The 140805-nt window shown below is 48.1% G+C and overlaps 1 protein-coding gene across 1 annotated transcript; it reads right to left on the minus strand.

Annotated features, from left to right (window-relative positions):
* Positions 1-6237: 6237 nt before the first annotated feature.
* PTH1R (parathyroid hormone 1 receptor) lies at positions 6238-89488 on the minus strand. The gene is made up of 13 exons (XM_033068506.1): positions 89040-89488; positions 51464-51569; positions 39913-40023; positions 38378-38496; positions 28921-29015; positions 25141-25327; positions 21983-22136; positions 16404-16464; positions 14498-14564; positions 10639-10733; positions 8886-9027; positions 8396-8437; positions 6238-6697 (listed from the first exon to the last, which is right to left on the minus strand). The coding sequence occupies exons 1-13, from the start codon at positions 89112-89114 to the stop codon at positions 6335-6337; spliced, it is 1617 nt and encodes a 538-aa protein (XP_032924397.1). The 5' UTR covers positions 89115-89488; the 3' UTR covers positions 6238-6334.
* Positions 89489-140805: the final 51317 nt, after the last annotated feature.

Raw genomic sequence — 140805 nt, forward strand, 5'->3', positions numbered from 1 at the left:
GGCCACCCTTCAGTTAAGCTGGGCTTAAGCTTCCTTTCCAGTGGATTTTGTGTCCCTATTCCAGAGGATTCAACCCTGGGCATTTTGGAAACCAGGCACAAGCTGATCCCTCCATCCCAAACATTTTAATTCCAGCTAAGGGTCTCCCACATCCCAAACCTCCACATGGGGAAGCAGAAACCAAGATAAAATGAAGAATTTTAGGAGAGGAAGCTGCCCCTCAGGCCTTCTCCTACCTCTGGATGTCAGGGATCCTGCTGGATTCTGGATCTGAAGGATAAAGAAATCCCAGTGCCAGTTAAGGTTTTGGGCACAGGGAATTGATTTGAATCATTCTCCTTTTCAGAACTGATGGGTGAAACCCACTCCGTGGAAATCAACAGGCACAGATTTTCCTGGGATCAGGATTTCATCCCAAATTGTGCCAGCACCTCTGGTTTTGCTCACCCCATCATTAGCCCAGAATCATTAACCCTCAGGCTGAGGAAATAATTAAATTCCATTGAATTCTTTAGTTAAAGTGCCAGGAAAACCACTGCTCCAGTCGAAGGGAGGAGTTACTCTGTGGGACCCAGGAGAAATGGGTTGGAATTCTGTGTTCTCAGCTGGGTTTGTTCAATTTTACCTCTTTTTCTAGCGAAAAAAAGAAGGAAAATTAGCAGTGAGAATGAAAAAGAAGAGGAAGTTGTAGTGATTTTGCCACACCCCACCTTCCTGCTTTTGCTCTCTTAATATTCCTCCAATTAGGCAGTAATTAGGCAGTAATTAGTCAGATCTGTGCAGGCCAGGCTGTCTGCCTGGAAAGAAATCAGATTTATTGGAGTTCCTCATTAATTATTCCTGATTACCTGGGTGAGTTTTCCAGAACTTTTCCACTCATTCCTGGCTCCTGCCAATCCCTCAGCTGATTTCCAGCCCTGGAAAAATCCTGGAAATGGCACAAAATGCAGATTTTGTGATGTGCCATGGGTGCAAAGGCTGCTCAAGGGACAAGAATTCCCAAAGGAGATCTACCAGAGAATCTGGGAATGGCTGGGATTGGAAAAGCCCAAATTGGATCAGCCACCCCCAGCTGGATGCAGAAACCTCAGGAGCAGATGGGAAGGTGAAGCTCAAATTAAACCAGAATATTTAACCTAAACTCCAATTAAACCAGAATATTTAACCTTGTACCAGCTCTAATCCCAAACCCCTGGACAGGGTGGAAAAATTCCTGGGAGCTCTGGCACGCTGAGTCCAGACCCTTGAGGAAAACAGGAGTTCATTGGAGGGTGGAATGTGGGGCTGGAATCCCTTCCCTGTTCCCTGGGAAGGATTTCAGAGGAACCCGAGTTAATATTTCCTTTAATGCTCCCCCAGGAGCATCTTTCCTCCCCTTGACTCCCAAATCCTGGCAAAATGTTGATATTATTGGGAACCTGGTGTGCTCTGGGGCTACTGGAAACCTGGGGAAGAGTGGGGAAATTCAGAGGATCTGAGAGGAAAGGAAGGGGGAAAAGAAAAAAAACAGATAAATGGGATTGTTTTATGTCCATCTGATCACTGTGTGTCCTTGGATTTAATCCCAACGCCGAGCCTGGTCTGTAACTCTCAGCAGAGCATTTCTGGAGCTGCAGTTGGAAGCTGGATTTGAAATCCATTCTGAGACTGGACATGAGTCCTGAGCTGTGCTGCAGCCCCAGAGCTGTTCTGCCTTTCCAGCGCTCTGAGTTACCCCAATTCCCTCCAGCCTCGTGCCAAGGAATAGCAAATCCCCACCGGAGCTGCTCCCAGCTGTCCTGCCCTGCAGCCCAGCTCAGAACATCCCTGCCCACTCATGGGAGAGGTTTGATCCAGCACAGAGAGCTGGGGCAAGCCAGGATTCCAGACACTGTCCAGAGCACTCAGCAGGACTCCAGAAAATTAACAAAAATAGCTGAAGATTTCTGTTTTATTGTTTCAAATCCTCCTGGAGTGGGGCACAAACACAGCGAGTGTTTTCCTTGCTCTCTGTGCCCTTTTCCCACAAACCCACCCAGATTTGGGATTATCTGGGAGTCATGTCCCACCTTGGACACCTGAGCTGTGCCTCAGGTGATCCCAGGAAATCCCAATTCTTGTCCCACAGCCTGGATTGGTTTGGGAGCTGCCAGCTGAGATTGGCTTTGAACCATAAACCCTTCGCTCCAGCCAACTTTGCACCCAGTTAAAAGGGGAAATGAAACGCTGAATTAACTTATTTAAATAAGATTTTGGGGTTGTTTTGGAGGGAGAGTTTGGAAAAAAGAATTGAAGTGTGGGAAAAGACTCCCAGAAGAAAATCCCGGCTCCAAACCACCCCAAACCTCCTACTGAGCAAAGAGCAGCCAGTGCTGATTCCTGTCAGCACCCAGGGAAGAAAAACCAGGATCAGGAGATTCATCAAAGTCCATTAAAAGCCTTGACAGCAAATTAGTTTGGAGTTAATCACTAAGTGAAGCACACCCAAAGGATTTGTGTCTCAGCAAAGTTTGTTTGATGTCTCTGAGATTCAAATGGCCAAGGAGGACCTGGGAACACCAAGGAGGATCTGGAATCATCCAGGAGGACGTGTGAGAAAAAGAACCCAACCTACAAATGAGGCTTCTTAAGTTTTTGAAACATCAGAACCTGAAATTAAAAACCCTTTCAGCCGCCAAGTTTGTCAAGACAACCAAGAGGAATAAAAACTTTGGAGATCTTCCCTCTCTGTGGATTTTCATGGCTTTAAAAAGTGGAAAATCCTTCCCAGCGCTGTGGATGTTCCCTGACCTCCAGCTGATTGCCCACAAACAGAGAATCAAAGCCAATCCCTGGCTGAAAAATTCAATTTTGGGAGATCTTTGTGAACTCTTTTGGCTCCAGAACAAGACAAGGAGCAGAGCTGAGGAATGAGAGGGGTAGGACAAGACATGATCTCATCTGAACCCGGACCAAGGAGAATGGAGGAGGCAGAAAAACAAAGTCTGCACTTACCCAGGAGAAGCAGGAATGGCAGAACTGCTGCCAAAAGGCATCCCAAAGAAATCAAAGGAAGATTAAAAAGCTGTTAAATCCCAGAAAAGAACGGGATTGTGGAGCAAGGAATCACAAGGACTCTGCTGCTGTGGGTGGGAATAGAAGAGGAACAACAGAGGAACAACAGAGGAACCTGCCAGGGTGAGATTCCCTGACCAAGCCCAGCATGTGGCTCTGGATCCAAAGGATTCCAGGGAGATTCCAGCCTGGATACTGCAATGCACAGCTTGGCTTGGAGCAGTGAGAGGCTCCATGGAGCCCCAGAGTATTGCCAGATGTTTTCTAGGATGAGAGGAAAACGGGCACAGAGCTGACACGGAGGAGGAGGGAAAATGGGGAAAAAACAGGGAACAGCTCTTTTGGATCTTTGCCTCCTCCTTGAAGTGAACTTGGGGGAAGTCTCTTCCCTGGTTTTCCAAGGTGGAAAGGGCTTGGAGCAACCTGGGATAGTGGAAGGTGTCCCTGCCCTTGGAATGAGATGGGCTTTAAGGTCCTTTCCAAGCCAGCTCATTCTGGGATGATTCCATGATGACAATTCCATGACAAAAATTCCATGACAAAAATTCCACGATAACATTCCATGACATTGATTCCATGACATTGATTCCATGGTAACAATTCCATGGTGCTGATCCCACGATGACAATTCCTTGCTGTGTTTGCCACAGCCCAGCTCCAACCTGCTGATCCCACGCTGGATCTGAGGCAGGATGGGCACTGCCGTTCCTGCAGGATTTGTGGAAGGCAGTGGGTGATTGCTGAACAATCCCCTCCAAGGTTTGTGTTTCCTGTGCCCTTTGGGGCTGTGTCCCAGGTGGACTCAGAGCTTTGGATGGGGACAAACTCCTTGGGAAGTGTCCTGAGCTCCTGCTCTGAATCCAAAGGCTCTGGCTAAGCTCCAACTGGATCATTCCATTTGTCCTCCCAGGGCAAATCCCAACCCAAAACTGGGGCTTCTCCTCTCGTTCCAGACATCCCAGCTCTGATTCTTCCTCACTGAAATCCAGGAGGGATGACCCTGGATCTCCAGACCCCTATCCTGATCCATACACTCGACCAAGAGTTTGGGATCAGCCCAGGGATGTTGGGAACACTGAGGCAAACAGATCCTGCTGGGCCTTAGTGGCAGCTTTCCCTCTGTGTCGGTGTCAGCATTATCCCAATTTTTGCATGGAATGTTGCTCGTGCACAGGAAAGAAAAATCTATTTATGATTTGCAATTCAAAGGATTCAAAATATATATATATATATTTCTTCCCCCTGCACAACCCTGATGCCTGAAATTTATATCTACATTTATCAACAGGTTTGATTTATTTTAATCCTAAACAATCCAGTGTTGAATTCATTTCAGTGAGAGCTGAATTTTAGGAGGGAGGTTATGTTTGTTTATTTATAAATTAATGGCTTTTGCTGATTCCTTGAATTTCTGAGGGACTGTCAAATGTTCTCAATCTTGAGTAATAAACACAAGCAAAGAGTGAGTCACTGGCTGGGGTTTTTTTGGTATTTTTGCTTTGTTCCAGCAGAGAAATGATAACTCAGAAATGTCTTTGAGCCAGAAAATCAGGAGGGGTAGAAGAAGAGAGCAGGAAAAGGGATGAATTATTGAAAAGTTGCTATTTTGATTGCTCTTCTTTGGTGGGAAATGGTCATGGTGAGGTTTGACTTGTTTTGATGAGGTGAAACAAGAAAAGAACATCACAAATAAATATTGGCTGTCAAAGATTTCTGTTCAGGACAGGAAGGAACGGCCTCAGGCTGGGCCAGGGGAGGCTCAGGTTGGACAGCAGCAGGAATTTCCCCATGGAAAGGGTGCTCAGGGATTGGAAGGAGCTGCCCTGGGAGGTTTGGAGTGCCCATCCCTGCAGGTATCCAAGGAATTCCTGGATGTGGCACTCAGGGCTCTGATAGGGGTTGGACTCTATGACCTTGGAGAGCTTTTCCAAGCTCAGGGATTCTGGGATTCTGTGCCCTGTGATGGATGGAGAGGAGCTCCAGCTCCTGCCAGAACCTCACAGCCCCCACATCCCCCACCAGGGCCAAACCCAAACCTCATCCGTGCCAAAGGGAGCAGATTTTTCCCTGGATTCCACTGGGCTTTGGCCAGGTCTTTATCTGAGAGGGTGATAAAGATGTGGGACACAAAGCCAGGATCCCACCTGCTCTTCCTGACTTCCTTCAGAGTCTGGGGAAATTAATCCTTAATTACCCCTCAGAAGAACAGCTGCTCGCTGCTGGTGGAGTCTTCCTCCTCATCAGGGTTTGGATTTACCCAAACTGCGGATACTCCATCCCTGGATGTGTGCAGGGCTGGATTGGGCACGGCTTGGAGCACCCAGGGAGATGGTGGGAGGTGTCCCTGCCCGTGCCAGGGCTGGAATGAGGTGACTTTCAGGTCCTTTCCAACCCAACCCACTCCAGAATTCCATGCCCCTGCGGAACAGGATGTTCAGAGCGCAGAGTGAGGAACAATTTTGACTTTGAAGCTTTCCAGGAGCACCCACAAAAAGGGAGGGCTGACTTATCCACCCTGGGCACTGATTTTAGCCACAAGCACCCCCCTGGGCTGTGCAAATTCCGTGCCCTTGGTGGTTCCCTCTCCACCACCCCTTTGGAAGAACGGGAATGCTGCACATTCCATAACCACATCCAACCCTAAATTGGTTCCTGCCTCGCTCCCAGGACTCAGGGAGAGGAGAGGACAATCCCTGCCTGCATCCACAGGGTGCTAACCCTCCCCTCCCCACAGGAGCAAGGAGTGAGAATTCCCAAGGGAAGAACAACACGGGGCTGGTCGTACCCAACGCGCCTTCCTGACGGATCACGGAGCCTTTCCCAGCCCTGTGTGTGTCACCAGGCAGATTCACGGGCAGGGAACAAACCAAACCCACGCCACTGGCCCCCAGGGTGGCTTGTCCCCTGCCAGGACGATGGCACCGCACCCTCCTGCACCCTCTTGCTTTCCTGGGGGACACTCCCGTCCTCCCTCTCCAAGGGATCCAAGGACCACGCCGGGCTCTGCAGCCCCCCTGGCCAGCCCCCAGCATCTCTGGTGTCCAGCAGGTCTGGAGAGCTCTGTCATCACCAGGGATCACGGAATTCATGGATGGGATCACCCATGCCACCTTGGTGGCTCACTTCCCCCCCTCCCCCCCCAAATAACTTAATCTCTCATTCCACAGAACAGAGAAACTGCTTGGAAACCCTTGGAATCCGCCGCGTGGCCTGACGGTCTTTTCCCACTAAATGCTCTCCAGGAACCTTTTTCATCCTTTGGCTGATTTATATATATTTTTTTTCCCCCCTCCTGCTGTCTTTACATCACAGTCTCTCTCTCCTCCTCCACGAGCACCGTGGGTCTGTCTCCGTCGTAGAGCCCGGAGCCGTTCAGGTATTCCTCATCCTTGTTGTACTGCTCGGGGCCGGAGGAGGGCATGGAATTCTCGGAGATGGAGCCGTTCTTGACGTATCCCGGCAGGTTGCGGTGGCCGTTGAGGGCGCCGGGGATGAGTCTGGTGTTGAGGTGCAGGGCGAGCGCCCCTCGCGTGGCCACGTTGGTGATGCTGGTGTGGGAAACCATTGGTCCGTAACTGTACGTGGTGCTCCCACTCCGCGCCTTCCTCTTGAAGTCAAGGGCTAAAGTCCACCTGCTCCATGACTTCTTTATTTCTGCTTGGACCTGAGAAGGGAAAAAAAAAAATATTGCCATGAAGGGAAATGTGGGAACGCAGCACATCCTTCTGGGTGTCCTGGATGGTTCCAGATCCAAGCAGGGGGCTCAGGAGCCTTGGCACAGAGCCCCAAACCCCTGTGCCTTGGATTTTAACCCATGGGAAAAATTACCACCCTTACATGAAGAATTACAAGTCATAAAAAATAAGCAGAGTATAAATTAGATTATTATAAGGTAGAAAAGTAGGTTTTTAAGATTGTTTATAATAAGGGTCTGGGGTCAAGATGGAGGAACCTGGGCATGTTCTGTCCTTTTTTCTCCTCCTTCCTGCATCCATATTTTGGGTGATGTTGGCACTTTTAGATTGGTTTAGAGTAGAGCCAGACTGTACAATATAAGTGATAGGTATTGGAAGATAATTGTAAAAAATGTTTATGTAGTTTATGGTATAAAAAGATAATGCCAGCCCAGGGTGGGCAGTGTGCCTGGGGCTGAGCTGCTGAACAGGGAAAGAACTTTTAGATGAGATAAAATAAACTCTGGAAACAACAGAAGAGTCTCCTGACTCTTTCTCCAGTGCTGGGCTGGGACACAGAGACTCTAAAACAATACAGGTGGTGGGCTCAGGCTCCAGAGACACCACCAGCCACAGAAAACGCCAGAAAAAAGTGGAATCCATAGACAGAACGAGAGGGGAACTCTGTGGGGACTTGGAATTTCCTGGTCTTTATGGGCCCCTGCCAGCCTAGGAGATCGTGTGATTCCATGAAATTGGAAAGAACAAAAATTCACATTAAATCTGCCCTTTCCAAATGGAATATTGGGCACTGGGAAGCTTGAATGGCTGGAAAGGTGGGATGGCTCTGCCCAAGGGTTGAGGGATGGAGAGCAGCCCATCCAGGAGGGAATTGTCTCAACATCCCATGAAAACCAAATGTGAGTGGGAAAACCAACTTGAGAGGCACCTGAATCATGAGAGATTTCCCTAGAATGAATTTTCCTGAGAATTTCCCTAGGATTTTCCTAAAAACTCCCTAGAAATGGGAATTTTAGGGCGGGTCTAAAGTAAGTTGCTAAAATTAGGATGAGATCAATTCCCTTTAGATTTTATCCTCATTTTATCTGTTCAACACACACAGTGATTTTGTAGTTTTATTTCCCCTTAAAAATCATAAACTTAGGTCATAAATTCCCCTTAAAATCCATAAATTTCATTTTAAGCTGGTCTGTGGAACTTCTTCCCAAGAGTGCAGCCACTGACCATCCATTTTCTTAATTAACAGCAATAGAAGGAATTAATGGAAATGAGGAAATTAAAGTATATTATTTTGGAAATAGATAAAAAAGTTCAAAGAGCCTGGAAAAATCCAGTTTTTTTTTTTTTTGTTGTTAATCATTGACTCTATCAATCCATTTCTCTTCTTAGTTTGAAATGAAGCAGCACTAAGCAGCATTTGTGCTAGGAAATCAAAAATTCCAAAATTTTTTCTCCATTAGCTGCTTCCAGTAGCTCATTTAATCAGTGCCATATTGACCCGGGGTTTTTCCATCAGAACAAAAATGAGAATTTGAATTTTTTATGTGGACTGAGAGACCTTGGACTGCAAAATAAGGTCGTTTATTGGAAAAAAATGAGGATGTGCTGATACACCTGGGTGTGGAATTAACCCAAGAAAGGGGGGAATTAAGATGTTCATGACTCACCTCCCCATTGCAAAAACAGTATATGATGGCAACAAAAAATCCCTGGAAGGAGGAAGAAACAACAAATTAATGGGAATTCAGGGAAATGGGGGTCTCTCCTCTGCCCAGCACCCCCAGGCTTCTCTGAGATTGGGGACATCCAAAACCTGCTGTGGGAAATGTGTGTGAGGAATGTGGGATTGCTCAGTGGGGCAGGAGAGGGAAACAGAGAAAATTCCCTGTGGATGGAGCTCGTGGTGGACAAGGAGCTGTCCCTGAGCCAGGGGGACAAGAGGCCAATGGGATCCTGGCATGCATTGGGAAAAATTTTTTCTGGACACACTGCCCCTTTTCTTGTTGCATTTTTCAAGCAGAAAACAGATTTGAGGCTGAAATATTTTCGAATCCCCTCGTGAATGAATTCTTGTGTGCTGCAAACCCAGCCCTGCTGCCTTGCACCCACATTCCCCTCCCCACCGAGATTCCCACGGTTTTCCCGGAGTTCCAGTACCTGGAAAGAGTTGAACAGCATTTCATAGTGCATTTGAACTTGCCAAAGAATCCCTGACACGTCTGTGTATGGCATAGCCATGAAAACAATATAGTGAACGCCAAACAGAGGCATAAGGACGAGGGTAGATTTCAGCAGCTTCCTGCAGGGGGAAAAAAAAGGGATACAACAGGAATTAGTGCGTGGATAAACCCCAAACCCAGCCAGGTTTGGCAATGGCTATGAGCTGCTCGTGGTTTTCTCCTTGTCCACTTGGATATGGGACGTTTGCTGTGGAATTCCACCTGGAATTCCGAGCTGTTTTTCATGCTCTGGTTGTGCCAGCCCCAACCCTCAACCTGTGCTGGGGGGGCCACACGGATCTGCCTTTTCCACCTTTGGGTGGAAGGTGGGAAGGAATTTGTGCTGCAATTCCCAGCCCCCAGGCTCCTCCCTAAAGGATGGCTCTCCATCTTCACGAGAGCAGGAGGCTGGAGAATCCACTTCCAGGGGTTTTTCCCAACCTCAACCGCTCCGTTGAGGCAAGATGGAAAAATCCATCCTGGCTGCTGTGGGATGAGCAAATCTGGAGGAGAGGGAAGTAAATTAAGAGTGGAATCACTCCAGATATCCAGGGGAAGAGGACAGAGCAAAGGTGAACGCTCCTAGGAGGTGCTTTGGCCTCCAGCATCCCTTGGAAAAACTCCTTTTTTCAGGAAGCAGCTCCACCTCAGCCCAGGATCAGTGCTGGGGACTCCACAACCCGGAGAATTTGGCCGGGCTGGCTCCGGGGGGAATGAGCTTTGCCTGGAAGTGACATTAATTGAGGGATTAAACCTCGTGCCAAGAGTTCCAGCAAGTCCCCGAGTGCAGCAGGGATGGGAAGGGGGGGAATCCCTCCCGGCACCGCCTCTGTCCAGCGCCTGCAAACCACCAAGGGAATTTAACACTTTAAAAGGAGCAGGCCCCATCCAAACCATAATTAATGGCAAAGCTTCGGCCAGGGAGAAGTAAATAAATGGATAAATCAGAGCCCTGACAGGGCAGAGAGGAAAACTGGGAGGAGTTTTCCTGCCAAGTCTCCCTCCTGCCTCAAATGTGTGTTTGGAGAGGGAGGTGGGAGCGGTGAGCTCATGGTTTACATCCCAAATCATCCCGCTCTCCCCCTTCCCAAGTGTCCTGTTGGGCAGTCCAGGAGATCCCAAGGAGTCCTGGGAGCTCCCAAGCAGCCGTGGTGTCCCAGCAATCCCATTTTTCCATCCAATTTTATGACCATGCTACAAATAACCTGAATTATCAAGGGAGATGAGCTGGCGGAACAAAGGAAAACCAAATGAAAAATGAAGCAAAATTGGAATCTTTCTGTCAGTTCAGCCAAAGCGCTGAAACACCCGCTCAAGGGCAGGTTTAACAAGTAGGCCAAGCTTAACAAACAATGGGAGGGTAATAAAAACAAGCAAATAAGCTGATACAAGTTTTACAGCCTTCAACAGCACAAACACAAAAACACAAAAAAAGTGTTTTATTTTTGCACTTTTGGCTCAAAAACTGGCTGAAGAGCTGGAATTCCTCCCTAACCTCCAGCAGGTTGGGTTTGAAAGGTTTAGGAGAGTTTTAAATTGCGCTGGTTCATTCTGCATTGCCACACTTGGAAGACAACAAACTTTTCAAGTTTTAGGTGGCCCCAGCATCACCCTGGGCTCTCTCCACAGCCAAGGGGCCACCCAAGGATTTTGTCCCATCCCAGAGGGGGGACAGGGCAGGTGACACCCACCTGTACTGTTGTCTCGAGTCGCACCTCCCTGCATTCGTCTCTCGGAGCTTGGTTGCGAGGACTCTGATAATATTGATAAAGAGAATAAAATTTACCTGCAAGGGAAAGAGAACAAACAACAAAGAAATGAGAACTGTGACAAACTGATGGAAATGGTGGAGTTGTTTGGTTGATGTTGCCCCCCAGGTGGGGCAGGGCTGGGAGTGGGGAGGAAGCTCCTCCTGTGGAAAGGATGAACGTTCCAGGAATGATCCCAGGGAGAATATGGAATGGTTCAGAGGTGTGGACATCTCACATCAAACACCCGAGCTAGCAGCCCAGCAGGCACCTGGAGAAGGCCAAAATGAGGTTTTATTTGTCTTTCACACCCAGCTGGGATTAGGAACCCCTCAGGACACCAGGAGCGCTTGTGGGATGTGTTCCCACATTTCCATGTGCAAAGGGAAAGAGGAACAAGGCAAGTGCACCATGGTGAAGACACAGAGTGGACCTAACTGGGGATGGCAGCTCAAGGAGGCAGAAGGGCAATGAATCTGTTGGATTTCTCCCCCATTTCCACTGCTGAGCCTCCACTGGGAGGTGTTGAGGGTGGAGCAGACAAGGACACCCTGAATATCATCCACTGCCTTTCAGGGAGACACGTCTGTGAGCACAACTCGGGATAATTCCAAGTGCTCAGGATAACTGGAACTGGCTGCCCCAGGAAGAAGGGGAATCCCCATCCTGGGAAGTGATGGGATCCCCATCCTGGGAAGTGATGGGATCCCCATCCTGGGAAGTGATGGGATCCCCATCCTGGGAAGTGATGGGATCCCCATCCTGGGAAGTGATGGGATCCCCATCCTGGGAAGTGATGGGATCCCCATCCTGGGAAGTGATGGGATCCCCATCCTGGGAAGTGATGGGATCCCCATCCCGGGAAGTGATGGGATCCCCATCCCGGGAAGTGATGGGATCCCCGTCCTGGGATCCTCATCCTGGGAAGTGCTGGGATCCCCGTCCCGGGAAGTGCTGGGATCCCCGTCCCGGGAAGTGCTGGGATCCCCGTCCCGGGAAGTGCTGGGATCCCCGTCCCGGGAAGTGCTGGGATCCCCGTCCCGGGAAGTGCTGGGATCCCCGTCCCGGGAAGTGCTGGGATCCCCGTCCCGGGAAGTGCTGGGATCCCCGTCCCGGGAAGTGCTGGGATCCCCGTCCCGGGAAGTGCTGGGATCCCCGTCCCGGGAAGTGCTGGGATCCCCGTCCCGGGAAGTGCTGGGATCCCCGTCCCGGGAAGTGCTGGGATCCCCGTCCCGGGAAGTGATGGGATCCCCGTCCCGGGAAGTGATGGGATCCCCGTCCCGGGAAGTGATGGGATCCCCGTCCCGGGAAGTGATGGGATCCCCGTCCTGGGAAGTGATGGGATCCCGTGGATGTGGCACTTGGGGACAGGGGTCAGCAGTGACCATGGTGGTGCTGACAATGGTTGGACTTGACCTGGGAGAACTTTTCCAACCTTCATGACTCCATGATTCTGATCTTGTCCTGAGGAAAATTTAACGGCAACACCACGTAGAAAGATGACACTGGGGAGATCCCATCTTTGTCGAGCTCTTCAGAGCTTGGTTTCCCTGGATTCCAGCAGCTGCTGGCCCAGCCAAAGCCATCCATGGGGTTGTGGAGAGGGGCAGAAGCGTGCTGTAACTGCACTGAGCTGTTGGATAACGCCCATGGATCCTCTGGAGCCTTCAGCATTTCAAGGCACTGAATTCCCACACCACACACAGCCTTGGAGTTTCAGGGAGGGATCACTGTGAGCCTCAGGCTGGACAGTCCAGGAGGCCTCCTTGTTCTGTGTTCCAGCATTTCCATGACAGAGATCCCTCTGTAACCACTGCAGATTCGTTCCCATGCTCAGTTATCCTTCCTGGTAAAACCAGGAATCCCCTGAGCTGCTGAACCAGCAGGGCCTGGTTTGCCAGGCTTTGTCCCCTGTGGTTGGATTCCTTCTCCTCTGAGGAGGTGCAAGCTCATCTGGAAGTGTTATCCATAAAAAAAGCAGGGAAGGTCGTGCCATGCCCTTTCCATCACTGGCATAGGAGTGAAAATTCTCTCCTGTATCCATTTCCCTGTTTTCATGAGGTTTGTGGGAATTTTACATCCCTGCAGCCCCATTCCCTGAGTTCCATTTGGCTGAAATTTCCTGACTGGCACAGGAATTGTAAGGGAGGAAGGGATAGAGCAACAGGCAGGGAAGCACAGAGCCTGGGGGCATTTCATTCCTTGGAAACCATCTGGAAGGGAAAAACCAAGCAGGATTTGTGTCTCTGTAGGAGCTTTTCCAGCCTTAAAGGCTCCAAAGTGGGATCTGGTTCTGCATTTGTCAGCAAAACTAAAGATGCCCAACCTTATCACACCGAGGAGGGAAACTCCTCTGATCTCCCCAAGTGTGCTAAATTTGAAAAGAAATCCAAAGGAATCACATCCAAATTAGCAGAAAGTGGGGAGATTCTTAAACCCCTCAGCCTCCAAAATCTCATCCAGAAAATGCAGGACTTAGTCCAGCAACGTGGGAATGGCAGAGGCAGCCAAGTGAACAATACCAACCCACAGAAATTAAACAGACACAACCCACGGAATATTTTTGCATAATAAACAGCTGCACTTGCAAATTGCCAGGGCACAGGCACAGCCTCCTGGAGAAACCTTATTTTTCCAAGGATGAGCCTCAATTGGGCTCTTTCTCCTCTGCTAATTGGCCTTTAAATGAAATGTGGTGGGGTTGCTGGAATTCGTTTAATTGAGCCATCCGAACTTTCTTCTCCAGCCTCTGCTGTCCCATTTCCAAAGATGTGGTCTCAGCGCTTCTTCCAAGGAATTTCTGGAGCCAGGTAGAGAATTTCTACCAAAAGGATGAAACCCAGCCCCCCCAACCCCCAAAAATCTCACCTAATGGCACAGATGAGCACATCCACCTCAGAGACCTTCCTGCTCTTTGCGTGCCTGGTGCTGTTCTCACCCACACTGAGCACCTTCCAAGGCCTCCTGATTTGTGAGGCAGGAGGAAGAGCCTGATTCCAAACCCTCTGGACTGTGGAGAGATTCCTACTGGCTCCACTCACGGGTGAGTGGGAAGGGAGATGGGATTTGGGGCAGTGCATGAGCTCTTTTGCATGGATTCCATCAGGAGACTGAGCAATGGAGAACCCCAAATAGAGAGAGGGGGGAACAGGTAATGAATTAATTCATTAATTAGGACATAATTGGATTCACCTGGTGCAGAGAATTAAATCTTATAACGCCCTCCCCAGCTTTGGAGAGCTCCTCCTGTGTTGGGATAATGTCACTTGGATCCTCCCTTTTCCCTCAGGGTTGGAATAATCTACCCTCAGCGATTAAAGATCCAATCAAAGCTGGGATGGATCCATTCCCCTTCCCACCTCGGCCTTCCCAAGCTTTTATCAGTTCAGAAAGAATGGGATGAGCCCAAAACATGCCTGGGAAAAGCTTTGGTCCAGCCACAGACCCCAAATTCCATCTCTTCCCACTGGAGATGCCTGGCAAGAACATGTTATGGAGTTTCCAGGATCACCTGGGTTGGAAATATTGCCTTGGATGTTGGTTTTGTTAATGATTTTAGGGTCTTAGCCCTAAAAATCTGGATTTTTTTTGTCTCCTTGAAGTCACTCACAAACCATTTTGTCACGTTCAGCTGCTGAAATTCCCGGCAGGACAAACACAAACCCCTCAAAGTGGAAATGTAGGATTATATAAGTGGATTATTATATGGTGGATTATTATAAGGCAGGATTTTTGTTAGCAGGGTGATTAGAGTAGGAAATCCTGGATCAGCTCTCAGATCCCTCCCTCATCCCATACTCACCACTATAGCTGCCAGGATGGGCACCTGAATAATCCACTTCAAATTGCCAGCACTCAAGTCCCAACACCTGAGGGGAGATCAGAATCCTGTCAGGAAAGCACTGGAAGAGCAATCGACTCCAGAGCTTTACTGGAAAAATCCCCCTGGAAGGATGAGTCCCTGCAAAGCCTGGTGGAAGCCTGCTCTAACCCTGCCTGCACTCAGAGAGACTTTGGGATATCCCTTTTCCTGCTGAAAATGAGAATATTCCAATGTCTGGGATGGTTCTGCTCTCCAGAGGGGGAAGCTCTTTCCAGCTCTTCCCAGCTCATCCAGATTTGTCCCTTCTGGGCAGGAATGGATCCTTTCCCACTTCTTCACCTCCTCACCAGAGAAAATCCCTACATTAAAAATAATCCAGGTTTCATGAGCACAGGAGCGGCTGAACTGATGTGGGATCACAGAATCCTGGAATGGGATGGGTTGGAATGGACCTTAAAAAAAAAGCTGACCCAGTGTTAAATTGTTGGAATCCAGAACCTGGGGATTTTGAGTTTTCTGACACTGACTCCCAGGAGAACACTGCTTTTTTCTTGAGATTTTGGAGAAGGCTTCCAAATGTGAGTGATGGAGTTGGGATCACTGGTGTGTAGTTTGATTAGAAGCGTGTAATTTCACGTGGAAAAAGCTTTGAATTTGGCATTTTTAGAATGTAGTAATAGGTATGGGACCAGATGGATGTTCTTGGGCATTGTCTCTTCCTTCTTGCTCTTTCTTCTTCATGGTTTCAGGCTGCAGTTTTTAGTCAGTACTACACTACAAGTCACAAGTGTTTGGTTATTAGGTCAAAAGTATAAATAATTTAAGTGTCATTGAACTATATGAGTGTCATTGAACTATATAAGTGCTATTGAACTATTTAGCTTTAAAAACCCTGGGAACTAGCCAGATTTGGCTCCATTTTGCTCACTTTTGACTTTTGATACTAAAAGTATCACAAAACTCTCTGTACTTTATATAGAATTTAATAAACAACCAAGTCCGAACATGCAAAATTTTTCTGCTATGTGTTTTTAATCCTCACTCTAAAAAGAAAATAAAATCAAGCCACTAATTAGTAGTTAACCCATTGCATTAATGATGCTGCTGGAGTTCTCTCCAGCTCTGGAGACAGGGTTTTATCCCCCTTATCCACCTTTTATCCATCCTTATCCACCTGGCAGCTCAGTTTTCTCTTCCAGCTCCTCAGGGAGGGTGAGGCTCAGAGCCAGGGGTGCTCCCTGGAAACCTCTGGGAATTTGAGGCTGATTTGCCACCCCTCAGCAGCTCTGCTGATCCACCCATCCCAGCCTGGAGCTGGAATCCCCTCTGGAGAGCAGCAAACCATTGGGAATTCCTGGGGAACATCTGCTGGGAACGTGGTCAAGCTGGGAATTTTGGGGGCAAGACCAGCTTGGATGGGGCTTGGAGCAAACTGGGACAGTGAAAGGAGTCCCTGCCCATGGCAGCAGGGGGAAAGGGATGAGCTTTAAGGTCTCTTCCAACCCAAACCATCCTGGGATTGTAAAATCCACGGGGCAGTTGCAGCTCTCCCACCCCAGCACCGCCCAACTTCCCTGGCTGTGCTGCAGCTGCTGTGTCCCAAATTCATCCCCACCCATTCAGGATCTTTTCTGTCTTTTCCCTGCCCAGCTGTGACACAATCTCTTTATCCCCAGGGAGAATAACTGCAGGTATTCCCATTTACTGAATTCTGCAAGATGAAAGGAGGAATTCTCCTTCTCTTCATCCACCACCCTCCTCCGAAAGTTAGTGACGTCAGAGTAGAATTCCAGCTTTGCCTGCTTCTTTTTCCTTTTGAATTCACCCATAAACTCCATAAAACTTTGCACACAAAAGGGAGAGAAGGAAACCCAGTGGGACTTACTCTGTGTCGGCCAGAGTGGCTCTGACGCTGGCCCACACTGTGACAAACACAGCAGGGAGTCCTGCAAAAGAGCACAGGGGACACGGGGTCAGTGGGGACAAAATTCCAGGTGGGGTGGGTTAGGGGAAGGAGCAGTTTTTAATTGTTCAGGGATAAGTGAGACTTGGGAAGGTTGAGCTGTCACATCTGGGAATTAGACTGGTTCAGTTTGGGGTGCTCAGAACAAAAATCTGGAGGGGCTGGAGGGTGTTCAGGAGAAGGAGAAGCTCCAGGGAGAGCTCAGAGCCCCTGGAGGGATCCAGGAGAGCTGGAGAGGGACTGGGGACAAGGCATGGAGGGACAGGACACAGGGAATGGCTATGAGCTGAAAGAAGTGGATTTAGATTGGATATTGGGAAGGGATTCTTGGCTGGGATGGAATTCCCAGATTTTCTATGACTGCCCCTGGATCCCTGGCAGTGTCCCAGGCCAGGCTGGACACTTGGAGCAGCCTGGGGCAGTGGGAGGTGTCCCTGCCATGGCTGGGGTGGGATGGGATGATCCTCAGGACCCCTCCCAACCCAAACCATTCCATGATTCCACGATTCCAATGGTTTTATGCAGCACACCATCCCCAAGATATTTCCTCCCTCCCTTCTCATCAAGGAAAGGCAGAGCAGGAGTCAGGCTCAGTTTCTCCCAGAAAATCCCTGGATGGATTGGGAGCTCTATTAGATATGAGAGAGCTGCTGCACGAAGCCCAGAAATGCTAAAATTTTAGGATTATGCTTCCAGAATATCCAGCCAAAGGTTCATTCCCAAATGAACCATCCTGATTTCAGCACAGCTACCCTGGGCCATCATCTTTTCTCTATGAAACGTGGAAAAAAATTCCCCAATATCCAAATGCAACCTAGTATTTATTTTTTTTTTTAGGGTTCAGTTATTTGTACAACTGAGTCCCCTACTGGCTTCCCTTAAAAAGCAGGATCCAATCCACAGTAGCTTCCACAAATTCGGGAAGAATGACCCCTTTCAGGTGGAAAAAAAAAATTATTAAAAAATAAATAAAGGCGACATTTATCAGCGGGGACTGTGAAGAGGCTGTTCCCAGTCTAAGCTCACTGGGGCTCGGGGATAAGCCCAGGCTTAACTTTCAGCATGCACTTAAGTCTCATTAGGGTGCTTAAAGGTTTTCCTGACCACGGGGTGTGGAGCAGGGACGGCTGTGTCCCAAACCCAGGGACAACGGGGCCCTTATCCAGGCTGGGAGCTGGGAATGCCGAGGTAATATAAGAAAGCATAAATAATTAAACACAGAGCCTCACTCAGGCCCAATGCTCCTACAAAGCCACATTTATAAGGAATTCATCCCGCTCCACAATTCCCTGTGTTGCTGGCACTGGGGAGAAAATCCTTGACCTGTGGCACTGGGAACTTGGAGGGAGGGAAGGTGACAGGCACCAGCTCCTTGCTCCTCCTATCTATGGAAAGTAGGGCAGGCTCTGGAAAATCACCCAAGGTTTAAATAGATTGAATTTTTTGGTGCTCTTTCAGTTTATGTCCACAGGGGAACTGCCATGTTGAAAGGCTGTCCATGGAATATTGGATATTCCCACTACAGCCAAGCTCTAAGTCTGAAGGATTGATTTTTTTGGGAGATCTGGATATATTGGACAGGAATTTGTTCTTGTCTTGCCTGCCCTGAGTTCAGAAGAGACACAATTCCCATTTTTACTGATCCTGTGCCGACTTTGAGCTCCCAAGCAACAATAAAATACCCAGGGGAAAACAGCTATCCCTAAAAATCCCAACATGTGCATGGATGGAGGGATGGATGGATAAAAGGAGGGATGGATGGTGGATGGATACATGGATATGTGGATTAATGGATGGATGGATACACGGATGGAAGGACAGATGGGTGGATGATGGATGGATTAATGGATTTATGGATGGATGGATGGATGGATGGATTGAAGGATTAACGGATTAATGGATGGATGGCTACATGGGTGGATTAATGGATGGATGGATGGATGGATGGATGGATGGATGGATGGATGGATGGATGGATTAATGGATGGATGGATGGGTTAATGGACTAACGGATTAATGGATTAATGGATGGACGGATGATGGATTGATGGATGGATGGATGATAGATGCATGAATACATACGTGGATGGATGGATGGATGGATGGATGGATGGATGGATGAATGGATGGATGGATGGATTAATGGATGGATGGATGATGGATACATGGATGGATGGATACATGGATGGATGGATGGATTGATGGATGGATACACAGATTAACGGATGGATGGATGGATGGATGGATGGATGGATGGATGGATGTCCTCCCTGACTCCAGCCCAGCCCAGCCATGCCGTCAGTGACTTGTACAGAATCCACATTGTATGCGCTGTGCATTTCCAGCCACACACACAGTGTGTACAATGCAGGTGCTATAAAGTCAGGAATCTCTGGGAAAGATCTGCTGGCCACCCACCCCTCGAGGGCTTTTCCATGCCCGTGTCTCCCAGCAGCTTTCATGCATGTGGAGTGAGGGAGTGACTGCTGGAAGGGACTTTAGGAATAAAGACCTCGTGTAGGTCTGGGGTTTCTGGTCTCAATTCCCTGGGATTTAAAAGCCTCTCTGAGGAACAATGCCTGTGTTTTATGAGTCCCTCCGTGCCTCTTTTTCCTAATGTTCAATGAGAATAATAACTATGCTTTTAAGGCCTCTGGTCCTGCTTGGTATAAATTTTTTGGGGAAGGATTATTCCTGCTTGGGTGAACACACAGGGCTCATCATCATGGATTTTTGAAGCACCTCCCACCATCCTTTTTATCTTTTCCAGGTGTCCCTGCAATCCCTAATTTGCTGAAATCCAGGGCAGCCCAGCCGTGTGTGTGGGAATTAACGCGGTGTGAAGGAAAAATGCCAATGGAATCAGCTTGGGTTTCCTGGCTATTGGTCATGGCTCCTAAACTTCCTTCAAAAAACAGCTGCAGGGAGCTGGGAGTCTCCCAAGGGATTTATTGTGGCCCATAATGTCATTATTTATTTATTTTGGGTGGGTGCTGGCGTGGAACGAGTTCCTTTCCGTCAGCAGGGTCTCCCTTGGAAGAAGGGAATCGAGGACTTTGATGGAGCTTGTGCCAGTGAGGATGTGGATTGAAAATACTGGACAGAAATCCATGGACGTGACATCAAAGAATTGCTCTTTGTCCTGCTTTTCCCAGAAATGAGATGCTGTAGGGTGATTTTCTCCCTCTGTTTCCACCTTGAAGATTTCCAAGCAGGACAAATTCAACGCTGATTATTGCCAGAATCTTCCACTTTTGGGGGCAAATCTGTCTTTTCAGTGGAAGAATTATTTATCCCAGATCCCCTGTCACTCATTGCTGCGGTGTGGGCAGGATCCAGTGCCCGCTGCAGGGAACTGGAATTTTTCCACTGTCTCCAGTGGCTCCTGGATCGGTTTGCCCTTTGCAGTGCCCAAAAATTATCCAAACAATCCTCCCGAGCGGGTGCCTGCGCGGACATTGCCATCCCAATCCAAACAAAGCAATCCCAGCTGGGGGATCGTGTGTTCTCATTCCAGAGACGTTTCCACGGGGCAGCCTCAGGCTCCTGGAAGCCCAGGGATGCTGGCTGTTGTGACAGGTGTGACTCCAGCCCTGTGGTCGCTCTGATAAAATGATTATTCCCTGGCAGCAGATTATTCCCTTAACCAGAGCAATCCCTGCCTGTCCCAACGTTTTCATTTGGTTTTGCTCGTTAAACACATGGCGTTATTTTCCAGCTGCTTCCCTCTCCTCCTGAATTCCCTCTGGGGAATTGCTTCTTCAAGTCTGCTCTTTGCAGTTTGGTGTTATTTTTTGAGAGGGAATTTTTACAGAGCCTGGAGGTTTGGAGGAAGATGAGTTTATTTCTCTTTTCTAATTTAATTTAGCTGGGGTTTTGTTCATTTGCTTTAGCAAAGAGGTGCCATCCAGAGCCCTCTCTGTCCCTCAGCAGCTGAGATAAGAAATGCCAAGTCTCCAAAACAGAATCCCAGAATGATCTGGGTTATGAGGGACCTTAAATCCCATCTCATTCCACCCCTGCCATGGGCAGGAACAACTTCCACTCCCTCAGGTTGCTCCAAGCCCCATCAAATATCTCTTAAATTGTTGATTTCCCCAAAATTTTTCCAGCCTTCTGGGACCAGGCTTTTCCTGAGAGATGGATTCCCACTTTGGAATATTTCTGTTTTTACACTTCCCATCTTTATCATCTGTCAGCACCAGCAGTTTCTGACCTATGGAACAGGAGGTTTGGGAGCAGCTTCTCCTCCATATCCCATTTGGGAAGGAGAAAGACTGGAGAGAGCCCTGCCCTGGAGTATTGAATCCCAAAAATCTGCAATCCTTCACACACTCAACTCTGTGCTCCCTGCCTTGCTCCGAGCTCCGCCATTAGAGAGCCACCAACATTTTTCCATAAAAACCTCATTCCTCAATGGGGATGGGGCGGTGCACACCTGAACCTTGCCCTAAAATGCAGTCAGGATGTGGCCAGGTGGATTTGGGATGTGGAATTTGGGAGGTGGTGCTGGCCCAGGTGACCACAGCCCCCCTGGATGGGTTTTCCTGCTGTAATTCCCATTTAAACCCTTCCTTCCATCCTCGGGGATCATCGGAAACACTCCCTGCTCTCCTCCCAGCCTCCAGCCTCCGAGACAACTGTGGGCAGTTGTTTTATTGTCCCAGCACCTCGTAACTCCTGGGAAGCCAAAATTAAAGCCAGGAGCGAACAGAAATCCCATTCTGCTCCGAAATGTGCGTGCCCACAACGTCCTCTCCTAACGAGCCCCTTCCCCGCACCCACATCCCGCCCCTTTCTCATTACTCAGGGAAAAGATGCCCAAGTTGAAAGAGAAGGAAAATAAAAATGTCTTCCCCACAAATTGCAGGTTTCCAGTGGTGTTCCAAGGCTCAGGAGACCTCAGGGATTTGAACCAGCTGAGGTTTGAGGGAGGAAATCAGAGCTCGGGGCTCTCATTGGGAGCAGATGCTCAAAACCTCCCACAGATTCCTGCCCCTCCAGCTCAGCACTGCTTTCTCAGCAGGAGACCCTGGGAAGAGATGGGGATAAATCCCTGGGATTGGCTGTCTCATCCCGAATTTAGCCCTCACCTTTCCTGCCCTGGAAGGGTGGCCAAATGTGGGGGTGCAGAGGAATCACCAGAGGATCCCTGGATCCCTGGCAGTGTCCAAGGCCAGGCTGGACAGGGCTGGGAGCAGCCTGGGGAGGTGGGAGGTGTCCCTGATGGGCTTTAAGGTCCCTCCCAACCCATCCCTGGCTCTTTGTGCTGCTTCCTGAGCCTGGGCTGATCCTTCTGGAGAGCCTGGAAGAGCCCCAGTGTGAACCCCACAATTCCAGAATGATAAAGGCTTCCCAGGATGGAAAACCCGTCCTTGCAAGAGTCCCCTGATGCTCATCCTGCCTCCATCCCCTCTCCCATATTCCTGTAAATCCACAGTTTCAGGAACCACCTCCAAGAGGCTTTTCCAGGGCAGCCCTGAGGAGCAGCCACGACTTACCCCAGCCAAATAATGTGAATCCCCAAAGATATTTCTTCTCTGAGAAAAATGCCATGAAGATGAGGCTGTGGAGATAGAGCCCTTCCACCAGGATCCAGTAGTAATTGGTCGCCAGGAAGTAGAGGAAGAAGGTGACAGCTACTTTACAGCCCACCTGCAGCCACCACAGAAGGACAGAGAAGGGACACGGGGTGAAATTCTTGTGCTGCACAAACACACCGAGGGGGGATGGCAAACAAGGTGGAGAAAGGAAAAGAATGAAATGAGAAAATTCTCTTTTTATGAGGGGGAAAATCTGTGGAAGAACAGGGAAAAAACTCCTGAGCCAAAGATGATTTTTTCTGCAGCAGGTGAGTTGGGAAGTAGGAAAAAAGAGGTGATGGCCTGATCCTGCTCTGCCCCAGCCTGGTGATGAGGGGCTCACACTTCCTAGAGCAGCTGGGTTTTATCTTTCCCTGTGTTCCATCCTTCCCTGTGTTCCATCTTTCCCTGAGTCCCATCTTTCCCTCTGTTCATCCTTCCCTGTGTTCCATCTTTTCCTGTGTTCCATCTTTTCTCTCTCTTCCATCTTTCCTTCTGTTCAATCTTTCCCTCTGTTCCATCTTTCTTTGTGTTCCATCTTTCTCTCTGTTCCATCTTTCCCTGTGTTCCATCTTTCCCTCTGTTCCATTTTTTTCTCTTTTCATCTTTCCCTGTGTTCCATCTTTTCCCTCTATTCATCTTTCCCTGTGTTCCATCTTTCCCTCTTTTCCATCTTTCCCCCTTTTCCATCTTTTCCCTGTCTTCCATCTTTCCCTCTTTTCCATCTTTCCCTCTGTTCCATCTTTCCCTGTGTTTCATCTTTCCCTCTGTTCCATCTTTTCCCTCTATTCCATCTTTCCCTCTTTCCCATCTTTCCCTCTGAGCTTTTGCTCCATGCTGAGCTGAAATCCTTTAATTTTTGGGGAGCAAAACCCCGACTGTGAGCCAGCCCTGCCTTGGGACAGAGTGGGACAAAGCCACCCTTCTTCCCAATTCCTCAGCTCCAGCACAGAAAGGCTGTAAAATGTTGGTGCCACTTTGGCATTAATCAGTACAAAGCCAGCTCTTGTCAGTGTGGATATCCTTGGAGTCTGGGACGTTGGATTTCCCAGGAATTCTGTGGATTCCACATCCCTTGGCCATCTTTGTGCTGTCCCTTCCTTTGAGAGGAATACAAAGACTGACAGAAATGCCAATAATAATACCTTGGAAATAAAAAGAGATTTTTTTTTATCCTGGCACAGCTCTTTTGCTAATTTTTTGTCCATCAATATACCCATTTATACATATATTTGCGTATTGATAAGACATGCACACATTACACTCATTTTCTTGCATAGACAGAGGGAATTAAAATAGATTAATTAAAAATCCCCCTAAATTAATTATTTTTTTAAATATTTGTAAAAAGATCCCCATCTAGGTTTGATAATATTTTCTATATTCATTTTTTATATTTATTGCCTCCTGCAGGGAATGTGAGGCAGTAATTGCAAATTTCCCACTTCATTTGGAAACAAAAGAAATCCATTAATTGTAGCCTTCATCACTTGTTTGCCTCGCAATTCCAAAGAGTGGGAAATGCCATTAAAAGCTAATATCCAAAGAATGTCATAGATTATCCTAATTATTCCTTATAATGAGCCCGGCACGAGGGGAAACACCAAACAATGCAGCGAAACATTTTGTGTTCTTCCTAAAAAAAAATGAGAGTTTTGGAAAGTGTTGAGTGAGCCTCTGCAAATTAATTCCACGGATCTCCGGGATGGGAAAGGAACACAATGACAAAGTTCCAGTTGGGACGCTCGGACGCACAGTGGGACATTCCCAAACCCTCTGATTTTTCACAGGGTGTTGCTGGTTGTAGCACAAGTTGGGAAAGACTTGAGAAGCCAAGGAAATCCACAGGCAGGAATTTTATCCCAGAATCCTTGAGGTTGGAAAGACCTCCAAGAGCATCAAATCCAAGCTGTGCCTGATCCCCAACAGAGCCCCAAGTGCCACATTCAGGAATTCCTGGGATACCTCCAGGGATGGGCACTCCAAACCTCCCTGGGCACTTCCAATCCCTGAGCACCCTTTCCATGAGGAAATTCCTGCTGGTGTCCACCCTGCCCAGCCTGAGGCTGTTCCCTCTCCTCCTGTCCCTGTTCCTGGAGCAGAGCCCGACCCCCCTGGCTGTCCCCTCCTGAGTTTTGGGAAGGGAGGAGGTGCCATATCCAGGATCCCATGGGAAATCCATGACGGGACCAATGACAGGGAGAGCAGAGAGCTCCAGGATGTGGGAAATGTGAGGATGACCTTAATCCCCCCCAGCATGTGGACAACACAGGTATTGCCATCAGAGATTTCTGCACAGTGAAATCCCCATGGAATTGTGGAGAAGAGCCCAACTGACCTGGCTTCCATTTTTATTTTGGGATGTTGACTCGTCTGGACTGTGTTGACTCAACCAACCATAGATGGAACCTGAGGTTCAGGTTGGACACCAGCAGGAATTTCTCCATGGAAAGGGTGGTCAGGGATTGGAAGTGCCCAGGGAGGTTTGGAGTGCCCATCCCTGGAGATGTCCAAGGAATTCCTGGACGTGGCACTCAGGGCTCTGGGCTGGGGACAAGGCTGGGACTGGGTCCCCACCAGCCATTCCAAGGTTGGATGATCTCGGAATTCTTTTGCAACCTCAATGATTCTGTCCAAGGTCCCTCTCATGGACACCACATCCTTTCTGCAGATGAGCCCCACCCTTTCCTATGACACCACACCCTCCCCCCGTTTTCCCTTCAAAATCTCTTTTTTTCCATATGGGAGGGAGAAAAGTGGTGAATTCCCCATCCATGGAAGTGTTGTGAGCCTAGCTGGATGTACCTTGTGCTGGGATGGCCAGGAATGTTTCCACAGCCAGAAATTCCAAGGGAATGTAGATGGGAATCAAACCACCAACCTTGACTACCATGGGAGCAGCTTTTCCTTAGCCCAGGAACTGGGAATCCCACTGAACCAAAGGACTGAGAATGGGGAAGGATGGGAAGAAGCTGTGAAAGACGAGTAGGGTGCAAAACTCCCCAAAAGAGCGCAAGTGTTGAACAGAGAGGACAAAGGCACGAGTGCTGGAGGAGCAGCGCTCTGGGGACACTCACAAACTGCGACTTGTCGGCTGGAGGTGCCTCCGTGATGGATTTCAGGTCCTCCTCGGAGATGCGCTCCATCTCCTCCAGGGCGGACCCCGAGTACAGGACCGCGTCCTTCACGAAGATGCTGACGGCCCTCAGCATGAAGGACACGAACAGGTGCATGTGGATGTAGTTCCTAGTGCAGTGCAAACGTCTGGAAGAGCAGAGAGAGGGTTGGGAAGTTCAGTTCGGCTGTTGGATGGAGCCAGGGCCAGTTCTGGCTGCTCCCACTGTGTCCCCATGGGGAGCAGAGCGGGGTCACCACTCCCTGCTCTCCCATGGGGCTGGGAAATGGATTAACGCCTTCTCCAGGGGATTCAGGGAATCATGGAATGGTTTGGGATGGATGGGACTTCAAGCCCATCCAATCCCACCCCCTGCCATGGTAGGGACACCTCCCACTCTCCCAGGCTGCTCCAAGCCCTGTCCAACCTGGCCTTTAACAATTCCAGGGATGCAGGGGCAGCCACAGCTGCTCTGGGCACCCTACAGGGCCTGCTCACCCTCCCAGCCAGGAATTCCTGCCTAAAATCTGCTCTCACCCTGCCCTCTGGCAGTGGGAATCCATTCCTGCTCTCCTATCCGCACTCGCCCTTGGATTCCAGAACTTGGGGCCAATGGAAACCTCCCAGAGCTTTCTGTAAACCATTAATTTTTTTTTGCCCAGCTCAGTTTAGGAGCAGTAACTCCAGTGTGCTGGGCCGTTCTCCCTGTTTTCCTGCTGTAAATGTTTTCCTTTGGAGCACCCCAGCAATGGCAGCAGTGACCCCACAGATCCCGGCTGTAAAGCGCTTTAAGGTCCTTTTTGGAGGAAAAGCTTTTTTGGGGATGGTGAGAGGTGAATGGGTCAGAACCAGGAGGAAGAGGTGTATTTTAGAATCAGGAATCAGGATTTTGGGAAGAAATTTGGGGTCCCCTCTGTGCTCTGGAGCTCTGGTGCCATGCCTGGATTTATGAACGGATTTATGATGTCCCTTTAAATCCCAATAATCTGCACCAATTAAAGGCTGTGTTTTTATCCCTTTTGCAGGGTGTTATGATAACAGCACCAGTTGTTCTCTGCGCTTTTCTAATCCAAATTACACCAAGTGGAACTGATGAGGTTTAAATGAGGATTGGCTTTGTTCCCTGCATTGGAAAGGGAGTCAGTGAATCTCTGCATTATTGAGGATGAAATCTGGCTTGATCCCTGCTGCTGCTCTGATCCTCGGGATAAAGATGCTCCAGCACAGTTCCCCAGGTGGTCTGGGCTGGCAATGAAGTGCTCTGAGTGGGATAAAGATATGGATAAAGAAAAACCAGGAATTCTCTTGCACAGGTGGAATATTTTAACAACCTTGCCAGTGTCCAGGGGGAAATGGAGGAAAGAGGTTGGGAGAACAAGAGTGGGGTGTAAGGTGGGGTCTGCAGTCCCCTCTGGATTGGGTCTGTCATGGATTTGGGATTTGCTGTCCAGTCAAACCCCCCTGGTCTTTTACTGTCTGAGCTCTGAGCACTTTCAGAGCCCAGAGCCACACATTTCATTCCCAGAGCTCCATGTCCAGGGCTTGGCTCAAGCTTCCCAAATCCCTCTGCATGGCCCCCACCAGCTCTTGTCCAAATCCTGCTGGTTTTTTAGGAGAAGACACCAGCGGACATCGAGGGGAAGCAAATCTGGGGCTCAGGGTTTGGGGTCACCCTGATCTATCAGCTCAGAGCAGAACATTCCCAAAGGACAAATCCCTGGATGTGGGGGACACCTTTCATCCCTCCCATCCCATGCTGTCTGTGCCAGCAAGAATCCCAGAATCCCAGAATGGTTTGGGCTGGAAGGGACCTCAAACATCATCCCATTCCAGCCCTGACACCTTCCACTATCCCGGGTTGCTCCAAGCCCTTTCCAATGTGGCCTTGGACACTTCCAGGGATGGAAGGAGAAACAATGGATTGATGAATAGATAATGGGAGTCCAAAGTGTTATTTAGGGGTAAAAAATCCTTGGCAGGGATGGTGGGAAGGGAAGGGGACACAATGGAGTCAGGAGGGTCATTTTTGGATCCCTGGGAGGAGCAGCAGTGTAGGGAACCAGCCTGGGAGTTTTCCATCCCTGCCAGCTGGTTTACCCTTCATCAACATTTGGATTTAGAGTGGAATTTTCCTCAGGAAATCTTATTTCCCTGCGAATCAGCCATCTAAAGCTAAGCCAGTCACTTGCAGGGACAATAGGGACAGAAAATCCTGGACAGTTTTCCAAGGGATTCCTTGGGAAAGCAAGGCAGAAGCAAAAGCACTGACTCTCCCCAGTACATAATCTTATATAGGGTTTTTCTAGCAAGCTAACTTCTAAATTCAAAACACTTTCTCTTAACCGATGAAAATTCTAATTTCTTAGCACGCTAGGATCCGTATAAATCATGTATAGCATCTATCTTGTTCTATCTGAAACATGTCTGCAATATTCTCACTGTTCTATTTTGTCTAAGTAGTGTCTAAGAAAGAGCCCCTGGAGCCTCTACTGAAAATATCAGTGTGTTTGTTCACCGTCACTAGAACCTGTTCTTCTACTCTGGCATCTTGAAGCTTTCACTTACTAAAACACTGCAGCTCTCACTGAAACTTATTTACTGGCTTACTGATCCTAAAACTCAAACTTACATCTAAACTTATACTCAAACTTATTCTTTTACTTTAACTCCCATTCTATGAGTGGGTGGCTTGACATATTTTCTTGGGTTACAATACAGGGTGATAAAAGGTATCTGCTCTATCACCATCTGTTGAGGGTGGGGCAGTGATCCTGATCTCTGTGGGAAATAATCTGCTAATGGGCCATCCATTGAAACCAGGCAGGGCAGTGTTCTTTATCTTTTCACAGCCCATCCTTCCTCCAGCCAGTCATTTTCTGCTCATGGCCATTGAGTCCCACTGTGGCACTGATAAAATTACTGCATCCCATTGGGAGTTGCTCCAGCCAGGGGGAAGAGCCCAACATTTCTTACCAAGATAAAAACAGAGGCTTTGGGACACTAAGGGAGCCCCTTTCTCCACTGGACTCCAGAGGAAAACCGGATTTCTCCACATCCCCACTGGAGCTCCGGAGGGAATCTGCACCTTGTACAGGAGCACTGCTCCAACTGAGCCACATCTGTCACTGCAGGAGGATGCAGCCACCATGGGATGGGACTGCTGCCAACACCCTGCCTGACGGGTGTCAGGTTGTACTCTGACTGTGTCAGGGCTTGGGGTTTGTTCTTTGTAGTGCTGTATTTCTATTTTAATTTCCCTAGTAAAGAACTGTTATTCCTAATTCCCATATCTTTGTCTGAGAGCCCCTTGATTTCAAAATGATAATAATTTGGAGGGAGGGGGTTTACATTCTCCATTTCAAAGAGAGGCTCCTGACTTTCTTAGCAGACACCTCTCCTCCAAACTAGGACACGTTTTGATCCATCCAAGGGTTTTAATTCAATTCCTGCACTCTGGAGGATTCAGGCAGGCCCTTGGCTCGCTGACTCCAACAGGAGACACCCAGGAATTCCCATTTTTTACAAAGAGTTCCTGGGAAACTCCACCCAAGGGAAGTGGAAGGAGCTCCAACATCCCACCCACCATCCCCCAGGAGGTTTGCCCTGAGATGCCCTAACACAGCCCAAATCACAGATGCCACCAAGCCCTGGTGGCTTCCTGAACTGCGCCACCCCGATTTTATCCTTCTGGAAAAACCCGAGGCTTTTCCGGTGTCGCTTAGGTAAAAACAGAGCCGCCTACCTGAAGTATCCCAGGATAAGGACAGCAACTGTGAGGGATCCCAGGGAGATGGAGTATCCAACAGTATAAATCAAATAGAGGCGATCAAAGACCTCCTGCAGCAGAAACGATGGAGAAAACAGCGTCACGTTGGGAACGCTCCTGCGCCACACAGCCCTGCAGAGCCCACATCCTGGGGAATCCCGACCTTTCTGGCAGCTGGGGAAGGGGGGATTGTGTCCCCTGGGGTGGGGAGGTGGGATTGTCCCAAGGGATTCATGATGGGGTGGGGTTTACCCCATATCTGGGAGTTTCGCGGCATTTTCATCCCATAGTGCTTCACAAATTCATGGCGCAATTCAGGGATCATTTGGGAATTTTTGCAGGACAAAATTCCTGCTGAGCTGGGAATTTTGCAGGGGATTAATGATGGAGTGGGGTTCACCCCATGCCTGGGAATTTTGCAGCATTTTCATTCCAAAGGAGCCCAAAGCGCTTTACAAACCCCATGGCCAGTTCAGGGATCATTTGGGAATTTTTGCTTGGAGAAAATGCCTGCTGATCTGGGAATTATGCAGGGGATTAATGATGGAGTGGGGTTAATCCCATGCCTGGGAATTTTGCAGCATTTTCATCCCAAAGGAGCCCAAAGCGCTTTACAGACCCCATGCCCAATTCAGGGGTCACTTGGGAATTTTTACCTGCACAAAATGCCTGCTGATCTGGGAATTATGCAGGGGATTAATGATGGAGTGGGGTTAATCCCATGCCTGGGAATTTTGCAGGATTTTCATCCCAAAAGAGCCCAAAGTGCTTTACAAACTCATGGGCCACTCTGGGATCACTTGGGAATTTTTGCCTGGAGAAAATGCCTGCTGAGCTGAGAATTTTGCAGGATATTGATGATGGAGTGGGGTTCACCCCATACCTGGGAATTTTGCAGCATTTTCATCCCAAAGGAGCCCAAAGCACTTTACAGACGCCATGCCCAATTCAGGGATCACTTGGGAATTTTTGCAGGACAAAATGCCTGCTGAGCTGGGAATTTTGCTGGAATTGCACAATTTAGCTGTGGCTGGATGAGTGATGTCCAGCCTGGGGGAGTGCAACCCACACCAGAAAACACGGGAAGGAAATACTTTGGCTATGGGATATGAGGAAAAAAAAATCACCTGCGTTTATTTTTCCCTTTTTAAAATCCCAAGCAGCCTCTGCCTGTGGTTATCCAACCCAGACACAACCTGAGCTTGCCAAAATCCCGTTGGAAAAGGCCCTGGAACAGGAGAGTTCCTAATAATGAATCCTTTAGGAAGTTTTAGGTTGCTATTTTCTAAATCTGGCCTTGAAACCCTGAGGTTCCCATTAAATATTGGGATATTTTCCTTGATCCTGCTGGGACTTGCAGCTGAACTCAGGGATTCCTGGAAAGGGTTAAAATGCCTGGCCCCATCCCAGCCTGCCCTGCCTTTCCCAGCCCGATTTTACCAATAAATCCCAAAAAAAACCCAACCAATTCAGCATCTCTCTGCTCACTCCCTCCTTCCCCTCGCCCTGCAATCACGTCAGGAATGCTGGGCTCTGAATGACAGCTCTGATTGGGATTTGAGGCTTGGAACGCCGGCCTGGAATGCCAAACCTCAGCCCTATTACATCAGAATCCGCAGATTTGGGAATGTTTCTCTGCGGTCTGCGCTGGAGGAGCGAAGCCCTTGCCAATATTAATTTACTGAGTGTGTCTGTGCGTATTTATGGGATATTTTTATAGATTTTTATAGATCTGTCTGTGCAGGCAGCAGGGCCTGCAAAGCCAAGAAGAGGAGATTTCAAAGCTTTCAGGGAAAAATATCCTGGCGTGATTTTCCTGCTGCCAAGCTGGAGTCCTCTTAGAGCTGGAAAACGTTTGCCTCCACAGTAAAAAAAAACAAAATAAAATATAATAATAATAATTTTAAAAAAAAAATCTCACTTCAAGGTTGGAATTCTCAGTAATCCAATGGTTGTGAGGCCTTAACAAAACATCCCTGAGCCCCATTCAGAAGTGTCACTGGGAAGATCCACGTTCCTAGGGGTGGGAATGGCCTTGGGAAAAGTCAGGATTGGCAGGAGGTTTTGGGAGGTTGAGGGTTCTGGAGTCCTCCTTGGAAAAGGAGATTTCCCAAATCCCACCTGGAAAACCCTTGGGAAATCTGATTTCTTGGATGGGGTACTCAGATCTTTGGGGAGAGCTTTTGGAGCAAAAAATTTGGGTTCTCCACTTCCACTTCTCCCTCACTCGGAGCTCAGGACTGGAGTTTTTCCACCCTGGATTTACCCACGAGGGAAAAAAAAAAATAAATTGGAGATTCCAAACAAATTCCAGGTCTCCCAAGGAAAGTCCTGGCTCCATGAAAACCACAATGAACAAGCAGGAAAGATCCTCCAGGTAGGAAAATATGGAATGATCTGCATTGAATTGCAAACATTGAATGGCTGCAAGGACGATCTCCATGGTCTGAGGAGCATCCTTAGGGAGATGAGGTGGATGGGAAGTTAAATAACTCCCAGAAAACCACAAATTCCCACCTGAAGTCTCCTGGAAATCTCCTGAGTACAGACTGACCATCCCTGGCCATCCACTGCTGGAAGAGCCCAAACCTGCCCTTGCTGTGAGATCCTGGTTTATAAAATGTGCTGACTAAACCAATGTAATTTCATTTAATTATCATTTAATCAAAGTGTTCGGGGCTTTGAGCAGCCTGGGCTGCTGGGGGTGAACTGGTTGCACTTTAAGGTCTCTCCCAATCAATCCAGAATTCCACAATTCCATGGATTTGATTCCTGCAGGAACCCTCCACTCTTTCAGCTGTTGCCATGGGTGCAAAGGAAAAGGAAAACCAGACAGAGCAGGGATTTTCAACTGGGAGGGATCCCGTGTTTTTTGAGGAATGGGAAAGCTGTGAAGGGTGGGATCAGCACAGGGGGCTGGAAGCATAAATAAGGATTTTCCAGATGGAATTTCTGCAAAGTTTCTCTGAGTTGCTGATTCAGGTGTCATTAAGGACACGTTTGGAATCGGGGGTTTGATGCTTTGAGTGATGAAAAAAGCCAGAAAATCTCTGTCCTTGTTTTCCTTGTCTTTTTTTTTAGTTTTTTTTTTTTTTTTTAACAGGAAAATGGGACTTGGAAAAAAGCTAAATGGGATATTCACAAAATGGGATATGCACTAAAGGCACAGAATAGGCACTGATTTCCAAAGGGAAAGCTTGGGGTGTTGATGGTGCTGTTCCTGTAGGACTCTGTTCCCTCCATCCATGAACATTCCAGGCTCTTAAATCCTCCCAGTCTGGAGGGTGGCTGGGATCAGCTCTCAAAGACCCCCAGTTTAGCCTCAGACACCCCAATTTAGACATGCATGTCCATAAAAATCATCTTTAAGCTCCTTTCCAACCCAAACCATTCCAGGATTCTCGGATTCTATTTCCAGACCAAATCCACAGGCGTGGAATGAGGACAGCACCTCGAGGTTAATTGAAATTATGAACAAAACACCCCTCATATAATTTTTTTTAATTCCCCCATGGACTTTAAAACCCCTGCCCGTGTCCTGCTGCAAAAGCCTGGCACTTTGCTGGCATTCCTTGGTGGAATTTGGGGACAGAACAATCCAAAGCTGCTCCTGTGCCATCACTGTGAGGCTCCACAGAGGGGTTTGCTGCTCCCAGGACCCCACCCTGGAACAATGGGATTGAGATGGAGCAGCCCTGCCCTTTGTGTTTGGGAGGGGATGGATCCTCCCAGCCCCTCCAGATTCCCAGGAAGCTGAAAAAGCCTCCAGGAGGAGATGAAGGCAGGACTGAGGTTGGATTTTAGGATGGCCCATCCTGCTGGCGGCTCCCAACCTCCCAAGCTGCTGGCTCTGACTCCCCTTCCCTGGGATTTTGGGGATTTGGAGATCCCATTCGCCCTTCAGATCATCCTTGGGATTTAAAACCACCAAAGTTTGGCATCCCTGTTCTTTTGGGGGAGATGGGGATGAGGGAAATTCCTGGGTTTTGACCCAAACGTGCCACTGCTGCTGCCAGGGCTGGAAAAAGTGACTGGAAAAATGATCCTGCTGCAGTTGGGTGTATGGAAGGGAAGGGATCCACAGCCAGGGGTTCCATGGAATTTGGGGAGGAATTGGCTAAAAAGCTACCTGAGGCTCCTCACTTGTCATTGGTGCTGCATTTTTCCCAAAGATTGAGGAGCTCCAGGAATACAGGTCACCCTCACTCCTGGATTTAAGGGAATTTAGGCAATAAAGGAGAAGGGCCAGGCCAGAGGTCCTTTAAACTCTGCTCCTTCATGGAAGGAAGGGGGGCTTAGAGAAGAACAAATCCACAATAAATACCATTTGGAGCAAATCCAGAGGAGCCCCCAGAGCTGGAGCCAGGCTGGGAGAGCTGGGAATGTTCATCTGGAGAGGAGAAGCTCCAGGGAGAGCTCAGAGCCCCTGGAGGGATCCAGGAGAGCTGGAGAGGGACTGGGGACAAGGGATGGAGGGACAGGACACAGGGAATGGCTTTGAGCTGGAAGAAGTGGATTTAGATGGGATTTTGGGATGGAATTCCTGGCTGGGCTGGAATTCCCAGATTTGCTGTGGCTGCCCCTGGATCCCTGGAATGTCCAAGGCCAGACTGGACACTTGGATCACCCTGGGGCAGTGGGAGGTGTCCAAGCCCACCCAGAGCCACCCCTGCCATGGCAGGGACACCTGTCCCCATCCCAGCTCCAGGGTTGTCCGTTCCCACCCTGCAGTGGGAATTGTGCAGTGGGAATCCAGCCCAGCTCAGTGGCTCAGGGGCAGTTATGAGCTGTTAATTCTGCAGCCTCTGATGGCTTTAACGCCCTTTGCTCTCTGCACAGAGCGGTTTCCGAGCTGCTCTCCATGAAATAATCCCCATTTATTCCAGCCAGGACACCAGCTTGCTCTGGGGCCCTCTGTTTGCTGCTTTGGCCAACCTTAAAATTATCCCAGCGTGGCTAAAATGGGAGAACTCCCCACCTAAACAAACATCCCTGCCTGGAGATGTGTGGTGTTTATTTAGGTGTGGATATCTCCAGCTATCTATAGGTTCAGGCCTATTTCCAGAGATAGCCAGCAATTCCAGATATTTATAGCCACAGACAGTTGGGTTGGGTTTTTTTTTTTTTTAAGGTTTTTTTTTTCCTAATATCCCAGTTTCTTAAAATTGCCTCTGGTTGCATCTGCTGGGAGTGCTGGCAGAGCCTTGGGTGGATGCAGCTGTTGGTGGTGACGCAAAGATGCTGCTCCCCAGGGAGGGAAATGAGAATAGAAAACCATCCCTCGCTCCAGACAACGGCTCCTCGTGGCCAAATCCCCCGTGCTGACATCCCTGCACATTTCTGCTCCATGGAAATGAGATATCAAAGGGAGGTTTATTAATCCCACATTGAAGTGTGACAAGAGGCCTCTGTGCTCTCTGGGAGTAACAGCAGCACGCTGAGGGAAAAATGCATTTTTAACTCCCCTCTTTTATTTCCAGAGTGGTTTTCACCCCCTGAGGCCCCAGGGACCTGCAGTGGGTGCACAGAGAGTGCTTCATTTGTCACCAGAACTCAGCCACCTCTGATAAAATCAGGGAGCTCCAGACCAGGCATGGAATGGCTGAGGGCATGGTAGGACTGAGGGAAGTACAAAGATAATAATAATAAAAATAAAATAAAATATAGTAAAATAAAATAAAATAAAATAAAATAAAATAAAATAAAATAAAGTAAAATAAAATAAAATAAAATAAAATAAAATAAAATAAAATAAAATAAAGTAAAATAAAATAAAAATATAAAATAAAATTAATAAAATAAAATAAAGTAAAATAAAATAAAGTAAAATGAAATGAAGTGAAATAAAATAAAATAAAGTAAAATAAAAATATAAAATAAAATTAATAAAATGAAATTAAGGAAATTAATAAAATGAAATTAATAAAGTAAAATAAAATAAAAATATAAAATAAAATTAATAAAATTAATAAAATAAAATAAAATAAAATAAAGTAAAATGAAATGAAATGAAAGGAAATAAAAGAAAAGAAAATTAAAATTAAGTAAAATAAAAAATATAAAATAAAATTAGGAGAATAAAATAAAATGAAATAAAGTAAAAGAAAAGAAATTAAAATAAAATAAAATAAAGTAAAATTAAATACAAAATAATAAAAAATAAAATAAAATAATAAAACAAAATAAAATAAAAATAAAATAAAAATAAAATAAAATAACTGCTGCTACTACTACTACTACTACTACTACTACTACTAAATAGATGTTGTTGAAAATCTACTCGACCAAAAAAAAAGAATTAGAGGAAGGTTTATTAATCCCAGGGCTGCAGAGCCACATTTAAGTGTGACAAGAGGCTTTCCAGTGCGCTCTGTGAAAAAATCCACTTTTCTCCTCCTTCTTTTATTTCCAGAGTGATTTTCATGCCCTGAGGCCCAAGGGACCTGCACTGGATGCATTTTATTTGTCACAAAAATTCAGCCACCCCTGTGACCAAACCAGGGAACTCTGTGACAGAACTGCTGAGGTGAGGAAGAGACCTCTTGCAAATACAATTTATAATGATAATAATACTAAAAATGGATAAATAGATGCCATTAAATTAATTTGTTGATCAAGATACGATTTCAAAGCTGGCAGAAACATTCATTTTTTAGTGTTCTTTGCCATGAGTAAACACCACTTAAGTAGCCTGGTCATTTAATCTGAACAGGCTTAATTTGTCTTACTATTAAATACTATTTAATTTGTCTTAACATTACATATTATTCCATTCCCCTTTGTAGCCACGACAGAAAATTCCTGGCAGAAGATGCCTCAGCTTTGGATAATGAGGATTTTGGGATGGGTTATTAAAACAGCTCATTAAGGGAGAGCTCATTAAGAACAGTGATTTTCCAAGAGGCTGAGAATAAAAACGAGGTGACACCTCCTGTAAAAGAACAGAGTCCCCTGTGCTGTGACCACTCAGGGGACACAAAGTCAGGCCCATCAAACCCACCACGGGAGATTTTGCTTTTTAAATCACCCTGGAGGTGGAAAGTCTCCTTGGTGGAAAACAAAAATTGGGCAACTCTGCTCTTCTTTGTGCCCTTCCTTTACCAGCTCCCCTGACAGGTCCTGCCTGTTGAAATGAAAAGGAAAGGATGTTTTTTCCCTGGGGGAAATCTTGGGAATCACCCGAACAATTCACACCCCAGGGTGGGGCTGAGGGCAGTGGGACAGAGGAGACTTTGGAGAGTCAGAAATTTGTGCATTGGCCAAGGAGCTCGATGACTCCAACTCCTGCTCCAGGAGCTTCCCAGGAAACTCTGGGGGTAAAAGAGTCTTTCCACTCTGGGCTGGGAAAAATCCCACCAACCCTCTCCTTTTCCTCCTTTTCCTCCTTTCCTCCTTTCTTCCTTTCCCTCCTTTCCTCCTTTTCCTCCTTCCCTTGTTATCCTGAATCACTCCATTCATGAGTTGCTTCACTCTTAAGGAGAAAAGAGCAACCAAAAGGAAAACAAAAACCAAAAAAACAAAAAACAAAACAACAAAAAACCCCAAACAAAACAAAAAACAAACACAAAACCAAACACAAAAACAAAAAACAAACACAAAACCAACAAAAACACCACAAAAAAGCCAAAACAAAACAAAGTAAACAAACAAACAAACAAAAAAAAACCAAAAACCAAAAACCAAAAAACCCAAAACCTCCTGCAGTGCCCAGTGCCCTGTTCCATATTCAGGGTTCTCTTCCAGAGCCACTGCAAAACCAGAGGGTTTGTATAAATTTTTTGGGAATTGCAGGTGTGTGGATGGGAATGTCATTCCCTGTGGGACAAGGAGTCACATCCTCCCAGGGGACACCAGGGACAGCTTTGCTTCCCCTTAGCACAGAATTCCTTCCCAACTCCCAGCACTGCAGAGCCCCAGGCTGGCTCATGGCGAGGTAGGAAATTTCTGGCAGCTGCTCTTTTATTGTTATCTGAATTTTTGTCAATTTATGGCTCATGGATTTATTCCATGTGCTTTGAAACCCTTTTCCAGCTTTGGAGTGGTGTCACTGTTTCCAAACTGTGATTACACCAGAAATAATTCAAGATCATGGAATACCAGTTAGGTTTGGGTGGGAAGGGATCTTTAGGATGATCCCATTCCCATCCCTGCCATGGCAGGGACACCTCCCCCTGTCCCAGGATGATCCAGCCTGGCCTTGGACATTCCAGGGATCCAGGGGCAGCCACAGCAAATCTGGAAATTCCAGCCCAGCCAGGAATTCCTTCCCAATATCCAATCTAAACCTATTTCTTCCAGCTCAAAGCCGTTCCCTGTGTCCTGTCCCTCCATGCCTTGTCCCCAGTCCCTCTCCAGCTCTCCTGGATCCCTCCAGGGGCTCTGAGCTCTCCCTGGAGCTTCTCCTCTCCAGATGAACATTCCCAGCTCTCCCAACCGCTTCCTCCTGGTTTGGCTCCACGTTTTTGGACATCCCCTCCCACAGCCAGCCACATAAACACTGGAATTTTTGATAACAGCCTGGCAGCAGAAGGATTTCCTGCCGTGGCAGAGGAGTCTCAGAGCCATGGAACAGCCTCCAACCACTTCTGAGCATCCCCACGACCGCTCCAATCCCCCCAGGCTCCCTTGGACCGGGAGCCACGGCAGCTGCAGGAAACCTTCCTGCCCTCCAGGACAATTTTCCAATCCAAGCATCACCCATCAAAGCACCACGTGGCTTTGGCGAGCTCGGGAAGGGTTTCCAAGAGCAGGGAGATGAGCTGGAGCTCATGTGGGATTTTGGGATGAGCCAGAGCTCCGTGGGTTAGCCCAGCACCAGGCCAGGAGTGCAGTGCCCACCTGAAGGGAGGATGAATCAGGAAAACCCTATAAAAATGATTGCCTAAAAGATTTTGAGAATATGGAAACCATGAGCGAGATGGAAATGAAAGCCATCCCTGAGATACCAAACCTTAGTTACTGAAAAACTAGAAAACAATAGAATAAAAGTAATAAAAGCTAAAAGTAATCCCCTCTGGATTGAACAATCCCCTCTGCTTGCAGACAGCCCAAGGGCAGAGAAGACCCTGCTGGCTTGGCAGGAGGGGTCCAAAGAGGAGTTTTTAGGGTTTAAAGTGTAAAACATTATGGTAATGCAATGATTCTTACAGTCTGTGTGTAAATGCTGTAGGATTTGTATCTTGTATTAGACTGGTCAGTGGAAATTAGAATATTCAGCACAGAAGATTTATTATATTGTAATGGGAACCTTGCTCTCTGAGCTCTTTCTCTCATCCCTTGCTCTCTCCCCGCTCACTCTCTCCCTGCCCTGCTCCGAGCTGTGCCTGGCAAACAAATCCCGTCCACCCGCGCCCTTTGCAATAAACCACACGCTCCAAACCCTGCCTGTAAAACCCTCCCCATCTATCCCAACCTGCTGCAGTCTCCCACCTACCCTCTCCCTCGTCTCGTTGGTGAGGAACTTGGCACACTCGCTGTAGTTGGCCCAGGTGCGGTTGTTGCCCGGGACCAGCTCCCAGCTCCCGTTCAGGTCACACCGGCGATAAGCGTGGCCTGCAGGGACAGGACACAGGGGGTGAGAAACACCAACACTTCCGCTCCTGGGGACATTGGAAAGGGTACTAAAGAGACAGCAGGAGGCACACATAAAGCAAAGGGTGCTTGGGCTGATTTGGGAACGCCCCTTTAAATACACTTTACAATACATCAACCTGTTGTACATTCGTATTTCTTTATGTATAGTCAAACTTTTTCTGGGGACTGTTTAGCATTGCCGCTCATTGGGTTTGACTTTTTGGAGTATGTGTGTTTTTTGGTTTGTGGTTTTAATTTTATTTTTATCACCTTTTACTTTGGGTGGTGGTCCCGGCCCTTTGCAGCCAGTGAGTGTTGATCATTGTTGTGTCAGCTGCAGAATTCCCATCACACATTCACGGGCTGTTATCTCAACTAAGGGGGTGGTTTAAGCAGACTATCTCTAAAAAATTTATATCTAACTTTTGCTATTAGAAGAAAAGAAAAAAAACCCCTACATTCATGCAGAAAAAGCTATTTTAACATTATACACATAGCATTTATTTCAATATTTGAACATTATACACATAGCATTTATTTCAATATTTGCAAAAAGCCAACAATATGTCACGCACTTATAACATGGAGTCAGCAGGAAAATGGGACAAAATTCATCCTGAGCTGGAGCCACCCAAACTGGGCCCTCCTGCCTGCTACTGGGAAGCTGGGCTGCAAAAAACTTCCATCTCTGTGCCCATTTATTGCTTTTAACATTTTTTTTTATATGAGAAACACCACTAAGCCATTCAGAAGTAGGAAATTTGTCATTATTTCAGTTGCAGCTGAGCTTTACTTCCCATTATTTATGTTTATCCACAATCAATAGACACTTCTTTCCTTCCTTCCTTATCCCTGGGTTTAGTCCTGCTCGGAAAGGAGGGCCCATGTGAGAAAAAAGGGATGATGAAGAAAATTTTGAATTTCCTGTCTGTCAGGGATGTCCTTTGTGCATCCCCCTGAGCTCTGTTGGTTCTGACAGGGAGGAATTCCCACATTCTGCTCCCAGACACACCCCAGGGCTCTGGACACAGAATTAACAAAGCCTGGGGTGGCGAATAAAAGTTGGGAGAATATTTCAGAGTTCTATGGGGTCAAACAAATCTCCAGGATTTAGGAGCTGGTAACTGGTGCTTAGAATGTCACAGTCTGTGAGGGGCAGGTGGGAATTGGTGATTCTGTGTGGGAAATTTGTCATTACTTCAGTTCCAACCAAGCTTTTCTTCCCATAATTTACGTTTATCCACATTTACCAATAAACAATCCCATTCCTTCCTCATCCCTGGGTTTACTCCTGCTCGGAGGGGAGGGCCCATGTGAGAAGAGGGGATGATGATGCTGAGGGGGATTTTGGGTTTCCTGGCTGCCAGGGGTGTCCCTGCTGGGCTCCACACCCACCTTTGTGGTTGAAGTCGTAGATGTACTCGGGGCACGGCATGGCCACCACCTTGCCGGGCACGCCCTCGGGCCAGCACACGATGCCATCCCACTCCGGGAGGCAGAAGCCATCTGTGGGGAGAGGGGACAGAGAGGAGTGGTCTGGGTTACAATACAGGATGTGATAAAAGGTATCTGTTCTGTCCCCATCTGTTGAGGGTGGGGCAGTGATCCTGATCTCTGTGGCAGATATTCTGCTAATGGTCCATCCATTGAAACCAGCTGGGGCAGTGTTCTTTATCTTTTCACAACCCATCCTTCCTCCAGCCAGTCATTTTCTGCTCATGGCCATTGAGTCCCACTGTGGCACTGATAAAATTACTGCATCCCATTGGGAGTTGCTCCAGCCAGGGGGAAGAGCCCAACATTTCTTACCAAGATAAAACAGAGGGTTTGGGACACTAAGGGAGCCCCTTTCTCCACTGGACTCCAGAGGAAAACCGGATTTCTCCACATCCCCACTGGAGCTCCGGAGGGAAACTGCACCTTGTACAGGAGCACTGCTCCAGCTGAGCCACATCTGTCACTGCAGGAGGATGCAGCCACCATGGAATGGGACTGCTGCCAACACCCTGCCTGACGGGTGTCAGGCTGTACTCTGATTGTGCCAGGGTTTGGGGTTTGTTCTTTGTAGTGCTGTATTTCTATTTTAATTTCCCTAGTAAAGAACTGTTAATCCTAATTCCCATATCTTTGCCTGAGAGCCCCTTGATTTCAAAATCATAATAATTTGGAGGGAGGGGGTTTACATTCTTCATTTCAAAGAGAGGCTCCTGCCTTTCTCAGCAGACATCTCTCCTCCAAACCAGGACAGGAGTGAGTCATTGCACTGCCAGGAAACACCTGAAGAGGCCAACACTGGCATTCCCCTGGAAAAACCCATTCCAGGGATCTGCCAGTCCCTTCTTCATGCGTGGCTCTAGCAGGTGTGAATTGTATTCCATAAAGATGTCTTATCCCAAGTTTTATTCCACAAGGACAAAGCTGTGTCTGGCTCTGGGATCCCCAGGGTCAGAAGGATGGGGCACTGCTGGAGAGGGTCCAGAGAAGTTTCTCCAGGGCTGGAGCCAGGCTGGGAGAGCTGGGAATATTCATCTGGAGAGGAGAAGGATCCAGGGAGAGCTCAGAGCCCCTGGAGGGATCCAGGAGAGCTGGAGAGGGACTGGGGACAAGGGATGGAGGGACAGGACACAGGGAATGGTTTTGAGCTGGAAGAAGTGAATTTAGATTGGATTTTGGGATGGAATCCCTGGCTGGGAGGGTGAGGAGGGATGGGAATTGAATTCCCAGATTTGCTGTGGCTGCCCCTGGATCCTTGGAATGTCCCAGGCCAGGCTGGACACTTGCAGCACCCTGGGACAGTGGGAATTGTCTCTCCCATGCCAGGCTGGAATGGGATGATCTCCCTGCATCCAGGACCCGCTCTGGCCCTTGCTGAATTCCAGAAGTTTCCTCCCTTTCCATCCCCCCAGCCTGTCCAGGTGCCTCTGAAGGGCTTCACAATCCCCTGGGCATCGCTCCCTCCCAGCCCTGCATCCTCAGGGAGCTCCTCTGCTCTGGGCTGGATGACTGCCCCCATCCATGGAATTCCAGCTGCACTGGAATATGGAGAGGGAAATGCCCAAAGTGCCAGATCTGCCCCAAATCCTCTCCCAGAGCTGTGTCTGCCCTCAGCCACGAGATTATGGAGTGTGGGACACGGGAGTTACCAAAAGGAACAGGAACCACCTGCTCCTGTCCACAAAAAAAAAAATTCATTTTTTAGGAAAACTAAATCCAACCAGAGATCCCAGCGTGTTCCATGGATATCAAAGCTTCCCAGCACCCAGGGACTCATCCTGCCTCAGCAGTGTGATCTCCCAGGATTAAAGGAAAACCAGGATTGCTTCAAAGCGAGGTCCAGGGTCGGAGCCGACACGGATTAATTCAGTTTGGTGGTTTTGAGGACATGAAAAACACTGAAAATCTCCTCATTCAGCAGCTGATTTCTTATCTCTAATTTGGTGTGGATGAAAAGGACCAGACAAATCACAGCCTTTCTTCTAAAGCATCAGCTGGGAGTGGGGTCAGCAGCTAAAATTCCTCAACATCCGCGTGATAAAAAAAGAGGGAAATAATTTATTGCATTTTCTCTGCTTAAAGTCCCATTAGGAGGAGAAAAAGACATTTCCTATTCATGAAAACTGGGAATATTCTTCCCTCTGGCTTGTTATTTGCAGGATAACTTGCACTGGGAAAAAAGAGTTTATTTATTTCTCAGTTCTCTGGAAGGTACAAAAGACAAAGGAAAAAAAAAACCAACACAGGGCCCCACAAAGTTTGGCTCAGGACAAAATGTTGATGTCCTTGTGGTCTTTTCTGCAGACAAGAAAGTAAATAAAGATTTAATGGAGCCCTCAGAGTGCTCTTGCTTAAAATAAAATCAGTTCTTATGACAAAATAAATCAATTGGAGTAAACATTAAAAGGAACACAGGGGAGAAACAACTCTGAGAGAAAAATATTCCTCCAAAAGTGCTCTGAAATGAGAGGGAAAATCTCCCACTTTTCCAAAACCTTCACGGATTGCTAAGGGCAATTTCACTTTTAAGAGGTTTCATTTCTCATCCCACTGAAATACGAGGCCAGAAAAGAAGAATGTGCTAAATTTTGTGGTGGAAACGTGGAAAACTGGTACCAAACCACACAATTATTGATTTTTGGGTACTTTTAACCCCCCAAATCCTCCCCAAAATCTGAAGGGAATAGTGGTGGGACAATCTGGAATGCTGCATTATGGGGGGACAATCTGGGGATTCAAAAAGATGATTTCTGCATTAAAAATTTTGACCTCTGCTTGGAAATGATTCCTTAAATATTTTAATCCTGGAACTGAGTCATTACAGCTGATAAGAATCCAGTGGGACTCAAGATTTGGGAAATGTCTGAGTTTCCCAAAAAAAAGAATCCATCTCAGTGTCCAAGGCCTGAACGACCCCAGGGAATCTCTTCCCCCTCCTCTCCATCATCTCTGGCCTCTGCCCCCATTCCCTGCTTGGAAAAGCCATTCCAGGAAAATTTGAAAAGGGATAAAACCTCTCAGTGATCTTTTCCTGCCTGGAATTCCCTGGGGATGGATGATGAGCTAAGGGAAGGGCAGGTGGATTTTTGGGAGCTGCCACCTGGACACCCCCCTAGAATTCAGGAAAACACAGATGTTTCCTGAAAAATCCCAGGAGCCACGGGGGAAGGAGAGGGGATTTGGGTTGGGAACAGGGATTGCAAGTAGGGAAACCTGGTGAGGAACATCCACAGGCCAAGCCAGGCGCTTCTGGAGCTCCTGGAATGATTTTGGGAGCTCCTACCTGGACTGAAACTCTTGGGAAACATTTTTGAAATGGAAATGTGGAGTGATATCAGGAGCAGCCTCACTCTGGGATTGCTGGATCCACACTCCTGGGGTTTAACACAGCCAAAAAGCTGATTGTCCCCTCTGTGTCCTGGACAGGAGCTTCACCATCCTCCTCTCCCATCCCAAATCCCTCCAACCCTCCCATCCCAAATCCCTCCAACCCTCCCATCCCAAATCCCTCCAACCCTCCCACCCAAGGAGACCTCCCTGGAGCACAGGGGGGATTGGAGGGTTCATTCATTCCCACTAATTGCAAGGAAGAAATTTTTTATAATGAGGGTGGTGGAGCAGCTTTTCCAGAGGATTTGTGGCTGCTTCTGGAAGTGTCCAAAGCCAGGTTGGCTGGAATGGTGGGAGCTGTCCCTGCTCATGGCAGGGCTGGAATGGGATAACCTTTAAGGTCCCATCCCACTAATCTCTGATAAAACAGGAAGGGAAAATCCCGGATTTCCCATTGTGCTGGAATCCAAACAAGCCATTCCCTTCTGTTTGTTTGCCCAAAAAGCTCCTCCAAACATTTCCCCCCCCTGTATTTATAAAAACATTCACAATATCAACAGTTTGGTTTCTCCCTTTGTTTTCCTTTTCTCCTGGTCATTTCTCCAAGGAGATCCAGGCTGAATTCCAAGAAGAAAGCAGAAAATTGGGAAAATTCAGCGTGTTAATAATGTCAGTTCTTTCTGACACACTGACAACAATATTCCAGAGCACAGAGAATTCCAAAGGATGCAGTTGGAAAAGCTTATTGAAAAACCCTTGGAATTTTGGTGGAAATGAGTTCCACTGTGCTATTTGGATCAATATCCAGGTAGATAGGGACATGGAAGCAGAACAGTCAAACATTTCTTTCCTTGGAAGAAATAGTAGGATTCATGGATGATGGAAGTCCAGAAGAATTCAGAAACTATTTGGAAAAGGAAATCTCACCCCACATCCCAAAGTGTTTTGGCAATCCCGAAGGGATGATCCTGTTTATCCCTCAGGGATTTTCCTTCCCCTGAATCCAGAGCTGTGTCCCTCATGGATGGGGACATGGGAGGTGGGAATGGTGCTGGAATTCCTGGTGATTCGAGGACATCCCCCACCACTGCAGTGCTGGAGAAACGAGTCCTGGAGGGAAATGTGGGATCCCTCCCGGATCCCATTGGCTCTTGTCCACCAGGACACCCCTTGGATCTCTCCTCCCCCCTTGAAGCACATGGAAGTTGCAGTCATTCCAAGATGGGAACAAGCAACCACTCTCTTGGATGACATTCCTGAAGAGACGAGGGAAACGTGGGATCCCTCCCGGATCCCATTGGCTCCCCATCCACCAGAACATCTCTTGGATCAACCCTTCCCACTGAAGGGTGGAATCTCAGGGCGTGGAGGTTGAAGCCATTCCGAGATGGGAACGGGCAGAAACCCCCTTGGATGTCCTTGCTGCAGGATTTCCCTTGGGAAGGCAGGAAGGCTGATCCCAAATACTTTAGGAAATGCATCCCTCATTTTGCTGCTCGATTTCGCTGCCCCACCTGAGCCAAGGCAGAATCCCAGAATCCCAGAGGTTGCTTTGGTAGGAGAGAGAAAAGCAGGAGCAGATTTGGGCCATCCCTGCCCAGAGTTATTCCCTCCTTCCTGATCCCATCCCATCCCCCTTTTCCTTTTCCTTTCCCTCCCCCAGGCTCAGTCCCTGCTCCGGGACACTCTGCATGTGGGGAACACGTCCCAGCCATCTGCCAGGCTCCTTGGCAGCTGCACAAACGCAAACACGGGCTCGGGGTGTTTATCCAGGGGCACGGAGCAGAAATCTGGCCGGCTCATTCCGGCACCCGGGAGACCACAGCTGGAATACGCTGTGGGATTGTGGTCACTCCCTTACGGGAAGGACGTTCGGGGCATGGCAAGGGGAGGAACCAAAAAAATGAGGCAGAGTTTGGGGTTGGAAGGGGGAGGAATCGTTTGGGGATGGGAAGGGGGAGGAATTATTTTGGGATAGGAAAAGTCGTTTGGGGATTGGAAGGGGAAGTAATTTTGGGATGAGAAGGGGAGGAATTGTTTGGGATAGGAAGAGGGGAAAATCATTTGAACATAGGAAGGGGTAGAAAATATTTGGGAATAGGAAGAGGGGAGGGAATTGTTTTGGGATAGGAAGAGGGGAGGAATCATTTGGGGATAGGAAGGGGAAGAAGTAATTTTGGGATGGGAAGGGGAGGAATTGTTTGGGATAGGAAGAGGGGGAAATCATTTGGAAATAGGAAGAGGGGAAGGAATTGTTTTGGAACAGGAAGAGGGGAAAATCATTTGGAGACAGGAAGGGGTAGAAAATATTTGGGAATAGGAAGAGGGGAGGGAATTGTTTTGAGGTAGGAAGATGGGAGAAATTCTTTTGGGATAGGAAGAGGGAAAATCATTTGAGGATAGGAAGGGGAAGAAGTAATTTTGGGATGGGAAGGGGAGGAATTGTTTGGGGATAGGAAGAGGGGAAAATAATTTGGACACAGGAAGATGGGAGGAATCATTTTGGAACAGGAAGAAGGGAAAATCATTTGGAGACAGGAAGGGGGAGAAAATATTTGGGAATAGGAAGAAGGGAAGGAATTGTATTGAGATAGGAAGGGAAGAAATAATTTTGGGATTGTAAGAGGGAAAAATAATTTGGGGATAGGAAGTGGGGGAAATCATTTGAGGATAGGAAGGGGGAAGAATTGTTTTGGGATAGGAAAAGACAGGAATCATTTTGGGATAGGGAGAGGGGAAGGAATTGCTTTGGGGTAGGAAGAGGGGAGGAATCATTTGGGAATTGGAAGGGAGAGGAATAATTTTGAGATAGGAAAGGGGAGAAATTGTTTTGGGATTGGAAGAGGGGAAGAATCATTTTGGGATAGGGAGAGGGAATATAATTTGGGGATAGGAAGGGGGAGTAATAACTTTGGGATAGGAAGATGGAGGAATGGGGGCTTGGAGGGGCAGGAATTAAGTTTGGGGGGTTTGCAGATGGATTTCAAACCTGGCTGTGAGGGCAGGGGGGATGAGGGGCTGATTTTGGGGACTGGGTGTGGTTGTTTGGATAGCATGGAAGGAGGTGGGGAAGGGGATCACCCAGGGACAGACAGGGACACTCAGGGACACCCAGGGACAGACAGGGACACTCAGGGATACCCAGGGCTGGGTCCCTCTCAGCAGCCCCAGCTCCCTCAGCCTTCCCTGGGCACAGAGATGCTCCAGGCTCATCCCCACTGGACCCATCCAGAAGTTCCAGAGCTTTGCTGGCCTCCCCCAGGGGTTCAGAACTCCCCTTCCTGCTCAGCCCTGCAGGGATGGACAGGCAGAGGATGGACACGGGGTCCAGGAGCTGCTCCAAGTCTTGGCTCAGCCCAGGTGCCACCAGACAATTCCGTGTCCCAGCTCTGGAGACACCTCCCTGACCCCACCAGGCAGTTCTGGACACTGCCCCTCACCCCAACCAGGAGCACAAACACAACCTCCAACATCCCCTTGGAAACTCCCAGCTGGCACATCCCATTCCGTCCTCATTCCAGCACATCCAGCCCTTTCCCTCAGAGAGGGAAAAATATCGCTCATATCACTCATTAAAACAAGGTTGATAATTAGGATCAGAGCTCAGCCACCCTTTGGAATGTTCCCCACCCTTTCTCCGTGTTCCTTCACAAATCTAAACCACAGACCACTGCCTGTGCCTCTCGTAATTCCCAAGATCCGCTCCTCCGTGTATTCCAAGCCCTGTTTAGCTGCTCTGTGGGCATTCCTCCATGGGACTGGCCCATAAAACTCTGCAGGTAGTGGCCACATCCCAGTTTCAGCTCCTTCAAGTCCATCATGGTTCATACCTGTGACTCTGAGCTCCCTCACGCTCCAGAAGAGCAGTCTGCTCTGTGATTCCATCCTCAGAGGTCTCCTGGTCCATAATTCCATCCTAGACCCTCTCCTGGTCCACAATTCCATCCTGGACCCTCACCTGGTCTACAATTCCATCCTACACCCTTTCCTGGTCCACAGTTCCATCCTGGACCCTCTCCTGGTCCACAATTCCATCCTAAAAAGCCTCCTGGTCCATAATTCCATCCTAGATTCTCTCCTAGTCGGTAATTCCATCCTAGATGCTCTCCTGGTCCACAATCCCATCCTAGACCCTCTCCTGGTCCATAATTCCATCCAAAAAAGCCTCCAGGTCCATAATTCCGCCCTGGACCCTCTCCTGGTCCATAATTCCATCCTGGGTCCTTTCCTGGTCCATAATTCCATCCTAGACCCCTCTCCTGGTCCACAATTCCATCCTAGACCCTCTCCTGGTCTACAATTCCATCCTGGGTCCTTTCCTGGTCCATAATTCCATCCTAGACCCTCTTCTGGTCCATATTTCCATCCTGGACCCTCTCCTGGTCCACAATTCCATCCTAAGAAGCCTCCTGGTCCACGCTGACCCCCCCAGCTGGTGTCCACTGTGGCAGTGACAGCTTTTCCAAGCCAAAACTGTGCTGGGAATGTGTTCCCATGGGATGGTTTGGGGTTTTTTTTGTGAATTTTGGCCCCCATCTGCAAGGACTGGGAATGGAAACTGGGAGAGGATGGAAATAGCTGGAGCAATGATGGATTTCTAGAGGGCTGGGGTGTTTGGGGCTCAGGATGCCTCTGTCCCCCTTGATTTCTGAGGTACCTGAGGCTTGTCCCAACCTCTGGGAGCTCCTGGCACCAGGGAATGGTGCTGGACCCTCTGGAGAGGAGACCAGGGGCAGATTTTGGGGTTCCCCAAGCCCAGCAAGAGCCTGGAGTCAGTTCTAGGTCCTTTAGGGACAGGGAAGCCAAACTGGGATGCACAACCCAGGTAAACAGCCCCAGATTCCCAACTAAAAATAACACCTTCCCTGGGAAAATAGGTTTATTTATTAAAAAAACAACCCAGTTTGGAGCTGCAACACCTCAGGCTCAGAGAAAGGGTTGGCCATGGCCTTTGCTAATGACAGGGTTGTGCAAAAATCCCTCTTCTTTCCCCACAAAATGTCCCATCTCCTTTTCCAAACCAGGGAAAGACAAGCTTTTAATTCATGGATTAAAAAAAGAGTCAGGTCTGATGGCTCAGAGCTGGGAATTTCACTTCATCCCCTTCCAGGCTTAACTTTGGGGTGGCATCAGCTGCCCACCAGGGCTGGGGTGGAATATTTGTGTCGGGAGAAGAGAAATTTTTGGGTTTCCTGTTCTTTCCCAAAGGCTTTCATCTGGAGGCTAAATTTAAGGAAAAAAAGAGGAGGGGGAGGAAAAAAAGAGAAAAGGAGGAAACCAAACGCTTGTGGGGGAAGGGCTTTGGGGTTTTTTTGGTTTTGTATTTTGGGTCTGCAGCCCTGGGTGCCTCAGCCAAAGGTGGGGATGACGCACGAATCCTGAGGGGGCTCTTTGGGAGCTCCTGGAGCAGCTCAGCCTCGGCTCCCCACGGCACAGATCCACGTGGGAGCCACATGGATGGGGAGCCAGGCTCAGAGACACCTGGGAGCCATCCAGGAGCACAGCAGCGACCTCATCCTCCCAGAAAAACAGAATTTTAACCTTTTGTGGGGGCAAAAAAAGGGAATTTGGAGCGGCTGGAGTAAGTTTGAAATTTTAGAGGTTTTTAACTTTTTTTGTTCCTTCAGATTTTTCTTTGGAATATCAACCCTGCCAGCCAGGATGTGTTTCTGCTTTCCAGAATGGGGTCAAGGACTCTTTTCCTACGACCCCTGTGGTGAGGAGTTTCCCAGGAGAGATCCCCCTCAAGTCCTGGAGTTGTTGCCCTGGGTCAGGAATTTTAAGTGGAGACTTTCTCCTTTCCCCAGTGCCCGACACCACAGGGCTGGAGCTGCTCCAGGATGGTCCCAGAGGGATTCTGGCTCTCCAGGCTGATCCCTCCCAGCAGAGCTGAGCGTGGATCTTCTCCCTCACCACAAACAGTTCCCTGAGAGAGGCTGGAGAAATCCCATCCTTGTGTTTTCCTGAGGATCTCCCCAAAAATTTCTGCCTCTTTGTGGGCCTGTCCTTTCCCCTTCTTTGGAATGACAAACCCAGCATGGATTTGGAACTGGAAACCACATCCAGGATTTATTGTGCTCCAAACCAACCCCACTTTTCCTCATCAGTTTTTCCTTTTAAATCCTATCTGCAAATAGGAGCTGGAGCATCATCATTGTGAAGATTGCTGCCCTTCCCAGATTTTTCTGTGGGATCTGCAGGGATGAGGAGGGCACAGGTCTGGAGTTTCCTGATCACCAAAACAGACTCCACATCCCAAATTCTGGATCATCCAAGGTGGAAAACACTGCACCCAGTCACTTTCCCTGCATCCAAGGGCATCTGAAACCCCAAAATCTGTGGGTGGCACAGAAAAGTGGGAAGAACTTTTCCAAATTGGAAAACTCTTTGCTGGCATCACAAACCCCTTAAACCATAGAGGGGCAGTCTGGCAAATCCCTGCTTTGTTTGGGATCTCCTAAAGGGAATTTCTGGGGTGCTAAATCCTAAAAAAATATTCCTTGTGAAAGGTTGAGTGGGAATTCATCCTGCCTATGGATTAGTGCAGATTAATTGGATCTAATCCTCCTCTGCTAATGAGTGAAGTTTCCAAAGCCTTGAAATCCAGGTGATTGCTCCTCTTGGACAATTTGGGATTGGATTTGCTGTAGGGGATGGAGCAGGGAGCCTGAGGAGCTCAGAGCAGCTTTTTCCAGAGGCAGGATTTGCATCCATGGGGTTGAGCCACCACACACTGGAAGTTTTCCAGACCCAGGTCTCCAAATCCCTGGGATCTGCTTCCTGCCCCAAAATCCGGCTGCCAATCCATCCCTATCCCTATCCCACAGCCCAGGGGGATCCATCCCGAAGGCTGGAAGAGGGGCAGGTGGGACAGCAGCAGGAAATTCCTGTGCATGTGCGCTCATTAACGAGGTGTTAATTGGGCACAGCGAGAGGGGACAAAGGAGCAGCAGAGGATGTGGCTTGAGGTTTCCTGATGGAAAACAGGAGGCTTGGAATCAAAGGAAAGCTGGGATTTTATGGCCCCTCGCTGCTGTTTCCAAAGGCACCAGGAGGGCAGGTGGCAAAGCCGGGCTTGGCAAAGCCAGGCTTGGCAAAGCCGGGCTTGGGGCCCTTTCCCAGTTTTCCCACAGCATTCCCTGAGGGAACAAAGCTGAGCTGCAGGAACACCCAGGCTTGTCCCGATTTCCCTGGAAATGGAGGGAGGTGGGACAGGACACCCACCCTGGGCACTGCAGGGTCCCTCAGCTCGCCAGGAATTAACTTTGGGAATGTGAGGAGAGGAACCAGGGCTGAGGATTTGCTCCCCCCATGACACAGTTCTGTCCTCCCTCCTCCCCCCAGTCCCACAGCTGGGAGCGATTTTCCAGCCCAAAATAGAAAGGAAGGGGAAGGAAGAGGCTGAGCTGAGCTTGGGCCCTTCCAGGAGGGAGAGTGGGGAAGGAGGAAGGTTCTGGAGCCAGGATTTGTTTTCCTTATTGCTGTTTGAAGAGGGTTTTTGGGATTTGGAATTGTGCCCAGGGCTGGAGCCAGGCTGGGAATGTTCCCCTGGAAAAGGGAAGGATCCAGGGAGTGCTCAGAGCCCCTGAAGGGATCCAGGAGAGCTGGAGAGGGACTGGGGACAAGGCAGGGAGGGACAGGACACAGGGAATGGCTTCACTGCCAGAGGGCAGGGATGGATGGATATTGGGAAGGGATTCCTGTGGCTGCCCTGGATCCCTGGAATGCCCAAGGCCAGGCTGGATCACCCTGGGACAGTGGGAATTGTCCCTGCCCATTCCAGATCCAAACAGGATCTTTAAGGTCCCTCCCAACCCACTCTGGAATTCTGAGATCCTGGGAGAGCTGCTGGTTGCTGCTCTCTCCCATGCTTGGGTAAAACAATCAGGGCCACAATTCCACCACTTCCACATCCTCCTGCACCCCCAGCATTTGGAATTCTGGAGCAGAACAAGCCTGGCACAACTTTGTGCTGAGCCCTCCTCCCCACGGAGCTCTCCCGAAAATCCAATTCCCTGGGATGCTCCAGCTGCCTGCTCCCAGCTCTGCAGGGGGGGCTGAGGGGAAGGGCTGGGAGGATCAGGGATGGCTCCAGCTGCTCCAGGGGTTTGGCAGCACTCACCGTGCACCTTGGGCACCTTGGCTTTCAGGTGGCGCTCGCACTTGGCCTTGGCCTTCAGCAGGAGGAAGATCTGCTCCTCCTTGGTGATGACATCGTCGGCATCCACCTGCAGCGGGGGACAAAGAGCTCAGACCCCACTGCCAGACCCTCCTCTGCACCCCTGAACTCCTCAGCCTCGCCCTGAGAGTCTGGATTTGCTCTGCAGCTGTGTCCCAAGGAGCAGCTCCCCCGTGGAATTGTCATCCCTGGATGTGGCAGAGGAAGCACAGGGTGGGACTGATCCCACTGTGCACAATCCCGTGTGGAAGCAGCAATTTTGGGATGGAGCATCCCAGATTGCAGGGATGGGGCTGCTGTCAAGGAGGAAAACATTTCCTAGTAAATAATTTAATGCCAAGGACTCCTCTCCTCTTGGGAATTACAACCTCCCCTGCTACTCCTCCTCTGCACAGAGATTTCATCCACAGGCATCAGGCTCCATAAAATCCAGCCTGAATCCCAGGAATGCTTGGAGGGATCTGCCCCAGGCAGGGCTGGGAGCTGACAGCATCTCCCCCTCCTCTGCTTCAGGAGAGCTCAGAGCCCTTCCAGAGCCTGAAGGGGCTGGAAAGGGAATGGGGACAGGGAATGGAGGGACAGGGGACAGGGAATGGCTTTGAGCTGACGGTGGGTGGATTTGGATGGGATATTGGGAAGGGATTCCTAGCTGGGATGGCATTACCAGATTTGCTGTGGCTGCCCTGGATCCCTGGCAATGTCCAAGGCCAGGTTGGATGGGGTTTGGATCAGCCTGGGATGCTGGAGGATCCCTGCCCGTGGAATGGGTGCATGGGATGATCCTTCAGATCCCTTCCAACCAACCCATTCCATGATTTCCCTGCACTCCCCCAAGCCATCCCTCTCCCAAATCCAGGTTCCTTCCCTCCTTTCCAGCTCATTCCCTCTGCCAAGCTGGTAACAGGAACCAGCTGAGGGCCAATTAACTCCCGACAAAATCTCCCTCCTAAGACATAACGAGGGTTAATGAATCCCAGCTCCCAAATAACCCGGGATCCCATTTCCCAGCGGGCTCCCAGGGAGAGGAACGGGGAAAAGAGACTTGCAGCTGCAGAGTTAAATCTGATAAGGGGCTGGGAGTCAAACAGGAGTTGGGTTTTCATGTCCTTGGAACAAATCCAGGCTGAAAACCCTTCACAAGCGGGAGTCGCGTCCAAACCGCGTCCACGTTAATGGGAACAATTCCAGCCCTTCCCAGATGTTTGGCCTGTCCACATTTCAGGCACCATCCCTCATTTCAGCTTGGATGGGGAACAGAAAGCTCGGGGTCAGCTCCCGCTGGCGTGCGGATCCGTACAAAGCCGGAGCGATTCCGCCAAAGCCGGAGGAGTTAGGCTGGGTTTAGCGGGACGGGACCTCAGGAATTCCGAGGGATTCATCCCAAGCACGCTCAGCTCCTCTGGCTGTGCTTGGAGGGATGCACAGAAAACACATTTTCATTCCCAGAAATAAAAGGGAAAAATCTCCAAGAGCTGGGCAGAGACAGAGCTCCGAGCTCAGCTCAGGTTTGATTTCCTAAACCTGCCTGATCCTTTAAAAAATCCACCAAAACTGACCTCACATTCCCTCCTCTCCTCCTAAAAAATGGCTTAAATTATAAAAAAATCTATTTTTGTGCATTTCCCCTTGGCCAAAGGGGGTTGAAATGCGAATGTAAATAAATTTATGGATTAAAACAGAGATTTTCACTGATTCCTGGTGTTTGAAGTCAACAGCTCTCAAAAGCTTTTGGGAAAACTATGGAATGGCACTGGATAAATCCCATCAAACATCCAGGCAAAACCAGGCTGGGAGTTTGGAATTTGGCATTCCCTCTATCCCAGTCCCTTGTGGGGACATTTCAGTGCCTCCCAAGATCCCTGGGGATTGAGGATTATCCAGCCCTGGAATCCTCAGATTTGGGATCGAGGGACAGCAGCTGGCACAGCACAAACACCCAGAGCTCAAAAACCCCTCGGAGCACCTCTGGACCTTCCAGCTGCTGGAGAAATTTCAACTCCCTGACTGCACAATTCCCTGATTTTCCTGGGGGGAAAAAAAAAAAAAAATCTGATTTTTTTTTTTATTTTCTTGCCCTGTATCTCCTGATTTTAAGGCACAATTTCCTGGCTGTCCAAGGTTAAAGGAATCCATGGGAATCTTTTCCTTGTGATAACTTCCTGATCCAAGGCACATTCATCTCTGGCTGGACAAAGCTTTTCCTTTGGAAAAACAATTCCAGCACCTGATCCAAAAAAATTCTGGGGGGACAGCCTTGCTAAAACCATTAGGAATCATTTGTGCCAATTTTTGGGAATCTGGAGATTTCCAGGCAGCAAAAGAAGCAGCTTCACTTGCAGGAGTGCCCAGGTGGGATTTGGGAAATTCAGGATTTGGGAACGGCTGGGAATGAAGCAGCTGCTGCTTTGGAGGGGATTTGGATCCTTTTGGATGGAGGAAACCAGGGACAGAGATCTTTGGGATACAGAGAAAGGAGGGAAATGAATCCCTAATTTGCAGGATTTGAAACTCGGACGAAAAGAACAAGGATTGAAAAATCCCAACAAATCCCAACCAGGATCCAAACCAGGATCAGCCAGGTGAACAAAGCCCAAATCCAGCAGGAGCTGGAAAATCCAGGAATTCTGGGGGCAGGAATGTCCTAAACTGCTCAAGTGTCACCTTTTTTCCTAAACTGGCACCTCCTGGAATTGGGCTAGGATGGAGAATTGGCCAAAAAAAGGGATATTTCCATCAATATCCATGGATTTCCCCTCTGTGCCATGCTGAGAATCCCAAAATCCACATTAATATCTGGAATTTGCTGCAGTTCAGCACCATTTATTCCATGAACTCCCTGCACATTCTGCTCAGGACAAGGAAAAAGGACATCAAAGATGAATTTTTCATCCCAATGAATTCCAGAGCCAAAAACTCCTCAAGATTCCCATATTTAACATTTCTCTCCTTTTTTATCAGATTCCCACGTGCCTTCACCTTTTTATCCCCAAAAAAATCTCTAACCAACAGAAAGGAATAAATACAGGATCTATTTTTCCCAATAATCCCTGCCTTGATGAAAAACTGGGAATATCCAGGATGGGATTTACCACCCTGAGCTATTCCCTCAGAGCTCATCTTGGAGTTTTCACCTGCCCAGAGCAGCTGGAATTTATTCCATCCTCAAACCAGCCCCTGAAATAATTTGGATCAGCTTTGTTTTTGGGATTTCTTTTTTCCCCCACTCCTTTTTTCCCCCATTAATTCGCCCCTCAGGAGCACTGAGGAGATTTTTGAGGAGGAATTGCTGCTGGTGGGAATTCTGGGAGCAGGAGGAGCATCCAAGGGAAGGCAGAAATTGTCCCAGGTGGGTCCAGCTCCCAAATCCAGCTGTTTTGGAGGAAGAGGTCGAGGTTATCCTGTCCCTGCAGACTTAATCCCCTAAAAATCTCTCTAAAAGCTGCCAGCAAATCCCTTTAAATCACATTTCCCTAAAGTTCCTCATCAGAAAGTCCTGCACTGAGTTTCCTGGAATTCAGTTTATCCAAGGGATGGCTTGATCCTGAGGGATTTCCCTTCATTCCTGCAATCCCTGCAAGGGATGGAGGCTCCTGCTTTTCCCATCGAATCCCACCTGCTCCTCTCGCTCCACCAGCCCCTCCTTTCTTCCCAGTGCTGGGTTCTGCTGGAAAATAAAAGTTCCTCGTGGGGAAAAGATCTGGGAATGTCACTTTTACCTCTGGGAATGTCGCTTGCCAAAGGGAAGGGGGACACAACTTTATCCCCAGGCTGTAAAATCCACTTGGATCCCTTTCCCCCCCCCTTTTCCTTGCTGCTCTGGAACCCGTGGGGATGGATGAGGATGTCCAAGGGATGGAAATGCCCTGGCTGATGTCCCAAATGTCCCTGGGGGGGTCCCAGTCACCCTTGTTTAGGGGCCTCATTTTTGGGAATAACGGGATCCTTTCTGTGCCACCCGCAAAAGCAGCTCCAGGCAAACAGATTTGTTGGGATTGAGGTCAAGGAATGTTGGGATCTGCTGGGAGAGCACCAGGAAATTGCTGGGGAGGGGATTTCTCCTGGGGGTGCAGGAAAAAGAAGGGAAAAGGGAAAACACTGCAGTTCTGGAATGGTTTGGGTTGGAAGGGACCTTAAGGATCATCCCATTCCAAGCCCTGGGCAAGGAGGTTTTCCACTATCCCAGCCTGGCTTGAACACTTCCAGGGGTTGGGAATCCACAGTTTGCAGTCAGCATGTGCCATTTATCCAGGAGAACTGAGATCTATGGTGCCTTTCCAGGAGCAGGAATTTAGAGACAGCATCGTTAAATCCCAAAGGATTTCCCGTTTTCCACCCTGGATCACACAAGATGGGACCCAAGAGGCTGAACTATGGAAAAATCAATTCCCAAGCAAGGAGAAAATTCCCAAAATTTCCTATCAGGCTGCCTGAGCAGGTCCTTCCCAGAGATGGGAGCTGGGACAGAGGGATCAGCAGGGGCTGGAATTTTATTCCTGGATCATAAACAGCACCCATCGCATTCCACACTTCAGGAATGATCTGTGCCAACCAAAACATCTCAGATATTCCCAGGAAGCCCATCCTGGTCTTCCTCTGGCCAGGACAAAAATCTCGATTCAATTATGAGATTAAATATTTTTTTTTAAAAAGCCAATTTTGGATTTTTAAATTCCTCAGCCCAGCAGCAAAAGAGCTGTGGGATATAAAGCAGAATATTGCCAGTGGGAATGTGCTTGGGAAGAGGATGCCAGCTTTTCCCAGCTCCCAAAAAATGGGATTCTCTCCATTTTCCTCTGAATTAAAGAAGAATGAAGGATTCCATGGAGGTGTTAATTGAAAGTTAATTAAGACAGCAATTAAAGGGAAAGGCTGGGAGTCAACACCTGAAATTAAGCTGGAAGAATTAATTCCTTATTATTTTACAGGAATTCCAGCAAATTCTGCTGATTTCAGTTATTTAATATAAATAATTAATGCACTACTGTCCCACCTCAGATGCTCAAAATTAGGCAAAATTTGGATTATCCATAAAAATAACCAACATTGGGTCTCTTTTCCAAGTCCTCACTTCCAAATCCCTTTGGTTTGCTCCAAAATCCAGCCCATCCAAGCTTGTCCTACAGTGCGTGGGAAGAGTCATTAAAACACTGATTCCAACATCATTAAATTCCAGGAATTTAGAGCAAAAATCCCCATTATCAGCCCCAAAAATAAGAAGAATCCCAATTTCTGGTGGAAATGGGTGATCCTTAAATTTCCTTCCAACCCCAACAATTCTAGGATTCCAGGAGTTGGGTTCCACTGATTTACTGGAATTGGTTTCCCAAGAAGATGCTTCACTGAGGAGATTCCCACTTTATCCTTTGGATCTTCTTCCTTCCCACTCATGGAATTTCTCTCACTCATGGAATATTTCCCACTCATGGAATTTTTCCCCCTGGAGAAGTCCTTGTCCTCCTCAAGCCCAACTTTTCAAGCCCAAAGGGACGTTCCAAGTCTCCTAAGGAATCAGAGCCAGGATTTGGGATCACCTGTGACCCCTCCATTGTCCTGCGCCTCCCTGCTCTGGGTAAAAACCAGGAATATCCCTCAGGATTCACCTGGGAATTCTGATCTTTTCTTACTGAACTCCAGACATTCAGACCCTGCACACCCTGGTGACTCCAAGCTCCCTAAGGAATTCCATCTGGGAATGTGAAAAACAGATCCAGCCCTCCTGCCTCAGTTTCCCACATTCCCAGCAAAGTTTTTCCCCTTTCCCTGCCTTATCCCTTTGGACTATCCCAGAGTTTTTGGTCTGTCTGCCTCAGGAGGAGGGGAGGAAAAGATGGATTTGGGAGCAGTGAGCTGGAGAAGCAGGAATGGGAAAAGAGCTCCTGCTCCCAAATTCCAGCCTTTCCATGGGCAAATTATCCAGAGGTTTGACTGGAATCCCAATGCAGCTGCTCCAGGCCATGCTGGGAGGGATTCCTTTATTTCCCCCCTCCATTTTCCTGGTTTTTCCTCCTTCCAAAGCACCAACCCCTCACCCTCCAGCATCCCTGACCAGGAATCAGCACAGCATCACTCCGTGGCCTCAGGCAGCCCAGGAATTTTGGGACAGAAGCAAAATCTTGGCAAGACCTCCCTGCTGCAGCTTGGAAACCTGGGACAGCACAAATCCTTCGGGTCAGGATAACCTGCTCCTTTCCCTGGAGCATTTGTTCAGACATCCTAATCCCAGCAATTCCCTTTTCCCCAGGCACAGACCTGGAGCAGCCCTCCCACCTGGAGCAGCCCTCCCACCTGGAGAAACCGAGCTGGAAGCAAAACTCTCCTTTGCCATCCTAAAGGGGCTTGGGGGATGCTCCTGAGAGGTATCTGGTCAATCCCACATCCCTCCCCACTGCCCCAGCAGGGATTTGGGATTGACTCCTGCCAGGTCACGTCTGCTGGTGGCACTGGAGGGCAGGGAGACGCGGAATCCGTGCCCTGGGAATGCTGTGCCAAGTGTGGGGTAGCTGTGGGCTCAGGGCCACGTTCCCAATGCTCTGCCTGTGCCAGGAGCCACAGCCAGGAGCTGGGAAACCTCGGAGAGCTCCCAGTGCCAGCTGCTGCTCCCGTGGGATCACCCGCGGATCATCCATGGGGACATGCGGGGCAGCACGAGCAGCGCTGGGGACACGTCCCAGGGACAGCAGCGACAGCAGGGACAGCAGGGACAGGTTCCAGTCAGACTGGGAATTGTCCCTCGGGATGGGAGCAGCAGGGATACATTCCAGCACGGGCTGGGAATTGTCCCTCGGGGTGGGAACATCTGGGACAGGTTCCAGCATGGATTGGGAATTGTCAATGGGAGCAGCAGGGACACATTCCAGACTGGATTGGGAATTGTCCCTTGGGATGGGAACAGCAGGGACACTTTGCAGTATGGATTGGGAATTGTCCCTTGGGATGGGAACATCTGGGACAGGTTCCAGCACGGATTGGGAATTATCTCTCAGGATGGGAGCAGCAGGGGCATGTTCCAGTATGGATTGGGAATTGTCCCTCAGGATGGGAACAGGTTCCAGCATGGACTGGGAATTGTCCCTTGGGATGGGAGCAGCAGGGACAGGTTCCAGTATGGATTGGGAATTGTCCCTCGGGATGGGAACAGCGGGGACACGTTCCAGCATGGATTGGGAATTGTCCCTCAGGATGGGAGCAGCAGGGACACTTTGCAGTATGGATTGGGAATTATCAATGGGAGCAGCAGGGACACATTCCAGCACAGACTGGGAATTGTCCCTGAGGATGGGAACATCTGGGACAGGTTCCAGCCTAGATTGGGAATTGTCCCTCGAGGTGGGAACATCTGGGACAGGTTCCAGCATGGATTGGGAATTATCCCTCAGGATGGGAGCAGCAGGGGCATGTTCCAGTATGGATTGGGAATTGTCCCTTGGAATGGGAATGTCTGGGACAGGTTCCAGCCTGGATTGGGAATTGTCCCTCGAGGTGGGAACATCTGGGACACGTTCCAGACTGGATTGGGAATTGTCCCTCGGGATGGGAACAGGTTCCAGCCTGGATTGGGAATTGTCCCTGAGGATGGGAACAGCAGGGACAGGTTCCAGCATGGACTGGGAATTGTCAATGGGAGCAGCAGAGACACATTCCAGACTGGATTAGGAATTGTCCCTAAGGATGGGAGCAGCAGGGAAACGTTTCAGACTGGACTGGGAATTGTCCCTTGGGATGGGAACAGCAGGGACACATTCCAGCATAGATTGGGCAGGGAATTGTCCCTCAGGATGGGAGCAGCAGGGACACATTCCAGTATGGATTTTGAATTGTCCCTTGGGATGGGAACATCTGGGACAGGTTCCAGCATGGATTGGGAATTGTCCCTGAGGATGGGAGCTGCTGTGGTGGGAGTGGGGCTGTGCCCATCCATTCACACCAAGGAGCTCCATATCCCAGAAATGTGGAGGTCGGGGCAGGAAAAGAAGGATTTCCAGAGTGGGAGGGGACACCTCCTGGCCTGGATGTCACCCCAACAGAGGCTGGAGCACGGCCACAGCCACGGGAAGGATCCCAGTTCTGGATCTCATCCAGGGCAGGAATCCCAGCCACGTGCAGGGAGTCACGTTTGGGAAAGGGGCTGTGGGTTTGCGTGGGAGAATCCAAACATCCGGCACCAGCATGGAGTGGTGTGGGCTGGAAGGGACCTCAAGGGTCATCCAGTTCCATCCCTCCATGGACAGGGACAATTCCCACTGTCCCAGCCCTGTCCAGCCTGGCCTTGGACACTCCTGTCTGTTCAGATTCCCCCTCTGACTCCAGCTCCTGGTTTCCATCCCTGTCTTGGAATAACAAATTCCTCAGTCTGGTCAATCCCTGAGGGTTTCTTATTTTTGCTTCCCTGTTGGATTTGCTTGGAAAATCCCCTGGATGGGGGACTCAAGGCTGCAGGTGGTGATGCCTTTGCTCCATGAGTCAGCACTCTCCTGATCCATCAGGGACCCAAAAATTCCAGGTGACACTGCTGTCCCAGACTATCCATAAACACAGGGAAAGCCAGGCTTAGACAGATCTCCATGAAAAGCATGGAATAAACGAGTGGGGTGAGGGAGATTATCAGAGAAACAACACATCCTATTGCTTAATCATGGAATCAGGGAATGGTTTGGGTTGGGAAGGACTGTGAGGATGATCCCTGCCATGGCAGGGACACCTCCCACTGTCCCAGGCTGTCCAAGTGTCCAGCCTGGCCTTGGGCACTGCCAGGGATCCAGGGGCAGCCCCACCTGCTCTGGGAATTCCATCCCAGCCAGGAATCCCTTCCCAATATCCCACCTAATCCTTCCTCTATTCCCTCCACACTTGTCTTGCCAGTTGTAACTGCCTTTGGAACTATGTAAAATAGACCAGACAAGTCCAAATGGCCCAAAACCTTTTGAAAATCCCATTTTGGGAGGATCCCACTGGAACCGGGCACCTCGGGCTGTGTCTGTGCCAGCCCAGATCTGCTAAAAATATCTGGGATGGATATTCCCAAGGGGATGAGCTGTGGTTGGGGAGCCCCTCTGGCTCTGGAGCCCCATTCCTTCATCCCAGATTATTCCTGGGCACGCCATGGACCCCATCCCTGCTGTACTGTCCAGGGAGGAGTTTGATCCCGAGCGAAATCCCGAGCGGATCCAGGCAGTGTTTGGTTTGTTGGAGCCGGCTCTGCCTGGAGTGCCAGCAGTGATTTATCTCCTCCTAACCCAGACACGTAAACAGGGCCATGAATCATTCCTTAAATCATTCCCTAAAAGTGCCTCTTTTCCCTGGGAGGCCGTAAAGGGAGCCTGGGATGAGCTCACGGGGAGCGGCTCCGCCACCCAAAGGGACTCGCGCCTTCCTCCCGCTCCTCCGTCCTCTCCAGGGCCTTTCCCAGCACTGCTGCTCCCAATCCAATCCCTGCCTGTGCCCTGCTCACCCGGGCTTTACAAAGTTAACAGCCTGGCTTAGGCAGGGACAGCTGTTCCTGATAAGCCACAGCCTCCTTAAAAGTGTTGCAACCGAGTTTTCCTTCCAAGTGCTCCCTGCCGGAGCCAGAGTTTGTGGTGGGGAATCATGGATCACCTGCCTGGAGCTGGGATTTATTTCCTTCTCTGTTTCTTTCCCTAGAAAAAGCCGCTGGTTAATCACCAGCTTCTCCTGTGAGTGATGGGGACCCCCCACCTGAGGTTCCGTCACCTTTTCCAGGATGAAGGATGTGCTGATCCCTCCAGCACAGCCAAAATTCCCGGCTGCCCGTGACCTTTTCAGCACGGACAAAGGCAGATCCTCATGATTTATGGGAAAAAAACCAACAACCCAACAACCCCACACTAAAAATATCTCCCTGTGTTTCACCGTCCCAGCTGGAAGCTTTTCCAGAAATTCCCTTTGGATTCCAAAACAAGGCCAGTGCCCATCCACAAGCCCATAAAACAAGGGATGACTTTTTGTCTGGATGAAAACAGACTTTTTTGGGATGAGGTTGGTGCAGGGATTCCAACCAACAGTGCTCACATCCTGCTTTGGAGGCTCCACCTGGCTGTCAACACGAAACAGAGGGGGAAAAAATTCCATTGGAATCACGGGGATGTGGGAGAGCTGTGAGAAGGTGGGAGTGGAGCAGGACTCGTGGGATGCCCCATCCATGGAAGTGTGCAGGGATAAGGCTTGGATCAGCTTGGGATGGTGGATTCCCTGCCCATGGGGTTGGGGATGGGGTTCAAGGCCTCAGTCCAGTCTGGAATTCTGTGGCTCTGGGATCAGGATGATGTGGAAATACTGGGAATGGAAACCTGAGCCAGGCAGGTGCTCCCTGCACTTTTTCCCTGTAGGTGATCTGGGATTTTTTAATCAGAAAACAAGAGAAGGAAAGCTTTGGAAATCAGAGGCGTAAGGAATAAGTTTTTATGGCTCTGGAAATATCCCAGTTCTGCCATCATGGAATATTCTTAATTGTGACTATTCCTGATTGGGATATTTGGACACAGCTGTAAAGATGCTGCCAGGAGCTCTGGGTGTGTGCTGGAAAAGGCCATTCCCAATGTTTTTTTTGTTTTTTTAGGAAACAAGATGCATTTCTGTTGTTCCCACCAGCCTAAGACCTTGTTCTCCCTGAGTCTGGCTTAAAATTCCCTGAGCTGAGCCTTTCCAGCTCACAGCTTCCCACAGTTTTGGGGTCACCTTGTTGCCCATCCACAACATCCAGTGATCCCGACTTTCCACCTCTGTCCGTGTTTGTTTGGACTTTAGGCTGAACTATCCCAGCCCTGACACCAAAGCTGAGACCACCAGGTCCTGCTGGGCTTTCCTGGTCCCTGCTGAGCTTGGTTCATCCCGCTTTTCTCAGCCATCAGGGATTCTCTGATAATGGGATTTCTGCCCAGGCTCAGGAGAATCCTTTCAGCTGGATCTGGAGTGTCCCTCAATCCATTGGTCATCCCCAGAACAAACTGACCCTGATTTAGTCACCTCAGGCCTGGCTGAAGTTGGACTGGCTGTCCCACATCAGGGAATTATGGAATTATGGGATGGAAGGGAACTTAAGGATCACCCATTCCCACCTCCCACTATTCCAGGTTTCTCCAAGCCCCATCCAACCTGGCACTGGACACTTCCAGGGATCCAGGGGCAGCCACAGCCGCTCTGGGAATTCCATCCCAGCTCCTCCCCACCCTCCCAGCCAGGAATTCCTTCCCCAAATCCAATCTCAACACACTCTCCTTCCTCCTAAAACCAAGGAAAAAATGATATTTAACCCTCACATTGCCAGGTCTGATTTGCAGTTATCCAAACCCAGGCAAGTCTGGGCCTCATAAAATCCCAACATCCATTGACATCCTCCCTTTGTGCTCCTCATCCTGGAGCTGGGAAATGCAGGGCTGCATTTTTCCCCCAACCCTTTCCCCTGGTGCTATTTTCCAGCCCCCAGCACAGCAGGAACGCCGCGAATTCTCCCAGCCCCTGCGAGACGCGGCACAAAGACCTGGAATTTCGGCCGGTGGAAATCGAGCCGCCCCGCTGACGTCAGCTGGGGAAGGATCCCTTACTGAGAACCCCACAGCCACAATCCAGGGTTTGTGGCCAGGAATATCCCGACGGATCCGGCCCTCAGCACGTGCCGAGATCGCGTTACTGCCGCCCCAGTTAGGAACGCTCGGAGCAGCACCGGGAATTTCGGGGCACACCCAGGCCCGTGACTTTGGGGGGATGGATTTACTCCTGATTTACTCCTGTCTGGGCCTTAAATTTAGCACAGACTCCTCTCCATCCGAAAAAAAAAAGAAAAATAGATTGGATGCCTCCTGAAAAAAGAGACGGAGATTTCATCCGTGAGAACGGCGGGAATTCCGTCTGGAGTTTTGTATCTTGGAATAGTTCATGCCAACAGATCCGTGAGTAAACAATGGATGCAGGGAATTCCAGTTTATCCCAGCCTGGATGCCTCACTGGGTAACAAAACCAGTTTGAACTTTCAGCTCCCGAGGTCACCGATGGCTCCACTGCTCTCCCCTCACTCCTGGGGGATTTTCCAGGCTCTGACCAGCTGAAAATCAGATTAATTCCGAGTTTTCCAATATATTCCAAGCTTTTGGAAGGTTGGAGTTGCAAGGGGAGGTCATGGCATGGTTAGGGCTGGAAGGGACCTTGAGGATGATCCATCTCCAACCCCGGATGTGCACGAATGCAAGATGAAATAAATCCGATTTCCTTGCGGAATTAAATTTTGAAAATTCCAATTTTGGACCGATTAAAGACTCCACAGGATTCCAGTTTTTATTCAGGAGTTGGAGGTTGGAAAATAAACATGGATGGAGGAGAGGGAGGGATGTTCCACCACACATTTTTATGATGGAGTTTATTCCCTATCTCCTGAAATGTGGGATTTGGCCCCTTTGGAGCCAGGAATGGGATCGGCAAAGCCCTGCTGGGCTCAGCTGAGCCAGGGCCTGTTTTCCTTGGGAGAATTCCCAATTCCCATGGGAACACTGATGTCCCATGTCAGCACTGTGGGACATGGTCTCCAACTCCCACAGCAGCTGTTCCCAGTGGGTGACAAATCCCAGCTGGAAGTAACGAGCATGGAAAGAGGGCTTGGAAAAGAGAATGGGAAATGGAATCCCAACTGGAATAACAAGTATGGAAAGAGGGTTTGGAAAAGAGAAGGAAAATAAATTTCAGCTGGAATAATGAGCATGGAAAGAGGGTTTGGAAAAGAGAAGGAAATGGAATTTCAGCTGGAATAACGAGCATGGAAAGAGGGTTTGGAAAAGAGAAGGAAATGGAATTCCAGCTGGAATAATGAGCATGGAAAGAGGGCTTGGAAAAGAGAAGGAAATGGAACCCCAACAGGAATAACAAGCATGGAAAGAGGGTTTGGAAAAGAGAATGGGAAATGGAATCCCAACTGGAATAACAAGCATGGAAAGAGGGTTTGGAAAAGAGAATGGCAAATGGAATCCCAACTGGAATAACAAGCATGGAAAGAGGGTTTGGAAAAGAGAAGGAAATGGAATTCCAGCTGGAATAATGAGCATGGAAAGAGGGCTTGGAAAAGAGAAGGGGAAATGTGGCCTCTGGTGCCTGGAGTTGGTGATCCAAAAACAAAGCCCTGCAATGGGAAACCACTTCTAACACAGCCCCAGACAGCACCCAAGGGGCTTTAGTCCTGAGCCTCCCTCTAAGCCAGGCTTAGGGCAGCAGGTGGAGGAGGGATGGAAGGAAAAGGCGGGAGAGGAGGGAGCTCAGGTTTCCTGGGATGCAGGAGCTGGCTCAGCACCTTGGTGGGCTCACCTTGGAGGGAAGTCCCTCCACCCCTGGGCACAAAGGGATCCCTTCCAATGGGAATTCAGGTGGAAAACTGAGAGCAGCATTCCCTCTAGGCACGGATCCAAGAGCACTTTGCTCCCCCACACCCAGTGTGACGGGATTCAATCCGTGCTGGTGGGTTTGGGCTTCTCTTGGGGGTTCAGAGCCAGGAGATCACAGCTCCTCGTGGCTTCAGGCCATCTGGGGGGAATTCCCACAGCTCAGGGTTTCTCCTGGCATTCCCTGTGCCAGGACAAATCCTGAGGCACTTGGGAAGAGTTTCTGGACAACTGGAGTTCTGAGTGTGGGGGATTTTGTATCGTGGTGTGCAGCACATCCACAGGAGGTGGAGAAGCGTGACCCAATGCCCTGAGCAACCAGGCAGGATTTCCTGGCTGGGAACACAACATTCTGGAGTAAACTGGGATTTGGGGTTTAATTCCAAGCTGTGGAGATCCAGGGATTTGATTTCATTCCCAAAACACCCCGGCCACAGCTCCGACTGCTCTGATCTCACCTCCCCAGCACCGAAATTGGGAGCAAAGTTTGTGGCAGCCCCTGCTTCCCACCAAGGGCAGGGATGGGCTCTGGGGGATGAGTCAGCCCATCCCAAGCCACCACTCCTCTTGGGAAAGCCCACATGGCTGCTGGGAAAAGCTGGATTTGAGCTGGACTTGAGAAGCTGTGGCTGTCTCATCCCTGGGATTGATCAAAGCCAGGCTGGACGGGGTTTGGAGCAGCCTGGGATAGTGGAAGGTGTCCCTGCCCTTGGAATGGGGTACAATTCCTGAATAAAACCCAGAATCTTTAATCAGTCCAAAACCGGCATTTTAAAATTTCATTCCCTGAAGAAATCGTATTTATTTCATTAAGGCCCCTTCCAACCCAAATCATTCTGGGATTCTAGAAATCCTGATGGATTTCTCCCTAAGGGCAGGTGTGAATTTTCCTCTTCATCTCTCTGCTGGAATTTGGGGTCAAAATCCAGAATTCCTACAAAACCACTGACACAATCATCCCTGGCCAGTTCAGCCCCTCCCCAGTGGAGTGAGGGAAGGCAGGGATTTGGAGTTTGGAACAAGAGGACTGAGCTGCCCTGGTGGGATTTTATTTCCAGAACGTGAGGGTCTGGCTGGATTCTGGGAATATTTCCTGTGGAGCCAGAGGAATTCCAGCCCAAAGCTGATCCCTGAGCTTTAAAGGACAACAACTCCAGGAGCTACAGAACCTCAGAGCTTTGCCCAAGCCTGGAGCAAAAAGATCCAAGGCTGGGACAATCTTGGGCTGGTTTTCTTGGGAAAGAGGGAGAGCCAACGTTTGGGAGCCACAAATCCATCCCCAGTGATCCTATCCCATCCCATCCCATCCCATCCCATCCCATCCCATCCCATCCCATCCCATCCCATCCCATCCCATCCCATCCCATCCCATCCCATCCCAGGAAGTGGAAGGGGCTGTCCCTGAGACACAGGAATGTCTCCATGGCTGGAGACAGAAAATAGGCTGGGAAGGAAAATTTTGGTGGGAGAGGAGAGCAGGGATGAGGAAAACTGGGAGAGGGGAGCATAAAGCTGTGAAAGGGATGAATTCCAAGTTCAGTGCATCCTTTGCAGCCCTGGAGAACATTTAGAATCCCTCCTCTGACACAGATCCAAGGAATGAATGTGAACATTTTCCTGCATTTATTCCCTGGAATAAAACCAGCCCTGTGCCTGGAATGGAGGAGCATTTGTGAATCCAAATCAGGATGAGATGTGGAACAGGGAAAGAGGGAAATAAAGAAAGGGAGCAGCCAAATGGACCAGGGAAGTTTGGGGCTGGGTTTGACCCCACGCCCTCAATTCCAGAGTATCCCAAAATCCTGGGAAGGCAAAGGATCCCTCAGGCTGCAGGCTGAACCCGGCACTTTTCCCAACTGGAAACAAATGGCCACTGTCCCTTTTCCATTCCCTGGTTTTACAACAGTTTGGAATTAGGCTGATGAGGAGTTTCCTTGCCAGCTCCGTCTATCTTGGGCTAATTACAGAGATCCTGCTAATTGTGGGACAAAACCTATGGAACCACAGCATTCCTGCTCTGGAATTCCAGAGGGAATTGTGGGGGGGAATCCACACTCCTGCTCATCCCATCTCTCCCCTCCCTGGGTGGTTCTGCTCCCCACAGGATAATTAAAGGAGAATTAAAGGGAGCAGGCAGGAATCAGAATTCCAGGCTCCAGAGAAGAGCCATGGGGCTGAGCCTGGCTGAGGGAATGCACAACAAAGAGCTGGAGAAGGAGAATCCAGGGATTTGGGAACAGCAGGGCTGGCTCTCCTCGGTGGAGGAGGGATGGGGAAGGTGCTGGATTCTCTTGGATGGGGCTTGGAGCAACCTGGGATAGTAGGAGCTGTCCCTGCTCCCACGGGAATGGGATGGGTTTTAAAGTCCTTCCATCCCAAACCATTCCAGGATTCCATGGGACTCTGGAAATGGGATACAATATTAATAAATAAATAATCCTGGAACAGAGGAATGGCTGGGAAACACTGGGAGCCTTCCCAAGGCCCTAAAATGACAGCAGGGGCAGGAGGAGGGGAAAGATCACTCCCAACAATTCTATTATTCCTTTTCCCAAGCACTTGGGAATATCCTCTGTGGGATCAGGGCTCTGGGCTGGACAGACTTTCCATGGAATCACCGAGTCTGAGACTGGTTTGGGTTGGAAGAGACCTTAAAGCTCATCTTGTTCCAGGGATAATTCCATTATCCCAGGGTGCTCCAGCCTGGCTTTGGACATTCCAGGGATCCAGGGGCAGCCACAGCTTCTCTGGGAATTCTGTCCCAGCCAGGAATTCCTCCCTAAAATCCCAAATAAATCTCCCCTGCTCTTTGTCCTGTCCCTCCTGGATCAGCTCCAGGACCATTCCCGAGGATCTCCCCAGGCTTGGCTCCCCCCAGTTCATCCCAGGATCCAGGATGAGGAGCCTGGAGGTGCCAGAGCTGCTCCTGTGATCCCTCCTGTGCTCCCTCTCCCTTTGGACGAGAGCCCATTCCCGCACAGCACAGGGATACAGGAATTTTCTGGGATGCAGGGATTTTCCGGGATGCAGGGATTTTCTGGGATGTAGGGATTTGCTGGGATGCAGAAATTTTCCGGGATGCAGGGATTTCTGGGATGCAGGGATTTCCAGGATGCAGGGATTTTCTGGGATGCAGGAATTTTTCAGGATTCAGGAATTTTCCGGGATGCAGGAATTTTCCAGGATGCAGGGATTTTCTGGGATGCAGGAATTTTCCGGGATGCAGGAATTTTCCGGGATGCAGGGATTTTCTGGGATGCAGGAATTTTCCGGGATGCAGGAATTTTCCGGGATGCAGGGAATTTTCCCGGCTGCAGCCAGCTCAGCGGGAAGCTCCGAGACATTTGCTGCCATCTACGGCCAATCCCAAATAGTGCAAAAGCCGGGAGAGACCCGGCTCTGGCTCCAGGCTGGATTTTCCTGGGCACTGGGATGCTTGGAGAAGGCTGGGAAAGGGGAATGGGGAAGCGGGAGGAGCTGTCTGTAAAGGATTTCCTAGGAATCCTTTTCCATGGAAAACCTCCCTCCCTGGATCCGCTCAGAGCCCTCCAGAGGGGTTAAAGTGCAGAGATGAGAGAGGAATTTCCCGGGATAATCTGGGATTGGGAATGACGCTGCACAGCTGATCCAGAGGGCACGGACACACCCGAGAGGCTTTGGAAAACATTCCTGCCCTTTTCCCTCCTTCTCCTTTTCTTTTTCCCTGTTTCTGCAGAGCAGATGCTTGGAAAACTTCCAGTCCTGATGCTGTTCCACCAGCATTCCCTGGGAATTTGCATCCCCCCCATCCTGACCCAAATTCTGGGAGCAAGAGCTGTGTGAACACCCGGGATGGAAAAACCGGAGATTTGGGATGAGAACATCTGGGATTTGGGGGGATTTGGGATGTGAGCACAGCAGATTTGGGATGTGAGCACCGGGGATTTGGGATGGGAATATCGGGAATTTGGGATGGGAACACCAGGGATTTGGGATGAGAACACAGGAGATTTGGGATGGGAACACCGGGAATTTGGGATTGGAACACTCGGGATTTGGGATGGGAATATCAGGAATTTAGGATGGGAATACCCAGGATTTGGGATGGGAATATCGGGAATTTGGGATGTGAGCACCGGGGATTTGGGATGGGAACACCGGGGGTTTGGGATGGGAATATCGGGGATTTGGGATGGGGACACCGTGGATTTGGGATGGAAATACTGGAGATTTGGGATGTGAACACCTGGGATTTGGGATGGGAGCTCTGGGAATTTGGGATGGGAACACCCAGGATTCGGGATGGAAAAACCCGAGATTTGGGATGTGAACACCCGGGATTAGGGATGTGAACACCCGGGATTTGGGATGGGAATATCTGGAATTTGGGATGAGAACACAGGAGATTTGGGATGGGAATATTGGGAATTTGGGATGGGAATATCGGGAATTTGGGAGCTGCGCAGGGAGCGGGCGGTGCCTCCCTCCCTTCCCTCCCTCCCGGCGAGGCAGGAGCGCATTCCCGGTGGGAATGGCCCGGGAATCCCGAGTGCCGCTGTTTGTCCTGGCAGGATCCCGAGCTCTGGATCCGGGATCCCCCTCTGGATGCTCCGGGAGCTCCTTCCCAGGGAAACCCGAACCTTTCCAGGAGAAAGGCAGGGAAGTGCATGTGTGTTCCTGGGAATGCCCAGGGCTCCTGGGACACCGGGGTGGGATTGCTCTGCTTCATCCCAGAAATCCTGGAATGGTGTTGGGTAAAAAACGGGAGAAGTGGAATGGGATTGGGTGGCAGGATGAGCTGCAGAGCCCCAGGGAAATGTCCTGTCCCCTCAGCTTCCATGGAAAAGGCTGGATCAAGGATCAGAGACCACAGCTCATCCTTGAGCCCTCTTCCCATGGAAAATTCCCACCTCTTCCCACTCCTGCTGTGGTGATTTTGCCATGCCCGGCCTCAAACCCTCACTGGGATGTTTCCCTTTGCACAAATCCCAGAGGAAGCACAGGAAGGGTTGTGGATTCCCTCTCCCAGGTTATCCCGATGTTAAACTCCGCTCACTTCTTTATTCCAAGGGAAAAGAGTTTGGGATGTGAAGCCCAGGAAGTTGAGCAGAATTTAGGCACAGCAGGGAAAAGCCACAGCTCCAGATCATCCCTGATCCACCAGGATCCTTCTGGATCCCACAGGGAATTCTGAACACAACAATTCCTTTGGGAAAAGGAATTTATGGCCAGGACTGCCCCGGTAAATCCAGGGATCAGCTTCCCCCATCTCACCCCACCAGCCTGCCTTGGGCATCCCAGCTCAGCAGGGATTCTGGGGAAGCTGGAAAACTTCTGGATGCTAAAATTTGATGGGAACAGACTCAGAAAAACCCAACCAATAAAAAAAAATCCCACTCAGCTCCCGAATTCCGTGGGAAAAGAAAGCCTTGGTCAGGAAATCCCTGAACTTTGCTTTGGATTTGGAAAGGAAGTTTTCCATTATCCTTGACCTGGGATTTGTTTCCAAAGCTCTTGGCCACCTACAGAGAGGAGTTTTCTCTCTCTGGAGATGCAGAGCAGAAATATTTGGAATATTTCATGGAGCAGGGCTGGAAATTGTGGCATTTTCTGGGTGTTTTGGGAGCTCTGAAAACTCTGGGATTTGTTTCTTCCCTGGAAGAGCAAAGCACTGGAAAAGCTGCCCAGGGAAATGGTGGAATTGCTGTCTCTGGAAGTGTTCAATAAAACTGGATATTCATGGAATGGTTGGGGTGGAAAAGGAGCTTAAAGATGATTTAATTCCAGCAGGGACACCGTCCACTGTGCCAGGGTGCTCCAGCCAAAATTTCCCAGGACACTTCCAGGGATGAGGCTCCTGTGGGAAGGTTCCTGACCAAGGAAAACTTTTCCCAGAGGGTTGGGATGGGGATTTCAGCAGGGAACTGGAGCAGCCTCCTGGAATTGTGGCATTCCCTCTATTTCCCTCTCCTCCCTGTCCTTGGAAAACCCACAGGTCAAATCAACACTTCTCATAAATATCTCACAAATTCCCTAAAAAGAAATATCTCATAATTTCCTTAAAAGAAACATCTCATAAATTCCCTAAAAAAAACCCCCAAAAAACAAAAAACCAAATTTCCTAATTCCCTAGAAAGAAATGTCTCCTAATTCCCTAAAAAGAAATATCTCACAAACTCCTTCCATTCCAGACTTTCCAAAGTCATTCCCTGCCTTTGCATGAGGAGGAGCAGATCCAGCTGGGATCCAGCACAAAAACTTTGGATCCTGGAGCTCTGCAGGAATTTAAGATTGGAATATTCTGTGTTTGTGAGGGATTCCTCTGGAATTCCAGCTGCACCCCTGAGGAGCTGGCACAGATCTGGATTTTAACACAAAAATTTCCCTTTTCCAAGGCCCATCCTATTTCCCAACCTTGTACAGGAAAATAATCCTCTTTTCCCCCACAATTTAGCAGGAATTTACAGTTCAGCCTCCCTTTATTCCAATTCTGGGAATTAGAATTCCCACCTGCTTCTTTCCAGCCTTCTGCCTCTTTTAAATGCTTTGCACTATGAGAGAAATCTGCTGGAGAAGGGAAGGAAATGGAATTAAAAATTGATCAGCTCTGGCTCCTGGGAATGCCAGGAAAAGCAGCATCCCAACATTTCCCAATGGCAGGAAGGAGGAATAATATCCATTAAAAAGAGGGAAAGAGGAGTGAGAGCCTGAATTGGGTTGGAAAAATCCCTTGGTTGCACTTTTTTGTGTTTATTTTGGAGAGGTGGAGCACAGGATTATCCTGATCCATAACTGGGGATATTCCCAAAAAATGCTGGTGACCAAGGGAGTAGAACTGGCACCAGTTTAGGCAGGCTTGGTTCTCCCTCTATTCAGGAGAATCCAGATTTATCCCAGTAGATAAATCAGAATTATCAGGAAATCCTGATAATTTATCCCTTTTGGGGCTCTGGAATTGCAGCACTTTCAGAGGACCTGCACATCCATGGAGATGTCTGGAAAATATGGATCAACCACCCCAAAATCAGCTCCAGAGTCAGAGGACTCAGAATTCCCCTTGGGATTTCCAGAATTCCTCTTGGGATTTCCAGAATTCCTGGTGGAAAATGAGCACAGCCAGAGGCTGAGCCAGGCTCCAGCTCTGTCTGTGCTCCCAATTCCCACATCCCCGTGCTCTGCAATTCCATGGGGATGTCTGGGAAATGTGGATGGACCACCTGGAAATCAGCTCTAGGCTCAGAGAACAGAGATTTCCTCATGGAATTCCCAGATTCCCTCATGGAAAATGATGACCTACAGAGGCGGAGCCAGGTCCCTGCTGTGTCCCCAAATCCCAAATCCCACATTCCCACATTTCTCTCCCTGACATTATGGAATCTCAGGATTACTTCTGTTGGATGATCCTTTGGGATCATGGACCCCAGCATCCCATGTCCCCAAATCCCACATCCACACATTCCCACATTTCTCTCTGACATTATGGAATCTGAGGATTATTTCTGTTGGATGATCCTTTAGGATCACAGAGCCCAGCACCTCTTTTCCCCAAATCCCAAATCCCACATTTATCTCTCTGACATTATGGAATCTCAGGACCATCCCTGTTGGATGATCCTTTGGGATCACAGAGCCCAGCACCCTGTGTCCCCAAATCCCACATCCCCACTTTTCAATCCTGCTGGGATCAGGATTCCATCCCTTCCTGTGCCAGGCCTGGACATTCCTTTCAGGAAAAACTTTTCCTTATTATCCAACCCCAACCTGTCCTGGCACAACTTGAGGATGTTCCCTGTCATCCTGCCCTCATTCCTCACTGCTCCTACTTGGAAAACCAGAGGGTGAAGCAGATCTGAACATCCTTAAAATCCCAGAAACAGGGAAATATTCCAGGGAAAGCTTTGCCTGGCCTGCATTAAGAGCTTTGCAGGGCTCTGCTGATGCAAAGCAGCTGGAGCTCGGTCATTCCCATGAAAAACCCTCTGGGATGAGCCAAGCCTCACACGTGGGGCTGGGATTATTGGGAATGTGCTCCAGGGATCGCACCCTCGGCTCGCTGAGGGGTGTCCTCAGCATCCTTGGAATGCTGGAAGTGCCTGGCAGCTCCGGGCTGGGAATTTGCAATCCCAGGGAGCAGAGGCAGCTCTGGAGAGTGCAATTCCATGGTTAAAACTCCGGGAGTTGCAAAACAAAGGAGAAGCAGCCTGGCTGCAGGGGAAGAGCTTTTGTTCTGCTTGGGAAAGGGAGGATTTGTTGACAGCCTCGGGATCTCCTTCCAGGCAGGAACGCGCAGAGAATCCCACAAAATGCCTCCTTCCAGGAGATCCTTTATCCAGAGCTTCCCTGTCCTCGAGGGTTTGTCCTTCTGGGATGGAGACATCAGCTCAGTCATCGCCAGAAAAGATCCCGTGCTCTATCCAGGACTGGCTGACCCTGCCCTGCTCTCCTTGCTCAGAGCAGAGGGAATTGTCTGGGAGATCCTGATCCCTTTTCCTTAGAATTCCAGAATTCTTCAGGAAAAGCCCCTTGATCGAGTCCAGCTCTGTCCCCAAGTGCCACATCCACAGCTTTTAAATCCCTCCAGGAATGGGGGATTTAAATCCCTGGAGCAGGGCTGGAAAACCAATTCCAGGAAGGAATTGTCCCAATATCCCACCTGAACCTTCCCCTGAGGCCATTCCCTCTCCTGTCCCTGTTCCCTGGGAGCAGATCCTGATTTCCCCCATCTGCCTCCTCCTCCAGGGAGTTTGGAGATCCAGAAGGTTCTTCCTGAGCTCCTTTTGTCCAGGAATCCTCATCCTCCTTTTCTGGGAAGTTTCCTTGGGGCAGGATGTAAAACTGGGCTGGGAGGTTTTGGGATAATCCTGGCACTGCTGAGCTGTTGGAAATTCGGATCTGTGGGAAGCACTGAGCCCATTTTCCTCATTAAACCCAGGATCTGCTCTGCTTTAATTACTTTGATGAGGTTCTGGAGCTGATAACCAATCCCTCCCTTCCCAACATTCCAGCCCCACCATCCTCCCAGGAATCTCCTGACTTTTCACCCCATTTCCTCCCCAGCAATCTGAGCTCATCCCAGCCAATCCCTGAGGGACTGAGGAAGGGTTTCCCCTCTCCTTTCATGTGTTGGGAGTTGGGATCATGTGTCCCCTTGATCTCCTCCAGCCCAGACTCCCTGTCTGCCCCTCCCAGGCCATGGATCACGGGATCCCGGGGCCACCTCGGGACACAGCTGGGCCACCAGGATCCCAACAATCCAGGGATTCTGCACCAACAGGGAAGATTTCCCCAGGTGCAAGGATTGAGGTCTCCACCTGGAATCCAGGTGGGAAACCCAAAATCTGGGATTTTCCAGCCTCTGTGCTCTCAGGGAGGTTGGAAGGTGACTCCTGCAGGGGTTTTCTCCAGCAATTCCTCTGGTCATAAAGGGATTTATGGGAAAGAAATCCAGGCATGGAATGTGCATCTGAGTGTTAAACCTGAATGTTAAACCTGAATGTTAAACCACGGCCTGAGGGAGGAGGTTGGATCCAAAGGGAGCCAGGAGCTGCCTCTCCTAAATATTCCCCAGGTTTTCCCATGGGAAATAGGGAGAACCAGGAGAAAATTTGGTATAAAACAACCCCAAACCCAGCTTTTCAGCCTGGAACAATATCTGCTCAGCCTGGAACAACATCCCGGAGCACTCTGCTGCAGGGGAAAAGGGAAAATGGGAATTTCTGGGAGGGAGATTGGATCCAGAAGCTGCTGGATATTTGATCCACAGGGAAATAGGAGCTGCCTCTCCTGAATATTCCCCAGGTTTTTCCATGGGAAATAGGGAGAACCAGGAGAAAATTTGGGATGAAATAAACCCAAACCCAGTTTATCCTGCTCAGCTAAGGAGAGTGAAACAATATCCAGGAGCACTCTGGTGCAAGGGGAGAGGGAAAATGGGAATTTTTGGGAGGGATGTTGGATCCACCGGGAACCAGGAGCTGCCTCTCCTACATATTCCCCAGTTTTAACATGGGAAATAAGGAGAACCAGGAGAAAATTTGGGATAAAACAAATCCAAACCCAGCTCTTCCTGCTCAGACTGGAACAACATCCAGGAGCACTCTGCTGCAAGGGAAAAGGGAAAATGGGAATTTCTGGGAGGGATGTTGGATCCAAAAACTGCTGGATATTTGATCCACAGGGAAATGGGAGCTGCCTCTCCTGAATATTCCCCGGGTTTTTCCATGGGAAATAAGGTGAATCAGGAGAAAATCTGGGATGAAATAAACCCAAACCCAGTTTATCCTGCACAGCTGAGGAGAGTGAAACAATATCCAGGAGTACTCTGGTGCAAAGGGAGAGGGAAAATGGGAATTTCTGGGAGGGAGGTTGGATCCAAAGGGAACCAGGAACAGCGTCTCCTGAATATTCCCCAGGTTTTCCCATGAGAAATAAGGAGAATCAGGAGAAAATTTGGGATAAAACAACCCCAAACCCAGCTTTTCCTGCTCAGCCTGGAGCAATATCCAGGAGCACTCTGCTGCAGGGGAAAAGGGAAAATGGGAATTTCCAGCGGCTGCGGAAGCCACGGCGCTGCCGGGCCCGGTTCCTGTCCTAATGATCCCTCAGATCCATTAACTGGGATTCCTTTCTGCCCCTCCCTCCATCCTGGCTCCTTTGGAGGGAGCAGAAAGCTTCCCTGGCCAGGTTCCATCCAGCCCAGGGATGAGCTCTCCCAAGGGAATTCCAGCCCCATCCTTGTTTTTCCCTCAGATTCCCACTGTGTCTCTGCAGCCCTCGGAGCAGGACTGGCATTCCCAAATCCATACGGATGTTAAATCCCCCTGGAGAATCTTTTCCATGAGGAATATTCCCAATATCCAGCCTGAGCCTCCCCTGGCAGAGCTGGAGGCTGGGACCAAGTCCTGCCTAGTTAGAGCTGGTTTTAGGGAGCTGTAGGAAGTGAGGATTTGGCAGCTGGATCTTGGAGTGTCCCTGAATTCCACACCTCTGGATCCACAGGGATCCTTCCCAATCATTCCTGCAGCAGCACACACAGAATTCCCAAAATTCCATGGGATGAGAACTCTGAAATGCCCCAGGAAAAACCTCCATGGTTTATAAAATTGCATAAAGCGAGATGGAATATTCTCATCTCAGCTCCTGCTGTTCCCATACCACGATCCCAAATTTCCCGGAGGGATCACTGGGATTTGGGGCTGAGGTTGGGGGTTTCACATCCTGGTGGTCTGAAGGGAATATCTAGGATTAACTGCACACTGAGTGGAGGCTTTCAGCCTTTATCCATGACTTTTTTGGGAGGTGTGGGCCTTGTCTCACAAGCAGTGCGTGTAAATGATGGATTTGGGAATTTTTATCCATGTTTCTCCAATCTCTCTGTGGCCACTGGAGCTGAGCTCAAACCCAGAGAAGCACAGCCTGAGATGGGAGAATTTATTTGTGCTTCCAAATGTTTCTGAGAATATTCCTGAAGTTCACGTTGGGATTGGACCAACCACTCCCCAGCATTCCATGAAAATTCAAGGGGATGCCAGGGATGTGCTGTGATTTTCCCAGAAATTCATGTTCCCTGTTCCCTGCATGTTTTCCTTCTCATCTTTGAATTTCATTTACAACCAGACAAATCCATGAATTTTGGATGATTTTTTTTTCCCCCACCAAAACTATTTTGGATGTTTGATCCCATGGAATCACCAAGGCTGGAAAAGACTCTGTTAAGTCTGGAGTCTGGTTTTGGGGTGAGAAGGGAAGGACACAATTCCCACCCTTGCTGCAGTCTTGGGAAGGTCTCTTGGACACCCTGGGTGCCTCTGAATGGCTCCAAGGAATGGATGGAGCCTTCAGTGCCTCCATGGAAAGATCTGGATCCCTCCCCAGCAGCTCCATGGAGAAATTCCCACCTCAGAGCCCAGGGAGACATCCCAGGATGGAGCGGGAGCAGGGCATGAGGGATTTTCTGTCTGGAAAAATTCCAGCCAAGAAGAGCCAGGAGCACCCTGCGGAGAAGGCAGCTTCCTCATCATCCCAATTATCCTCACTAATTGTCCTGCTGGGAGATGCTCACAGGGGGAAAATCTGGGCTCACTTGATCCAGGGTGGTCTCTGCAATTCCTAAAAAGCTCTGAGAGACAACAAGGAGGGATTTGGGATTTGGGAAGGGATTCCTGGCTGGGATGGAATTCCCACAGCAGCTGCGGCTGCCCCTGGATCCCTGCAATGTCCAAGGCCAGGTTGGATGGGGCTTGGAAAAATCTGGGACAGTGGGAGATGTCCCTGCCCTTGGGAATGGGATGAACTCCAAGGCCCTTCCAACCCAAACCATTCCAGGATTTTCTGATTCCTTTCAGCTCTGGGGCTCTGGCTGGGACCATCCTTTGATCCCCTTCAGGACCCAGTTTTGGAATCTTCTGAAATTTAATTCACACCCAAACTGCAGCTCTTGCTCCTTCCAAAGGTGCATTTCCCAAATCTGACTGAAAATCCTCCCACTGCGAACACCAAAAATGCAACAAAACCCAAACCACGCCCCAAACATCGAACAAATCCTGCTGATTCCCTGCCGAGGCATTTCCAGGAGAATCCCTATTCCTACACACACAAATCCCCACAGCAATTAAAATCTGCATTTTTGGGATCTTTCTAATTTGTCCTGGCACTTCCCTCTACCCCACAGTGACCAAATGGAGAAGGTGAAAAAAACCCAAACAAACAGCAAAGGAGTTTTTAATTCCAGGAATTCCCCCCAAATCTCTGGATATCTCCTTTGTGAGCTGCCTCCAGAGGGGGAATTGCTGAAGGACACCCAGGAAGGAGCCATCAGGATTTCCTTACTCCTTTTCTCCTTTAAGGACATGGGGAATGCCAGGATTTAGGCTTCTCATTCTTTTCTCTGCCATGTTTCAGGAGAGGTTTTCCTCAAGCCTCGAGTCCCAGAGTTATTTATGGAGAGATACAAAATTCCCAACTAAAATTTACCTGCCCTGGCAGCAGGAAGAAGCTGGAAATGAACTCCAGAGTGCCAGAATAAGGGGAAAAAAAATAAATCAAGTTAATAGAAACAAATCAATAAATCAAGGTAAAGGCTCAACAGGCAGGTTAAAAAACAGGGAATCCTGGAACCCTGAAGCAGAGCTGGAAAATCCATGGAATGGCTTTTTCTTTTCCTTTTTCCCATTTCTTTTCCTTTTTCCCTTTTCATTTTCTCCTTTCCTTTCCTTTCCTTTCCTTTCCTTTCCTTTCCTTTCCTTTCCTTTCCTTTCCTTTCCTTTCCTTTCCTTTCCTTTCCTTTCCTTTCCTTTCCTTTCCTTTCCTTTCCTTTCCTTTCCTTTCCTTTCCTTTCCTTTCCTTTCCTTTCCTTTCCTTTCCTTTCCTTTCCTTTCCTTTCCTTTCCTTTCCTTTCCTTTCCTTTCCTTTCCTTTCCTTTCCTTTCCTTTCCTTTCCTTTCCTTTCCTTTCCTTTCCTTTCCTTTCCTTTCCTTTCCTTTCCTTTCCTTTCCCTTTCCTTTCCTTTCCTTTCCTTTCCTTTCCTTTCCTTTCCTTTCCTTTCCTTTCCTTTCCTTTCCTTTCCTTTCCTTTCCTTTCCTTTCCTTTCCTTTCCTTTCCTTTCCTTTCCTTTCCTTTTCCCCTTTCCTTTTCCCCTTTCCTTTTCCCCTTTCCTTTTCCCCTTTCCTTTTCCCCTTTCCTTTTCCCCTTTCCTTTTCCCCTTTCCTTTTCCCCTTTCCTTTTCCCCTTTCCTTTTCCCCTTTCCTTTTCCCCTTTCCTTTTCCCCTTTCCTTTTCCCCTTTCCTTTTCCCCTTTCCTTTTCCCCTTTCCTTTTCCCCTTTCCTTTTCCCCTTTCCTTTTCCCCTTTCCTTTTCCCCATTTCCTTTCCCCATTTCCTTTCCTTTCCCCATTTCCTTTTCCCATTCCTTTTTCCCTTTCCCTTTTTCCCTTTCCTTTCCTCTCCTTGCTTTTTCCCCTTTCCTTTTCCCCTTTTCCCTTTCCTTTGTTTCATTCTTTTCCCCCTCTTTAACCCTTTCCTCCCCGCCTGGATTCCCGCTGGAAGCCCCGCTCCCATTCCAGCTGTGGCCGCAGCCGTGCCTCAAACCGCAGGTATCCAACCCCATCCCGACCCCTGGAATGCTGCTCCATGTCCCGATTCTCCCCCTCCCCTCTCCCTCTGCTCCCTTTTCCTGGGAAGGGCGGCTCTGTTCCCAAAAAACCCCGGCGGGAGCGGAGCTGGGATGGGGTTGGGATGCGGGGACAACAAGGGCGGCTCTGTGCGGGCACGGGAGCGGGGGCAGCGCTCCACGTGCTCCTGATCCAGCACTTCCAGGGCTGTGCTCAATATCCCAGCACTTCCAGGGCTGCCCTCAATATCCCAGCACTTCCAGGGTATCTCTCAATATCCCAGCAATTCCAGGATATCCCTTGATCCCAGCACTTACAGGGTATCCCTCTATCCCAGCACTTCCAGGGTATCCCTCAATATCCCAGCACTTCAGGGCTTCCCTCTATCCCAGCACTTCCAGAATTTCCCTCTGTCCCAGCACTTCCAGGGCTGTCCTCAATATCCCAGCGCTTCCAGGACATCCCTTTATCCCAGCATTTCCAGGATATCTCTCAATATCCCAGCACTTCCAGAGCATCCCTCTATCCCAGCACTTCCAGGATATCTCTCAATATCCCAGCAATTCCAGGATATCCCTCCATATCCCAGCACTTCCAGGGCTTCCTTCTATCCCAGCACTTGCAGGACTTCCCTCAATATCCCAGAAGTTCCAGGATTTCCCTCAATATTCCAGCACATCCCTCGTATCCCAGCTCCAGACAATCAGCTTCAGGATCTCCCTCTCCTGAATCCAGCCAGGCAGCTCCAGCATTCCCTCATCCCCCAAATCCAGCTAATCAAGTCCAGAATTCCCCAAATCCCCCAAATCCAGCTGCTCAGATTGGGAATTCTGCAAATCTCCCAAATCCAGCTGATAAATTCTGGAATTCCCCAAATCCCCCAAATCCAGCTGATCAGATCTGGCATTCCCTTATCCCCCAAATCCAGCTGATCAATTCCATAATTCCCCAAATCCAGCTGATCAGCTCTGGATTTCCCTATTCCCCAAATCCAGCTCCTCAGATCTGTAATTCCCCAATTCCCCCAAATCCAGCTGATCAACTCTGGAATTCCCTAAATCCCCCAAATCCAGCTGATCAGATCTGGAATTCCCTCATCCCCTAAATCCATGTGATCAGCTCTGGAATTCCCTTATCTCTAATCCAGTTGATCAACTCCGGAATCCCACAAATCCCCCAAATCCACCTGCTCAGCTCAGGGATCCCCCCATCTCCCCAATCCATCCCCTCAGCTCCCACATTCCCTGCTCCCCTCGCTCCAGCCGCTCAGTTCCAGCATCCCCTCCTCTCCTGCATCCAGGCAGCTCCGGAATTCCCTCCTCTCCTTTTCCTGGGAAAGAAGCCGACACTCTGGAGAGGCTGATCCTGGAGCTGAGGGAAGCCCCTGGGAGAAAAGCTGGATTGGTTTTTCCACAGGAGATTATAGGAGGGAGAAAGAAAATCCCTGGATTTTCACAGCCTGGCTATGAAGAAGCCACAGCATCCGAATAAATCCAACCCTGGAGCATATTGCAGTGAGATATTCCTGCGGGAATATCGACATTCCTGAGCTCCATGGATCCAGGGGGTGGCCAATCCTTGGGATCCTCACCGTGGATGTTCCCACAGTGACACGGGGCTCTCCTGCAGGTTTAGCCCGGACAAATCCAGGCTCCAAGGGAATTCCCAGATCCAGCAATCCCGGCCTTTCTGGGTGAATCTAAGGAATATCCCGCTCCAGCTCTGCTCCCAGCCCCATTCCCGGATTTACTGCAGGGGATGAGCCCAGGGATGCTGCAATCCAGGGAATCCTCCTAGCCAGAAGGATAAATCCAGGCCATAAACGGATTAAATCATGGAATTGTGGAATAATCTGGGTTGGAAGGGACATTTAAAGGCCACTTTATCCATCCCCCCTGGAACGAGCAGGGAAATCTTCCTAAGCAGCAGATTCATTGATCATTTGTTGGGAATTCCCCAACATCTGTTGGAATTTCGGGAGGGATGGGAGAACAGCAGCAGGAATGGGAGCACTGGGAAGCAGGGGGAGGTGGGAATGGGAATGTCCCTGCTGTGGCCCCAGTGTCCCCAGCCCCGCCGGGGGTGACAGATGGGTCACCCTGGGGCTGCGCTGCTCTTATCAGCTCCTTATCAGCCCGGGGTGCTGAGTCAGGGCAGCTCCCTTATCCTGCCCTGTCCCCCATGGAGGCTCTCCCTGCCATCCCATTCCCTGGCACAGCCCCAGCTCCTGCCCTGCATCCCAAGCACGGAACTCTGCTGCTTTTCCACCACCTGAAAACAAAACAGCAAAAAAGTTCTGGTGCCTCCCCTTTTCCAGCAGCCTGAGCCGCCTCTGCCTGGTGGCACAGAAAATTGGGAATACACAGCACAGGGTGCTGATTTCCTGCTCCCAAACCTCCAAAATCCACGGAAAGGCCATTAAAATTCAATGTATTGATCACAGGGACTTTGCCAATGACACTGAGGCAAAATTAGGAAAAAATTTAGGGAGCAGAGAAGGAAAAAAAAATATTTCCTGACCAATCTGCTTTAAATACTGGAGCTCAATGTGCCCAAATCTCAGAGATGATTTGGCAGCTCCAAATCCACAATGGGATCCAGCCCTGTCCTGTGGTTTGGAAAATCCACTTTTCCAGTGTGTCAGGAGCACTTTTCCCAGGGCCAGGAGCAGGAGGGACATTCCCACCTCGCTGAGCCCCCTCATTGCTCTCCTTGAAATCATTCCAGAAGTTTAATTGCCTGGGGCAGGAGGCACCACAGGAGATGCTGGAGATCACCAGGGCTTGGAGATGTGGCTGGAAAACCGGGATCTCTCCATTGGGAGAATACTTTCTCTTCCCATCCAACTGGGATCACTGGGAGAATCATTTCCCTTTTCATCCAGATGGGATCTCTCCATTTACAGAATTCTCTCCCTTCCCATCCAACTGGGATCACTGGGAGAATCCCTCTCCCTTCCCCTCATCCTCTCTCCCTTTACAGAATCCTCTCCCTTCCCATCCAGCTGGGATCTCTCCATTTACAGAATCCTCTCCCCATCCCACCCAGATCTCTCCAGTTACAGAATTCCTTTCCTTCCCATCCCCAGCCCTGCAGGGACACCCCTGCACTCCCTTGGATCCACAAATACATCCCAGTTTGGTACCAAATTCCATGGGTTTGTAAAAACTCCCCGAGGCCCAGCCAGTCCTGGCCCTGCCTTGCCTTATCCCAGTCCAGGGGTTTTCCTGGATAAACACTCCTGGGAAACCAGCTCGTGGGAAAATCAGCTGTGTCTGTGTTAGCCTGGAATGGTTTGGGCTGGAATGGAGCTGAAAATTGGAATTATTTTATGGGATCATCCCATTCCATGGGCACCTCCCCCTGCCCCAGGCTGCTCCCAGCCCCTTACAGGGATCCAGGGGCAGCCACAGCTTTTCTGGGAATTCCATCCCAGCCCCTCCCAGCCAGGAATTCCTTCCCAACATCTCATCCATCCCTCACCTTTTCCAGGTTAAAGCCATTAGAGATCCATATTTAAACACCCTGGAAGTCCCACCTCTGTCAGCTCCCTCCCACTTTTATTTCAGGGATCACTTTCCTGTATTTTTACTGAGCGGAGTCGAATTGCTGCCCACAAAATAAAAGCTCCTTGTAATGGATATTGATCCGAGTCTCGGAATAAACCTGGGACAAGGAGCTTGTGTCCTTGCTCCAAGTCTCAAAGCCACTCAGATTCCACAGTGTCCAAGAGGAAACATGGATTGGGATTCAAGGAGTCAAGGGGTTCAGGCAATTAAAACAGGATCGAGGGAAAGAACATGGAAATCAGTCCGGAGTTTTTGGTGAATTTTGGAATTTGATTTGTGTCTTTTGAATAATGAAAGACACCTGGATAGTGGGGTGAACTTTAAGGTCCCTTCCAAGCCACTCCATCCCAAAATTCTGGGATTCTATGAAATTAATCCTCAGCTCTCTGATAAGGTGCTTTAGCTCAGAAGATCAATTAATGATTTCCTACAGCTGAGCATTCCCTGCAATCCCAGGTCCTGCTGTATCCCTAAATTAGATGTGTCCCAGACCATTCCCAGGTTTTGGGGCTATGGAAAATGAAGTAACTTGGGCTGGGTGGGAGCAAAGCTGAGGATCACCCAGACCCAGCTTTTCCTTTGGGGAATTCCCTGTGCCCACAAGGATTGGGATTCAGCTCCGTGGCAAAAATGTTGATTCTTTGTCCCCAGAATTGTGACAAAAATTCAAAGCCAGGGACAGAAATGATGGAGCAGGGTCTGGTGAAGGGACTGGAACAAAGCTATCCCGGCCTTTCCAGGTGGATCTAAGGAATATCCCGCTCCAGCTCTGCTCCCAGCCCCATTCCCGGATTTACTGCAGGGGATGAGCCCAGGGATGCTGCAATCCCGGGAATCCTCCCAGCCAGGAGGATAAATCCAGGCCATAAATGGATTAAATCATGGAATTGTGGAATAATCTGGGTTGGAAGGGACATTTAAAGGCCACTTTATCCATCTCCCCTGGAATGAGCAGGAACATCACCTAAAAGTGCCAGAGATTCCTAAAATCCCACAAATCACAGTTCACTGATAATTTTCCCTCTTCCAGGTGGGAATTCCCCACAAAGCGCTCATCCCTCAATCCATGAGAACCATGAGCTGAATTTCGGGATTTTTGTTAAAACACAACACAAAAAAAATTAAATAATTCCCCCCAAAACCCCAAATTGCATTTCAGTCCCAAACCAAAATCCAGGGAAGGGAAGGGAAGGTTTTTTAAGGACACCCAAACATCCAACCCTGCCCTTCCAGATCCAATGGGGGCCGTGTCTCCAGAGAAAGCCCCGGGAATTCTTGGAGAGAGGGGAGGGAGGCGGGAGCTGAGATAGCATCGGGAGCCCGGATCAGCAGCGGGGCAGCCGTGTGGAAAACCAGATAAGGAACCTGGGCTGCTGAGTCAGCAATTCCTGACCCTTCCCTGCCCCAGACACTGATCCAGGGATCCTTCTCCAGAGGCCAAGATTCCTCTGGATCTGTTTTTCTGGGAGAAGTTGGAACCCTCCGGATCGTTACGGTGGAAAGGCTCCGAACTTTGGGATTTTGGGGGAATGTTTGGGGATGGGATGGGATGGGATGGGATGGGATGGGATGGGATGGGATGGGATGGGATGGGATGGGATGGGATGGGATGGGATGGGATGGGATAGAGATGGGATGGGATAAGATGGGATGGGATAGAGATGGGATGGGATAAGATGGGATGGGATCAGTGGGATGGGATGGGATGGGATGGGGATGGTGATGGGATGAGGTTTCCAGTGCCAGGACAGGTTTCCCCCTCACCCCACAGCCATAATTTCAGAGTGACAAAAGTGATCTTTGTGTCCCAAATCCCTCTGCAAACGGGGCCTGATTCCAGCTGGATTGGATGGAGGGAATTCTCCTAAGGATGGGAATCCTCTGGGGGGACAATCCCTCATCCCATGAAGAGCTCTGGGATGTCCCTCCCAGGCACAGGGGGTGGCCCTGGTGCCTCCAGCTGTCCCTGTCTGGGGGATCCCTGCAGGCCCAGCCACGCTCCAGCCGGGATAATCCCGCTGATCCCAAAAAACCACCCGGGGCTATTTCTGGAGAACACAAACCAAACAACAACTGCTGCTCCCGTGGCCACCCCTGGGCTTTCATCTCCTGCAGCCCTGACCCCTCTGGGCTCAGCTGTGCTCCTGCTTTTCCTCTTCCCAAGCCTCCCACAAACCCAGCGCGATTTGCTGGAATTTTCTGGGTTTGTGGGGGCTGAGCGGCCAGGCCGGGCTTTGCCCTCACCCAGGGGGTTTTTGGTTTTCCCTGGGTGCTGGAGAGGTTCAGATCCAGGGATTTCAGCTGGTCCTGAGTGCAAGAACAGCAGGACAATCCCTCGGAAATGTGGGAGCTGGGGTGTATCCTTCCTGGGAATGTGCCTAGGAAAGGACATTCCCCATTGTTTGGGGCCTGGCTTGGCTTGATGAAGTTGGGATTTGTAAGATTTCCATACAGGCCTATTTATTATCTTTATTTTTTTTAATTTATAATATTTTAATAATTTTTTATTTATTTTTACTATTATTTTAATTATTCTTATTATATTGTTATAATATTTATTATAGTTATAATATTTGCTATATTTATAATATTTATAATATTTACTATATTTATAATATTTATCATATTATTTATATTTATATTTATATTTATATTTATATTTATATTCTTATTCTTATTCTTATTCTTATTCTTATTCTTGTTCTTATTTTTGTTTTTATTATGGGTTGTATTCCCAGGACAAACACCATCATTCCTTCCTTCCATCCAACTGCAAACCATTCCCTTTTCCCGATTTATGGAGATTTTTGGGATTGAGGTGAGCACCAAGGAATGAGTCCAAGAGGAAAATCCCACCCAGCACCTCCTTAATCCAAACCTTCCTCAGCAGCACAGAATTCCAGAGGGAATTCCTTGGGAAGGACCTTTAGGATCATCCCATCCCAACCCCAACCCAGGCTGCTCCAAACCCCATCCAGCCTTTCCTAGGACACTTCCAGGGACTCAGGGGTGGATGAAATTTTCTCCAGGTCCCCGAGTGCCAGAAGAGATTCCCAGGCCCCCAAAGATTGGGATTGGGATTTTTAGGAAGTTCAGTATCACCCAAGCACCCTGAGCAGGGCCAGGGCTGGGATTGCAGCCAATAAAAAGTGGGAATTATTCATTTTCCCACCCATTCCCTTCCCAAAATTGGGATGTTCTGGTCCCAAGCCCCACAGGAGGCTGCTGTGTTATTATTAATAATAGTTAATTAATTGATTGATGAATCAGAATATCTCCTCCAATGACAGCAGGGCTGGGATCTCCCAGGCTGAGCAAAAGGAGGGAAAATAAAAAGGCTTGGAAGAGCAAACCTCGGAGATTTTGGCTCCATGAATCCCGGGATTAGGCTGGAAAGATCTTTCAGATCCTAAAATCCATCCATCCATGACATGGGGAGATTTTCCCTCTGCCAGCACCTCCCAGATAAAAACCATTCCCACATTTCCCTGCTGCTGTCAGTCCCGACTTTTAAAGCTCCTTTTGCCACAAATTCTCCTCAAGCCCGTCTTTGCCGAGCTCTCCACTTTAGGCCGGTCTTAATTCCTTAATCCTGGGACTAAAGAGCGGAATTATCCTGCGTTTCCACCCTCACCCCGCTGGATTCCAGGTGGAATTCCCCCCATTGCCCGGGCTGTTCCAGGGAAGTGTTGGGAAGATCACCCTGGATTGTCAGGAGAGCTGGAATAAAGCCGAGCCTTGCCCAAGCCTTTCCCCACCTCAAATATCCCTGAAATCCCAGAACTGGGATTTGATCCACAGGGAAGAGAGCCCTGATTTCCCCCACTTTTCTCTCTTTCCCAGATTTTTTTCCCGTACTGGATTTCCCTCCCAGGCTGGGATGATCCCAGCTCCCAATCCCGGGATTTCCCATCCCGAGATTCCCGCTGGAATATCGGCAGTGACAGCTGGGGACACTCTGCCCCATCCCAACATCACAGAGCTGCAGAGAATCACAATTCCCAGATTCCCAGGAATTGTGGCCTGGAATCTCCTGATCCAAGCCCAGAGCTGAGCCTGGCTCTGCTCTGCCTGGGGGGGATCGCTTTAAGCTCAGCCCAGAGCCGGAATTAAATCCCTGCATCCCCATCCTGCTGTTTTTCCCGTGGTTTTTTCCCTGTTGCTCCTAAGGAAGGGAAAATTTACGGCAGCAGCTCCCTCAGAGCCACTGAGCAAATATCAAATGTATTTATGGCTCCTTCATAAATAACAACAACAAATTTTCTAAGAAATAATAATGACAACACAAATCTACGATAAATATTAATACACATTTTATAACAAATATTAATAATAGCAAATTTTATAACAAATCCATAAAATCTCTCCCTGCTGATCACTCTCAATCCCATTCCCTCTTTCCAGAGCCTGTTTAAAAATCTGATTAGCTGGAAAAAGAAGCAGCAGCTCCAATAAAAACCAGGCTTGAGGCGATTTTGGGACGTGGGTGACAAGGGGTGACATTTTCCTGCCCAGGAGGGACACTCGGGATCTCTGCAGCTCCCAGAATGTCAGGATGGATTTAGGAACCCTCTGGGAATCCCTTCTGCTGTCAAGAGTGATTGAAACGGGAATTTAAGCTTGGCCTAACTAATCCAAACAGGGTTTGGAGCAGCAGGACCTGAAATCAGTAAAAAATCCGAAGGGATTTTTATTTTTTTGGGAAAGACTCACAGAATCAGCAAATCCAGGTCCAGGAGGGGCTTTAGGAAAATTCCTGTGTTTTCCCAGCAAGTTCCATGGATTTCTCTGCCCTCTGGGATTCTGCAAGAGCTGTTCCCAATTTTTGCCCAGGTCCAGCTCTCCCTGAGCCGGCACTGGGGACACGAGGGCACCTCCCAGCTCATCCCTGGCATGGAAAGGATCTCTTGGGATGGAATATCCCAAAAAAATCCCACTGTGGGTTCGAGGCAGCTGATACTGGGTGCACTGGGAGGGAGGAGTGAGCTGGGAATGGGAATAGGAATGGAAATGGGAATGAGAAATGCAGCCTTGCTCAGTTTTGCATCCTGAAATTTCCCCAGCTCCAGCCTGGCTGCTTCCCAATCCTGATTTTCCCAGTCCCAGGAACTGCAGGAATTCTGGAGCAGGGGGCAGCAGGTGCTGCAGGACCTGGATACAGCCCCAAAGTCAGGAGATGCCGATCCAGCCCTGAAATTTGGGAAGAAACTCTTCCATCCCTGAAATCCCAACAGATCTCCAACTGATTTCCCCAATTTTCTTTGGATTTTGGAAGGTTTCTGCACCAGTTTAACAGGGATGGACTCGGACAGGGATTGTTTTCCTTCTCATTTATTGAGGAGAATTTTCCTGCTGGAAAAGTCGGAAACCTCCCCCTAGCAGCTCTGCACAAGATTCCAAACCACCAAATCCAGGGATAAGGCCCAGGCTGGGGGATCCTGGAGGGTCAGGAAGGACCTGGCTGGAACCAGAATGATCCCAACCCCAATTCCAGTCCCATTTCCATCCCTCCTGCAGAGCAGATCCCCCTTTCCATGGGTGTCCTGCTCCTTCCTGGACTGGAAAACGCTGGGAAGTGAGAGCAGGAGAATCCCAGGGATGGGGAAAGCCAGGAGAGCTCCTGTCACAGCAGAATTCCAGCACTGGCTCCATATCCAGTGGCTGATTCCCGAGGAAATTTCCCTTCTCTGCTTCCTGAAGGTTTGGGAGCTGCAGGTTTTAAACCATCTCCCACTTTGGATGGATTTATCCTGATTTTCCAGCCTTGGAAAGCCTGGTGTGAGCAGGAAGGGGTGGAAAGGAGCAAAGGGTTTCTACAACTTCCCTGTTTTCCCTGAATTTCATTCCCAAGGAAAGGCTCTGTGTCACTGGGGTTCAGGAGATTTGCAGGGAAAGGAGATGGATTGGGCATGGAATTGTCTTGGAGGGGTGGAGAGGAAGGAAAGGGAAAGGGAGGAGGAGGAAGGAGAAGGGAAGAAGGGAAATGTGGAGAAAAGGGGAAAAGGAAGGAAAAGAGGAAGGGAAAGGGAAGAGAAAAAGTGAAAGGAAAAGGAAGAGGAAGAAATTAAAAGGAAAAAAAAAAGGCAAAGGAATAGGGGGGAAAGAAGAAAAAAGGAAAAAAAAAACAAAAGAGAAATTAAAAAAAATTAGAAGTAGAATAAAAAATTAGAAAGGGGAAAAAAGAAAAAAAAAAAGCAAAAAGTAAAAAAAAAAGCAAAAAGCAGCAAAGTTGTGCTTTCTCCACAGGCAGATCCTGAAACTGTGCCCCAGCCGCTGTCCCAGCTCCCTGTCAAACCTCGCACGTCCTGCCCAGAGCTTTCCAAGCGATCCCAACTCCGGGGAAGCACAGACATTTCCACCGCAGCCCCCGGAGCCCGCCGCACTCCGGATCCTCCAGCGGATCCCAAAAACCCCAAACAAGCTTTCCAATCCTTCACGCAGGGAGAAAAAAAAAATTAAAAAAAAAAAATAACACAAAACTGCGACTCACCAGCGCGTAAACCGAGCTGAGCACGGAGCAGCAGAGGATCAAACCCAGGCTGGGATACACCAGATATGATCCCATATCCAAGGGGCTGCCTCCAGCATCCAGCCTCGCGCGGGGAAGCGGGAGGAGGCGAGCTCGGAATTCCAGCGGCGCGGATCCCCCGGTGCCCCGCAGCCCTGCGGGGTTCGCTGAGCTCGGCTCCCCCGGATTTTCAGCGCCACAGGCACATGACGAGAGATCCCGGGGCTTTCGCTCGCCTTCTTCTCATGGCTGGAGTGGCGGGCAGCTCCCAAAATCGCGCGGAGCCCATGGGGAGAGGCAGCGGAGCCGCTCCCGGTGCCGCCGGATCATCGGGGAGGAATCGCATCCATACGGGCCCGCCTCGGGATCCCGGTCTGCTGCGGCTCCGGGAAGTTCAAATCATTTCTTTGTCAAACGCAAACACGGAGAAGGCAGCGGGAGAGGGAGGGAAGGAGGGAGGGAAGGAGGGAGGGAAGGAGGGAGGGAGCAGGGAGAGGGCTGGAAGGGGTGGGAGATGCCGGAGGGAGGGGGAACCTTTAACCACCGCTTTATTTTTAGCCGCAGTAATTTTATCTTTTCGCTCGCCGAGGGGGACAAAAAACCCCCAAACTCCCCCCGCTCTCCGTCCCTTTTATTTTTGGGTTTTGCTTTGTTTTTTTCCCCTTTTTTTTATTTTATTTTTTTTTCTTCCTCTCTCTGCCGCACGCAAACAAATCCCGAATTTCCAAAAAGCCCCAAAAGTTGGGAATGTTTTCCCTCCGCATTTACCTTCGGGCCAGCGGTGGCACTGAGGGTTTTTCTTTTCTTGGCTGTCCCAAGAAGTTGGTTCTGCCAGCCAGGGAATTCTCTGGTTTTAGGGAGAAATCGGGAATTTTTGGCTTCTCTCTCCCTCGCTGCCTCCAAGGAGCTGCAGTTTGGAAAAGCCGATTGCAAACGTGGGGCTGAACATTCCCTGCCTCTCCTTCCTTTATTTTAGGGCTTTTGGAGGTTTTATTTTATTTATTCCCCCGGCAGCAAAAAACGCTTTGCCCTCACTCCGAAATTCCCTGAAATCCTCGGGATTTGGGATTATTTTGATTTTGGGAATTAATATTTTTTCTTTTTTTTCCCCATCCACACGGGCGCAGAGTTTTCCGGCAGATCCCAAGATCCCTAAAAACCAGGAAAAGCGGGTTTGGGTCTGCCCGAGCCCATCCCGCTGCTCCCCAGCCTGGATTTCTCCAGCATTCCCAACTTCCAGACTGGGATATCACTCCCAGCTCAGCAGGAACTTTCATTCATAAAACTCCACTGCGAAAAAAAAAAAAAAAAAAAAACCCAAACCAACCCCAAAACCATAAAAAAAATCCCAACCCAGCCTCTCCCCTCCCCAAATGGAGCCGTGGGGGGAGGGATTATTTGGGAATTGCGGCGGGATCCAGCATTCCCTGCTGGTTTTTCCATGCTGGGAGGAGAAGCGAGGCTGGGAAAGGGTTACAGACCCTGCCGGGGATGCACACGCGGGCAAACACCGAGAGGCGCCGGGCTCGGGGCTGACTCACTCCGCTTTACAAATCACACTCGGAGCGAGTGTTTCCTGCTTTTTTCCCCCTTTTTTTCCCTTTATTTCCCGCTTTTCTAGCGGATATTTGGGAGTTGCACGGCCGCGAGGAGTGAAAAATTCCATTCTGTGCTCTCTCAGGGAGCAGACGGTAAAAACATCAGATTTTCGCTGGGTTATTAAAAAAAGGAAGAGCGAGAGGGAGAGAAAAAAAAAAAGAAAAAAAAAAAAAGAAAGAAACCCCAAACTCTCCGCTCGCTCGGGTTGGGTTTTTTTTTTTAATTCCCGTTTTTTTTTTTTTCTCAGCTCCATGGCCGTGAATGGGAGCCTTGAGCTGGGTTTATGAAAGGCTCTTTCCAGGCGAAGGTAGAGCTGGGCTTCCTGTGAGAGCAGAGAGGGGAAGGGATAAAAAAAGGGCCGCTCTTGGTGCGATCGCTGCCTCCTCCTCTTCCTCCGCCTCCTTCCCCGCCTTTCCCCGCCATCCCAAAGGATTCCCCGGCTGCGGGGGGATCCCACAGGGATGAACCCCCCCAGTCCCGGCTGGGATTGCAGCGGAGCCAGTGAGGATGGGTTGGGAATGGAGGGGTGGGTTCTGAATCCATCCCATCCCACTGACCCTATTCCACTGACCCCATCCCATCCCATCCCACTGACCCCATCCCATCCCATCCCATTGATCCTATCCCATCCCATCCCATCCCATCCCATCCCATCCCATCCCATCCCATCCCATCCCATCCCATCCCATCCCATCCCATCCCATCCCATCCCATCCCATCCCATCCCATCCCATCCCATCCCCTCCCATTGATCCCATCCCATCCCATCTCACTGATCCCATCCCACTGAATCCATCCTATTGATCCCATCCCATTGATCCCAACCCACTGATCCCATCGCATCCCATCCCATCCCACTGACCCCATCCCATCCCGCTGATCCCATCCCGCTGATCCCATCCCATTGATCCCATCCCATCCCACTGATCCCATCCCATCCCATCCCATTGATCCCATCCCAACCCACTGATCCCATCGCATCCCGTCCCATCCCATCCCACTCACCCCATTCCATCCCACTGACCCCATCTCACTGATCCCATCCCATTGATCCCATCCCATTGATCTCATCCCATCACACTGATCCCATCCCATCCCACTGATCCCATTGATCCCATCCCATCCCATCCCATCCCATCCCATCCCATCCCATCCCATCCCATCCCATCCCATCCCATCCCATCCCATCCCATCCCTGAGGGGTTTCAGAGCAGTGACCCCACACTCCTCCCACCCCATTCCCATTCCAGCTGGATCCCAAATCTGCTTTTCCAGTAGTGATTCCAAACTTCTTCCTTAGGGAGAGTGGACTCCGTTGAGAACTTCTGGGCAGTTATTCCCAGAAATATTATTGCCAGAAATTATTCTCTGCCAGGGTTTTTGTGGGATCTATCTGCTTTTCCCACTGAGGGGACTTGGGGAAATCCTTCCCAGGGATTCCTGGGATCTCTGTGGGTTTGGGGCCGCAGGAAATTCAGACTCAGGGATCCACAGGCCTTGGGAAAAGGGGGAAACTCCACTGCAGCATTCCAGCGGTGGATGTTTCCCTGGAGACAGGGGAAGCAGGGAAAATCTCATTTCTGGGTTTATAGATATTAAAAAAGAGGAATTTATAAGGGTCTTGTGCAGAAATTCCAGTGCCAGGAGGGGATGGGAATAAACTGGGAATGGCCACATCCAGGTTTTTGGTTTCCCTCGTGTCCAGGGATTGATCCAGGGATGCCTCTGATCCCATTTGGTTTTCTACATATTTTATAATTTAGGGATATTTTATTATTTAGAGACATTTTATAATTTATAATTTATTCATTTATCTATTATTTATTTATATTTATTTATAACTTATTTATTTGGAGGAGTTTGATTTTGAATTTCTTTATTTAAACTGCCTTTATTATTTCTATATTTACATTTATTTTATTCCTCCCCCAAATTAAAGGGATTAAAGGGAGATATCACAGAACTGCTGGAGCTGCACAAGGAAATGATTCCCAGTTTAACCCTGGCATAAAACTGGAATTATTCCCAATTTAAGCCTGGCATAAAACTAGGAATTTTGCCAGTTTAACCCCCACAAAAAAGGGAATTTTTCCCAATTTGACCCTTCCATAAGAAGGGAAATTTCCCAGTTTAACCCTGGCATAAAACTGGGAATTTTTCCTAGTTAAACTTGGAATAAAACTGGGAATTTTCTCAGTTTAACCCTGGCACCAGAAGCTCTTCTGGGAAATCTGTCCCTGACACCAGGAGTGAGAAATTCTGGATCCCTTTTATCCACAAAAATCCAAACTCACTCCTCAGGATCCTTAGATCCGAAGTCCCCCCCTTAAATATTAATTAAGGGAATGATTAATTAATCAGGGAATGATTAATTCCTCCCTGTTTCCTCCTGGAAAAATGGGAATTGCAGGGCCTGGAGCGATTCTTTGGTGGGATGAGCCTCAGTTCCAGTCCAGCGAAGTGGATTTTTCCAGGTGACAGCTGTGTTATAAATGAGAAACAAAAAGTCTTGATATTTAGCAACATTTTGATTGTTTTATTTTACACAGGCAGAGCAAAGCAGCGCTGGGGAGGCAGGAGGGGTCACTGCCCACTCCATGCTCCATTCAATCTCCATCTCAGCTCCTTCCTATAGTGTGGTCTCTTGTAGTAATCAATGATTTCTGTTTTCTTACTGTCATAATCTTGCCAGGTGGGCAGTGGTGGCCGAAATAAACATCCGTGTAACGTCTCTGGGAGTCATTCCCATAGATACCATCTGGTCTTGGGAGATAAAACGGACAGAAATCGGCAAGTTCGGGTCTTTGAAGATAGGCAGTCATTGATAAAGCAAAAAAAAATTGATAAAACATTGATAAAACCAAGGCAGGAAGTTTGATTTTGCAAAATCAATTAGAATATTGGAAAGTCTGACTTTACAAACTGGTAGTAGATAGAAATTATTTAGAAAAATAATATTCATAACAGGGGATTTAAAAGAGAAAGATTTAATCCCATTTTTCTTCTATCAAGGGTCCATGCTTCACTTCAGATCTTTGTATTTTGTTTTATACAAATCCCAATACTTCCATGATTAACAGGAATCTTTTATCAATTATCACATCTGGAATCCTTTTCCCAAACACTCAGAGCGAGGCAGGGTGGGGAATTCCCATCCCTCTCCTGGATTCTGTGGGAATTAGGGTTTGGTTCCCAGATCTGCGTCGTTCCCGTGGATTTCTGCTGCTGCAGGGGATGAGCTCAGGTCCTGGGGAGGGATCCCCTTGGACACCACCCTGCTCATCCCTGCAATCCCAGGGAATCCCACCCCAGTGCCAGAGGGGCCACGTGAGCGTCCCCACATCCCCGTGATCCCAAAGAGCCTCTCCAGCTTTTCCCCACATCAAAGGATCACGAGGGGTAGAAATTCCAGCCCTGCACCCGGAAGCTTTTCCTCGGAAACTCGGATTTCTTCCAGGAGCAGCCCCAGCCCCACGGCTGGGATTTGGGATGGAGCAGGTGCTCCAAGGATTCTGTCACCTCCCATCACCCCAAAGCTGCTTCCAAGAGGAATTTTTCCCTCTCTGCAGCATTTGGAGGGCAAGGGGAATTCTTCAGCACATCCTGGTTTTGTTTGGGATGATGCAGCCAAGGGTGGGAGATCCTTCCTTGGAATTCTTCCCACTGGAAAACTCCATCCCCGTCCCAGCCCTGCATCCCTCTCAAAGGGAATTTGGACACTTTGGTTTTGTTTCCCTTCCCGGTTGTGTCCATGAGCAGGGATTGAAGGAATGTGGGATAAAAGGAGCGATTGTAACGTCGTTGTTTCATGGAGCCCCTTGGAAATGGTTCTCCAACAGCTTCAAAGGAACATTTCCAAATGTTTGGATGCTTCCACTGTTGGAAATCCTGGGGAAAAAAAAATCCTTGGGAGAAAAAAATGGGATCATCCTTTTAAACTACTGCAGTTTGGGCCAGGAATGGTCACTTTTGGGTTTCAACTCCGTATTGGAAGGAATTTTTATGCAGTTTAAGGATCAAATTCTCCTTTCCCTGGATTTTTGCATTTATTTCCAGCTGGGGGAACATTTCCCTCCTGTGGGAGTTGAAATTCCCACTGTGTATTAAAATATCTTCTGTCCTCTCTTTCCTGGTCACTAAGTGGGATATTGGGAAGGAATTCCAGGCTGGGAGGGTGGAGAAGGGCTGGGATGGAATTCCCAGAGAAACTGTGGCTGCCCCTGGATCCCTGGAAGTGTCCAAGGAAAGGTTGGAGCTCCCTGGGACAGTGGAGTGTCCATGGCAGGGATGGATTGGGATCATCCTTAAGCTCCCTCCCATCCCAAACTTTCTGGGATTCCATGGCAAACAGAACCACCTCATCTTGGAGCCAAACTTCCAGGGATGAAAAATTCCATCCCTGCTCTCCTTCCCTTGGCTCCCAGCTTCATTGGGAAACCACCCAAAATATGGGAAAAACTTCCCCTTTTTTTTGTTAAAATTGTCATTTCCTCGCTCTGACATTCTCCAGCAGCATTCCACACTCTGGGAACAGGAATTCCCTGCAAAAGTTGGACAGGATGAGGGAAATTCCAACATTATTCTCATCCAGACGGGAAGAACTTCCAGTGAATCCTCCTGGAGAACTGGAGTGAGACTCTGAACTCCCAAAACTCTTCCCACAGAGCTATATTTGCTTTCCAGCATTTTTCTTGTCTGGACTGGGAGAAGAGGGAGATGAGGAATGAGGGTTTTGAGGTCATGGATCATCTTCTGGAATCATGGAATGGTTTGGGTGGGAAGGATGATCCCATTCCAACTCCCACTGCCCCAGGGGGCTCCAAGCCGTGTCCGACCTGGCCTTGGGCACTTCCAGGGAATTTTTTCTTCCAGGGGATCATTCCTTCCTTCCTTCTTTGGTTTTCCAACTCCATCTCCCAAAACAGTTGGGATTTATCCATTGATTGGGATAATTTATCCAGTTTCTTGGGAAATTGAAGAATTTATCCAGTTTCTTGGGAATTTGCTGCCCCAAAGCAGCACTGTGAGCTGTGAGGTTTCACCCTTCCTGCTGCTCATCCCAGTTTATCCATTCCAGGGATTTCTCCACACCCTCATTCCCACCCTGATTAAAAAAAAAGGTGTCTGGATCCTCCACATTTTTCTCCAGATTGAAAAAAAAATTTTATTCCCTCTTTTTAAAAATTATTTTCCCTTTATGCCTCCCCTGCCTGGATGTCCCTGTCCTCACTCAAATTATTCTTTTTCCCCTCAAACTCTGGCCAGAATCCACAGAAAAACTCCAGAGGTGAGCGGGAAAACCTCTCAGAAATTGTCAGGAACCAAAACAATTTGGGAAAACTCTGCAGGAGCCAGGAGCCAGCCTGGGATGAGGGAATGGGAGCGTTTTTCCAGCGGGACCAGCTCTGATTTGGAGATTGTTGGAATGAGGCTGATCCCGGCCACTCCGCCTCCCAAAGGAGCCCTTTGGGAATCAGGCATGGGAAAAAGTGGGATAGAACCTTTTTCAGCTCTGCTGGTTTGTCCTGGAGCTCAACCAGCTGGAGAAGCCTGGACAGAGCTGGGAATCTGACCCCAGACTTCTCCAGGAATCTGGGAATGGGGATTCTGTGGGATGGGCTGGTTTTCCCATTCCAACAGCACCAAACACAGCCTTGGGAGCTACCAGGACCTCGCACACTTTGGTTGTGTCCAGCTGCTCCTTTGTGAGAAATCCTGATTTTTGGATGAGGAATCCTAATTCTTTTAATGAGCAACCCTAATTTTTAGATGAGCAATCCTGATTTTTAGATGAGCAATCCCGAGTTTTTTATGAGGAATCCCAATTTTTAGATGAGCAATCTCAATGTTTTGGATGAGCAATCCCAATTTTTAGATGAGCAATCTCAATGTTTTGGATGAGCAATCCCAATTTTTAGATGAGTAATCTCAATTTTTTGGATGAGCAATCCCAACTTTTAGATGAGCAATCTCAATTTTTTGGATGAGCAATCCCGATTTTTTAATCACAGACACAAAGATGAGCTCCCAGGGGCTGGGAATGCTCTGATCCAGGAGGAAAATCCCAGATGAGAACAGCTGGAATCACCTCCTCCCCCGCTGCTGACTCCGATGAGGGATGGGATTATTTTTTACTGCTTGAGCTCAGAACCTGTTCCCTGGGGCCATAAACCAGGATTTACCGCCTGGCCCTCATAAAGCCGAGCTTATCCGTTGGGCTGAGCCTGTGGGGAGCATGTGAGGCCTGTCCTGAGCCGCCTCTGGAGCCGTTTTCCCGGGAGTTCACAGTCCGCCAGAGCTGCGATAAGCGTTCAAAGGTGACGGCCTCAAACCCGCCGGGGCCGCGGCGGCCGCGAGCTCCCTTTGTGGGGCCTCTGCTGGGGCTGGGGACGTGGAGTGGCACCTTCCACCCCATCCCATCCCATCCCATCCCATCCCACCCCATCCCATCCCATCCCATCCCATCCCATCCCATCCCATCCCATCCCATCCCATCCCATCCCATCCCATCCCATCCCATTCCCAAATGGCGCCTTCCATCCCATCCCAAACATTCCAGGAGGATCCGCCTTGTCCCGGCAGATCTGCTCGCCTAGACACACATCATATTGTGATGCAGGGGCTTTCATTGCAGAGCTCTGGGAATCAGGGCTACAAACCCAAATCTGACTCCACATGGATTCCAGAGGGACAGGTTTTTATTCCCTTTTCCTTATGTAAATATATAATAATTACTAAACCCATATTGTTCTATTGTACACATTGATCTTATCCAAGCAGGGATTCTTGTGATTTCCATCAGGTCCCCAAACATCCTTTCTCGTAATTCTTGTTACCATTACATCGCTTCTCATGATTCTTATTACGATTAAACAATAATATATTAAATTTACCAAACAATTATTACATTTAACACTCATTTTATTCATCACATGATGATCACTCAGGTGCAGTTTCACATGATCCAATAAAGACAAAGCTTAGCATTCATTCCAGGGCCTGGTTCCCTTTTCCAGGCCTACCAGATCCAACCTTTCTTTCCATCCCTGAATCTGTTGTACTCAATTCCATGATTTTAGAAACATTTTTAACCCTTTGCTATCAGCTCCACGTCCCCATCCTGGAAAAACCGAGCCCTTGAGAAGGAACGTCCAGCCCTGGGCGTCCTTGGGTTCCATCATGGATTGGCACTTTGGGGAAATTCTTTCCAAGCTGGAAAAGAATTTGTGAAAATTGTGGAAAACGCCCCCAGGGAAATGTGGGGATTTGGAATTTTCCTACGAAAGAGTTGGAACGCAGCACTGAAAACTCCAGGAGAGCAAAGGAAAAAAAGGAAAAAAAGAGTGCTGGAGCTGAGGAACTCCTTGTGCAGGATTGTGTTTGTGTGGATTCCAGCTGGGATTAGATAAGGGAAAAAAAACATTCCAGGCTTTTAAAACCTGGTGAAATGTCTGTGCCTGGGAGGTCCCTGAGTTTGGAGTTGTTGGGGGCTGGGGAATTTCGTGGAAATCCATCGGATGTTCCCGCTGTTCTCATGAGGAATTCTACTCCCAGTTTTTATCAGTTTCTTGTTTACTTCTTATCCATCACCAGTGCTGCTGGAGACAGGAGATTCCAGAGGGTGGAATTTCCACCTGAGATGGATCAGCAGTTCTAGGATAAAACAAACAAAAAAAAAATTAGGGAAAAGGGATTTTCCAGGTAGAAAACTCCCCCTGGCCAAGCTCATGCTGAAATTCCAGAACTGCGAGCAAGGAATGCTCCTGGTGTTCCAATCCTCCTCCTTGGAGCATCCACAGGGCCCCCAGGGGTGGAACATTCTGGGAATATTAAAACATCAGTGCTCATCCCTCCATTTCCTCTCCCAGTGTTTTGGTGGGATCAGTCTCAACCTGGCTCAGGGAATCTCACCATTAAATTCTCCCTCAAATCCTTGGGGAGGTTTTTTCCCTCAGGTGTTCTGGGATTTGTGGAGATGGAGGATTCCCTGATTATCCTGGATTTCCCTCTTGGGGTGGGACAGAACAATTTGAAGGTCATTGAGTCCAATCCCTCTGGAATGGACAGGGACACCTCCCACCACCTCAGATTTTTCCAAGTCATGTCCAAACTGGCCTTGGGCACTGCCAGGGATCCAGGGGCAGCCACAGCTTCTCTGGGAATTCCATCCCAGCCAGGAATTCCTTCCCAATATCCACCCATCCCTGCCCTCTGGAGCCATTCCCTGTGTCCTTCATGCCATTCTCCTTCCCTTTTCCCAAACAACCCAATGGGAATATCCAGATGTGTGTCCATGGGGGTGAATCTCATTTCCCATGGACAGAACCTCTGCAGAGCTGAGGATGAGCAGGGAAAAACCAAGGAAAACTCCATTGCCACAAAAAATTCTGGTTACTTCTTCAATCCATGACTTTTCCCTTACTAGAGATTTGAACCTGAGCATCCCACAATTAATTTTATCAGGGATAAAATCCATGATTCCAGTTTAAATGTCCTCTCCATCCAACTTCCAGCTCCTCCAAACTGATTGATTTGAACAGAATTCTCCCATTTATCACTTTAAATTCTATTTTTCCTAAATAAACCCCACAGAATTTTTAGGAAAGCTCCGAACCAGCTCCTATCATGGATTTGCAGAAATTCAGGAGCCTCAGCATTTTCCAAGGATCTGTCACTTTCCAAGTTTTCCGAGTCAAGGGTTGGGGGAGAAAAGATTTATTGTATTATATCCTATTAAAATGGAATTAAATTATTCAGCATTCCCTGTTGCTCTTATATTTCCATTTTTACACTTCCCACTATTTTAAGGACTTGTATTACAAAGAAGCTGCAATTCCTAAATTTTTCTGGAGATGAAAACTGGCTTTAATAGAAAATAATTGATTTTTCCTTCTTTTTTACAGGAGCAGAAATATTTTAAAATAATTTTAAATGGTTTTGATATTTCCTTTTTATGCATTTTTATATTCTCTTTTTTTCACAGCTGGCAGCTGGGACTTTTCCTTAAACCCCAGATGGAATTTAGAGGGATCCCTGTGCTTCCACAATTCCATGAACTCCATTAAATACTCCAGGATTGCTTCACTCCATAAAATTTTTTGCTGCCTAAGGAAAAGCTGGAAGTTGACTCCTGCACGTTCCAACAACCCAGCCAAGCATAAGGATAAAGGAGCAAAATGGGAATAAAAAAACAGGAGAAGGAAGGAAAAATCCACCCCAGCCTTTGGAACGTTTGCTTTTTGCCAGGATTTCAGGAATTCTCACTGCAGGAACATTTTCCAACTTGTCCAGTAAAATCCTGAGTTTTAAACGGTGCTGCTGCAGCAGGAGTGGGTGATAAAGGAAATTTGGGGTGCTAATAAAATTCCCAGCACAGGAATTTTTATTGCAGCATCCAGACAATCAGAAACAAGGTCTTATCTGTGTTAAAAATTTGGATTTTTGCATCCAAAATGTCCTTGCAGGGATGACTTTGGGATCCCTCTCCATGTTCAGGACTGGGAAAAGAATAAATCCATGGATTAAATTGGATGGATCAATGTTCATGTTAAGGATTAGGAGAGATGCCTGTGTGCTTCAGTTGCAGAATTCCAGGATCCCTGAGGTTGGGAAAGATCCCTGGGATCATCAAATCCAAGCTGTGCCTGATCCCCACTAGAGCCCCGAGTGCCACATCCAGGAATTCCTTGGGCACCTCCAGGGACGGGCACTCCAAACCTCCCTGGGCACTCCAAGGCCTCACCACCCTTCCCATGAGGAAATTCCTGCTGATCCTCCATGAAATCCATGAAACTCCAACCTGAGCCTCCCTCAGATGTGCTGGAACTGGGAGTTAATTGCTTCCCAAAAACCCTGAGGAGTTTGGGATTAAACCCCAGGAAAATCCTCTTGTGGAGCTCCTGAATTCCCCTGGAGAGTTTGGGCAGGGCTGAGGGAGGGGCTGGAGGCTGTGCAGGAGGAATGGAGCTGGGAAAAGCTCCTGCATCCAGAGAATCCTAAAATCCCTGAGACTGGGAAAGATCTCTGGGATCACTGAGCCCAAGCTGTGCCCGACCCCCGAGTGCCACATCCAGGAATTCCCTGGGCACCTCCAGGGATGGGCACTCCGAACCTCCCTGGGCAATTCCAACACCTCACCACCTTTTCCATGAGGAAATTCCTGCTGGTGTCCAGGCCCAGTCTGTCCCTGCTCCCTCTGCTCCTGTCCCTATTCCCTGGGAGCAGATCAGGTTCCCCCCTGGCTGCTGGAATCCTTCCTTTCTCCGGGATGAACATTCCCAGCTCCCTCATCAACACCATCAAGTTCATCCCGTTAAATAAATGGAATCAGTGTTTTATCCCTGGGTTTTCCATGCCTCACCGTCCCTGCCCCAAGAACTTTCAACCCCGTTGCTCAATTTTAAATAAATTTCCCAGAAGGATGAAAGTCCCGTAAATATTTTGTGTAAATTCCATCAAAATCGATTGTGAGAGCGGAGGGAAAATTCCAGGGAAAAAAAATAAACAATTCTTAAACAAGAGGCTGCAATGGAAAATCAGTCATCAGAATTATGGGATGGAGATGCAGGGATTAAGAGGTTTGTAAGTTCTGGGAAAAGGAAAGGGGAAGGGGAAAGAAGGAGAAGGAGAAGGAGAAGGAGAAGGAGAAGGAGAAGGAGAAGGAGAAGGAGAAGGAGAAGGAGAAGGAGAAGGAGAAGGAGAAGGAGAAGGAGAAGGAGAAGGAGAAGGAGAAGGAGAAGAAGGAGAAGGAGAAGGAGGAAAAGGAGAATTCCCAAAGGGTAGAGAAAATCCCAGGAAAGCTGAGCAGGAATCCCAGCCCTCCCCAGCCAGGACAATGAGTTTGGCTCGGTGCTGCATTCATGGGAAGATTTATGGCTCCTGCTCCAAGAATTTAATGGATGAGTCAAGGAGAAATGTCTCGTTCCCAACAGAGTCACCCAAGAACGGAGCAATGGGATGGGATCATAAAAACTGGAATGAGGAGCTGGGAGTCGATCCCAAATCCCATAAATCCTTGCCTGGTGACTTCAAACACGGCTGGCCAGGATTTTTCTCCTGATGGCAGGGGAGGGTCCAGGTGAAATCCTGGATTCCATTTTCCCAAATCAAGGAGCAGCTGGAGCTCCAGATGTTTTGTTTCACTTCCATCCCCAGGTGGGAATACCCAGCTTGGGGTGATCCCAAATAAAGTGACTGTAAATAAAGATTTGGACAATGGGAAAAGGAAAAGGAACATGGAAATTTGCCTTGGAGGGATTTCCTCCCCCAGCCCTTTCTATAAATAATTCCATGATGGACATTTTATGGGAAGACAAATTTCCAGTTTAAACCCTGTGGAATCCCTTGCAGATGAATTATTAATTTCCTAATAGATACCCTAGGATAAGATTCCTCATAATTAATATATCTTAATTAAATAAATAAAATAAATAGAAATTTAAATAAATATATTTTAATATATTTTATAAATATATTATATAAACATATTATATAAATATATAATATATTATATTATATAAATATATTATAAGAAATATGTATTAAATAAATATATAAGGAAAGAGATATCATTAATATCTATTAAATACATAAATACATATTTAAGTAAAATTAATAAATATATATTTAAATAATTTAACATATCAAATTAATAATTATATGTTGAATATTCCCTTATTTTATATTTTCCTTATTTCTATGTATTATAAATATAAGTTGAATAATAACAGTGAATTCCTGCTCCCTCCAATTCATGTTTGGGCCACCATAATCCTCCTGGACCAGCAGGAAAACTCATCCAGAATAAAACAAATTCCATTGATTCAGGGTTGGTTTTAAATCCAGAAGTTCCTTGACCCAGCCAGTGTGGGGAAAGTTTTGTGAGAATTCAGGAATGAGCAGGAAGATGGGGGGAAATTCCCACTTCCACAGGCTGGGGAATAAAATAAAATATCATTGTCAATAAAATATCCATGCCCTTGATTCAGCTGGGAGAGGAGTTTCAGCCTCCTGCTGGACCCCAGTGCAAATATTTGGATCATGTGGAAATGTTTAACCCAAGAGCAAACAAAAAAATCCTGGAAAAAGGAATTTTCTTCCCTCATCCCTGTGAATACCCAGGAATCAGGAAGGGAAGAGCTCCCATCTTTTCCTGGAGCTGCAGGGCTGGGTCTGTCCCACTTCCACAGTGCTGTAATTATTTCCTAAATCAAATTATGCCTGAGATCATTATTCCAAAGTCAATATTCCTTAATTGGAAGGAAATATTTGGATTATTTCCCTGTGAGAAGTCATCTCCTGTAGGATTTTTCCAGGCTTGGGCCAATCATGGAATCATGAAGGTGGGAAAAGATCTCCAGGAGCATCAATTCCAACCTTTCACCAAATTCCCACTAAACCATATCCCAAAGTGCCACATCCACTGTTTTTTAAAAAATTCCAAGGATGGTGATTTCACCCCTTTGTCCCAAATGCCTTCCCAGGGGAAGGATTTCCCTTTGGAATTTTTGACTTTTCTTTATTAACAGAGATTTTAGTTTTATCAATTTCTGCTGGCTTGGAGGCAGTGGAGATGAATTATTTGATGACTTTCCATGTGGAAAAAATCCCAAGAAATCCGAGAAAACACCAAAAACTCATCCAACATTGCTGAAAAGAGAGGAAAGCAGAGCCTGGAGGGAGAAAGGATGGAATATTCCTGGAATATCTCAACACAGGGCTGGTTTTGACCTTCCAGCATGATTTTCTTTGGGATTTGTTTTGTTCTTTTCCTGCAGGAGCAGAATTCCCACGTGACTTTATTGCAGTGACCCTTGGCCCTTCTCACCCCTGCAATCCTGATGGAATTTCAGGAGTTAAGGAGGACAAACATGGGAAGGAGATAAAAAGAACCTGCTGCCCCATCACCCTGGTTCGCTGGGTTCAGGGGTGGGAAGGGTTCCAGACAAACCTGTCTGGAGCTGAATTTCCAGGAATCTGCACTTGGAAACAGATCCCAGAGTCCTGGAATCCCAGAGTGCTGTGGGTGGGAAAGGAGCAGCAGCACCAGCAGGAGAATTCCAGGATTTTTTTGGGGATAATTTGGGAATCCCTGAGTACTCAGTGACATCCAGGTGCAAAACATCTCAGGTTCTGGATCTCAGAGGAATTCCCAGATTTCCTTGGCATGAGATGAAGGAGAGAGTTGTACAAAATGTTTCGGGATGCTGGAAGGCTGGGAGAGTTGGGAATGTTCAACTTCGGGGTGACCTCACTGTGGATCATCCATTCCCACCCCATCCCATGGCAGGGACACCTCCCACCATCCCAGATTTCTCCAAGCCCTGTCCAACCTGGCCTTGGGCACTGCCAGGGATCCAGGGGCAGCCCCAGCTGCTCTGGGAATTCCATCCCAGCCAGGAATCCTTTCCCAATATCCATCCATCCCTGCCCTCTGGCAGTGGGAGCCATTCCCTGTGTCCTGCCCCTCCATCCCTGTCCCAAAGTCTCTCTCCATCTTTCCTGCAGCTCCTCCAGGTCCTGGAAGGTCACACTGAGCTCACCCCAGAGCTTCTCCTCTCCAGCTGAACATTCCCAGCTCTCCCAGCCTTTCCTGCTCCATCCCTGGGATCATCCTGGTGCCTCCTCTGGATCTCTCCAGCAGCTCCAGCTCCTCCCCGTGCTGGATCCAGGATGGGGCAGCTCTGCCTGAGTAGCCCAGACCAACCCTGAGTAGAGAAATGAGGGAGTTTCCCTTTAAATGGTCCTGGATTGGACTGAAACTCAATTTTGGAAAGGAAAAGCTCCAGGAAAATCTTCTTGGATGAAGATTTCCACACAGGAGCTACAAATGCAGGAATTTGCAGTGGGCACATTCAATAGGGACTGGGAAACAGAGGGAATATCAGGGAATAATATCAATATAATCCCTGATACAGCAACTCAAACCTGGATATTTTCATTTCAAACCTAAAGAAAAACCTGTGGAAAATTTGGGTCTGCTGAAACGGAGACGACGATTTTTTCGTCAATGAGGAAAATTCCTAGCAGTTGGAAAAATTGGGTGGGACTGAGATGAGCACAAAGTTCGTGGATAACGGGATGCTGAACATTCCATTTGGACAGGGAGGAACAACAAATCCCACCTTTATCCCCTCTGGATTAGGAGACAAATCGGGATTTTCCAGCTCACCATCAGCGACTTTTACTGCTCAGCTCCTCCCAAGAACAGGGCTTGGCTTAAAGGGAATTCACAATCCTGTATCCGTGTCCTCACTCCAGAATTCTGGGAAGTGCTTTAGGATCCCTCGACTCGAATCCCTGGAAATATTTGGGAGTGTTTGGATCATCAGGAAAGGGCAGGGAGGTTGTGGAGGGGCTGGGCCTCACATCCAGGTGATCTTGGGTGTGATCCATGCCCTCAGTCCTTGGGACAGAATTCCCAACATTCGGAATTCCCAACATTCAGAAACCTCAGGAAAAAGCGCTTTTCCAAAATCAGGGAATTCTGACCTAAAAATGCATCAAATCCCTCTAAACCACACGGTGAATTCCAAATAAAAGCCCCTCTCTGGGAATTACCCGACCTCAGCTGAAAATCCAGCTTAAAAAAGGAATTTATTACCCAAGTTTAATTTTAGGCCTGGCTTTTCACAGCCGGGCTGGGCCCAGTTCTCTTGCCCGGCTCAAGTTTAACCCTCCTTGCAGGTGTCAAAATTAAAATCGTGTTGGAAAGGATTGGGGTGAGTGGGAAGCAGATAAAAATTAATTTTTTATAAATGGAAATCAATTTTTAAAAATGGAATTAAATGGTCTTATAAGGCATATCCAGGAAAGGGAAATCCCAGTCAGGAATTCCTGTGGAAAGCTGGGAAGCAGCAGGATCCCAATCCAGCCCATTCCTGGTAGGAATATCCCAAATTCCCGTGAGTGGAGGGTTCATAAAGGTTCAAGTTCTCCCTTTCCTACAATTCCTCATTCCTCACACTTTAAAATTCCATAATTTTGGAATGGATTAACGAGGAAAGAATTTTCCAAGCAGAACATTCCCAACATTTTCCCCTTTTCCCAGCTGTTTTTTGGGAATGACACCATTCCCACACGAGGGTTGGAAGTGGTTTAATTTCTGTATCTTTTATTCCATAAATTAGATAAAAATTGTGAAATTAGGGAATTATTAAGGAAAAGACCTCTAGAACTGAGTCCAGCCATAAACCAGCACTTCCAGGTCCACCACATTTCGATATTTTTGGGACAATTCCCACCCTGACAGTGAAATATGGGACAGAGAGCCCGGAATGTGGGACATGGATCTGGAGCTGATCCTCTTGGAAGTGAAATGTGAGGAATTGCAGCTGGAAAAGGAGGGAGGGGCTGGAAAAATCTGGTCCTGCTGGAGCAGGGAGCTTGGATCAGAGTGTGGAATCCCTTCCAGCTGTACCCATGCGGGATTCTGTACTTCTGGGATTGTGGGATTCTGTGGTTCTGTGATTCTGTGATTCCAGGATTCTGGAATTCTGGAATTCTGTGATTCTAAGGTTCTGAGATTCTGGGACTCTGTGACAGTGTGGCTCTGTGATTCCAAGATTCTGGAATTCTGTGATTTTAGGATTTTGGAACCCTGTGTTTCTAGGATTATGAGATTCTGGGGGTCTGGGATTATGGAATTTTGGGATTTTGGGATTCTGGAATTCTGGAATGCTGTGATTCTAGGATTCCAAGATTCTAGGATTCTGGAATTCTGGGATTCTGAGATTCTGGAAGTCTGTGGTTCTGTGATTCTGTGCTTCTGGAATTCTGGAATTGGAATTCTGGAATTCTGTGATTCTGAGATTCTGGAAGCCTATGAATTTGTGATTCTAGGATTCTGAGATTCTGGGATTCTGGGACTCTGGGATTGTGGGAATCTGGGACTCTGGAATTCCAGAATCACCAGAGAGCTGCAAGCCAGCTGCTGCTCTCCAGATTCTCTGGGAATGCCTGTCCCTGCTCCAGGAGTTTCTCAAGTGCTTCCAGGATCCTGTTGAAAATGCAGGAAGTAATTCCTGTGCTTTGGGATCTGCTAAGATGGGATCAGACTCCAGTCCTGGATTCTCCTCCTGTTTTCCAGCCTCAGCTCGGGCTGGGTCAATCTTTAACTCCTCTTCCAGCACCAACAACGACCTTCAGGATAAATGAGTAACTCCCATCCCGCTGGGAACTATTCCGTGGGTTTCTCTTCCCGCTCCACGCTCATTTTGCCGGATCTGTTGGCACAAATTTTGTTTTGTCCTTGTGTCCTTGGCTCCTGCTCGTGCCCATTTTTTGGGATTAACTCTTTTTTTGGCGAGGAGCTCAATCCCAAGGTTCAATCCGTGCCCCTTGGAATGGAAAGAAGGGGACGTTAATTAATGCACTTGGAGATAATTTATTCATGGCGTTAATCACCCCTGACAAACGAGGCCATCCCTGCCCACGGAGCTTTTCCATGGAGTTATTTTTATCTTTCCATGGAAATTGGGAAGGCACAAAGGGCAGGAGGAGCTGTTCATCCACATCCAAATGGAGAAAAATTCCTCCAAAGTCCCCGTGGGGCCCCCCAAGGATATTTTGTAGCTGGGCTCAATGATCCAAAAATCTTTCCCAGGCTTAATCCCCATCCCTGGAATTGTCCAAGGCCATCTTGGAGCTTCCTGGGGCAATGGAAGGTGTTGAATGTGAAATTTTAAAAAATTCCTCCCAATCCATGATTCTGTGATCAAGAAAATCCCAGATGTGATTCCCAATGGGATCCTGGTGGATACTGCTCCCCTTTTCTGATGGACATTGGGATTTCCAGCTGGATATTTGGATAAAGGGAAGAAAACATTTGGATTTCCAGCTGGATATTGGGGTAAAGAGAATGAAAAATCTCAATTTCCAGTTGGATATTGGGATAAAGGGAATATTTGGATAAAAATGGATATTTGGGAGAAAATACTTGATCCAGTTGAAGCAGGATCCTGGAATCCCTGATCCAAGCAGCTGATCCCAGGGATTGATTTATTCCTCCATGTCTCTGGAGAATTCTGTAGGGATAGTTTTGGAAACAGGAATGAAGCCCAACCTCAGATCCAGATGTTTTTATCTCCAGAAGGAATTTCACAGTTCCAATATAGCAGCTGGAAAGCCAAATCCCAATGGGATGCAGAACTGGGGTTTTTCCCCCTTTTTCCCCCTCCTTTTCCCTCCATTCCCTGATTCCCTGTGTCTCCAAGATGCTGAAATCAAGACAGGTTTCTATGGAAGAGGGAAAAACCACAAAAAAAAAAAAAAAAAAGAAAAAAAGAAAATTCCTCTCTAAAATCTATCAGACAGCTGCAGGACCAATCCAAAGGCTGATATTCCAGGAATTTCAATCCATGATCCTGCTGAATTCCACAGATTTTGTCCCATTTTAGGAGGGCAGTGCAACAGGAACCCTTCACAAAGCGTCGCTCTCCCCGCGACATTCCGTGGGGAGTTGGGAAAACCTCAATCCTCCTTTAAAACATTCCCGAATTTTTCCTCAGTGGCTTGGATCAGTTTTGATAAAGCCTCTCCCAGGAGGAGGTAAGAGCTGACCCCTTATCAGTCCCGTTATCCACTTTGTAATGGATGGAAGCGTTTCCTGCCTGGATTTCTTATGGATTTTACCTTGGAAACATGGAATTTTATCCATTGGATTCCACCTGCTTTGGGTGGCTTTGGGTTTCTTTTCCCAGGACTGTCAGTTTTGGGAATCTCTGGAGGTCCTGATCAGATGGAATTTTGGGAATGTCTGCAGTTCCTGATCAGATGGAATTTTGGGAATCTCTGGATCTCCTGATCAGATGGAATTTTGGGAATGTCTGAAGTTCCCGATCAGCTGAAATTCTGGGAATATCTGGAGCCCCAGATCAGCTGAAATTTTGGGAATCCCTGGAGTTCCTAATCAGCTGAAATTTTGGGAATGTCTGGAGCTCCTGATCAGCTGAAATTTTGAGAATCTCTGCAGTTCCTGATCAGATGGAATTTTGGGAATGTCTGGAGTTCCTGATCAGCTGAAATTTTGGGAATCTCTGGAGCCCCAGATCAGCTGAAAAGCCCCATTTATTTCCAGCCTCCACATGTTTTTAAAGCTCTTTTCTTCCCCTGGGAACATTTTTGGGATGAGTTTTCCTCCTGGCAGCCGGAGCTGAGTTATCACTTCCAGCCAGGAATGCTGACAGTGCTCAGCTCCGTCCCTTGCCAGAATTTTGGGAGAAAATAAAACTTTTGTGTAACTCCTGGAGCGGCCGATTCCAAGTGACTCATCCTGAGGGAAGGACTGCACAAGATGATCTAAAAATAAGGAGCAGGAGAAGCTCCAGCAGATCCGTCACGGCCATCCTGGAGCCTCAAATCCTTGGCTGGAGGTGGAAAACAGATCCCTGATCATCCCAAATCATTCCTAAGGCTGGAATTCCGATGGGAAAAGTCTCCAGTTCCACTGTCCCCTCTCAGATGGTTCTGAGGGTGGTTTGAGGCTTTGGACATTTTTTGGTTAATTTTCTTCTGTCTTTGCACAGCTGGATGGGAGGGAAGGGATCCCCTCTGGAATTCTGGATTCCCTTGGCTGGGAATTTTGGCACACACTGGATTTTATCCGATCACCTGCTGGGAGTCTGGGATTCCTTTCCCTCCATCTCAGCTCCATCCCCTTCACAATTTTTGGGAGATCTCCCTGCTGGGCCAAAATCTCCCTGGTGTATTCCTTGAATCCTTCAGGCTGGGTGGACACCATTCCATGATCCCACAGGATCTGAATTCCCTGTTGTGCTGGATTTTCCTGGATCCTGCTGCTGTAGGAGAGGGGAAAGTTGGCTCTGCCATTTGGGGTCTCTGGGGTTTTGGTGGACACCATTACATGATCCTGCAGATCTGAATTCTCTGTGCTCCTGGCTTTTCCTGGATCCTGCTGCAGCAGGAAGAGGGGAAAATAAAATTCTGTCATTTGGGGGGTCTCATCCCTGTGGTTTTGGTGGACATGATTTCATGATCTTACAGGATGTGAATTCCCTGTGTTCCTGGCTTTTCCTTCATCCTGATGCTGTGGGAAGTTCACGGAAGAGGAGGGAGGATGCTCTGCTATTTTGGGGTCTCATTGGGGTTTTGGTGGACACCATTCCATGATCCTACAGGTCTGAATTCCCTGTGTTCCTGGCTTTTCCTGGATCCTGCTGCAGCGGGAAGAGCAGCAGGAAAAGGGGAAAAGAGAACTCTGCCATTTGGGGGGTCTCATCCCTGTGGGTTTGTGGGATAAGGACTCAGCAGGTGACGGAATTGATGGAACAACTCCACACCCAACCGCAGGGAGGGAAAATCCTTTGTGTCCATCCAAAGATGACTTTTAAATAACACCAGGACCATCCCAAATCCCCCACCCTCCTGTTCCATCACTTCCCTCCAACAGGGGCTCAGAATTGTGGCCCAAAATCCGCCCCCAGTTCCTAAGGCCATTGTTTTAATAGATTGCTGAATTTGGGATTTATGATCCCGGACGTCTGGCCAATGTAAATGTTTCCTTTCCTTAAAGCCAGCGAGGATTTGTAATATTCCTACGGATAATCCTCCCCTTTAACCACATCAAGGAGAGGGCAGCGAATTCCAGGGAGGAACAGACAATTCCCACCCTGGGAGAAGCTGCTGTGAGTAATTCAGTGTTGCTCCTCTCCGTCAGATTCCAGCTTTTATCCCAGCCTCGAAACATCCCAGAACTTTAAATGATAAATGTCAATCCTTGGGAATCCTAATCCTGCAATCCCTACAACTCCCAGGAATGAGCTCATCTGGGAGCAAAAGGTTTTTGGCATTGGGAACAGGAAGTTTCCATTCTGGGAATAATGGATTTGACACCTCCCAAAGGTTAACTCTTCACTGCTCCCTTTTAAAGTTGGTGCATATCGTGGGAAATAATTTTTTTAAAGGAATTTCTTGCTCCTTGATGGTCCTTCAGTGTTTTCTGGGATGTTGATCCCACAGAGTGCTGATCCTACCCCACAGAAATCCTGTTAAATTTTGGGGAGAAAAAGGTCAGACTCAACAGTGATTTCAGTGCTTTTTATTCCAAGGCAGCAAATTATGGAAATTTCCAAGGACCAAACAGGTGAATCCCATTTTCCTGGGCCCTGGAATTAAGTGAGCCCATATCCACTTTATCCTTCCTTTTCTGTTTGCTTTTATTAAAAATCAGCCATTTTTAGCTAAAAAGATCTTTCACCTTGAAGGATTTCAGGAAAACATCTGGAACTGGGTCAGGGTGGCCTTGGAAAAACACCTGGAAAACCCCAGAATGAACTCAAATTTTCCCCACAAATACAAAATAAATCCATTTTTATGTCCAGTTCAAACCAGTTTCACATCTGGGTGATTTGGGTCCCCAGTGGGAGCCTCCACCTTCTCCAGGCTCCTCTGGAGCTGGGAATGGATTCTCCCAACCAGGGAGGACGATTTAGTTGGAGTCTCCCCAAATCTTCTCTGTGAGATCTCGCTGATCCTTACAAAGTCGGAATTCTCCTCCCAGTTTTTCTCAGGAGCAAGGGTTGAGCGCCACAGCCTCCTGCAGGGTGCTGAGAATTATGGATTTAATGTCCATAATATCGGAATTCTGTTGTGGCCCCAAAATTCAAATTGAATTCTGACTGATTTAGTGACCTCCAAGTAAAATTATCCATCTTTTTTTAGACCTGGCTTTATAACCCAGACTGGAATCTCAGCAGAGAGCTCAGTCCTGCTCCTCTTCCTCTTTCCAGATGGGCCTTTGCTCTCCATGGAATTCCTTTTGAATTGGCATTCACTTAAATAAGCATTCCCTTTAAATCAATATTCCCTTAAAATCAGCATTCCTTTAAAATCAACATTCCCTTTAAATCAGCATTCCTTTAAATTCAGCATTCCCATTAAATCAGCATTCCTTTAAAATCAGCATTCTTTAAATCAGCATTCCTTTAAAATCAGCATATCCATTAAATCAGCATTCCTTTAAATTCAGCATTCCCTTAAATCAGCATTACTTTAAAATCAGCATTCTTTAAATCAGTATTCCTTTAAAATTAGCATTCCCATTAAATCAGCATTCCCATTAAATCAGCATTCCTTTAAAAGCAGCATTCCCATTAAATCAGTATTCCTGTACTCTGGGAGCTGGCAGAATTAAAATTCCTGGAATATCTTCTCCCAGCTTCTGGAACCCACCCTGTGCTGTGGGAAGAACTTTAAGGACAGGACTGCTGTTGAGTTTTCTGGGATTAACCCACTTTTGGGATGAACCACAGCCCTCATTCCCTTTTTTCCCTTATTCTGCATTTGCAGAGCCCACAATTCCCATAATTCCCATAATAATTTCCATAATTAGAAGCCGGAGGGATCTGTGTGGGACATTGGGATGTGGGGGTTGGAGCTGGGAATTTGAGGAAACTCCTCCCCAAATGAGGAATTTTCTGACATGGAATTAGTTTAAATGAGCAGTTCAGTTTAAATTAGCAGGTTAGTTTAAATTAGAGAGCAGGTTAGTTTAAATTAGCAGTTCAGCTTAAATTACAAACTCAGTTTAAATTACCAGTTCAGTTAAACTGGACAGATGTTTAGTGTTAAACTAACAGTTTAAATTAGCAGTTTAGTTTAAATTACCAGTTCAGTTTAAATTGGACAGATGTTTGGTGTTAAACTAACAGTTTAGTTTAAATTAGCAGTTCAGTTTAAATTAGCACCTCAGTTTAAACTGGACAGCAGTTTAGTGTTAAGCTAACAGTTCAGTTTAAATTAGCAGTTCAGTTTAAATGAGCAGTTTAGGTTAGTCTAAATTAGCAGTTTAGTTTAAATTAGCCAAAAAAAGCCACCTCTATTTTAGGTCCCTGCAATTCCAGAGGCACAGTCCCAGCCCAGTTTGGGTGGGAATGTGCTGGAAATCTGATTTTGTGTCCCAGACTGGAATCTGAGGCTCTCCCAAGGGATATTCAGGAGATTGGGGGTGAAATCCAACTCCTCTTCTTCTCCTCTGAGCTTCTCTGTGTTGGTTGAACCTTTCCCTTTCCCTTTCCCTTTCCCTTTCCCTTTCCCTTTCCCTTTCCCTTTCCCTTTCCCTTTCCCTTTCCCTTTCCCTTTCCCTTTCCCTTTCCCTTTCCCTTTCCCTTTCCCTTTCCCTTTCCCTTTCCCTTTCCCTTTCCCTTTCCCTTCCCCTTCCCCTTCCCCTTCCCCTTCCCCTCCCTTCTCTCCAAAGGGATTTTGTTCCAAGGGTCACAGAAAAGACCTGGACAAACATTTGCATTGTTTAATTTGGATTTTTTCCAAGGAAATTTTGGGATTTCAGGGTCATCCTGCTCCGAGGAAGCCAGGACAGTGATCCCAGAGGAAATGCAGAACTGTAGGGAAAAGAGACTCAGGGAATCCTGGAATGGTTTGGAAAAGAACTTAAGGATGGATCCTATTCCATCTCTGCCAGGGCAGGGACACCTCCCACTGTCCCAGGGTGATCCATCCTGGCCTTGGACATTCCAGGGATCCAGGGGCAGCCACAGCAAATCTGGGAATTCCAGCTCAGCCAGGAATCCCTTCCCAATATCCATCCATCCCTGCCCTCTGGCAGTGCAGCCATTCCCTGTGTCCTGTCCTTCCATCCCTTGTCCCCAGTCCCTCTCCAGCTCTCCTGGATCCCTTCAGGCTCTGGAATGTGCTGGAAGCTCTCCCTGGAGAGGATCCAGGGTGGCCTCTGGGTGCTTTGGGTGCCATGCCTGTGGTTTTGGACAGAGAAGGAAAAGAGGGATCCAGACCTGGATAAATCTGGAGTTTAGCCCTGGCCAGGCTCAGCTCTGCTGCTGGTGCTCCCAGGTTTTTGGCCCCACCATTCCCCAGCCATTCCCAGCTTCCCTGCATCCCACACTGATCCCAAAGCTGCCGTTTCTCTCCCAGCCCTCGTCTCCCTGTGCCAGCCTTCCCCAGCCATCCCTGCAGGAACAGCACCAGGGCATGCTCCAAGCAGGATTTCTTTGCAGCTGCATTCCTACCAAGAGATCATTAGAGAAATAATCAGAATATTTCCCCCAAAATCTGGAATTCCCTCTTTTTTCAGCGTTCCTCCTGATCCCCTTCCCATTTTAGGTGCTCCCCTCTTCCCTTGGCACCTGACCTCGCTCCGGGCTCTGCCCACGCCGCGGATTTGGAATCCTGACATCACCCAGACAATGAATTCTTCACTAAAGTTGGCCCCAGTCCCCACCAGCTCCCCAAATCCAAGGATAGAGTTGCTGCAGAACAGGGCCAGAAGGGGAGGGAAACCAGAAAAACAAAACAGAATCCGAGCCTGAACCGCTGCAGCCACCCAAAAATGCAGGAGCAGCACAAAAAGGAGCCACGCCGTGCCCTCACCCACTCCCACTCCGTCATTTAAGGAAAATGCTGAAGGTTTGGGATTTTAAAAACCCTTCTCTGGTTTCCTCGGGGCAAGGAAAAAAAAGGAAGAGAGAGAAAAAAAAAATTTCCTTGTGTTTTTCACTGAGTAAACAGCAGAATTCAGGGATTAGTTCAGGGCTGGAGGATCCCTGCCCTCGGTTGGTTTTTCTCCCTGGTTTCTAATTTTGTTCTTTGGGAGAGCAGGAACTCCTCGTGGCACAGGAAAGGGATATTTGAGCTGATCCAGGGGAAAATTCCTGGTGTTTTGGATGAGAACCGGGTGCAATTGAAGTGGTGGGGAGGGAAGGGTTGTCCTTTAATTATTCCTTTAATTTTTCCTTTAATTATTCCAAGCTTCTGCTCCGGGGACGATGCCTGTGCTGAGGAATTTTCCTGTTCCCTGGGACAGGAGGGAGGGAAAAGCAAAAGGAAATTTCTGCTCTGGGTTATTGAGGAGGAACAACAACCAGTGAGTTTTTCCTCAGGAAAATGGGATTGGGAATTAAATTTGGATCCCATCAAGAATTCCAGCTCTGAAGCCTGAGGGACTCCAAAGTTCAGATGTTCCCATTTTTCTCCATGGGACAGATGGAATTTCCCATCATTCCCCACAGCTTAATAGGTAAATAAACCCCACAGAATCCTGGGAAATGTAGTTAACTTTGGGAATTTTCCAGGGCTGGAAGTGATTCCATCAATTTTTCTCAAAATAAAGATATTTTGGTGCTCACCCAGAATTTATTTTTTAAAATAAATTTCAAATCTGGGGGGCAAAAATGATTTTTGTTTTCTCGCTGTCATAATCTTGCCAGGTGGGCAGTGGTGGCCGAAATAAACATCCGTGTAACGTCTCTGGGAGTCATTCCCATAGATACCATCTGGTCTTGGGAGATAAAACCGTCTGAAATTCGGGAAGTTTGGGTCTTTGTAAATAGGCAGTCATTGATAAAGCAAAAAAAATTGATAAAACATTGATAAAACCAAGGCAGGAAGTTTGATTTTGCAAAATCAATCAGAATATTGGAAAGTCTGATTTTACAAACTGGTAGTAGGTAGAAATTCTTTAGAAACATCATATTTATAACAGGGGGTTTAAAACAGAATGATTTAATCCCATTTTTCCTCTCTCAAGTGTCGCTTCAGACCTGAGTATTTACACAAACCTCAATATTTTTATGATTAACACAAATCTTTTATCAATTTTCACACCATTTTTCCATCTAGGTGAACCTCCCAAGAGCAGCTGGATGAAACTCTGGGGTTTGACACCGAGCCTGGAATTCGAGCAGGGTGAGGAGACCCAACCACGGCATTGGAGAGGGTGGAAGGAGCATCCTGTGGAAAGTGGGAACTCTCCTCTCTCCCAAACAATTCCAGCTCCAGGAGCATCCTGTGGAAAGTGGGAACTCTCCTCTCTCCCAAACAATTCCAACTCCAGGAGCATCCTGTGCAAAGTGGGAATTCTCCTCCCAAACAATTCCAGCACCAGGAGCATCCTGTGGAAAGTGGGAATTCTCCTCCCAAACAATTCCAGCACCAGGAGCATCCTGTGGAAAGTGGGAATTCTCCTCTCTCCCAAACAATTCCAGCTCCAGGAGCATCCTGTGGAAATGGGAATTCTCCTCTCTCCCAAACAATTCCAGCTCCAGGAGCATCCTGTGGAAATGGGAATTCTGCTCTCTCCCAAACAATTCCAGCTCCAGGACGCAGAAGAGGCTCCCAACACCCAGCTGAACTCTCCGGCCTTTTTAAGGAGAGGCCACTGCTTTGTTTACTGCTCTTGGAAGGGCCGGAGAGCTCCGGCTCCCGGCCAAGATCCAGTGGGAATAACGACTCCAGAGAGCAGCTTGAACTTGGAGGAGCCTCCTCAGTCCCATCTTTCTCCTTTCCTGGAGCTGAGCAGAGCCGGAATCCACTGGCACGGATCCTTATCTTTGCCATCGGCATCCCGGACTTTTCTTGCTGACACAAGAGGAATATTTGTGCCAGGAGGCTGTGGGAACACAGCAATCCCCCCCGGCACAGATAAATCACGGCACAAACTTTATCTGGGTCTGCAGGGAACGGACAAATCCATAAAATTTCCTGGGAGGAGAGGGTCAGAGCCTGGGCTGCCACTCTTGGCTGACACAGGGAACAGGAGGATTTATTCCAAGAAACTCCCGATGCTCCCAGCAAAATATTGGGATGTTTTTTTTGCATTAATTGATAGAGAATTAATCCCTGTAATTCTTGTGGATCATCTGTGATTTCAGCATGGCTCACACCGATTTTATCCCCTCCCCAACAGGAATTTTTAACCCCTAAACATCCTATTAATCTATCTCATTAGCAATTATTAATTAAATCATTATTAGACTTATACAAATATAATTAAAACACCACTTAAAGGTGTCAAATGCGATTTTCAGAGAGAAAAAGATCTGAAAGCCCGGCTGTTGAAAATTCCAAGCCTTTCAAGTGCTGCCAATCCCAGAAGTCAAGCAGAGGGAATGGAAATGCTGTGAAGCCATTGTTCCCCTGCTGTCAGTCAGCAGCCTGTGGTTCCCGACAATGGAGCTGCTTCCCAAAGTTTCCCAAAGTTTACTCTGCAGAGTCATCGCAGCCTCGTGAAACCCGACTCCCGCTGTTGCTGTGGTTGGGGAATTAAACCAGGGAGAATTCTCCTTGTTTTCCTCGCGCCTGCAGCTCCAGGATTGGCCCTCCCTGAGCGCTTGGGATGCAGCTTTAATAATCCAGAGTTGGTTTTTGTGACAGGAATCACCTGTGAATGCTCGTTCCAATTTCCTTTATCAACCCACGGAATCCATGGATATTTGCTGGATAGTGTTCCTTGAGAGTTTAAAAATGTTATTTAAACTTCTGGTGCCCAGCTGTTCCATCGGAGGGGGTTTAGCTCAGGAGCATCCCACTGCTGGAATGGAAAGGAGAGCTTGGATTGGGAATGAAATGGAATTTGGGATCATCACAGTCCAAAATTCTGTCATAGGATCCCAGAAGGGTTTGGGTGGGAAGGGACCTTAAGGATTATCCCAATCCCATCCCATTCCATTCCATATCCAGGGACACCTCCCACTGTCCCAGGGGATCCAACCTGGCCTTGGGCACTTCCAGGGATCCAGGGCAGCCACAGCTGCTCTGGAATTCCAGCCCAGCCAGGAACCCCTTCCCAATACCCCATCTAACCAGTGGGAGCCATTCCCTGTGTCCTGTCCCTCCATCCCTTGTCCCCAGTCCCTCTCCAGCTCTCCTGGATCCCTTCAGGGGCTCTGAGCTCTCCCTGGAGCTTCTCCTCTCCAGATGAACATTCCCAGCTCTCCCTGCCTGGCTCCAGCCCTGGAGCCCCCTCTGGATTCACTTCCAGCAGTTCCAGGACTTCCCTGTGCTGGGAGCCCCAGAGGGGGTTGGGGTTTTTCCCATCATTATTATTATTATTTTTTTTTTTAACGACCCTGATTTATGGAAATCAAAATTTTTAGTGACTCCACAACACTTTTCCCAAACTTTCCATGGGATGTAGTGGGGATTTTCTCAGTTTGGGTTGGAATTCTCTGAAGGAAGCACAGTCAGATTTGGAGGCAGTAGCTGAATATCCAGGAACCCACGGAGAGCTCGGAGCCATTGGATGAACTCTGCCCACCTTTTACATCCTTTGGGATGGTCCAACCCAAATTCCAAACACTCCTGAACCTCCCCTGCTGGCAAGCTTCAGCCATGGAGAAAATCCAGCATTTCACAGGAGCACAGAACCGATTCTGTTGGTTCTGACCTCTGAGATCCTGGAATCCAAGCTGTGGCTCCATTTGTTGCACGTGGGAGTTGTGGAAAAGCAGGGAATTTTCTGGGATCTCTCCTCCTTGGTTGTGTTTAACAGAGGAAAGGAATTTTCCTGAATTTTGCTTCCAGGCCAAACATCTTGGGAATAATTCAATTTTCCAAAGGGGATTCAAGATGGGAATGTGCTTGGGAACGGATTTTGTTGTCCCAGCAGGGAGCAGTGACAGGAATTGCAGGGAGAGCTGGCACTGCATTCCAACATTTAAATATTTATGGAAAGGTGACACAAGGTCTCTGCAAACACCTTTGGCTTTCCCTTCACCTCATTAAACCCTTGGCATTCCCTGGATTCAGCCCAAAAGCCTGGAATAGGGGGACAGTTGGGTAAGAACACAACCTCACTGACCTCACCCCCAGCCTGGGCAATGATTGGGAAATCTCCATGGATTCCTCTTGGCCAAAGTCTGGGAAAGTGGAGCACAACGAGGCAGGAAAGGTCTGGCCAGTGCCACTTCTGGGTTTAGTGTCCCCTCTCAGTTCTTCCCTGGGGCTCCTGGAATAAGGAATGCCAGGATCTCCTTCCAGCTGCACCAGAGAATTTGGGATTGAAGAAGCTCTGGAAGGGCACTGAAAGGAGAAGAGCTGAAGAATTTTCCTCCAGTCTGACCTGGCAGTGTCCAAGGAGCAGCCTGGGACAGGGGGAGGTGTCCCTGCCCATCCAGGGGGTGGAATGGGATGATCCTTGAAATCCCTTCCCACCCAAACCACCCCAGAATTCTGGATCCTCATTGCCCTGCAGACATGGATTTGATGGAGTTTCACACTCCTGGCTTCCCTCCAGCACAGTGACCCCAAAATGCAGAACTTGGAACAGCCAGAAGGGATTGGAATCTGGTGGTGGTTGAGCTCTCTTCCATCCCAAACCATTCTGGGATTACATGGATATCTTGGGAACCACCGAGGACAAAGATTTGGTGTGGCAGGACTTTTCTTACCTGTGAAACTTCATTAATGATTCCTCAGGGACAGGAAAATGCTCCCTAAAAATTCCACTCTGAACTCCTGGGGTTTAACATTGCCAGAGGTCGATGCTCTCCAGCTCCACAGGATCAGGGCTTGGAATAAATGGAAAACCAGGGGGAGAGGAAATCCAGCCCTGAATAAATGAGGAGGTTTTTGCTGCTCCATCCGTGCAATACCCTTTGGGGTGGTTAAACAATCCCTTTGTCCCACACTTTTCTGCTTGGGGCAGGAATTTTAAATCAGGCACGGAGTTAATGTGTAAAGCAGGGAAAAATAACATCCAGAGACAGGGATACAGCAGGGATAGGGGTCCAGGCCTGGCTTAACTGATCTCAGCCACAGGGTCAGGATTTGATAAAATATGAACAAATATTGAAGGAGAAAAATCAGGAATAAACCGTGCCTGAAGCACTCCTTGGTTGTTCTGTGCCTGGAATTGGAGCTCAGGGTTTGGAGAAGGAATTTTTCCATCTCTTACTCTCCTCTGCCTGATACAGGCAGGGAAAATGTGCAGATTCCTGCAGAGTCTGGTGCAAAGACAAAAATCAGGATGTGAAAGGAGCTGGTGATCCAAGTGGATCCCAGAATCACGGAGTGGTTTGGGTTGGATGGGACTTTAAGGATGATCCAGTGCCACCCCTGCCATGGCAGGGACACATCTCCCCATCCCAGGCTGCTCCCAGCCTTGGACACTGCCAGGGATCCAGGAGCAGCCACAGCACATCTGGGAATTCCATCCCAGACAGGAATTCCTTCCCAATATCCCATCTAAACCTCCTCCCTGTCAGTCTGAGCCCATCCCTCCAGTCCCTGAGGAAAATTCCCTCTCCAGCTCTCCTGGATCCCTCCAAACTCTGTTTTTTCAAAACTTGTTTGTTCAAACCCTGTTTGTTCCCTGAGCACTCCCCACATCCTTCTCCTCCCCAGGTGAGCATTCCCAGCCCTCCCAGCCTGGCTCCACAGGGAAGATGCTTCCAGTTCCTTTTTCAACTCTTCTGGGCTCGCCCCAACATTCCCAAGTCCTTAAACTGGGATCCTTTACTGGGATGCACATCAGCCCCTCCCAGCAGAGAGGGAACAGCTGGGAATGGCCCCGTGCCCCATGGGATCCAAATCCAGCTCTAAAATCCCATTGGGAAGCACTGCTGGGATCACCTGAGCTCAATTATCCTCCAGGAGGGACTTTGTTGTGTTAAACTCGAGTGCTGTGAGCCAGGTTTAGTTAGTCTGAGCTTAATTACACCCTGCTCCACAGGGAATAATTTCAATCCACTGTTTCAGGAACATCCCGGAATTCCAGGCTGGGACTTGATCAGCTCCATGGGTCAGGATGGAAAAATTTCAAATCAAAGCTGGGACTAAAGGTAAAGCTCACAGGGCCCCAGGGGCAGATCTGCAAATCTGGGACACTGAGATGATTTTTGGGATCACTGGGGATGGCTCTGGGCTGCAACAAGGAATTTCAAGTTGGATTTAGTGTGGGAAAACAGGAAAGAGAAAGTCCAGGTGTCTCCTTTTCCTGTCAGGAATCCTCTCCAGTCTGGATCCAGCTGCTGGATGTGGCAGAATGTGTGGAAAGGGTCAGAACAATCTGGGAACAATTTGGATTCCTGGGAATAAATTTCCAACCTCACCATTTGCTCCTCAGGACACACAAAATTCCCTGGTTTTTCTCCTTCCCCAGTTAATCTTCCATGACAAAACCAGTCCCAAATATCACTAAAGGAAAATTTTAATATAAACATGGATTTTTTTTCCATGGAGGGAGGAGAAACCTCGATTGGGTTTGGGTTTTCCACACAGGAAAAATCCATTAAAAAAATGAAATCCAGTCTTATCTCTTTAGGACTCCTCTTATCTCCTGAAGCAGCAGTGATTTGAGGGGAAATCCTATGGGATGGGATTTTCCTGGATGTTCCTATAGGATCTGATCCTGTGCAAGTGCTTTACACATCAGTCATGGATGAAATCCCCGACCTGGATTTGGGACTGGAACAGCCATGGGCACATGGGAAATGCAAACTTAGGGAGGAATCCCAAATTTCCAAACTTTTTCCTGCCAGGTCCGATCCTCTCCAGATTCCTGAGCAAGAGTTGAGCCAGGGGGAAGAGCAGGAAGAGGATGAGGAGCAGGAAGAGGATGAGGAGCTGGAAGAGCAGTCCTGGTAAAATCCATGTTTGGGAATCTGAACCATCCACGCACTTCCAAGGGATTTTCCACCAGCAGGAGGAGGGGTGAGATCAGAGCCTGACTGGAGACAAGCAGGAATAGCAGGAGGTTTTTAGGGGATAATGAAAACATTTTAGGATCAGATGAAAATTCTGTGACTGGGAGAGAGGGAGGGGTGTCCAGCAGAAATGGAGAGAGAAGATTCCAAAGGAACGGGAGTCACACAAGGTGGCAGTGCAGATTGTCAGCGGGGGCTTGGGGACATCGGGAAAAGGCTAAAAATATTCCAGATGCAACAGGAGAACCCAGGCATTCCCTGCTGCTGTAATTCCAGACAGGAATTCTGCTTGGATGACTCCGCTGTGCTCGGAGTCCGCAGGACAGCACCCGGGTTAATTCCTAATTCCTAATTCCCAATTAATTCCTAATTGCTAATTCCTAATTGTTCCCATGGATTAATGAACACCATTTCCTCATCCAGTTGGGCTCTATCCCGAATTTATCTGACTTTTCCATCATCGTTCTTTGACACCATCACTCGGATGAGGCTGAGGGCAGTTGGGATATCAAGGAACACGGACGAATTCCAAAATCTTGGATCCACTGCTTGGATCTGATAGCCAGGGGTGCATGGAATGAGCTCCGTGCAGGAGAGGAACATCCAGGCAATTCCTAGGAAATCTGGATGCCATGGAATCCCAGAATCCCAGATTGGTTTGGGTTGGATCATCTCATTCCAGCTCCTGGATATTCCCATTTTGTTGGGTTGTGAGCAGTTTGGAGCTCAGCTGGGAATGCTCATCCTGGAGAAAAGGAACTCCAGGGGACCTTTTGGGACAGCAGGGGGCAGCTGGAGGGAAATGGGATCTGATCCAAGGGAATAGGGACAGGAGGAGAGGGAATAGCCTGAAGCTGTTCCAGGGAAGGGTTAAATTGGATATTTGGGATAATTTCTCCATGGAAAGTGTGGTGAGGTGTTGGAACTGCCCAGGGAGGTTTGGAGTGCCCATCCTTGGAGGTGCCCAAGGAATTCCTGGATGTGGCACTCGGGGATGGGGCACAGCTTGGGCTCGGTGATCCCAGAGATCTTTCCCAGCCTCAGGGATTTTAGGATTCCCTGGATGCAGAAGCTGCTTTTCCCAGCTCCATTCCTCCTGCACAGCCTCCAGCCCCTCCCTCAGCCCTGCCCAAACTCACCAGGGGAATTCAGGAACTCCACAAGAGGATTTTCCTGGGGTTTAATCCCAAACTCCTCAGGATTTTTGGGAAGCAATTAACTCCCAGCTCCGGCACATCTTTGGGAGGAGCAAATTCTGTGAGAAGAAGGAGGAAGGAGTTGTGGGCAGCTGGGAAAGGATTGGTGGGAATGACCTTGCAGGACACGAGGAGCTGCCCAAGCAGGAGATGGTGTGAAAATCCACCAGAAAATACTTGGAAAATCCCACCCAGGGCAATTTCCATGATCTCAGTAATTTTAATATTTATAATTTTAAGGCTCAGCCCCTACAGAAGGACCTAAAGGAAGATTCCCCCTAAATGAAGGATCGTCCCACCTAATTCTCCAAAGTTTGGGAATACTGAAGGAGGGACAGGATGATAAAATTGTGGGAATGATCCCTATTGGAGATGTGTCACCAGTGCCATCATGGTGTCATCCATGGGAATGGGATGCAGGAGAGCAGGGAAAAATTTCTCCTCTTGGAATTAACAGCAGAACCTTCAGTGCTTCATACACAGCTCAAGAAATCCAGGAAAGACGTTAAAGAGGGAATAAAAAATGGGAAAGAAATTCCAGAAAAACCACCTTTATTTCTTCTCACCTTTGTCCCAAGTTTGGAATTCAATCCTCAGGGATTATTTCAGGACTGCTTTCCTCACATTCACATTCCCACTCCTGGCTCAGGATAAATCCCTAATTTGTTGAAAGCTGGATGGACAAATTGGAGCAGCAGCAGCAGCAGCAGCAAAAGTCAAGAGTTTTTGGGAGGAGCTTGGGAAAGCTCCAGCAGCCCTGAGAGATTCCAACGTTTCTGCTCCACTTCTGGAAGTGGAACTTCACTTTTGGTTGCTCGCTCTGGATTTTGCTGCCAAAAAACCACAAGGAAAATAATAAAGAGGCAAAACAACTCCGTGGGCTCGGATTTCTGGGTGGTGACGAGGCCAATTTGCGTAAAACGTTTTGATCCCGCGTCGTTCCCTGGGTTTGGGCCACGGTTTGTGCTCGGAGAGAGCTCCAAGCGCTGCTCCAGGAGTGTCCCCTCAAGGGCCGAGCTGGAGACAGCCCGGCTCACAAAGGAAAGGGAATTTACATGGAGAGCCGGCTGCTGGAAAGGAGGGGAAGAGCATTTCAGGGAATTCCGAGGCGTTGCCAGCAAAAAGGGAGGTGAGCAGCAGGAAAACCAGGCCTAGGCACTTCTGTTCTGGCTGATAATGGACTAGAATAGGAAAAAAATGGGATTAATTGGAATGAAATCAGAATTAATGGGATTGTATCAGGGAATCAGCTCCAAGTGCTAAAATAGGATTGGGGTTTGTGGAGGAAACTGCTCCTTCTGGTGGGATGCAGCACTGGGAAGTTGGAGAGAGGGATGGAGGGAGAGATGGATCCATGGATGGATGATGGATGAATCCATGTATGGATGGGTAGAGAGAAGGAGGGATGGAGGGGTGGATGATGGACGGATGATGGATGATGGATGGATGGATGGATGATGGATGGATGGATGATGGATGGATGGATGATGGATGGATGGATGGATGGATGATGGATGGATGATGGATGGATGGATGGATGGATGATGGATGGATGGATGGATGGATGGATGGATGGATGATGGATGGATGGATGGATGGGTGGATGGATGATGGATGATGGATGAATGGATGATAGATGGATCCATGGATGGGTGGATGGAGCAGGAGGGGTTTCTTTAAGCCAGGAGTGGGAGTTTTTCCCAGAGCTGTCACATCCCAGGGCTGGGGATCTGCCAGGATCTGCAGGACACCCTCTAGATAAAGCCTCCTTGTGCTCAGGACACCTTCTGCTATCCCAGGCCTCAGACACTTCCATGTATCCATGGGCAGCCACAACTTCTCTGGGAATTTCATCCCAGCCCCTCCCCACCCTCCCAGGGAAGGCTTTTTTCTGATATAAAATTTCCTTGATGAAGTTTTATTTTGCCGTATTTGCACTGTTTATTCTCCTTTTTCCCTGTCACCTTTTTTTATTCCATGACCATCCAAAAAGGAATCCCCTCACCTTGAGCCCCACAAATGGATTAATATCCAAAATGCTCAAACATGCAAGTTTTTCCAGTTCCTTAAATAAAATAAAATTAAAAAAAAGAGTGGCAAACATCTCAGAGGATGTTCTGGGAGTTTTTATGGGATTATCCAGTTCTCTCCAGGCAGGAAGAACATTCCCTTCTGCTGGCTCCATGTCCACTTTCCAATTCCACGTTTAATTGCTGGGGAGCCCAGATAAGATCAGGTAAAACTGGGAGGGGTTGGTTTTATGGGAATTTCCAAACCAGGACCGTTCTTCTTCCAGGTTTGGAAGATAATGGACATTTCCAGACATTTCATTCCAAACCCTGGAGCTCCATGTGCCTGGATAGGAGCACAGGGATTGGGAGATGCTCTGCACACACCAAAAGGATTTATCTGAGCACGGGAAAATTAAAGAATATTTTCCTCTGGTATCACTTTGGAGGAGACATTCCCAGAGCTGGGCCCCAGCTCCCAAATCCCTTTTTCCCTGGTTTGATCCTTCTCCCATGGATCCCATCAGTGGATGGAATTCTGGCAGCTCATTTGTGATTTGGGAATAAAATATTTGGACAGAGGGAAATTCCAGGCTCTGGTTTTAGCTCGTCCCCAGGGATAGCTCTGTTTGCACACTGGGATTTTGGGGAACTCGGGGGGAAAACTGGGATCATCCACCCTGGGAGCACTGAGAGGCATCAGTAGGTGCGTACATGGTCCTGATTCCTGGTTTTTAGCAGGATTGGGATCTTCTTTAGCCCTGGGATAATCTGGGAAAAATCACTCCTGGAAAGTGTGAGATGGAGTTTGGAAAGCCTCTAGAAGGAAGAGGTCACCTAGAGATTTCCACACTTATGGAGTCACAAGAAGAGACAAAACCCCTGTGTTAGGCACCAGAAATCCATGGAAAATGGAATTTTTCCTTTTTCCTTTCCTCAGATTCCTTCATATGCCATGGGTAATTTCCCACATGAACTTCCAGTGCTTTCTATCCACTGTTCCCTATTGGAATTTGGGCCGTTTCTTGCCTTTAAGTGTTAATTTTTCTCAATAGATGTAGGCAAAATGTGCCTTTAAAAAAGATATTTCCAAACATTCCTGTATTTATTCCCTATATTTCCACACGTTTTTTCTTTTCCCTGCTCCATAGCTCCATGGTGCCACTTGTAATCCATGAGTCCTGCAGCCTCAGGATTTGTGGCTGGAAAAAAACCAGGATCCAAACCAGGATTTAGACAGGGAGGGAGAAAAAAAAAAATCTATTTAGTGAAATCTGGGATCTTGCAGAAGGAGAGGGAACTTCAGGATATGTGGTCAGAGGAGAGACAGGAGGAAGGAAAAGGGAAGGAAAACTCATTCTGAGCCCAGGTAAAATATTTCTCTCCCCCCCTGGAATATCTTGGAATGAACAATGTTGGGCTGGCTGCAGCTCCAAACCAGAAATAAAGGGAATAAAACCAGAGGAATGCTGTCTGGAAAAGTCCAGAGTGGCATTTCCCTGTGGATGCTCCAGGCTGAGCATGGTCCTGGAGGAGATGGATGGGGGGTGACAGCCCCACATCCCTGCCAGCCACTCACACAGGGACACTCTGTGGATTCCTGGCAGCCCTGGGATGCCCTCGGGAATTGGTCTGGCCTCTCCACTCTGTTTAAATCCATCTGTGGTCCTGGTTTTCCGTGCCCTCGTTGTTCCCTGTGTTTTCTTTCCACGCCTGGGCTGTTTATTGGGTTTGAGGGCTCGACCAGCACAGGGGTTATTTTGGAGATCCACCCCGCTGGCCTCAGGGATCCAGAGGGAAATTCCAGGCTCTGGTTTTAGCTCGTCCCCAGGGATGGCTCTGTTTGCACACTGGGATTTTGGGGAGCTCGGGGGGAAAACTGGGATCACCCACCCTGGGACCACTGAGAGACATCAGTAGGTGTGTGCATGGTCCTGATTCCTGGTTTTTAGCAGGATTGGGATCTTCTTTAGCCCTGTGGATCATGGAGGGACAGGAAATGGAAGGGGACTGCTCTGATCTCCTCAGGATTAGTGGGATCTCTAGGGATCCAAATCCAAACAGAAATGTCCTGATAAAAATCCGAAATAGAAATGTCCTCATCCAAATCCAAATAGAAATTTCCTGATCCAAATCCAAAATAGAAATGTCCTCATCCAAATCCAAAGAGAAATGTTCTGATTCAAATCCAGGTAAAGGTGTCCTCATCAAAATCCAAATAGAAATGTCCTGATCCGAATCCAAAAGGAAATGTCCAGGAACATCTCCAAGCTTTGGTGTGACCCAGGCAAGATGGCTTTGGAAATATCCATCCATTTATTCCCAATTCCTCCACAACCTCTCACTCCTCTGAGGATGAGCAAGCTCTGTTCCACTTGGGAAAAAATTCCCTCAGGATTCTGCAGGGGAAGCTAAACCCACAAATCCTCTAAACCCTGAGAACTGGGAGATAAAAGAAAAGAGATTTAAGATAAGAGTGGTTGGTGTGGCTTTGGATGGGCAGAGTTTTGTGGAATGCAAGGAAAGATCCCTGAAATCCCTGCTCCAGTCTCCCCAGGCAGCAGGGATTTGGATTAGGATATTTCCAGTTGGATTTGGATAAGGACATTTCCACTTGGATAAGGACATCTCTATCTGGATTTGGATGAGAATAAATCCATCTGGATTTGGATCAGGACACCTCTACCGGATTTGGATCATGACATTTTTACCTGGATTTGGATGAGGACATTTTTTATCTGGATTTGGATGGGGACATTTTTGTCTGGTTTTTGATGGAGACATTTCCATTTGGATTTGGATCAGGACACCTCTGCCTGGATTTGGATGAGGACATTTCCATTTGTATGAGGACATTTCTATGTGGATTTGGATGGAGACATTTCCACTTGGATTTGGATGAGAACATTTCCATTTGGATTTGGGTGAGGACACCTCTGTCTGGATTTGGATGAGGACATTTCTGCCTGGATTTGGATAAGGACATTTCCACTTGCATTTAGATAAGGACATTTCTATTTGGATGGGGAAACCTCTACCTGGATTTGGATGGGAACATTTCCACTTGGATTTGGATTGGAACACCTCTCTGGATTTGGATAAAGACATTTCCATCTGCATTTGCATGAGGACATTTCTCTTTGGAGCTTGGGCCAGGCCAGGTAAAAACCCCTTGAACTCCCCTTCATGTGAAGGAATTTTTAGAATCCCTGGCTGGGAATGACCCCGAAGAAAGGAGAGAGTTTATCCAAGCTAGAATAGGAGGGAAGACTCTGTCTGGCTTCTGGGATGCCTTGGAAGAACCCAGGCTTGGGCCAAAACAAAGTGTGAGCCTCAACTTCCCTGAGCCTGGGAGAAGGGTTTGGGGGAGCCTGGAGAAAGGCAGGAAAATCCAACAAAATCATCCTTGGGAAAAATAATTGTGAGTAGATTTGTGCATTCAGAGTGATAAAGAAATCTAAATATAACAAATAAAAAATATCAGAGATGTAGCAGGAGAATAAATATAAATATAAATATAAATATAAATATAAATATAAATATAAATATAAATATAAATATAAATATAAATGTAAATGTAAATGTAAATATAAATGTAAATATAAATGTAAATGTAAATATAAATATAAATATAAATATAAATATAATGTAAATAACTATAACTATAACTATAACTATAAATATAAATTAATATAAATACAAATATAAATATATATAAATATAAATATGAATATAAATATAAATAATAAAATTACAAATTGTAAAAATGTAAATAAAAATATAAAAAATAAAATTAAAATAATAAAAATTAAAATTAAAAACTAAAAAACAAACAAACAAACAAACAAAAAACCAAAACAAAAAAACCCCACAAAAATAAAAATAATAAGAAACAAATCATGTTAAGGATTTTTTTAGCTGTCACTCCACAGAATGTCTCTGCTTTATTTATGGCTTTCCAGCTGCTGGGACACAGAGCAGAGGATTTATCTGCTCTAAATTTAGCCTCTGAAATGTTGGCCAGACGGAATCCCAGCTATTCCAGGGATTAGCCTGGATAAATTGTGTTTGATATGTGTTTGAGATAAGCAAAGTATTCCCAGAGATAATTCCTAATCATAATGGAGGCTCTGGAGGCTCAGACTTGAATTCAGAAGGGCAAAGGGAGGAAATCAATTCCTATGGCAGGAAGTTCCTTAGCCCTGGAGTTTGTTCCATGCCTGGGTTCATTTCCCACCAACATTCCCAACCAAAAAACTTCCTGGTTTTTCACACCAAACCAAAGGAACAAACTGAGAAAACTTCCTGCTCTCTCCACAGGAGCAGAACAGCAAAGAAATCCCTGGATCAAAATTCAGAGCCCGAGGGACTGGAGTTGTGCGAAAGCCTTTGGTTGGGATCTGTTGGAAAAGGTCTGGAAAATCCAGCTCCAACTGGGAATGGTGTCTGGTTAAACTGGGATGTGGGTTATTGCAGATAATAAACGAATTGAGCCCAATTAAAAAGATTCAAGAAGCAATTTTTATCTTTGCTACCCAAACACGGTCCTCAACAGCCACAACCAAAAAGGACAGCACCGAGCCTGGGGTCGGAGTTGGGTGAGCACACAAAAATGATCTGACCTCTGTCACATCAGATCCCCCTGGTTCACAAATGCCATCCTGGGCACTCTGTTTTTATTCAGTTTTTATTCAGTTTTTCTGGCCTGGCCCAAAAGTCCCTTTGTTTCTGCCATGGATTCCCATATTCATGGAGTTTCCTTTCTCCACCATGGACTGGACAAAATCAGTTTCTGTGCAGTGATGAATTTTGATGTGTGCAGATTTTGGTTTGCTGGAACTGGGTATTGAAATGCAGGTTTTCCTGAGGACCCTGGTTATCTTGATCAGTGGGGATTATCCAGTTCTCACAGCCCTGTGTTTCCTGGGCTGTCCCATAAGGAGTCACCTCTGTTAATTTGCTAATTGTGGCTTTGTCAGCATCTGCAGCGCTGGAATCCGGTGAAGCAATCTTTCTCCTCTCTGGGGCTCAGTGTTCCTAAAGTTCCTTTATTAAACTCTTTTATTTCTACTAACATGATTCATTTTTTCACAAAACATGGATTACTTTATAACATATATCACAGGAATTCAGGGATGGGAAGACAGGGGGGAGATCCAGGGATGGGAATTCAGGAGAATTCAGGGATGGGAATCCAGGGATAAGAGTTCAGGGATGGGAATTCAGGGATGGGAATTCAGGGATGAGAATTCAGGGATAAGAGTTCAGGAATTGGAATTCAGGGATAGGAATTCAGGGATGGGAATTCAGGGATGAGAAGACGGGAGGAGATCCAGGGATGGGAATTCAGGGATAGGAGTTCAGGGATGCGAATTCAGGGATGGGAATTCATGGGGATTCGGGGATGGGAATTCAGGGATGGGAATTCAGGGATGAGAATTCAGGGTTGGGAAGACAGGAGGAGATCCAGGGATGGGAATTCAGGGGGATTCAGGGAAGGGAAGATGGGGGGAAATTGGGGAAAGAAGGATAGGGGGGATCCAAGGAAGGGAGGACAGGAGGAATTCAGGGAAGGGGAGATGGGGCAGATTTGGGGAGGATGGGGGAAATTCAGGGATTGGAATTCAGGAGAAAATTCAGGGAAGGGAAGATGGGAGAATTCAGGGAAGGGAAAATGGGGAAAATTCAGGGAGGAGCAGGGGCTGATCCCTCTGTTTCACACTTCCACTGCCCATCCCCAGGGCTTTATCCCGAGTTTGTTGGTTATCAGGATTATCCCGAGTTTGTTGGTTACCAGGATTATCCCGAGTTTTTGTTGGTTATCAGGAGCCAATCCCAGGAACATCCATCGTTCCCTCCCCTTGAGGCGAGGCAGGGCTGAGCTTTGTTCCTTGAAAGCCCAGCCTGGATTAAGGAGCCGTTAATCCTGGGGCTGGGATTTGTGAGCAGAGCCCCAGGACGTGATCCCTTGTAAACAGCTCATTAAAGACTTTACATCTCCCAGGATTTTTCCCTCTGGCTTTTCCCTCCCACACTCCCAGCCCGGGTAATTCTCTCATCCCAGGCGTTGTAAGAGGATCCCGAGGCCATCCCCGGGATATTTTTAAGCCTCCACAGCTGCCAGCCCATGTTAAAGCCCTGTTTTAAGGCTGGTTCATCCTTGGCCTTCATAACTTTGCATAACCTGTGGCTGGAATTCTCTGCTGCTCCCTCTGGGATGTGAGAGGGACACGGAGCTGATCCAAAGGATGGAGTCAGGCTGGGAGAGCTGGGAATATTCCCCTGGAAAAGGGAAGGATCCAGGGAGAGCTCAGAGCCCCTGAAGGGATCCAGGAGAGCTGGAGAGGGACTGGGGACAAGGGATGGAGGGACAGGACACAGGGAATGGTTTCAAAATGAAAGAGAGAATGTTTAGATGGAATATTGGGATGGAATTCCTGGCTGGGATGGAATTCCCAGATTTGCTGTGGCTGCCCTGCATCCCTGGCAGTGCCCAAGGCCAGGCTGGATCATCCTGGGACAGTGGGAATTGTTCCTGCTTTTCTGATCCATGGTTGGAACCAGCGGACTTTCGACCTCCCAAGCCAAAGCATTCCCTGATTCCACAATAAAATGGATATTCCAGCAATTTCCACTCATTCCTGGATCACTCTGGTGTCACATCAGGGCTGGGAATTTTGTTCTGCCTGGACTTTTCCATCCTTGGGTTTTCCTCTCTTGGAAGGAGCTGCTGAGCTTTTCTAGGCACAACCAGGCTGCCTGCAGTGGGAATAAAGTGTTTTATGGAAGTTAACTGCCTTAAATAAACACTCCCTGGGATCCAGGAGCTCCCAGCAGGGCCTCATTCCCAAAATCTGCTAAAACAACACTGAGGAAAAAAAGAGAGCAGGAAACACTCTGGGAAAAATGGGATAAACACTGTGAAAGTTGATTTTTCTTCTGTTTTAAGGGGGGAAAGGGTGGGAATATTGCCCAGCTCAAACTCCTTCCCATCCCATCCTTCCCTTTCCCATCCCCTGGGATTCCCTTCCGTTGGATTCTGGGGAATTCCTACTATGTGGAGTGCTCTCCTGTCATGGAGAAGAGGAATCCTCGGGGATTTTTGTTTGCAAACATTCCCTGGCTGTTGGAATAACACAGTGATGGATTTCTGCCAGGTGTGAAAAACGCCAGGAATTCCATGTGCAATTCCATGGGTTTCCCCATGCTTAGGACTATTCCAGCACAAACTGAAAGGATGATTTTTTTTTCCCTACAAAAAATTTATGGAATAACAACCCAGGCTTTACCAGGAAATTTAAAGGCTTTGCCTGGAGTAAGGAATGCCAACATTATCCCATCAGGGATGCAGGAATATGAACTCCAAGCTGGGAATTGAAACAGCTGGATGCACTTTTATCCAGAAGAACAAGGCTGGGATGGAATTCCAGCTCCACTGGCAGCCACTCTCCCAGGATGTGGTGACTCTGCAGGGCTTCCTCTCAGTTTCCAGGGAGATTTTCCAGCTGTTTGAGTGATGGGATGCAAGAGCTGAGCTGTGGGATGGACAATTCTCAGCATAGGAGGGACCATGGGGAAATCTGGAGATATCCCAAATCCCAGCTGGAAGAACTCTGACACCTGATGTAGCATCAATCCATGGTCTGTGATTGATTTCCAGAGAAAATTCCAACTCCAGTAGGTCTTGGATTGGCTCTTTTGGGAATCACAGCCAGTTCAAGCCGTGGATGAACCAAATCAGCCTCCAGTGGAGCTGGGATGGCTCCAAGGAATTCCAGGATGGATCAGAGGAGGTTGTGGAAGAGCATTCCCTACCTCTCATCTCTCCCTGGTGGTGGAAGGAGTTGAGCTAGAATATTCCTAAGCCTGGGAATAAAAATCAGTCCTGATCTGCCTGGATGGGCCTGATTTCATCTCATTTCATTTCTCCTTGGCTTTTCCAAGCAATCAGAGAAAAAAATTCCCTGCTCTGGGCTCACCTGGCTCATTCCAGCCCTCTGTGCTGCTGCAGGAAGCCAAATCCCCCCAGCTCATGGAGGGAATTCTGGAATGCTGTTCCATGAGAAAGCCTGGATCCCATGGATGGAAACTTCCCAGGGAACCTGGACCAGTTGCAGCCCTCCTGGGTGTACTGGTACCAGTCCAGCCACTGTGCCCAGCTCCTCCAGCTCATGGAGTTTGGCACGTGGAATTCAGAGTAATCCCAGTCTGGAATGCTGTTCCATGGGAAAACCTGGATCCCATGGATGGAAACTTCCCAGGGAATCTGGACCTACCTGGCTGCACAGTCCCTGCCCCACTGCACCACAACTTGGGTGGGCAGGAAAGGGAAAACCCTGGAATAACCTCAGGATTGGTTCCATGAAAACTCCTCCCATGAGCTCACCTGGATCCCTGAGCCCAGCTCAGCTCCAGGATCACCAGATCCTCAGGATCAGGTGACAGGAATTTCTCCCTCTGCATCCCAAACTCTGCCTCTCACAGCAGAAAAATGTCTGGAATGTTCCATCCCTGTGCTCCACAGGGATGGGAATTCCGCTGCAGGGATCCAACAAACCCGGACAGATTTTGGCAGCTCCTGCCAGAAATCCCTGCCCCTGGCTTTTGGGATGGCTGCCTTGGGATAATCCTAACTAAACCCAGCTGGCCCTGACTATATTTAGGGATATTTATTTGGGGTTTGATGCTTTTTGGGGTTTTTTTGCTTCTTTTCCATCTATATGGCTGTAAGGGATTTCTAACCAAGGAGATCAAGGAATGGGAACAAGGGCTGGATAAAGGGATGGAAATCAATGGAAGGGCCTGAAATCCCAAAAAACTGGCCAGGGGCAATGGAGCTGTGTGGATTTATTTGTTGTAGGAAAACCCCAGATTTTCACAGCTGTGGGAATGATGGGTGGGATTAATCTGATTCCTAGTGGGAATTTTAACATCCTGAGTGCCCATCCAATCCCAAGGCAGGAACAACGACATCCCTGCTTTTCCTGACAGAACTTGGTGTAAACTCAGCTTAAAGCTTTCCAGCAGGCCCAAGATTTCCGTCAGACAGATTCCAGCACCCGGGACTCATCCGAAGGCGGAGTTTTTCCAAACATTTCAGCAGGGAGATGGAGCACAGGTTAAGCTCTGCTCACAAGCACTGGGAATGAGGTTTTGTGTGCTTTGAGCCATGGGGAGGGAATTTTTATAAGGATAGGTGATGATGGGATGAGTGGGAATGGATTTAAACAGGAGAGTGGGTTTGAATGGGTGTTGGGAAGGAATTCCTTCCTCTGAGGCTCCAGCAGAGGTTTCCAGAGAAGTTCTGATGCTCTCTCCCAGCCATCCACACTCTGCCAAGTGATGGCATCCCGGTTTCCTTGGCAAAGCCAGAGGGGCAGGATGGGAAGATCCATTGGAAAAGAGCCCCAGGGATCATTGAATCCAGGTCAGTCAACAAATTCTATCCATCTGGGAATAGCGAGGAGGATTGTGGGGATGAGGGAAGGGTCCTGGAGGTGAAAGGTGTCCCTGATTCCTGCTGTCCTTGGGCCAAAGGAAAGGTTCCAATGATCCCTGGAGAGGGCAGTGATCCTCACTGGCTTCCCTGGGGGAAAATGCACGTTAAGAGTGGACTCAGAGAATTCCAGGATGGTTTGGGTTGGAAAAGACCTTGAGGATCATCCCATCCCATCCCATCCCATCCCATCCCATCCCATCCCATCCCATCCCATCCCATCCCATCCCATCCCATCCCATCCCATATCCAGGGACACCTCCCATTGTCCCAGGGTGACCCAACCTGGCCTTGGACATTCCCAGGGATCCAGGGCAGCCACAGCTGCTCTGGGAATTCCATCCCAGCCAGGAATCCCTTCCCAACATCCATCCATCCCTGCCCTCTGGCAGTGAAGCCATTCCCTGTGTCCTGTCCCTCCATCCCTTGTCCCCAGTCCCTCTCCAGCTCTCCTGGATCCCTTCAGGCCCTGCCAGGAGCTCTGAGCTCTCCCTGGATCCTTCTCTCCAGGGGAACATTCCCATTTTTCCAGCCTTTCTATCCCTTGGATCACCCAGGTCAAACAGATTCATGACAGGAAACCTTCCAGCTCCCAGAAATCTTTTCTCCTCCTTTTCCCAGATGAAATTCCATGGATGTTAAAGGTGGATCAGCTGAGCTGTGCCAGACCACATGCAATCCTTAGCCCTTGGATATGGATCCAAATCTTGTTCCAGCTCCTGGAGTCTGGATGTGGGAAAACTCTCCTGGAAGAAGTGGGAAAGAGAGAGGGAAAAACAGATTAAAAAAGGGGGAAGGGATGGATTTTGGACAATGGAATTTTAAATGGATGTCAAGACTAAAATGCTGTGTTTGGTGAGTGTTTATTAAAAAGATCCCAAAATCCTTCAGAAATGAGGGGAAGAAAAGGAATAAAAGGATGAGGTGGGAAGTGAGGCAGAGAAATAAAACTACCTTGAACTCCAGCCTGGGACAAATCCTGGGTGTGAATTCCCAACACAGGATCCCATTCCCAATCCCAGCCACGTCCAGGGACACCTCTGGATATTCCCTGGAGCCCTGATCCTGCTCCAGGGCTCTGCTCTTCTCACACCTCCCATGTTCTCCAGCCTGGAGCATTCCCAGGATTCCAGCCCTCGATCCCAGGACATTCCTGCAGCTCCTGCATGTCCATTGTTCCCGAGCTGCTGGCTCAGCTCCGGTTACAGCCCCACAGCCAGAGCCCAAATTCCGCTCCATGAAAAAGGCAGGGGAGTATTTTGGGAAGTGACATCGATGTTCCACCTGTGGCATCCCAAAAAAGGCTCCGTGCTCCCTTTGGATCCCCCCTCTCCTCCTTAAAACATCAACACCAAGGAAAGGAAGGGAATTTACTTCCCAAACATTCCTGTGGAAGTTTTCCCCATCCCCTTTTCCTCCTCTTCCCTCTTGTATTTGGTGTTTTATTCCTTTTTTTCCCTCATAATTTTAAAATTCCCATTTCCCTCAGTATCTAATTGTGATGAAAATTGGAATTGTGGCTCCTCAAGGGAAACCCAGGATTCCAATCACAATAAAAAATGATGGCAAGGTGCAAATTCCTTGGATCATCACTGCAAAGGGATCCACATTTATGGATACAGCTGGAAATTTAAATATCTCTGAGAAAAAAACAGGAGGAGGGCCTGGATAATTTTCCAAAGAGAATAAAATTCTGTAATTATCAGAAATCGATTATAATGAAATCTGCAAAAATAATTGTTAATTAATTATTTTAATGATTTAATTGTTCCTTTTTCCTTTCCCAGAACCCCTGAAGGATCCTGTTGATTTTTTCCCAGGCTTTTGGAATTTTTTACTGGAATTTTTTTACATCCAAGGATCCATCACAAACTAATTTTCCATTGAATCCTCATTTTCCATTAAACCCCACATGGCTTTGTGAGGAGGAACATGTTTTTCCTTGGATTTTGCTGTTTGGTACCTTTAATAATGGCATCTTTAATGCTGTATTTTCTATAGAAAAGATATTTTGGATCTGTGATCTCTGATCGTGCTCCAGATCCACACCTGGGATAAATCAGCATTTTCTCCTTGAAATCTTGGAAGTGGCAGATTTAGAGCAGCTGAAGAGTTGGGTCAAAGTCAGGAGATTTAGTTTTTTTTTTTTTTTTTTTTTTGGAAGCTGAAATTCCTATAGGAAACAGGGATAACGTTGGGCAAGCCCCCCACAGAATTTGGGGTTTGTAATTCCCATTTTTCCCTTTATTTCTGTGCTCCCAGCAGCTTCTCAGGGGGTCAATCCCTCTCATGGCCCCACCTCATCCCTTTTTCCATGTGGATCCAACCCCTTCCCTTCTCCCTTCCCTTCTTTTCCTGTTGAAACCACTCTGGTGTTGAGGCAGGGATGGAAAAACTGGGAAGATCTGGCAAAAAATTGGGAGAGAAAGAGAGAAACTGAGATTTCTTCTAAATTCCCCATCTGGTTTTTTTTCTTTTTTATTTTTTTAACTAATTTTTCTTTTATTTTTAAGCTATTTTGAATTTCTCTTCCATAATTATCTTGGAAGTGCCAAAGCCTTTTGGAAAGCTTGGGATTCCTGTTTTTAACTGGGTTTGCTGAAGGGTGAGGAGCAGATGTACTGTGGAGCTGGTTTTCCTCATCCAACATCTGTCAAGAACATCTGGGCCTGGAGAAGCCAAAAAAAATTCCACATTTTTGGGTCACAAATCTTCTAAAAACGCTTTTTTAGAGCTCTCTGGGGAGGGCCTCAAGCTGTGGCCGTCTCCCAATTCCAAGGGCAGAATTCCTCAGTGGGAAAAGTTGCACAACAATTTTTGGTTGGAATGGGAACATCTCTGACGTGTCAAGCTCTCATTTAAAAATGCCTGGAGACCTTCCAGGGATGTTTTGGAAGGGAGAATTGGAGTTGTGAAAAAATCCCAAATTAATTTTATTTTATTTATTTATTTATTTTGAACAGAAATCCCCAAACATTCCAGAGGGGGAGAAATCCAACAGCTGGAAACTGATACATTTTTGCCCCAAATAATTGAATTTTAACAGCCCACAACAATCTTCCATAGGAATTGGTCACTTCTCCCAGATTTTTGTTTTCCTTGGATAAAGGAGATTCCCATTCCCTCTCCATCTCCTTTGCCTGAGGGGGAGTGTGGCAAAATGCAGGAGAAGGAGGGGAATTGGGAGATAATCTCATCCAGGTCCTTTTTCCATGAAATGTAGCTCCAGATATTTGGAGATCCCTTCCAACCTGGGCCGTTCCCTGATTCCAGCATTCCATTCCATTCCATTCCATTCCATTCCATTCCATTCCATTCCATTCCTTTTATCAAGGCTCAAGTGGCAGCATTCCCAGATTTCACTGATCAGGATTCTGGCTGGAATGTTTTGTTTTCACTTCAACCCTAATTTTCTGATCCTTCAGTCCAGTTGGATTTGAGATTGGGGTTTATTTTTGAGTTTTGTGGCAAATGTCTTGCTGAGTCCTGGAGAAAACTTATCTTAACTTGAGAATCCAGGGAATTTCAGAGAATTCCCAGCTTGAGGATCTAGGGAATTTCAGAGAATTCCCAGTTATCCTATCCTGAGGATCCAGGGAATTTTAGAGAATTCCCACCTATCCCAGCTTCTCCTATGGGACTCTGGAAAAAATCCTTGGCACAGGAAAGTTGAGGAGGAATCTCCACTCTCTGCCCCAAACCCATTTGTAGGAAAAGGGATTTTTGGGCAGGTTTGGGGGTTTTTTTGGGAGCTGCTGGGATTCCAGGGATCTTCCTGGAAGAGATGGATGAGGGATGGATAAGGAAAAGATTTGGCTGTTGGCAGAAGGATCTGCAGGGCATTGGAATATCTCAAATCCATGGAATTGGTCCAAGCAGGAGTTTGATGTCTGCAGGGATTAAAAATCCATCAGGTGCTGGTTTGGGTGGATTTTGGATATTTAAATCAAGATAAATTTAAGAATCCTGGAATGGTTTGGTTTGGAAAGGACAACCAGACCATCCACTTGCAATCCATGGAGGCTTGCCCAGCCTTGGACATCTCCAGGGATCCAGGCACAGCTTCTCTGGGAAATCTGGGCCTCCCCATGCTCCCAGGGAAGGATTTGGGATTTATTCCAAATTATTTGGGATTTATTATCCCTGCTCTCCTGTTTCCTGTGAAATCCATCTGCTCAGGGATCCTGGCCATCCACAGATCCTCACCAATGAACTCCCCAAAAATCCACGGAATTGCCCTGGGTTTGGAAGAGGAACAGTCAGGAGGAAACAAAATCAAATCCCAAAGGATCAAACTGGGATTTTTATCCAGAATTTTCCAATCCAAGCAGAAGTGACTTCCCATAAAATGTCCGGATACAAAAACTTTCTGATGTTGACAGAAATGCAAAGGATCTTTCCTGAATATTCCTTACCACAAATATATAAAAATTTTATGGAGAAAATCTTAGATAATCCAGAATTTTACCTGGAAATCTGACTGAGGTGATTTCCAGCCTCTTTTCCAGAGCATCTTTCCTATTATTCCTTTTTAGTAGGAAAATCTGAGAGGAAAAAAAATAAAAATCTCATACCAGCCCCTTCAACCTCTCCAGTGTGGCTGATTTGTGGGATTTGGGAGAGAAAGGGAAATCTGATTTATGGAATTTGGGAGAGAAGGGAAATCCATTTTTCCTGGGTTTTTTTTGGACTCTTCTTATCTGGCAGAGGTGGAGGAGACGATCCCGAGCTGCTGCTGAGATCCTGCTGGCATCTTAATGCCCTGATATTTTCCAGGGCTGTTTTCCATCTGGGAATGTGGCCTGGTGGCTTTTTAAATATGTAGAACCTGTCCCAGGTCACAAATTAATTTTCTTTCACTGGAATTTTTTCCTGCTCTAAATGAGCAGGATCCGAATTTCCCTGGATCTGTGCTGATCCCAGAAATGTGGATTGAGGAGTTTACAGTGAACATGGTGAAATAAATCCCTGGGATTTCTTGGGATCTGTAAAAGCTCCTCCAGCCGTGACTCATTCCAATGCAGGAATTAAAGAGGGAAAACTTTTCCAGGACATGAAAACAAGGAATTATTTCTGTCATTTCAAATCAAGGAATTATTTTTATTATTTCTGATATTTTCTCCCAGTCCCTGGGAGTTCTCCAGGCCAGGCTGGAATACTCTGCTCTAATGGAAGGTGTCCATGGAAGGTGGATAAATGTTCCAGGTCCCTTCCAACCCAAACCATTCCATGGATTCAGCAATCCTGTGGTTCTGTTTCTTCCCAGGGATATCTGAGGGGTGCAGAGTTTGTAGGGATCCCTTCTGAGCAGTAGGATCACCAGAAACCTTCCTGTCCCAATTCTGTTGGGACAGAAAATGGGAAAATGGGATAGAAAATGGGAAAATGGGACAGAAAATGGGACAGAAAACGGGAAAATGGGACAGAAAATGGGAAAATGGGACAGAAAATGGGAAAATGGGATAGAAAATGAGAAAATGGGATAGAAAATGGGAAAATGGGAAAGAAAATGGGAAAATGGGACAGAACGTGGGAAAGAAAATGGGAAAATGGGATAGAAAATGGGACAGAAAATGGGAAAATGGGAAAGAAAATGGGACAGAAAATGGGAAAATGGGAAAGAAAATGGGAAAATGGGACAGAAAATGGGAAAATGGGAAAGAGAAACCTGCAGGAAAACATTTCTGGCTGGGCTTTGCCATCTGAAGGAAATCTGGGCCAGGAAAAGCAGATTAAAGGGGTTTGGATTGTGGATATCCAGGATGACACCAAAAGGAGCTCCAAGAGATTTATGATTCAGCTGATATTTATTGGAATTCTGCAAACACACTGTGATTTGGTGGTTGGCTGTTTTGTTCCAGGTTTTTATTGAAAATAAAAATAATACCAGTACTGTGTCAAAGGGTCCTCCTGGCACAGAAAAACGACCTGGAAATGGAAAACATCCTGGAAAAAATGGCATAAAGCTGGCAATAATTCCCTGCGTTTTTCTCTGAGGGGAAGAATTATCCAATCCAAGTGAGTGTGAGATTAGGAAAGCTCCAAATGGACGCTCTTATCTCAGTCCTTGGGACAGGAATTTGGCACTTGAGTCCCTAAAAAGGCCTGGAAAATCCCAGCCCTGAGGATGCACTTCCAGCGCTGCCCCTTCCCTGTGTTGTCCCTGCATTTTCCTCCAAGCAATCCGGGATTTTGGGCCCTTTCCCAGGAGAAGGGCAGCGTGTGATCCGAGCAGGAATTCTCCCTGGGCCAGCTGACACCGTGGGGATGCTTGAGCTTCCCTAAAACCGCATCCTCGGCTCTAAATATAAACCTGGGCTTATCTTTGCATGACAAAGGCCAGGGGGGGCATCCAGCCGGGAAAAGGGAGCTGGGAATGTCACTGAGGAGCTGGGAATGTCACTTTGGAAATGGGAATGTCAATTAGGAGTTGGAAATGTTGCTCAGGAGATGGGAATGTCACTTGGGAGATGGAAATGTCACCCAGGAGTTGGGAATGTCACTCAGGAGCTGGGAATGTCACTTAGGAACTGGGAATGTCGCTCAGGAGATGGGAATGTCACTCGGAAACTGGGAATGTCACTTGGGAGATGGGAATGTCACTCAGGAGTTGGGAATGTCACTTAGGAGCTGGGAATGTCACCCAGGAGCTGGGAATGTCACTCAGGAGATGGGAATGTGTCTCAGGAGATGGGAATGTCACTGAGGAGATAGGAATGTCACTTAGGAGTTGGGAATGCCACCCAGGAGCTGGGAATGTCACTTAGGAGCGGGGAATGTTACTTAGGAGATGGGAATGTCACTCATGAGTTGGGAATGTCACTCAGGAGCTGGGAATGTCACTTGGGAGTTGGGAATGTCACTTAGAAGCTGGGAATGTCACTCAGGAGCTGGGAATGTCACCCGGGAGCTGGGAATGTCACCCTGGCGTGGATCAAACCCCTCGGAGCACCTGGATCGTGCCCCAGCCTCCCCCTTGTCCCTGCACAGCAGAAATGTTTGAGCCGGCGCCAGGCTCAGCCTAAACCCCCCCCCGCC

The sequence above is a fragment of the Catharus ustulatus genome, chromosome 1 (genome assembly GCF_009819885.2).
Source record: "Catharus ustulatus isolate bCatUst1 chromosome 1, bCatUst1.pri.v2, whole genome shotgun sequence".
Classification (NCBI taxonomy): domain Eukaryota; kingdom Metazoa; phylum Chordata; class Aves; order Passeriformes; family Turdidae; genus Catharus; species Catharus ustulatus.

What these genes read in the sequence shown, in the direction of transcription:
- PTH1R (XM_033068506.1), bottom strand. Translation starts at nt 89,114, where the DNA reads ATGGGATCATATCTGGTGTATCCCAGCCTGGGTTTGATCCTCTGCTGC. An exon ending in CTACGACTTCAACCACAAAG is followed by an intron (nt 38,497 to 39,912) that starts GTGGGTGTGGAG and finishes CTGTCCCTGCAG; the next exon opens with GCCACGCTTATCGCCGGTGT. An exon ending in CAGCCGACAAGTCGCAGTTT is followed by an intron (nt 22,137 to 25,140) that starts GTGAGTGTCCCC and finishes TGGTGGCTGCAG; the next exon opens with GTGGGCTGTAAAGTAGCTGT.